The 144,179-nt window shown below is 39.2% G+C and overlaps 3 protein-coding genes and 1 long non-coding RNA gene across 4 annotated transcripts; 2 read left to right on the top strand and 2 right to left on the bottom strand.

Annotated features, from left to right (window-relative positions):
* Window positions 1–31,284: 31,284 nt before the first annotated feature.
* On the bottom strand, window positions 31,285–102,586 carry ATP6V0D2 (ATPase H+ transporting V0 subunit d2). Its single transcript, XM_004474757.4, has 8 exons — window positions 102,256–102,586; window positions 74,896–75,067; window positions 48,222–48,400; window positions 46,830–46,909; window positions 44,874–44,951; window positions 35,453–35,629; window positions 34,159–34,236; window positions 31,285–32,059 (listed from the first exon to the last, which is right to left on the bottom strand). The coding sequence occupies exons 1-8, from the start codon at window positions 102,383–102,385 to the stop codon at window positions 31,898–31,900; spliced, it is 1,056 nt and encodes a 351-aa protein (XP_004474814.1). The 5' UTR covers window positions 102,386–102,586; the 3' UTR covers window positions 31,285–31,897.
* On the top strand, window positions 35,785–46,862 carry LOC105744296 (uncharacterized). Its single transcript, XR_001117420.2, has 3 exons — window positions 35,785–35,957; window positions 45,335–45,458; window positions 46,420–46,862. It is a non-coding gene; the product is annotated as an uncharacterized lncRNA (long non-coding RNA).
* Window positions 102,587–126,482: 23,896 nt separating the features above from the next.
* On the top strand, window positions 126,483–140,043 carry PSKH2 (protein serine kinase H2). Its single transcript, XM_004474758.3, has 3 exons — window positions 126,483–126,900; window positions 130,186–130,852; window positions 136,803–140,043. The coding sequence occupies exons 1-3, from the start codon at window positions 126,635–126,637 to the stop codon at window positions 137,103–137,105; spliced, it is 1,236 nt and encodes a 411-aa protein (XP_004474815.2). The 5' UTR covers window positions 126,483–126,634; the 3' UTR covers window positions 137,106–140,043.
* A 2,506-nt stretch (window positions 140,044–142,549) lies between these two features.
* LOC101431660 (glyceraldehyde-3-phosphate dehydrogenase) lies at window positions 142,550–143,833 on the bottom strand. Its single transcript, XM_012518130.3, has one exon. It carries the CDS (start codon window positions 143,761–143,763, stop codon window positions 142,762–142,764), a length of 1,002 nt encoding a protein of 333 aa, XP_012373584.1. The 5' UTR covers window positions 143,764–143,833; the 3' UTR covers window positions 142,550–142,761.
* Window positions 143,834–144,179: the final 346 nt, after the last annotated feature.

Raw genomic sequence — 144,179 nt, 5'->3', positions numbered from 1 at the left:
TTTTCCCCTGCTATGGTTACCATGCAAGTAAAACCTGGGTGTTTATAATCTATAATGGGGAATTGTAGTCTGTAAATCAGCCTGCTTTATCACTTTTCAGGCCCTTTTTCTTTACCTGGGACCCATGTTCTGTTATTTTCTCCCATTTCTCCTTCCCTCCCTACTTTAATAAATTACTGGCCTAACTCACCTGACATGCTTTTAAAACTTATTTCTGTAGCATAGTCAAGAACCTAGACAAAATCCAGTTACACACATGGTCATCAATATTCCCAAGATGGCTGCTGGAAGACCCTCACAAGAGTGCCATTCAGAATAAGATTTCCTCCAGAAGCTAGGAGAAGCCCTGGATATTCCCCAAGGACTTTATTATTGGGCCCTTCTGGGGGATTGATTGGTGGGATAATCAATCAAAACAGCAAACAGGTGGGACTCCTCCTGTGTCCTTAGCAAAGGGGCAGAATAATCAGTGGTTTAAAAAACTAGCACAAAAACTTCTTGTTCTCTCTTGCTCTCTTGCTCTCTTGCCCTCTTGCGCTCTTGCCCTCTTGCCTTCGCCTGGTCCCAGTGCCTATTCATGCCTTATTCTGGCTTCTTTTTTCCCTCCTGGATCAATATGCAAGTAAACCTGGGGATTTATAATCTATAATGGGAAACTGCAGACTGTAAATCAGCCCACTTTATGAATTTTCAGCCCCTTCCTCTCTTTGTGGAACTCCTGATCTGTTATTTTCTCCTATTTATCTTCCCTCCCTACCTTAATAAATTACTGGTCTAACTAACCTGACATGCTCTTGAAATTCATTTCTGCAGCATAGTCAAGAACCTAGACAAAATCTGGTTATACCTAGAAGTATACTTTATTTTATTTTCTACTAATCTAGGTCATATATTGAATTCCATGGTTGTCAGGTCTTTAACGTTAGAACAATTTTTAGCTGAATTTTTTGGAAATTCTCTTTTACTTCCTGGAAGTGGGCAAACCAACTCATCTGGTTTAAATTAGCTTTACCAAGGCAAATTGAATTATGATGGACAATGAAAATTAACACCAGGTTTTAGAAAATAAAATAAATCATGCTCAGGGTATTTCCAAATTATGCTATTTTGATTGTTATTACCTTAAACAACCTAGTTCCCTCAAATGATTCTGTAAATAAACTTATCTAACTTTATTTTATCCAAAGTTTCCCAAATATATTTGACAACAGAAACCTCTTTAATGGTATTACCTGTGAAAACAAATATTATACAATTTGAAAAACTGACACATAACATAGCAAATAATAAATATTTTGTACTGCAAAGAGACTAAGATAATTCTTTAATTAAAACAATAATGTATGTCTACTATATGCCAGGAAAAACCTTTTTAGGACCTCGAATGTATTTGAAAGCGGAAGTGGGAAATAATCTGATAAACAGGATAGTACAATATCATTGCTCATTTAACACTGAGGCCATCATCATGGTAAATCCTCTCTACACAGTGATGCTTCTGGTACCTGCAGAAAATTCCATAAATTATTATAGAATTTATATAATATATGTTTACTTGAGATTTAAAAAAAATTTTTTTATCTCTCTCCCCTTCGCCCCCCAACCCCCCTGTTGTCTGTTCTCTGTGTCTATTTGCTGTGTGGTCTTTGTCCAATTCTGTTGTTGTCAGGGGCACAGGAATCTGTGTTTCTTTTTGTTGTGTCTTCTTGATGTATCAGCTCTCCATGTGTGCGGCGCCATTCCTGGGCAGGCTGCACTGTCTTTTGTGCTGTGCAGCTCTCCTTACGGGGTGTGTGGGACTCCTTGTGTGTGGGGCTCCCCTATGCAGGGGTGCAGCACTCCTTGCACGCATCAGCACTGTGCATGGGCCAGCTCCACACGGGTCAAGGAGGCCAGGGGTTGGAACCGCGGACCTCCCATGTGGTAGACGGCCACCGTAACCATTGGGCCAAGTCCGCATCCCCTATGTTCTTTAGGTGTAGAGTATTAGTGTGACCACCACCAGTGGTCCCGTGTATTGCTGCAACCACTCAGAAAATATTGGCAGACATAAATAGCTTAATATCTGGCTTCTTACTTACAGGCAAACTATTTGGAAATGGAAATATAAGGACAAGGTGAACTACGTTATGGTTCTTTTCAGAATCTCTTAATTCTTTGACAAGTTAAACCAAATGTGATTCAAACAAGGAACAGATTAGAGAAAAATTATCTGCCTTTTTGGGGAAGGTGTTGCTGTCTTCAATTTAAAATCTTGCCTCCCCTTGGTATTAGAGTGGCTCTCTCGTGGTGTCTGGCCCCTCCTCTGCTCTGGCTGATCTCAATGCTTTTGTATCAGGCCACAGGCCATAGTCCCCTAAGGCGGTAGAGACAATGAAGCACAGGCCCACTTTTCTTTACTACTACTCACCCCTGCCTTAGAGTGAGCAATTCTTCACACTTTGATACACAGCTCAGTGTAATTCAAGGGTATGACCAAATAAGCTCCAAATGTGACTTTTCCCAAGAAGCTAGAATGTTCATAAGGAGCACCTGCTTGGGCACATCCATCCTCTGAATCTTGTTCCTTTCCCCCCTAGTCTTCATTTTTCTGCCCTCTGCTCTGCAAATCTCTACCTTCTTTTTGGGAAGTAATGTCTCTTAACCACAGTGGTTGGTCTCCTCCCACAATACATTCTTCTCTTTCCCAGAAGATTAATTCTCCAAGTTTGAGTCATTCATTTTGAAGTAACACCCTGGAAAGAGGGTAGCTTCAGCAGAACAGTCAGTGATGTGATGCTCAGGATAGCTTAGCACTGGCTAAAGTGGGCGTGGGTCTTCTAGGACTTCTCACCCCATAAGAGCACCCTATGGGAGTTGAAGGGACAGCAGCTTTTCCCAATTGTGCAGCGAGGAACATTTAAAACACAAACACACACACATGGACACACAAAATGGACACCAAGCACCTCCTTGGTATCCACCTATATATTAATTCTGAGAGATAGTGAAGTCCAGACCTACAATAAAGAAGAGAAATACATTTCGAATCCATAGCTGAGTTCATGCTTCACAGTTTTTGGACAGGGCAAAAATGGTTCTTTTCCTTCTTCCCATTTTTCCAAATGTTCCTTTTAATGGCCAACCCCTTTCCTTCACAAATTTCCTGCAGAGACCCTGAGATAATTCAGCTTTTTTTCTTTTTGTTTTTTTCTTGGGGTACCTTGGACTGGGTATTGAACCTGGGACCTCGTATGTGGGAGACTGGTACTCAACCGCCTAGCCATGTTAACTCCCCTGAGTTGGCTTTTTCATTTGTTTTGCTTGTTGTCTTTTGTGTTTTTCTTAGAAGGCACAGACACCAAACCTGGGGCACCTTCCATGTGGGAAGTGGGTGCGCACCTGCTTGAGCCACATTTGCTTCAGCTGTTCTTAAAGAGGAAGGGGGAGGGTTTTATTCTTCTAGTTACCTCTTATTCTGCCAGTTACATTTTTAAACAAAATAACTCAGAAGACTCGCTAATTCATTCATTAATTCATTAATCTTCAATGATTTATTCATCAAACATTTGGGAAGTAGTAACTCAGTTGTGGAAGAGAAAAATGTTTCCATCCCTTATGGATTTGTAGTGTACTATCCCTCAGAATTAATATTTGGTTTTTGGAGATGAGTGTGGTAGTATGTGTGTTTGTTCATTTCAGCAGTCTTCTCTATTCAGTTGGGGAAGAAACTGCCATGCCTTCAACTTAGAGTGATGGGTGATATTGTGAAGGATGGCTGGACCTGGAAGATCCTACCACATGAAGATATTCTGAAATTTCTTCATTTCACCTTAAGAATCAGATTTTTTCTGTCTTTCCTTCCTTGTTCATTTCTTTCTCCCTTTCTCTCTCCCTCTTTCTCTCATTTTTCTTTCTTCCCAATACTTTTAAGACTGAAAGATAAAAAAAATCCTGATATTTGAACTACTATGAAGTTAAATATCTAGGCGAATAAAGGAAATTTAAGTGTGTTTTACTTTATTACTTTTATTTATTTATTTTTTTAAAGAGGTACCAGGGATTGAACCCGGGACCTCAAAAATGGGAAGCAGGTGCTCAAACTACTGAACTACATCCGCTTGCCACTTTATTACTTTGAAAGTATAATTTTACATAATGTCATGCACATATAAGTTTTCATAGCTTTTTAATTTTTTTATTAAACCACTAAAAAAATTCAACAACTTAGCAAAAGAAAACAAAAGCAACAAAAAGCTGGTCTGACTATTTTGGATCAACTTGTTACTTTTCATTTAAAGACTGTATCATTTTAAATTTTATAAATAATTCATGAATACTTTCTATTATAAAAAAAATTCAAACAATAAATAAAATAAAAAAACACTTTGAGTAATTCCCTGTCCAACCCCTAATCCCAATCATTTCTCCCAAAGGTTATTGCTATTATTAAAATTGTGTTTTTCACTTGCTTTTCTACATTTACACACACAACACACACACATGCGCACACATATACACATTATAAAACCATATGAAATCACTGATATTCAGTGTGTTTGATCTATAAAAATGGCAATATCATATTAATATGTGGATAGAAATGTGATATTTGTGTATTATATGGGTATGCGTTTCATTTCTTGTACAATTTATATATATATATATATAAAATTTATTTCTCTCCCTGCCCTCCCCCCCCCACGTTGTCTGCTCTCTGTGTCCATTCACTGTGTATTTTTCTGTGTCCACTTGCATTCTTGTCAGCGGCACTGGGAATCTGTGTCTCTTTTTGTTGTGTCATCTTGCTGTGTCAGCTGTCCGTGTGTGCAGCCCTACTCCTGGGCTGGTTGTGCTTTTTTTTTTCGTGCAGGGAAGCTCTCCTTGCAGGGCGCACTCCTTGCACAGGGGGTTCCCCTACACAGGGGACACCCCTGTGTGGCATGGCACTCCTTGCATGTGTCAGCACTGCGCGTGGGCCAGCTTACCACATGGGCCAGGAGGCCCTGGGTTTGAACCCTGGGCCTCCCATATGGTAGATGGCTGCTCTCTCAGTTGAGCCACATCTGCTTCCCTCTTCTACAATTTGATGCCAGCGCTAAATAAGGTTAAGATGAACTATATTTGTATATGTTCACTCTTTGCTTTCTACTTTGATATGATTTGCTTAGTCATATTATCTGTACATTTTCATGTTGCCTTGTTTTCCTTTTACATATTAATTTGTGTTTATAAATTCTGGATGTTAGATATCATCCCTCTCCCTCACCCCGCCCACCAACTTGAAGTTCCTCCTTGAAATAATTCTGGTTTTGGACTCTCTATTCTATTCCATTAATCTATTTGTTTATTCTTGCACTGCTGCCACTCTAAAAATGATTTGACTGTCCTAAGGGTTGAACCAATTGATACATATAGGCAGAATCAGCAACAAGGTAAGCCAATTGAGCATCAAGGAAGATATCAAATTCTTTTTTTGTATGGTCAATAAAGGCAGGGTAGTTTCAGGTTAGCATACAAATACAGTTGATTTTTATTATTAGCAGTAATATATGTTCTATGAAGACTCAAAACAATGAATTAGCAAATATTGAACCATTGCTACTAAGGATAAATACAGGATTGGGTTCCTGCAAGCCTCTAGTCACAACTTTTTTTGTCCATCAATCAGTATATGACCTTGTTTTACGTGTTTCTGTTTAAAACCACCTTCTTTAATATATATTGTTGACTCATTAACATGGAACTCATGGTCAACCGCACCATAATTCATGCCGTAACAAAGCTTATCTAACACATAGGCACATCACAGCCTTGCACTTAGCACTAGACAACACCTTGGGTCTATTTTAAACAGTGAAACAGTGAAACCACCACAGAATAAGAAAAACAAGGCATTAATTGTACTGCAAAAAGGAAACTTCTTTACAGGATGAGAACCGAAACAAGAAAGCAGAGTGTTGTTGCCCTGTTGGACCTCAGCTGGGAATGTGTGTGTCAGGTGACTCAATTTTTTTGCCTCTCTGATCATGTCCATGAATGACTGCAGAAGTTCCAAGAGTATTGACTTTGGAAATTTTAGCGAGTAGGCAAATTAACAATTACAAAATCTGCACGTAATAAATATTGACAGTACAGGATCGTGTCTGGTGGACACACCTACCACTGAGCACAGGTCGCAGTTCATCTTGTCAGCTTCATCCCAAAAGAAACTGCTACCAGGGCTGTACATACAACCACCCTCATAGTTCTGTAACTCTCCCGGGCTTCCTGCTCTTCCACATCTGTCTCAGATTAGGGAGTGAAGGGATGAGGATCATATATGGGTGAAGATCAGGAATTCATTCATATTTTCATTCTATGAATATTTATTAAGGACTTGCTATGAAGCAGGCACTATTGTAGACTCTAATAGTAATACTGTGTCAGTAATAATAGACACAGATCTTGTGGCAGTGACAGCTTCTTTCTGCTAGTGGAGGTGGCTGCCAGCTAAAGCCTTCATTTCCAGTCTGTTGTGCAATAGGTGTGAACATATGACTACATTGTAGTCAGTGGGATGGGAGGAGAAGTGATGTTTGCTACTTTGGGCTCTCAGCCTTAAAATAATTGAATTTGTGCTCCTCTGGCTCCTTCCCTCTTCCTATTGACTTAGTGATAACGAGAATGTGGCAGCCTTCTTGACTCTGAGATGGATGCTATGTGTTGAGGAAAGCAGAGTCATTCCCCAGCTCTGGATTGTCTAGCTCTGGAGCGTCATGCAAGAGAGAAATAGACGTGCAACTTGTACAAGACACATTATTTGGGGTTCTCTTTGTTGTAGCATCTTAGCCTGCACCTTGGTTAATGCAAGCCCTGTTTTTATGGAATTTACAGAGATATTTAGACATTAATCAACTAATCTTAGAAAAATGTATATAAGTTCAAATTGAGATAAAAGTACAGAAGAAAAGAACATAGTATTATAACAATGTATAATGAGGTGACTTGACTTAGTCTAGAGGATCAAAGAAAATTGGAGAAAGATCAAGTTATGGTGTAAGCACCAGAGATGTGCACAGGATTTGATAATTTAAAAATCAGTGATTTTACATTAGGACGGTATTGAAGGCCACAATTGAAATGAGTTTCTTCATGAATTTCCCTGTCTGTTATGGTCCCTGGACAATGCCCTGTGTACAGAATAGTCAAGTGAATCATTAGAAGAAAATAAAAATTAAAATGAAGGCAGCATTTTATGACAATTATGAATTACCAAACAATAGCATCTAGTAAGATGCATCAGCTATAAAACCTTATAAGGAAGAAAAAAATCCTAACTATAACATTATTAATAGTTAGATTATAATGCTTGGCTTGGCAAATTAACAGGAAAGGAACATTCTTATAGGGTAAAGCTATATAGGCAAACATGTGGACAGCTGAAGTACTTAGAATATCTGAGCAAAAAGATACAAGTTATTTCTTTTATTAAGGAAAAGATTGTGATTATTTTGGGTCTAAATTATTGGCTTGGCTCTCTACAATGATCAGATGCAATAGAAAATCTGTGTAACTGTCTGTTCACTTTGTGTAGACTTGGAGCCAGAGACTAATTACGAGTAATAGTGTGTTCTGACAGGGAAAGACAACATAAAACTAGCACAATGCTTCCCTAACAAATAGGAAACACTTTCAGAATGATAGACAAACAACCAATTTTATGTTTTTTGTTTTGTTTTTTATTTCTTTTTGTGCTGTCTTTTTAATTTATTTTTGTTTATTTTTTATTGGTTACACACAAGCAATTTTAATATGGTGTTTCACAAATGTGCAATTTTACAACAAAGAAACATTGCATTGCTAGATGACATCCAGATACAAGAATAGGAAAATCATTGGGGGGAGGCCAACTGGCAGATTAAGAGTTAACCACTTAATCTGATTTTCTGTATAGATCTTTCTTTCTGTTATGTCTGAGATGGCAATAATTTGGACTTGGAGACATAGGGATTAGCTAGAACCCTATTATTAATCTGAAAGATATCTATCTACTCAAACACACCTGGTTCCAAAATTAAAAAAAAAAAAGAGCACAGAGATTGTGACAAAGAGTCGCAATTATTATCCCATTTTACCCCATGACAGAGCATCTTAACTTCCCCAAATTAAGATGCAATTATGTGGAAGAAATAGATATATCAAGAGAAAATATGATGTTTGCAGAAAGTAATGCCTTGGCTAATTAGTTCACATTCAAAATTAAATGTGATTTTCATTAGTGATTTAAGGACAAAAGAAAATATGCATTGGGAGGAGAGCAGCATGAAAAGTGGATAAGTTAAAAGTACTGATAGGGAAATAGCCATGGACATACTTTCCAATATAAGTGGAAAACTTAACTAGTGGATACAATCTTAATTATGAAGATGGTCATGCAATTTTCATGACATTAGAAGTTATCGAAAGTGTTTTCCAAGAGAGCTCTGATAATTTTAAAAAATCTCTTTTGATAGGAAAGAGTTTAGCGTTATGTTTTAACTATATCAGCATATGAAAAGGAAAAGTATGTGTTTCCGGAAAGCTGACTTTTAAAGGGAGGAAAGAAGAAATTTCAAAGAATCCATTAAAAATATCACCATTATCTATTCTGACATAATTTTATTATGACAAAAGTCATATCTAGTTCAAGTTATATAAACACTAATAGCATATCTGTTATGACTGTTTTATAGAAATAAAAATTTCGCCATTTAGAAATAAATTGTGATAGCATCTTAAGTGGAAACAAGAAAAAGCTAATACAATGAAAAAAAAAGAAATGCTTTTGTCCAAGCAAAACATATTTTAATGTATGTAATCACATCTAAGTGTTGTTTTATCTTTTTCAGAACATTATTGCAGGCATCACATTGTTTGAGGTTCATAAAATCCAAGTAAGAGCAGATATTTATTGAACAGGAACTGCTAGACACTGGAGATACAATGTTGGGCAAAAGTCACGATCTCGTAGACCTTACAATTTTTGGTGGGACCAAGAGTCAACTATTTGATAGCCTTTGAATAAGAAGAAGTATGACATACTAGAAGAAGTCAGGAGAGTGAAGTGTCACAGAAGCCAAGAAGAGTGACAGTTTTAAGGAAGAGAGAGGTGGTAAAATTGCTGAATGCTGGTTCAAGAAGTAATCTGTCCAGGCTAACCCTGGGGCCTGTGATCCAGACCCTTTCACTCGGTGTTAGCCAGCACCAGAAGCTCAGTCTAAGCAGATAAAATACAAGGGAAGATGTGGAGCTGGTGTAACTCAGTGGCTGGGTGCCTGCTGGCATGGATGAGGTCCTGGGTTCAATCCCCAGAATGGTTATTTTAGGAATTTGCAAATTTCACTGAGAAATGAATGAAGAGAACAGATCTGCAATGATGGGAATTGAAACTGGGAGGCGTTTAGCAGTGTTATTCTATAATTATTATATTATATATACTGTATTTTATTTTACTATCCTATAGTTATTATAAATTATCAAATATTACTGTTATATTTAATTGTGTTTTATTGTATAATAATTATAAATTATTATTGACATTAATTGTAGGCTTACTATGGGCTAGACTCTCTGCTCAACATCTCATCTACATCTTTTTTTTCCTTAAATTTTTTATTGCCTTTTTTAAAAAAAGATACATAGACCACAAAATGTTACATTAAAAAATATAAGAGGTCCCCATATACCCCACTTCCCACACCCCTCCCCCACTCCTCCCACATCAACAACCTCCCACACCCCTCCCCCACTCCTCCCACATCAACAAATGCAAATTTATTGCTTTTGTTGAGTACATTTTGGACCACTGCTACACCGCATGGGTTATAGTTCACATTGTAGTTTACACTCTCCCCCAGTCCATTCATTGGGTTGTGGCAGGATATATAATGTCCTGCATCTGTCCCTGCAATATCATTCAAGACAACTCCAAGTCCCAAAAATACCCCGTCACTTCTCTTTTACCCTCTCCCTGCCTCCAGCAACTCCCGTGGCCACTGTTTCCACATCAACGGCACAATTTCTTCCATTGCTAAAGTCACAATAGTTCTATAGTAGAATACCAGTAAGTCCACTCTAATCCATATTTTATTCCTCCATCTTGTGGACCTGGCGTGGTGATGTCCACTCCACCTCTAAATCGAGAGGGGGCTTAGAGCCCATATTGCTGATGGATCTTTCTTTTGATTCCAGCAACATCGTGTGAGCATGATACTAATATTAGCTCCGCTTTACAAATAAAGAAATTGAGCTTTATCTGCAAGGGTACTTGATAGGGAAGTCAGAACTCAAACCTAGATTTAACTTATTTCAGAGTTCATACTCTTGAGCATGATATAGGTTGTCATGAATGAAGACAGCTACTCCTTCATGGCCCTCTCTCTCAAAGGCCCATGGTCTCCTCGGCTTCTCACTGTTGGAGTGCTCCATTGCTCCATTCTCTTCCTTGTGGCTGGTTTCTTCTGCTTCAGCTTGCACATTGCCCATCAAGGTCTTAACCCTGGCTCTTCATAAGCTTAACTACTACACATCTCAATCCTAAACTCCACAGAAGAATCTGACTGGACCAGCTCATCTTTTCCTACTAGGTTTGAGAAAGAAGTCCTGATATAAATAGCTGTGGCCAGGGATTAAAGCCACAAGGACAGTAGGGATTGTGGGCAAGGGCCGTTACCTCAAAAGGGATGTGTGGGCAAGCAGAAGCAGGATGGCTGTATCAGATACCTTCTCTTCTCAATTTTTTTTTTTATCTTTAGCTTCTTTCCTCTGTCTTTTCCCTAAGCACACAAAAATGCTCCCTTCATTATTAGTTGGACACTTTTGATTATAAATGATAGGAACCCAGCTAGAATTCACTTATACAGAAGGGAGAATTTCATTATAGGGATCCTGATGATTTTGTAGATCTCAAGGGAAAGAATGTTGTCTGGGTCTCAGGAACAACCAGAAGCAGGGATCTAAAAGTTGCTAAGACTCTTATCTTTCTTTCTGTCAGTCTTTTATTTTAGCATTCTTCTAAATCTTGGCTTCATTCTTCATTCTCATTGCTGGTTGCATGGGTGCCAACAAATTTTACAATATAGTTTCAATCACTGGAATGAGATTGACTTTCTATTTCTCTGGTATGAAGTATAAAAATCCCATTGTAGGGATGCATTGGCTCACTTGATCAGTGGCTACTCATTTTTGCAAGTAGTTCATGGGGTTAAATTCTTTGGATCTGTTTGGATCAGATTTACTCTTGACCAATTAACTTTGATTAGTAAATGGGTTATATAAGAACATGTCATCTCTCAGATAGATGGAACTGTTTGGGGAGGAGATGGGGGAGGAGATGGGAGAGGGAAGCAGTTTCTAGAAGGAGATTGCTCTACTCTCTCTTTGTGATAGCTAGCTTCCTCTGCTTCAGCGTGCAGTGGCTTATCAAAATCTTAGTCCTGAGTCTGCATGAGCTCCCTCTCATGAAGAAGCTGAGCTAGCTGTGGTCTTACTTCTTACCTTCCTTTTCACAGCCCAACATGTTGAAAGTGGAATCTACATTCATCTTCATTTTTCTCATTAGTCAGGTCTCAATCTGCTGCAATTTGACTTACTTTCTCACCACTCCAAGAAACTACTTTGGTCAAAGTTGTCACTGACTAATTCAATAAGTACTCTTCAGTTCTTATTTTACAAGAACTCTCTTCAGTTTGTCATTGTTTGCCAATTCCTGTGTGGCAGACACTTCCAGTTGCTTCCCAGGGTCTATATTACCCTTCTTCTTCAGGGAAATAGAGCCCCATTTTCAGCTGGCTTCATGGTTGCCCAGAATAAAATCTACATTTCCTATCCTCCTTTGAAGCCAGATGTGATCATAAGGCTAAACTCTGCCAATGGATTGGAAGTAAATGTGTTGTGTAAAATGTGGAGTAAGTGTCCTTAAGGCAGTGATGCTCCTTTCTTTGTCATGTCCCCCTTCCCAATGGGATGAATTTGAACTGAGTCCAAGGTGGTTATCTTTGATTATCAGGATGCTGAGTGGAAGGAATAAAGAATCAGATGGCCATAGAGCCACCATAACAATACCAGGTGCCTAACTCCAGATTAGGTTTATGTGAGAAAGGATGGCAACCTGCAGTCAAGTCTAATCCTAACTGATACATAACCTTTCTTGAACCTCCCTTCTCTTTCCCCTGTTTACGTTCTGTGACTGTTCTTTTCTGGTCTTTATCCTCTTATTCTAGATTTTCTAATTCAGTCTTCTTCTCCTTGATCCAACCCTTAACTGTTGTTTCCAGGATTCCATTCCAAAGACTCTGCTTAATCTAAATATTCTACATGTGAGACATCATCAGTGCCTTCCACTTTGAACTCCTACATCATCTTGCAGACTTAGAAATACATGTTTCTAGTCTTTCCCTCTTCTCTTGATTGCAGACCCATGTATCCATCTTATCTCTGAATGGTTTCAATGTTCTCTTACATTCTTTATCTTTGTTTGTGGCCCTACCATCCATCCTGTTGCCTGAAAAATAAGACTGAATTTCCCTGGATGTCTCTTTCTTCCTCACTCCTCTTACCCAACTCATTTCCAAGATCTGCTGATTCTATTAAACAGCTCAATTTCTTTTCTCTTCTCCATTCCCACTACCACTAGCTTACTTCAATGCCTAATTATCTACCTCATCTGCTCTTTTGTAGCTGCCTTATAGCTCATCCCCTCTTCAAATTTTCCTCCATATTGCTGCTAAAGTGGTTTTTCTAAAACCAAACCTGACCATGTAAATCCCCCAAATCATAAATCCTTTAGTGACTCTCCATTGCCTAAAACATCAAGTCAATTTGCCTTAATGTTGCATAATAGAAACTTCAGGGACCTGCTCTGTCTTCAGATTCACTTTCTGCAATGTTTCATATTCCAAAGTTCCAATAATACTGAACTACGTGCAGCCATCCTGTCTCTTACTTCCACCGTTTCCAGATATTTTATGCTTTAAAAATGTCATTTTCTCTATTGGGCATGCCTCTCTTCCCCTATTTCATAGTAAATTCTTACTTATCCTTCAAGACTCAACCTGACATTCTTTCTTCTGAAAGCTTTCCCTGACATCTTCAGGAGTAAAAAGTTTAATGCTTTTCTTCAAATCTTTAAATAACTTCCCAATATGCACTAACCTGCATTATATCTGCTATTATGCTAATTCTATTATTAACACATCTGTATCCACTACTTGAGCAAGAATGTATTTTTTTATACCTGGAGTTTCGTGTTCTTCCTGGCATGCCATACACACTTAATATAGTGTTGAAATTATTTCAGGAAGTAAAAATATAGGAAAAACAATGTTTTATTTATAGTCACATGAATCAAGAGCCTGATTGTGAGCTCACCAATGATAGGAGATGCAAAAGGGGGTGCTGCTCAGTTCACAATGATTCTTCAAGTGACCCTTTCTATATTACCACCCCATGTTCCTTGGTAGTGCCTGTTTTTCCAAGGGAAGCAATGCTAATTGTGAATGGGGGAATAGGATATTTTCTTCCCCGGCATTTGTAAATGAATTGAGATATACAGAAACTGAAGGTTCTTAAAACTGAGTCTTCTGATGTGAGTGTCCTAGAGAAAAAGTCCCTGAGCAACCACCCCTGATGATGTCCCTGGATCTGCTCTGCTTTCTGTCCCCTTCAAGGTCTTATGTATCCTGCCCTTCATTTGATTTTGTTAGCAACCCTTTTTAAAAACTCCCCTATTTTACTTGAATTAGCTAGAGTCAGTTTCTGTTGCTTGCAAATAAAAGAATCTTAACCAAAGTACCAATTATAAATGTACTGAAACATTGCAAACACCATTGGCTGCTTCTCTGCTCTGTGGGTTAATGATTAGTTTCTCATAAACGCACACAGAGAAGCTCTTTGAGCATACAGGTTTTATAGCCCTCTAAAAGATTAAATTGAACAGAAACATAGGTAGACTCTTTATCAGCAACTGTATGAAGTAATTTTAAATATTTTTTTCTTTCAGGTATCGTATTCTCCTGTTAACTGTAAAAAGAATATATATTTCTCCTTGAAGAACTGACTTCTACAAACTTCAAATTTTAAATGTCATGCTAATTTAGTAAAGGATCTTGATTTAAATTCTTCCTAGATATTAGGTCCACTTTCTCTCAATGTCAATAAAAACCACAGTCTGACATAATATAGTATCTGGTGTTTCCACAGCAGCTTGAACCTAAGCAGCTTTACTTACTAATTAGGCTGACAGTAGACTGTGAAATTCCTTCTACCCAAAGACGAGACACTATAAAATATGGCCTTTCTGTAAACATAACCTCATATGACAGGAAGCCAAAAAAGCAAAGTTAATCCAAATGAAACAGAAAGGGGGAAATGTGCTCAGCCAAAGTGTTAAATTCAAGCTAGGATTTGGCAGAAAACTGGAAGAAAATATCTTCTACTCTTTTGTTATCACACACATACTCAGTGGAAGACTTAATAGTCAGAAGGAATTAAAGGCTTGGTTTTGTAATGCAGTTTGGAAATTGGCACCTCCAATAGTCACAGTCTCTATGTATTGTCACAGGACATTATTTAATACTGATTTAGAGGACATATCCGTCTGCTGATTCAGCTCCACTACTTCCTGTCAACAACAATGTTAATATTATAAAACCCCTTCATGTATCCAGAGGTTATTTAACAAAGCAATCTCAGCTCTCAGGAAATAGAAAATAATCCATCAAGACAAAAAGGTTACCGAGAATTCAAAGCAGCCTCAAAAAGTCCAGGTGCTAAAGCTTATTCTGAGCTCTAGACATAATTCTAACCAGTATGAAAGTGTTGGTTTATTGCCCCCCAGTAGGTAAGCTGTAAATCAGATGCAATAGAAAGAAAAGTAAAACATAACTGCTATTACACTGACAAAGAAAGAAGGGGCAAAAAATTAGAGAAAAACAAGCATAAAACTAAAAGCATCTATTTGTCTGGAGTCATTTCAAAGAAGGACAAACAGCCTTATTCAGCCTAATAGTCCAGGGGGCATCCCAAGCCATCAAAAAGTTTTTTATCTTGTGTGGAGACCTCTGGTTAAGAAGGCAAGGACATATTTATTTAAATTTCAATTGGAATTTATTATAAGTCTGTGTTGAGACATGGGGTGAAGGATGAGACTGAAAGAAGAGGAGCAAGGTGTCCCAGGAAACAAAATGGGGAGTGTGACTAAGGGCTCAGTTGTCTTTCCTGCAGACAGTACCATGAAACACTTGGGAGGGGAAAAGGAAGGAGCATTGGAAAGTGTGACAGTTTGGTACAGTTTATGAATTCCAAAAATAGATATTGGATTGTGTTTGTAAACTGGTCTGTTCTTCTGGGTATATTAAATTGTACTCATTTCAGAGGTTTCACTCTTACTTTGTTAAATCAAGATTAAGGCTTTCATTTGACCACGTCATTAAGGTATGTGGGGTTGAGTTCCAACGCCCTCAGTGGGGATAAAACAGACTGTCACACAAAAGTAAATACATAAAGAAGGAGAATGTAGAGTCTAGTTTTGGATGCTGGAGCCCAGGGAGAGAGCCAAGCCATTCACCTGATAGTTTGCAGCTAAAGAGACCAGAGCCCTGAAGAGCTGAGAAAGCCCAGAAAGAAACGAGCCCTGGGGAGACAAGCCTTATGCTAGCCTACAGTTGAGAATGGAAGGAGCTGGGACCACAGAGCCTTAGGAGGAAGAAGGAAGGCTGAACCCTCGCAGACATCGCCCACCATCTTGTTTCAACACATGGCAACAGACTTTGGGTGAGGAAATAATTTTGAGTTGGACTTTTCAGGCTTGTGACTGTAAGCTTCTGCCCCAAATAAATACCCTTTATAAAAGCTAACAGATTTCTGGTACTTTGTAGCAGCACTCCTTTGGCTGATTAATACAGGAGTAGTAACTGGAATTGTAAGAGAAGCACCTAAACTGTTTAAGGGATTTGGGGAAGGGGGAAGGAAAAGGGAGGCCTTGGGTGAGTGACAGAAGAAATTGCTGCAAAAAGCAAGTCAAGTCATACAAAGTTGTGCAGGTTGATATGGAGGGTGAGGGTCATTGCTTATTGGAATTAATTAACCTGTGACCAACAGTAGTCTGGGAATAAAGTTAAATTAATTTAGTCATATATCAATAGATGTCAATATCCAATGGCAAATGTTTAACTTTATTTAAAAAGCATTTATAATTTAAATTGAGCAAACATTGCATTATGAGTGAATAGGAATTCAAAGATAAATAAGAGATGGTCTTTCCTTTCCAAGTCCTTTCCATGTAGTGACTGGGCTAGATACACGATCAAGTCATTCTAATACAAGTCTAGAGGAGATACAAATAGAATATTCACAGTGCACCTACTTCTTGCCGGGCTGTGTATTAAGCATTAAACATGTTTTCCCATTTAAACCCTACACCAGTCCTAAGAAGTAGAAGTAATTATCTCATTTTCATAGAGGGGGAAACAATCTTAAAAGTTCAATAACTTACGTAAGGCTACAAAGCTCTGGAAATTGGAAAAGATACATTCAAATTTCTCAGACTTTCAGACTCCAAAGAAAGACTTGTTCCCAAAGAGGTTTCTCTGCTCTAATAAATCAATTTTTTAGAGTCCAATTTTGTTTGTTCGTTTAATGTCCAGCAAGATTAGAAGCAATTACTTATGACACCCTCATCTGCTGGGTTGTACCTCGCAGAATAAAGGTGATCCGTTCTGGAAGGTGGTACAATAATAGCCTGAGAGGGGAGGGGTCCTCCAGGGAGTTTGGGCACCTCTCCATTATCCAAAGGCTGGGGGTGGACAACAGAGTCGGCTTGGAAATCATTTAGCACTTTGATCTTTTAAACTCCAATTCCTCCACATTGGGGAAGCAATAATCCTTGAGGTAGCCCTGTCTTAAAATCTTGCTCCAGGACTGTGCATTAGATTCTGGAGAGAGAACTGAAGGACAGACTGTCAGAAGAGCAGCAAATAAAGACCAGTGTGTCCAAAACATCTTCATTTTTTATAACTCCTTCATCCTGGCCTCTATTTCACCTCTTTTAAAATTTATACATATTAATACATATTTATGCATATAACATTGAACTAGTTTATTTGGGGCTTGTCTCTTTTGAAGACCTCTCTTCTTTTGGAATGATGCATTTAAGGAACATGTGATGAGATTAGATTTATTGTGTAGGAGCTGAGGGGCTGGCTTCCTGGGGAAACACAATCCTATTCCACAGTGAGAGCATTTTCAACATTCTTTACCTTGAAAGAGAATTGCATAACTACAGAGAGCTTTCGTAAGACACTCATGTGGCTTTTAGTCTGTGTTTAGACAGGCTTTACTTGCTAATTTGAACATGTGCCTGAAGGAGTCCATTATGGAACTCCTCCTCCCCACCCTGCTGTAAGGGATCTACATTTAAGAAAATGGTTTGTTTTGAACAGATGCCTAAATGATACTTAATCATCAGGAGAACATACACTTTAAGGATGTGATAAAGGTGAAGCTTCAAAACAACTATTTCAGAAAATCTTAGATACCCATCTAGCTTAATAGTAGTCTGTAAGAGTGACATTCTGTTCCCAAAGGGATGAATGGTGTGTCACTTGGTGCCTGGTCGAGACACTGGGTACAGTGATGTTGAGGACTTTGGAATTAACCTTAAGTGTCATTTGCAGTTATTTGAAATAACTTCTTGTATTTTCTATCCCTCTCCTTTTTCTTAATATCATGTAATTACCCTTCTCTACTTAATATATCCAGTAATTTTTTTTTTTAGGAGGTACTGGGGATTGAACCCAGGACCTTGTACATAGAAAGCAAGTGCTCAGCCACTGAGTTACACTACCCAGTAATTTTTTTTTTCTAAAGATTTATTTTTATTTTTAAAATTTCTCTCCCTTCTCCCCCAGTTGTCTGCTCTCTGTGTCCATTTGCTGTGTTCTTCTATGTCTGCTTGTACTCTTGTCAGTGGCACCGGGAATCTGTGTCTCTTTTTTATGTTGCGTCATCTTGCTGCGTCAGCTCTCCATGTGTGTGGCACCATTCCTGGGCAGGCTGCACTTTTTTTTGCACAGGTTGGCTCTCCTTATGGAGGGCAATCCTTGCGCATGGGGCTCCCCCACCCAGGGGACACCCCTGCGTGGTACAGCACTCCTTGCCTGCATTAGCACTGACATGCGCCAGCTCACCACATGGGTCAGGAGCCCCTGGGTTTGAACCCTGGACCTCCCATGTGTTAGGTGGACACTCCATCCACTGAGCCAAATCTGCTTCCCAATACCCAGTAATTTTAAAACTTAAATGGAAAATCTCCTGCTCTCCTTTTATCTGCAAGTCTTGAACACTTAGGAGGAAAGATAGCATAATGAGTTGAGTGCATGGCAGAGTAAATCTCTTTTGATAATTCAGTCTGATTTTTCTCTTTTAATACACTTCACAAATGAGAGAATTATCCAGTTCTTCATGTATTTTAGATGCTTATGAATTCCAAGGTGGATGTTATTTAATTGAGCAGGTGGGCAAATTGGATTGACAGTCATTGTCCATGTTTGTGTTGGTGTTCAGGGCACAATATGGAACAATCTTGGTGTATTTCTCTGTCCTTGGATTTGTCCTTTGCAGACATTGTATTTCTAGACCACAGGAAGAAGGTTCTATTTAGTTATATAGTTCTTGACTGAAATAAATTTCTGTGATTGAACTGGTGTGGCCTCTGACTGTTAGTGCTGTGCCAAACGCTGCTGCAGACAAAGAATGGTGATCTGACTGCTCCCACTCTCAGTGAATGCTGTGATTGGTGCAGACCTGGGGTCACTGTCTCCCCATTTTGTTGCAGGAGCCAGCAGTGGATATTGATGGGATACTTGCCCTAGATATGGATGTATACATTCAACAAATATGTGCTAAGTGCTTACTATATGCCAAACATTGCAGTATGTTCTGGAGATTCATCAGTGAAGGAGACGTCCATTGTGTTTCTGGGGTTCAACGAGTGAAGGAATGACAATCTTTCATTCAGTTGCTTTGCCTTCTCTATCTTCCTGGGAACTGGAAATGTCTGTGCCATGATGGAAATTTATGGCTCCCTTGGCTTAATTATGATTTGGCCTTTCCTTTATCTTAGTTTGCCTGAGCTGCTGTCATAAATACCAGAAACTGGTTTTGGCTTAAACAGCAGGAATTTATTGTCTCATGGTTTCAGAGGCTAGAAGGCTTTTTTTCTCCCAGGCCTGGTAGCATCCTGCCAGGTCTGGTAGCATCCTGATACTGGCTTGCTGCGATTCCCAGTGTTCCTTTGTTTGAATCTCTGCCCCATGTCACATGGTGATGTCATCTCCTTTCTCTTCCGGGTTTCCACTGACTTCTGGCTTCTCCCTGTGGCCTTCAGTAATCTGGATTAAGGTCTACCCTTAACATCTTAACAACAACAAAAAAGTATCTCCAAAAGGTCCTATTTATAATGGGTTCATACTAACAAGTATGCAGAATAAGAACATGTCTAAATTGGGGTACATAATTCAATCTACCACACCTTCCATGATTTGAGTTATAGAATTTTACAGAATTTGCTTATTCATTAAATAAATACACATTAACTGTTACCATGTGTTAGTCCCTGGGACAAATGCTGTCTATAACAGTGAAAAAAAGTAAATTCCCTGCTCTTACAAAGCATAGTTGAGTGGGGTTAGACAAACAAAGAATAAATAAATTTATGGTTATAAACTGTGATAAGAATTATGAGGCAGAGACCAAGGTACTTTGAGAAAACCCAACAGAAGGAACCTCAAGATCAGAGGACCTCTTTGTTGTTGTGGACTGCTGGTTTGCACAATTCTGAAGATGTGAAAGGTACCCATTGCAGTTGGGCAACAAGGCAACATGCTGACATTAAACCTAAAGGATCCAGCCATATGAAAATCCAGTAGAAAAACATTACATGTAGAGGGAAGAACATGTATGATGGCTCCAAGACAGGAACCAGACCAGCTCCAAGCTCAGGGTATTAGAAACCTAAAAGAAGACCAGTGAGAGTACAGTAGTGGTCAGGAAGGAGCCTATAAGGGGAGAAAATGGAAAGGTAGACAAAGGCCTGACCACTCAGGGTCTACTAGGTTACAGTAAGGGTTTGGTTTTATTTCAAGTGCAGCAGGAAGCTGTGCAAGAGTTTTAAAGCAGAGGGTGACGTGGTCTTAGGCTCTCTCAACTATCAAAGCTCCCTCAACCATCCCCAACAGTAGGCATAATGGATCGAAAAGAGACAGGATGAGGACCAATGAAAACATTATTGCCCTAATCTAGAAAGAAATGATGAAAGATTGGATTTAGGTGGTGGACAAAAGAAATATTTTTGTTAGTAGAATGGGGAGATGTTATTGTTGGGTCATAAATGATGGGTGAGGGAGATTAAGATGCCATGATATGACTTAATATTTTAAATTTAGCATTAATAACAAGCATTCCAAATAATTTTACACATTTGGCACTTAGGGTGGGCAATGGTAAGTTGTTTCTAACTAGAATTCTTGAAACTGCAGTGAGTATGATATAGCCTGGTACTCAATGAGTGTTCAAATACATATTAAATGAGCGATTACATAAAATAGGTAAAGTGTTTCTACTATTCATATCATTTTAAAAAGTAAATTAACAACACTTTAGCTTTTATTTTTCCTGATTCTCAGATATTAGAATAATACATATAATAATTGAAAAACTTTGCATGAAAGACCTTGGCAGACAAGTCATTGTCAAATCCAGGACTTTCTTGTTGTTTTTAAAAATGAGATTCTCATTCTATTGAACTGATAGCTGGTAAAATGCAAGCCTAGGGCTGCGGCTGGTCATTTCTGACACTGCATGGTGAAAGACCATTCTTAATGAAATCTTTGAAGCCTTAGATCAGGTTCATGAGTTCCTTGACTTACCAATTATATGAGACAATGAATTTGCTTTTGATCTTTTAAGCTAGTTTTATTGAATTTCTGTCTTTTTTTTTTTTGCTTAATTTATTTAGACTGAACAAGGACTTGATCTAAAACTGGAAGATGTAACTAATAGAGAAAATAAAAACAAAACAAAACAAACAATAACAATGACAAAAGAAGCCAACACCAAGAAGGGAGAATGAGTATCCACATCTATAGGTCTATTACTATATTATCTATCTCTATCTATGGGTAGAGACAATGGAAGTCAGAACATCTGAGTTCTAGTTTTGACCCACTATTCATTAGCACTTCTGACTTTAGTTTTCTTATTCAGAAAATTAGGGTCCATTCTAGTTCTGAAATTGTGTTTCTAAGTACCCATTTTATGCCGTATTTCAGTATCCAGATCATAGATCTTATTTCTTGGTCTCTTTAGAATAGATACAACACTGAGGAATTGAAGATGTGTTTCTTAGATGACTATGTTGAATTAATAAGGAAACAAAGGAATATTCACTTTAATGTGCTAAGGTTGTCAGATCAATATATTACCATTAAAGTAGACTGACTTACTGTAGAAAAAATAATAGATCATCTACATATGTCAATTTATTTGTGGGGATACTACATAGATAATTTGAATTTGTGCCATAAAACAAAGAAGACCTAGTTACAGAGAGTGTGGACAGGGCTAATCTCTCAGAACTGTACAATCCAAATTTGACTGACTAGATATTATGAGGTCAATAAAGGGTATCATAAAAATATGAAAATGGGTTCTACTAGTCTGGACTTGTATCTATTTGGAGAAACCATGGGTTACTCATTTGCTTTCTTGCTTGAATGAAACAGTGCCTCCCTGACTTTCCTCATTGTTGTGTACATATAAAATGATAGGATTTGTATGGAGGCGATGGGCATCCTGAGGTGGGGGGAATCAACATCTCTACATCCCTCCAACACAACTAAGGCACATCTGCGTGCTTTGACGAACTAGCTGAGAAACTGGTTTTAAAAAAATGTATGTGACCTATATGTCGCCATTATTTATTTGTTTAAATGTATACTCAAAGTCACTCTTCAAAAATTCTGGCTTTGGATACAAAAGGATAAATACTGTATGATTGTCCTATTATGAACTACATATATTATGTAAACTCATGGAATTAATAATTAGAATATAGGTCGCCAGAAAATAAGAGGGTAGAGAATGGTAAACTCAGGATTAATCTGTGCAGAATTGGTAAAAAGGTGTTTGGAAATCTTTGGTAATGAATAGAAATGGTGTTTGTGACTAGCAGAGTTATTATATGGGTATGACAGTGGTTGAAAGGGAAAGCCCAAGGCATTTATTTTTCTAGAAGAAAAGCTAAAAAGGTAACATGGGACTGTGTTACATAGTAAAACCTCATGTAAAGTATGAATATAGGTGATATTGCATATATAAGACTTTTTCTAAGACTTTTTACAAAATACAAATACAAATAAACTCAAGAGAGGAAACAGAATAACAGCTATATATGGCAGGGGAAGCATAGAGATTGAGAGGTTGTGAGCTTTTATTTGTTAGTTTGTTTTTTGTTTTTTAGTACTACTATTATTATCATTACTGGAATAATGAAACTGCTTTAAAAATGATTGACATTATGAATGCACAGCTATGTGATTATACTGAATACCACTGATTGTACACTTTGGATGGATTAATGCTTAATTAATATGTATCAATAAAACTGATTTGTTAAAAAAAAATTCTGGCTTTGGGCTTTTATCAGTTGGCAGTGTTATTTGGTTCCTAAAACCAAATTTTAGACAAGCCTCGAGGCCTATGTAGAGCAATTAATTATAATTATTTCAGTTGGTTCTTTGAATATTCAACAAATGCTGTAATACCTTGGTCTCAGAGAGGTTAAACCCTGTTTGTTCCATAGTCCTGAGAGTTCATTTGCGATCAGTATTCATTTTTCTAGTTCTGAGTCTACTCTTGCCTAGTTAAATTTAGTGCTTATAATAATTATATCCTAATGGAAAAATACATAAGGGAAATCTAAAAGAACATAGGGAAAAGTGGTTAAAGCATTAACTTGAATTTAAAAAGGATGCTTTTCGTCAAACATCCATAAGACACTTGGTTTCACTTATTTTTCCCCAAGAAAGTTGACTCTCAAAGTAGGCTAATTGCATGGTTTCAACCCAGAGTTAATTTTGCAAAAAGTCGTATGCTCTGTTGAGCTTTCCTCTGAATATACCTCCAGTTTCTGCTTTGTTTTTACAGAAGCACCTCCTCCTTGCTGCTACCTTCCTATGTTTTAAAATTATTCCTGTCTTAAGTCAATATATGGTTTCCAAGTGACTTGGGGAGTTAGCAGTGTCTCCAGATGCATTTGAATTTTTTATTGTGGTTATATATATATATAACCTAAAATTTGCTGTTAACCATTTTTAAGTGTACAATTCAGTGGCATTAATTAATTTTACAATGTTGTGCTCCCATTACCACCTTCCATTACAAAACTTTTTTATCACCCCAAACAAAGCCTTTACCTTTTAAGCAACCAGCTGTTTTTTATTTAAACAGAACCACTTTCTCCATAGTCTTGCCTGAAAATAGCCTCATCAATGCAGGATAGCACAGGCTATCTGAACCCAGATTTACGCATCCTTCCGGGAGATATACCGATTTAAATTTCCACCTGCCTTTCCTGGATTTATAATATTTACTAAGGAGGTTATGCTTATGACTTGCTCACTTGTCATTCTTCCACTTGACTTATTTTTATCTGGTTTTAAGCAATAAAAGGTGAGTAGTAGATAGGAGTGATTCATTTCTAGGTGCCATGAGGGAATGTGAGAGTACAATTTTCTTCTATTTCACCAAAGATGAAGGTTTAAAAGTAATTTTTCCATTTGATCATTCAATTCTGAAAGATAAGCTTAAGGTTTTGAAACATCAGCTGTTCAGCATTTATTTTTAACCAATTCACAAAGTTTTCATCTACACATCTTGCAAAACAATAGTATCATTGGCTAATGCATTTGATGGATATGAACATCAATAGTTTAAAAAAGTATAGTACAAATGCTTTGGCTTATAATTTCAGTTACAAGGGCAAACTTGTGATCTCTGCCACACTGCTCATCTCAATAACTAACGTGACTAGTTTTGCTGGCCAGGTGGGGAGCCCTTCTCCACCAAAGCCCCTGATATGCCTCAGGCCTGAAGCTGCTTGCTCAGTTGAACAGAACGTCCTTTTAAGATATAGGAAGGGTATATAACTAACCTATATTTTATTTTTTCAAATTAAAATCCTTTCTCATCCATTACTTTATAATTCCTCATTTTCTTTAAGTTGCATAACCTATGCAATGGAGTTTTCCAAACTGGAATCTCTGGATTCCTATGTTGTCCATGAATGGATTTTAGGAGTCCACAGATCCCTCAAATAGTGGTAAAAATAGGACACGAATGTGCAGATGTCATCATTCTGAGGGAGGGTGCAACAGTGCTGAGTCTTAAAGGATTATTTGAACCCAAGTAGTTAAAACCACTGTAAAGGACTCATGCTAAGTTCTCTGACTAGAGATACTGTGACTGGTATTTCACAGGGTAGCATCCAGGACAGGACACTGACAGTCAAACTGCAAAGGATTAATTTCCCATAACATGATTTGTGTTCATTTATTTGCATATGTTTCTTGTATAACTTTCCTCTATTTCTTCTACTGAAAAGTCTTTTGAGGCTCTGAAGGATTTTTTTTCAGCAGAAACCTCAGTCACCACCACCACTAGGGTGGATCCTTAAGCACGATGACACTGTATGGACTAGGAGTCATGGTCACCCACTTCCATGCCTCCAAAAATTTGGAGAAATACCTGAATGATATTGCAGGGACAGATGCAGGACATTATATATCCTGCCATAGCCCACTGAATGGACTGGGGGACAGGGGGAGAGTGTAAACTACAATGTAAACTATTATCCATGCTGTGTAGCAGTGCTTCAAAATGTATTCAGCAAATGCAATGAACGTGCCACACTGATGAAAGAGGTTGTTGATGCGGGAGGAGGGGTGGGGGTGGGGAGAAGGGGTATATGGGAGTCTCTTATTTTTTTTAATGTAACATTTTGTGTCATCTATGTATCTTTAAAAAAAGATTTTTAAGAAGTCAGGAAAAAAATTTTGAGAAATATAGTGTTGAGATAAAAAATATCTAATCATGAGGATTATAAAATGTAGAACTGCTGTTTGCTCAAGTGATGATGAAGATCCTAATGTCTTTTTACCTCTGAAGAGCTGGATTCAATATCTGTAAATATGGTGCTGCCAAATATTACTGGAAAACTAGACTGCTGCATTGTCAACTAGTGTTGCTTGATCAAATGCCCTTGAAATTGGCGTTCTGTCTACAATAGTATAGAGGTGATAGGTGTGGAGAGCTGTATCAGTACTGATCACCCACAAAGATGATCGGAGAGCTAGATGCCATGGACACACCAGTGACCAGAAAACCCTGCTTGCCACATTCGATGATGACATTTGATCACTATTGTTCCACTTAGTATTATTACATAACAAATACTTCAAACATAATGCCTTACAACAAGAACAATTTTATTGGTTTCAGGGATTCTCTGTATCAGGAATTAAGGAAGAACTTGTCCAGGTAGTTCTCACCTGGTGTCTCTTAGGTACTGGGTTGGCTTTAGTGTCTGAAGGCGCAACTGGGCCTGACTTCCAACATGACGCTCTTGTGTTGCTCAGCAAGTTACCTGGTGGCTCAAGACTCCAAGCAGTAGTGGAAACTACTTTGCCTTTTACTTTTTCATTTTTTTTTTAAAGGTTTATTTATTTATTTATTTCTCTCCCCTTCCCGGGTCAAGGAGGCCCAGGGTTTGAACCGCGGACCTCCCATGTGGTAGACGGATGCCTTAACCACTGGGCCAAGTCCACCGCCTACTTTGCCTTTTATGACCTAGCCTTGGAAGTCATACGGTATCACTTTTTATTTTCTTCCTCCCCACCCTTGCCACCTGCGCTCACTGTCTGCTCTCTGTGTTCTTTTGTGTCTGCTTGTCTTCTCTTCTCGTCATCTCTTTAGGAGGCTCCAGGAACCAATCTTGGGACCTCTGGTGTGGGAGAAAGGCACCCAACTGCTTAAGCTACCTCAGCACCCTGGTCTGCTGCATCTCTCACTGTCTCTCCTCTGCATCTACCTTTGTTGCATCTTCCTGCTGCACTGGCTCTCTGCGATGCAGGCTGCCAGCTCTCTGCAGCGCGGCCCAGCTTGCCTTCACCAGGAGGCCCAGGGAATTGAACCCGGGGCCTCCCATATGGTAGGCAGGAGCCCAATCACTTGAGCCACATCCGCTTCCCTACAGTATCACTTTTTCTTATCTTTGTTGGTTATGAGCAAGTCACTAAGTCCAGCTCATATTCACGGAGAAAGACCCCCCTTCTTGGTGGAAGAGTGTCAAAGGATTTGCAGACATGGAAAACAGGCACAGTCAGCCCTAATGATAGCCTTCTCTGTTGAGTTCCTATCCCTTGCTACTGAAAACAAAGACCTGTGTTTTCTTGTATTTTTTTAAAAACTTCTTTCCAACTTTGTCAATAAGAGATACACACTGGTTAGCAAGTACCACCAGCCTCATGGGACCAGAGCTTCTGGTAGCTCTAATATTGTCACAGAGCTACTGACAAGCTCGTACAGTTTGTTAGTGATCTTAACTTTACAAATGCCATTTGTGGACCTGGTCAGAGTGATAATTTCCTCAGGGACAATTCCTTTCTAATATATTGATATTCACACTAATCTCTACATGCATTTTCTTAACTTATTCTCCTTTCCAAAGATCATTCCATCTTGCCTTCCTTTGCGCAAGTAGCCATGTTTGTCAATGCTGAGCAGTGGTCTGGCAAATTGGACTTAGAGTAGGTGATCAAGCCTTCAGTAAGTGCGGGGGTGGCGGAAGCGGAAAACTGAAGCACAGGGTGAATGAGGAGAAAGGGCAAGGGGTTGGAAAAGTAACTGATGGGAGGCCAGGGGGAATAATAAGCCTGTAAGGGAGGAAAAAGAGGATAGGAAATTACTTAGGACAGGTGGTTTGGACCTTATAAAATTTTCTACATCCTATTTTTGTAGCTATAATGTATGTCATGACTATCCAGTCCCCCAATGTGACATCAAAATTCCTACCATTGGCAATTGTGAGACAAGAGATGAAATCAGTGAAAATGGTACTCTCTGATAGTGTCATATATATTCTCCAGTAATTCTATTCAATGCATACAAGTATTAATGCTACCAATTGCTGAGCTGGAGAGACAATGATTCAAAATAAATGACATGAATCAAATAGAAGTCTGTTCCTTTAAGTAACTATGGCAAAATAGAGTGAAATAGTAATCATAGTCCTTGTCATATTTGTGTCTCATCTGTTAAGATCTAAGACATTATTAATAGCACTTTTTAAGTGGGAAGGTTTTAGAAATCAATATTAATTAAGCCCCCTAAATCTGATCTTCCCCGAGTCTTTTTACATTCTACAAAGATTTCTCAACCGTCTTAATGCCCTATGACATGGCTGCCGAGCTTGGCATGTCTCAGGCTGGTTAACTGAATCCCTTTATTGTCCAACAATACTCAGCCTTTGGCTGAACTCACCCTGATTCAGAATGGTTATTGCTATGGACCCTCAGTCAATGTTTCTCATTCTTCATAACAAATGAAATGAGTTTACTTTTTCTTAAATATTCTCCAAATGTCCTGATAATTGCAACTGCTACTTTTTAATTGTGTAGAGTACCACAAATTCTCCTAACTGCAAACCTCGTTAGAGGTCTATCAAGTTCCTGCCCATGGACAGACTGGTAAGATGCAACATATGAACCTATGAAAGCAATGTTAAGGGGGTTGGGGGTACGGAGAAGCATGAGAGCTGGCTGAAAGACTAAGAATGCACAGTCAGATTGGCGACAGACTGCAAGGAATTCTGGGCACATAATTCATATGGAATTCAATGTTCCAAGACCAATTATAGCAGATTTCAGAGGTGGACATTTGACATTTGAGGGTTGGATGAAATATTGGGAGGAATGCTAGGGAGGGGAGAGTCAAGATCTCAGTATTTCAACATGAAATCATCATGCAAAAATCAGTCGTGCTCCTATAGGCAAGCAATGAACTGTAAGAAGAGGAAATTAAGAAAACGATTCCATTTATACTAGCATCTGAAAGAATAAAATATCTAGGAATAAGTTTAACTAAAGATACAAATGACTTATATTCTGAAAATTACAAAACACTGCTGAAAGAAATTAAAGATCTAAACAAATGGCAAGACTCCCCCATGTTCATGGTTTGGAAGAGTTGCTGTTCATATGTCAAATATTACCCAAAGGAACATGCAAAGTCAATGCAATCCCTATTAAAATTCCAGCAGCCTTTTTTGTTTTTTTCAGAAATGGAAAAAAAATGATCCTCAGATTTGTGTGAAACTGCAAGGGGCCCTGAATAGCCAAAATCACCTTGAAAAAGAACAACATTGGAGGACTCACACTCCCCAATTTTAAATGATATTACAAAGAGACAGTAATCAAAAGAGGCAGGTATAGGTACAAGGATAGATGAGTGGAACAGAATCAAAAGACCAGAAAGTCCAGAAACAGACCCACACGTCTATGGCTAATTTGTTTTTGACAAGGGTGCTAAGTGAATGCAGTGGGGAAAGAATAGTCTCTTCAACAAATGGTGTTAGGAAAACCGGGTACGCACATGCAGAGAAGACCCCTACCTCAGACCATATACAGGAATCAACAACATTCCCCAAGGATGACAGGAGACTGTAACTTCAGCCTACAGCCATGCTGCACATAAATCTCCCTACCTGTGACAGACTGAATTTTGTACCCCAGAATTAAACATGTTCTTAACTTTAGTCCTTTACGGTGCTTGTGAACCCATTTTAAATAGGGCCTTTCGGGAAGCAGCTGTGGCTCAATCAGTTGGGCCCCGTCTACCATATGGGAGGCCCTGGGTTCGCGTCCCGGGGTCTCCTTGTGGAGGCAGGCTCGCCCGCACGCTGTAGAGAGCCGCCAGCCCGCAAGCTCTGCTGAGAGCTGACTCAGCAAGGTGACCCACCACCACCAACAACAAAAGAATAGGACCTTTTGAAGATGCTATTTTTAAAGTGTGGTCCAATTGAAGGAGGTGGGGGCTTAATCCTACTACCAGAGGCTTTATGAAGAGAAAGCCACACAGGACGGAAAGGAGAAGTCATTGGAACCAGGAGAGGACATTGCCCCGTGACAGGAAAACCAAGGAATCCAGCCAGAATGCTTGTCATCTGGGGGAAGCCTGTTAAGCCACCCACTGAGTGGTATTTGTCATTTGTCACTAAGACACTACCATGTCATTAAGAGGTGAGGTGGGTGGGTGGATAGGGGCATTTAGGGTCTGGCATTTAGGAATACAGATTTCTTTCTGCAAGCTGCCCTTTCCTGTCACATCTTTGCTCCCAACTTTTAAATAGTGGGAAGCAGACTTGGCCCAGTGGTTAGAGCGTCCGTCTAACCATGGGAGGTCTGCAGTTCAAACCCTGGGCCTCCTTGACCCATGTGGGGCTGGCCCATGTGCAGTGCTGATGCGCGCAAGGAGTGCCCTGCCACGCAGGGGTGTCCCCCACGTAGGGAAGCCCCACGTGCAAGGAGTGCACCCATAAGGAGAGCTGCCCAGCGTGAAAGAAAGTGCAGCCTGCCTAAGAAAGGCGCCGTCCATACGGAGAGCTGACACAACAAGATGACGCAACAAAAGAAACACAGATTCCTGTGCCGCTGACAACACCAGAAGCAGACAAAGAAGACGACGCAGCGAATAGACACAGAGAACAGACAATAAGGGTAGGGGGCTAAGGGGGAAGGGAAGAGAAATAAATCTTTAAAAAAAACAAAAAACAAAAACAAACAAAAAAACAACTTCTAAATAGCCCTAAGCCTTAAACCCTCCCTGCATGTTAAAATGTAAGTTACAGGCACCTACCTGTCAGGGCCCAGCAACGTGAAGGTCAGGGGCGCCTTGTAGGCACCAGGACTGGGTTAGGGGAGGAAGATATTCAGACCAAAGGCAGCACCTGGGAAACGGCTCCTTGGCCCAAGCTGAGGGGTCTGCACAGAGCCCTCCACAGAGCACTGACTCAGACTCCCCCACAACTCAGGTAGCGGCTGGCCTTGACCCTTCAGCTCCTCACTAAAATTACTAAAACATTTTACTAAAGATGGATTTTTCAGAAAAATTAGAACTAGATTCTAGTTTTTTTGCTCTCTGCAAATATTCTCGTTGGAAAGATTTTCACATATGTGTGAAAATATGTATAAAAATATTTTATATTTAGGAATTTGTTTTTCTCCCATGTGATGGCTCCCTCATCTGTTTGCTCATTTTTGCTCCCTGTCTGCTCATTGGTTCCCCCCTCCTCATTGTTTTTGTTCATTGTTTTTCTTTAGGAGGCACCAGGAATTGAACCCAGGACCGCCCCTGTGGGAGGCAGGTGCTCAACTGTGAGCCACATCTGCTCTCTGCTAGTTTTTTGTTTTGTTTTGCTGTTTTGCTTGTCTGCTCATTTTGGTTTTTGTTTTTGCTCATTGTTTGTCTCCCACATGGAAGGTGGGCACTCAACTGTTTGAGCCATACCTGCTTCCCAGGAATCTATTTTTTTAATTTCTTTTTTTTTACTTTTTATTTTTTTTATTTAAATCTTTTTTATTTATTTCTCCCCCACCCCCACTGTCTGCTCTCTGTGTCCATTTATTGTGTATTCTTCTGTGTCTGCTTGTCTTCTCTTTAGGTGACACCAGGAATCTATCCTGGGACCTTCCAGAGTGGGAGAAAGGTGCTCAATCTCTTGTGCCACCTCAGCTCCCTGGTCTGCTTCATCTCTTATTGTCACTCCTCTGTGTCACTTTTTTTTGTTGTTGCATCATCTTACTGTGCCACGTCTCCACTTGGGCCAGCACTCTGCTTGGGCTAGTAGTCTGCGTGGGCCAACTCTTTGCTTGGGCCAGCTGCCTTTACCAAGAAGCCCTGGGAATTGAACCCTGGACCTCCCATATGGTAGATGGGAGCCCAATCACTTGAGCCACACCCACTTTCCCTCAGGAATTTATTTTTAACAAAAGGATTGGGTGGTGTTTTTACTAAATTATTTTTCCAATCTTTTTCTGGTCCTATTAACCAGTTCTATACAGGTTTTGTGAAGAATCCATACCCTGCAAAATGAAGCTGTGAATTATTCTTCTGAGTCAATAAATGAATACATATAGCTGGGGGTTTTCTTAGTCAAAACACGAAAGACTCACAGAAGAGAAATGTATCTTTTATTTAAAGAAATTCATGCAAAACTAATTTATAAGTGGTAGCCTTAATGACAAATTTAACACTCTTTATATCTAGGGAATATGGTTTGGAATCATGTTGCTTTTCCAAGCTTACCAGATCAAAGTTCATTTGAAAATAACAGCTATAATATTTCTCATAAAATGTGGTCCATGTTGGCAACATACAGTTTTGGACTTTTATGGACATAGGGAAGGAAAGAAGAGTTAAGAAATATTTTTAATTCAGTATTTGGGCCCATGGAGCTGCATGGAAAAGCAAGAGTAAAATGTTTCATTAGGTCTAATTTTTAACACAGCCAAACAAGAACAGGAAACGTATAATAGGGTTAATTAAAATTAATGTTTAAGGCACAGAACAATGAGACAAATGTGGAAATAAGATTTGAAGTTGTAGAAAAAAGAAATGCTTTGGTTCAGGGTTGTTTTACTGTGTTTCCAGTGGGTCTACAATTTGTGAATGAGCAACATGATTTACTTTTGTGTAGCCCAGATAATATAACACAATTCCTTTTGTTTTCCTCTATAACTTAGTTTTAACATTTATGATTTTCTGCCTTTGGGGTCCCCCAATTCAGTTATAAAATTGGAATGTAACTGTTGATTTTAGTTCGATGTCTCTGTGAAATGCATTCTGCTATCCACACAATATTTCTCATTTCTTGTTCCTTCAGTTTTACGTATGCATAAAACACGCCATAGTGGAATTGTCTGTTGAAGGCCAGCACATTCATTTGTACCTGAGGAAGGATAAAAAGATAACAAACTATCAACTTGCTTGGAACAAACTATTTACTGCAAAAGATTAAGTTACAGATTTGGCACTGAATCTGTGCAGTGCTCACTTATATTTAAATAGACAACATCCAAGTTGGACCAGTTGGAGGGAATCAACTCAGCAAACCAATGGGATAGTGTCAATCTGCAGACAGAGGTAGAGACAACAGTAGTTTAAAAAGAAAGTTTGTATAACCTTGAAGATATCATGTGTGAAATAAGCCAGGCACAAAAGGGTAAAATCATATGATTCCACTTACATGAAATACCTAGAATTTGCAAATTCATAGAGACAAAGTGGATTACAGGCTACCAGGGTCAGGGTGGGTGGGGAATGGGAAGTTAATGCTTAATGGGTACAGAGTTTCTGTTTGGGGCGATGAAAAGTTTTGATAATGATGATAATGGAAAAATAATACTAATATTAAATTGTATATATGAAAGTGCTTAAATGGGAAATTATGTCATATATAGGTTACCACAATAAATGTAGGAGAGCTTCTGGGTGGCGATGGGGGAGCAGCGTGTGTGCGTAACTTTGCAGTAATACTTATTTAGCTTCTAGCTAGTGGGCTCATCTAATTTAGTTAAAGCTTTTCTCCTTCGCCATGAGTTTTGCAATTTTGAAAAGGCTTCTAGGTTGGCTAAACCCCCTCTAGGGCAATGACAAAGGCCCCTCGAATTCAGACTGAGTGATATTTTAAGCTTTCTTGGGAGGCTCTGCAGCAACTTTACATACAGTGAATTGTTTGTTCATTTTTTTCTATAGCAGGTAGGTAAGCAATAGGTAAATTTCAAAAAATAAGTATTTAAATTGGGGTAAAGTCTGAAATGGAACAATTCCTTTATTCTTTTCCATTTTGACATTTAGGATGGAAAGAGGAGGAAAAGTATTAAGACCCTCAAGCACCTTGGAAAAGTGAAATAATCAGTGAAGTAATTAGGAAGTAGAGGCCCCAGTTCTCAATAACAGAGACTCATTTTCTCTGCCAAGGACGGCTTCCTTGCAGCCTCCTTTGCAGTAATAGTGCAACGGGGTGGAAAAAGCCCCAGCATATAGGGTAAAACTTGCACTGTTTTTACTTCTTTCCAGGATAAAGACTAGAAAGCTTGGAAATATCTGAAGAGCAGACCTTTGAGAAATGTTTCCATTCTGTCCTTGGAGCAAATCTAACCCTAAAGCTTTGATACATTTCAGAGTTCCTTGTTATTTCCAATCAGATTGAGATGGAAGGGTCAAAGTTTTCAGAGAAATGAACAGAATATTCTAGAAAAGTTCTCTAGATTGGAGGGGGAGGGGGTTGATGGACCTTATTTGGTACCAAGAAATATCCCTTTGTGTTGAACTGTAGAGTGAGTAGCCCAGGAACTGACTATAAGTAGGTTAAGCCTTCTACGTTTTTAAGGGAAAAAGAATAATCTAGATCCCCTGGATGGATTTCCATAGAAATAATTCCTAAGGATTATAATTGTCTCTGAGTTAGAATTATAAGCATGGATCAACCTCTTTTTGAAGAAGAGATGGAGAAGATACATCTAATAGAGCAGAGTTTCTTAACAAGGGGTCCATGAGCTTGAACTGAAATTCAAAAACCATTATTCTTGTGAGGACGTGTTGGTGCTGTGGTGTATTTATTAAACAATACATAGTAATATTAGTAATGTGACTTAGGAAGAGGTCCATGGCTTTCACCTGACTGGCAAAGGGGTCCGTGGACCAAAAAAGGTAATAGAGTGGATACCATGGGGAAAGGCAGTCTTTGATCATGATGATGCTTAGCTTTGTGCCTCTGTGAGAATTAATTATGTATTCACTGCATTCCTCCAGAGCTCCACTGAGTGCGTTTCTGTTTGGCTAGGGCAGTTCCACATGAAGGTACCACTTGTGAGCCACAGGGGCCTGGCCCTCTAGGAGGAGATACTAATCTACTCTTCACGATGCCCTGCCAAACTATGAATGTGCCAAATCATTTGGTTCAAGAAATTGTAAAAAACAAAAACCACCTTTAAAATCCCAAGAGAAAAAGAGTATACAGGCTAATAGCATTTCCACTTATCATACCTCATACTCATAAAACACGTCCTCCAATGTCTTTCCCCCATTGTCATCACCTAAGGCCTCGAACAAAGGCTTGTATACCTTAAAAACAAAGTTAATTTCATAAGAAATTTCTATTTCTTATACATGAATATATTTCATATATTTCATATATATGAATATGTTATCCATTATTTTAAGTGTGCATTTATACTGGAAGGCCTAAATGTTTTTTTGTAGGCTCTTTGGCTTCTTGAGGAAATACCTTCAAAATCCAAGTATCAAGAGAGTGTGGGTGAAGTCTAACCTATTGGCTTACTCAGACCTGCAAGGCAAAAGGCAAAAGTAATTCCTTTTCTCAGTGTCCACAGTTTGAACTAATTTCCACCTGTAACTTCTCAGGACTGGAGAGGCACATAATAAAGGCTCAGAACACTTGTGGTTTGATTAGTATGCAATTTGGAGATGATAACTGATAATTCCCATAGAATTTTAAGTATGGAGGGGGTAGAAATTGGGGAGAAGCTAAAAATTTAGTATTATGCAAAAAAGCCTCATGTAATTACATATGAGATGCTATAAAGGTTTATGCACAGTTTGCTGACCTCTTTCCTGGAAGGCTTCAGAAATACACAGGAAAAGATGAGAGACATCTATCCTAGTCCTGGAAAAGTTACCTGGGGGGTTTGTATATGTTACTCTTTACATATCAGAGGAAACAGTATGGGGGGCACTGTGTGTATCTTTGAACTCAGACACATTAGGCTCTTCAAGAGCAGCTGGAAGCTGGAGTAGAGGAAGGACACAAACAGCTCTATTTCCTTTCCCTATTTCTGGCCACTCAGCAAAGGGAGTAGTATATACTGACACGTCCATCTTCTCCCTTGTAGTCCACATAGACATTCCGTACCTAACCTTGTTTACCCAATGGGCACTTGAAAGGACTCCTGGGCCAGACTATTTTACATAACTTTGACATGAGCTCATATTTCCAGAACACTGCAGCAATCTCTTGGGGAACTTGCTTTATCAAGCACTTCAAAAGAAGTGCTCAAATGACCACTCCTTGGAGATTTAAACAAGTACTTACTTGACAGGAACCTTAAAAAAAAAAAAGAAAGAAAGAAAACACCAGATTGGGCTTGAAACTTTAAATGTTTCTTTGGGAGAGGCAGTAACACCAAGGACATGGCTTGCTACCTTAAAAGATTTTCACTGCTTTAGATAAGAAGTGTCAATATGATGGGTGACTTCTAGAGCACACATGATAAATTAACGCATGCCATTGGGGATCATAAGGTATTTAGGGAGCACGTACTCCGTAATGGTCCGCTACTCTCTTCATCTGTTCAAAGTCGTCTGCTTGGGCCAAAAGATGCAACCCCTCAGGATAGAGCTTGCCACAGGTGGGGTAGAGGGACTCCCGGTCATCTTTGCTCAATTCAGTGCCAAAGGAGTTCAGGGTGATGATAAACGCACGTCTGTCAGCCTCAAACTGAATTTACAAAAGATAAAAATCAGTGAAATCTAATCACCTACCAAATGCCATAGACAGATCCCCATGTAGGCAAATTCATTTTCCTTTCCGTATCTAATTATAATACCGACATGTGATATTAATGTTCTCTTCTTCTGATGGAGTAACTTTAACTTGCCAGAAAAGGAGCACACAGCAGAGACGATGGCCTATGACTCTTGAAACGCCACTACGTAGTTCCCAAGCACCCTGAGATTAGCTGATGATGCGTCTGTCGTGTAGGTCACTGGAGTCACAGGAATCTCTTCCATAAAAGTGGGACTAACATCTTGTGGAATAGAAAAATGTAAGTGAAAATGCCTAGCAGGGGGTTTGGGACAAAAAGTGCTGGTCATATGTGTCAATATCTCTTAGTATAATTTTAACAATGGATATAATGAAATTTTGTTCTACCTACCATTTGCTTGTACTCTCATGGTTTTTTCTCTGTGTGCCAATAAATTTAGCTCTGTAGACAATTATGTGGTTGGGGGCAAGTTAACTTCCTCTCAGGGCCTTGGTTCCCTTAAATGGAAGTGAACAGGTTTCGGCTACGTGATCTTGAAGTTAGGGCAGCATGCACTCATGGCTGTCTTTTCTGTGCCTGAGCTCTCATCTTTCAGCTAGCCAGTCACTCCTCAAAATTCCGTTTCTATTCCTCTGGTCTCCACGTTTCTACTGTCTCTTGGCTCTCTGACCGTTCCATCTCGTCTGTTGTTCATGGGCTCCTGCCCTGCTCACCATGGGGTTCGCCACGGTGTTCTTCGGCTAAGTTACTTTTTGCTATATACCTGAAGCACGCTGCACTTACCACTTTATGTATTTTTAAATCTGTACATGTATTTCCCCCCCACTATATGCTAATCTTTACAGGCCCATGTCCCTTTTTTTTTTTTAAAGGAGGTACTGGGGATTGAACCCAGGACCTCGTAGAAGGGAAGCCGGAACTCAGCCACTGCACTACACCCACTCCCCCATCATTCATTTTTGAATCTCCAGTGCCTGACACATAGAAAGATCTTAACTATTTACTAAATCATTGACAGAACAGTTTATGCCAGTATTCTGTATAACGTTGCTACTTAACGTGTTTCATGGATCAGTAGCTTTGGCATCACCCTGACGCTTGTTAGAAATGCAGAGCCTGGGGCCCCACTCCAGCCTACTGAACCAGAATCATGATTTTAAGGAGGTTCCAAGATAATTCCTATGCTGGAAAAGAACTGCTCTAAAATATTAAGTTTGCTCACTTTTCAACTAATTAGCCAGTAATATAGTCAGATTTGCAACAGATTTTACCGGCTTGTGTTAGAACAGGTATTTCCTATCAGAAGTAGAGTGAATCCGATCCTTTTGATTTCATGGAAATTTTGGGTGAAACAGAAAGCAGGGGGTTTTTATTTGGAAGCAAACGCAGCTGCCTCTGGCTACTGAAATAGTCTTGTCAGGAAGTTTAGAATGCCTAGGGATGAGGGAAGAAATGCAAGATGGAGATTTCATGGCAATAAGAAACCTTGGTTCAAGAAACCTTGAAATAGCCACGGTGGTGAAAACAGCATGGTATTGGCATAAGGAGAGACACATAGACCAATGGAATCGAATTGAAAGCTCTGATATAGAACCTCACATATACAACCACATAATATTCGATAAAGCCACCAAACCCTCTCAACTGGGAGAGAGTGGCCTATTCAACAAATGGTGTCTGGAGAACTGGATAGCCATATGTAGAAGAATGAAAGAGGATTACCATCTCACACCTTATACAAAAATCAACTCAAGATGGATCAAAGACCTAAATATAAGAGCCAAGACCATAAAAACCTTAGAAAGCAGTGTAGGGAAACATCTACAGGACCTTGTAATAGGAAATGGATTTATGAATATCTCACCAAAAGCACGAGCAGCAAAAGAACTAATAGATAAATGGGACTTCCTCAAAATTAAAGCCTTCTGCACCTCAAAGGAGTTTGTCAAGAAAGTAAAAAGGGAGCCCACACAGTGGGAGAAAATATTTGGCAACCATATATCTGATAAGAAACTTATAACTTGCATATATAAAGAACTCCTATATCTTGAAAATAAAAAGATAAACAACCCATTTAAAAAATGGGAAAAAGACTTAAACAGACACTTCTCCGAAGAAGAAATACAAATGGCAAGAAAGCACATGAAAAAATGTTCCAAATCTCTAGCTATCAGGGAAATGCAAATCAAAACTACAATGAGATACCATCTTACACCCATAAGATTGGCAGCTATGAAAAAAACAGAAGAATACAAGTGCTGGAGAGGATGTGAAGGAAGGGGAACACTCATCCACTGCTGGTGGGAATGCAGAAGGATCCAACCATTCTGGAGGACAGTATGGCGGTTTCTCAAAAAACTAGCCATAGATTTGCCATATGACCCAGCAATACCACTGCTGGGTATATACCCAGCAGAACTGAAAACAAGAACACAAACTGATATATGTACACCAATGTTCATAGCAGCATTGTTCACTATTGCCAAAAGTTGGAATCAACCCAAATGCCCATCAACAGATGAGTGGATCAATAAAATGTGGTATATACACACAATGGAATACTACTCGGCTGTAAGAACAAACACACTACAAACACATGTGATAACATGGATGAATCTTGAGAACCTTATGTTGAGTGAAGCAACCCAGACATTGAAGGACAAATACTACATGACCTCAATGATATGAAATAAACAAGCTGCCCTAGATAGCAAGAGACTGAACGATAGGCTTACAGGAAATCGGAGGGAGGAGGAAGGATATGAGCCGATGTCTGCAGGGGTCGAATTTAAGACGAGATGGTGGTAAGTATGAACACAAAGAAGAGATAAAAGGGGGGCAAGGGGTTGCCTTTGCTTGGGGCTTTGCGGGTTTGAGGGTGGCTGGGGAGGGACGGATGGGTAACGTTGCCCAAAAGTGGGGGGAGGGAGGGGTAGCATACGAACCAGGAGAGGGTCAGGTGTTGGTGGAGAGTAAAATGCCAAGAAAATCATATCAAAATATAATAAAGAGGGTTACCTGTTTAGAATGCTCGGAGGGGAGGGTCTGATGCAGGACGGGCTCCTGGGGAATGTCTAAATGCTCATTCTGCCAGAGTGGGTGACACCATGGGGTAGAAACCCAAGTAGTGAGAGTGGGGGTGGACCCACATCCTGGGGAGGACTAATGCCATCAAATAGAGGGAACTGTATCCCTCGAGAGAAAGGGTGGCTCCCAGGGCATTGGGGCAGTTGAGTAAGTTAGGACCTGAACACTATTCCATCTATCTCTGGAATTGGCTCCTCAGGAAACGGAGGTTGGCTATCACTGAGGACACCAAGGTGGAAGGGAAAATGGATGTTAAATGTGTGGAACCAAAGTAAATGGGGGGTAAGAGAGGAGTTTCTTGAGAGTACACAAGGATGGATATAAAACGTAATATTACACTATAACATATAGGAGATGACAGACTGACAATGTAAACCATAATGTAAAACATAGGATAACTAAAAATGTAAAGAACTGTGTATCCTAAAGTATGCACCACAATGTAAGCACAGATGTCACCTTGTTAGAAAGCTAATGTCTCAGACTCTGTACATCACTTTAAGTAAATATGATATGAATAGGGCGTAAGAGTATCACTGTGGAAGGGAAAAGGTTTTCTGGTGGATGTGTGGGAGTGCTGTATATTATATATATACATTGCTGTGGTCTAGGACTCCTGTGAAGAAAAGCTGAATAATTAGGGGGGGGGGGGGGGAAAAAAAAAAGAAAAAGATAGGATGTGGAATTTTTTCAAGTCAACATTCTTTATCTAAGTTCTTTATCTAACTTTATCCAAGTTCTTTATCTATCCTTTAAACTCATCGCTATATGCCATTCTCTAGTAAGGGACCATGAAATTACATTGGGCTTCAAATTTCAGGGAGTTCTGGATCACAGAGTGTTTCAACAATGGCAATGGAGGGATACTGGTATGGGGTACCAATGACAGGTGATATATGGCTGACAGGGAGCTGTACAGAACATATGTCCAGGGTGCATGGTAATGTTTGGATATACTCATAGTGGCAACAATTAAAAACCACAGTAGGGGGGGTACTGGGTTCCTGGCCAGTGGTGCTCTGTCGTGGTCCCTAGGGGAGCAGCGACAGTCTCCCAGGTACAGTGGCGGGGACCGGGAGGGAGTGAGGGTTCAACAGTGAGCCCCTGATGCTAATGACTATGCTTGTGAGCTGATAAACCCAAAATAAGAACAAGGCCTAGAACAACTTTGTGCCTGGGAATTTCCTCCTGTCAGCCTTCATGTTACTCAAATGTGGCCAGTCTCGAAGCCAAACTCAGCATGTAAATGCAATGCCTTCCCCCCAGCGTGGGACATGACACCCGGGGATGAGCCTCCCTGGCAACGAGGGACCACTATCAACTACCAACTGATGATGCAACTGGAAAATGACCTTATACGGAAGGTTCAATGCGGATCAGCAGAATATCCATGTCTACATAAAATACCATGACTTTAAAATGCTGTTTGACCTAAAGTAAGGGGGAAATGGAAAGGAGAAATGAGTTTATATGGCTACGAGTTTCTAAAAAAGAGTCTGGAGGCTGGCAGAAGGTTTGCCCTCATGCACAACTGAGCAGAGTCAGAGAGACAGATAAAGCAGATACAACCCCCAGATATTGGTTCCCTTGAGGGCTAAAGAGACCCATGGGAGTTATGGTCATGGCCGATGGGGTTAACTACCAGGGCAGATGGCCCCTCTTTGGAAATGGTGTTTATGTGTGATGAATCTGGACTCAGATGGGATCTCCCTTCATAAGACCTTCATGCCAATGTGCTGGAGGTGCAGTTAATGTTGGGGTTTAAGATATATTTAGGGGATTTGAATCTCTGGACTGACAATGTGATAGCCAGATCCTGAGCCTCAACAGACTCCAGCACCTACAATCTGATTTATTGGACTACCACACTCAGCTAAGATGGAGTTGAAGAAGGACAACCACCACACCATGGAGCCTAGAGTGATTACAACTGAAAATGGGAGGATTGCATCCAGCATCCAGGTGGAATCTGACCCTCCTCTTGACATAGAGGTGCAATGGACACAACCAATCCAATGTCCACATAGAAGAGGTGGCATTGGAATGGGAAAAGTGGACATAGTGGACGAAGGGTATGGGGAAAGGCAGGAAGAGATGAGAGGTGGAGGCGTCTTTGGGACATGGAGCTGCCCTGGATGGTACTTCAGAGGCAATCACCGGACATTGTAAATCCTCACAGGGCCCACTGGATGGAATGGAGGAGAGTATGGGCTATGATGTGAACCAATGTATATGAGGTGCAGAGGTGCCCAAAGATGTACTTACCAAATCCAATGGATGTGTCATGATGATGGGAACGAGCGTTGTTGGGGGGGGAGAGGGGGGGGTGGGGGGATGGGGTTGAATGGGACCTCACATATATATTTTTAATGTAATATTATTACAAAGTCAATAAAAAAAAAAAAAAAAAGAAACCTTGAAATAATTAGAGCAGGAGGAACAACAATGGAGGTAAGCGTGCTAGATGTTCCCGAATGTGCTTTTACGTTTAAGATCTTACGATGCAAGGAGAGAAATAGGGCAGTGCAGGCAGCACTATAGACATGTAAGGCAGGAGACCATTTGAAGGAAGAAGCTGCATGAGGAAAAGCATGGCATTTCGGGGAGATGTTCTTAACTCAAATATTGGGAAATAGCTGGAGAAAGGATGGAAAGGTAGCTGGAGAGAAAATATGAAGAGTTTAATATGATTGACGCAATGGTTACCTGAACCCTCCATATACTTTCCAATTCCTTGCCTTTGCTAACACTTCTTCCCCATGTCTACAAGGCACATACTCCATTCCACAGCCCTGCAGGTTGAAAGCCTACCTGCACTTGAGGGGCTCATTCAGATGTCAGCTTTTCAAAAACTTGCCCTCTTTCTTCTCTAAATGAATAGGATTTTCTTTGAACCTCTATTACACTTTAATTTACCTTTAATTATAACTCCTGTTATAACTATATCTAGCTTGCTCCTCCCAATCTAGTCTAGAAGCTCTTGATGTGCATCCTCTTCTGGAAAAGAACTTTAATTCTGGAATTGTATAAGGACTATACTGTTCTTTAAAAGTCCATAAGCAGATAGTTTGCCACTACACCTGAATGTAATAGAGAGTAAATGAAAGAAATATTAGTCACACTTAACCCCTATATCCTTTGCAGAGGTTTGGAAGGCTGAGTGACACACTGTAACTTGGATGTCTTCAGTCTTTCCCTTTCCACTTCTCTAGCTCCTCCTTAAAAATACTTATTCATTTTAAAACCATGACTTAATTTTTTGTTGCTGTTGCAAGAGAAAATGCACTGTTGCCTTGTGAAATGACTCTTTCAAAATCATCAGTTGACAGAGTCGAGCTGATCAGGCCACACATTCTTGCCAGTTTCTTACATGAGGAAGGATATACTTGGTGGGAGCCGGTGGGTGGAGGTGTCAACGGCAACGGAAGACAGAGACTTGAAGTGCAGTCAAACCCAGCCTGATTAGCAGCGTGTGCTGACCAGTAGAGATAAAATACATTCTGTGTTTATTTTTCACTGTGACTCATTAACCAAGAGAAGGGAAAAACAAGGCAAACAGTTAATACTTCATTGAACTTGCCTTGAACATGTTCATATGAAGTTACAATCTTGTCATTAGGTCAAATTTTCTCATGCAAGCTTAGGTTAATGTTCTTTTCTACCATATTAAGTCTTTGCAAATCTCATGTCAAATGAGATTAAATGGTAATATATGCTCTGCAGTTGCACAAATAAAAAGTCAGGGTAATTACAAGATTTAGAACATTTGTGTAAAGTCAAACATCTTCTGATCATATCATTAGAAAGATAATTGCATGCCAAGTGTAGCTGATATTTCCATGTAAATGTATGAAGACAATTAAATGGATTTATTTTAATTCTGTTTGGAAATAAATTAACTTAAACATGTTAGTATTATGGGGATGAGAAAGGGGCAACGAGACACTGGTCATATAGTAATTTGATCTGATCACATCTTCTCAGTGACAAGTATTCATCTAATACTGTGTGTCCTTTATTACATTACTAAGGATTATAAAAACAATTCTATTTCTGATTCTTATAGTACATGCATTATGATCTTGCTTAAGAATTGGCACTTATTTTACACAAAAGAATTGTGAATGGTCAATTTACTGTAGAGGTAATATGGCATATTGGATAAGCATAAAGACTCTGGAGCCAGGCTGCCTGGGTTCAAATCCTGATTTACTAGCTGTGTGATATCGGGTTAAGTTACTAGCCTTTTCTGTGCTTCGGTTGTACCTTCTGAAAAAAACAGATACCAGAATAGCCACTTCATTGTGTTGTTTTGAGGTCCAAGTGAATTAATGCACATGAAATACCTTAGGATTATACATGGCACATAATAAATGTTAGCCATGATTAGTGTTATATTGTATATATTTTGTAAAGTTACAAATTTCAGCATAATTTTATGTCACATTTTGTGGGTATAAAGTCCATAAACCATTTCTAAACCACAGGATTTATGCCAGGTAGAAAGTATACATCTTAGCCAGAGATAATGTGACTTCTTACAGTATGACCAGTTGCTAAGTTTACGAAGGAGAAGGAGAGCTTCATAGAGTCACTATGTTTCTCATTATAAATGTAATCTATAAAAAGATTTGCTTACTTGCTGATGTTCAACATGCCAAAAAGAAATGTTATTTATTGGATACCTAATATTCCTTGGAGTTCTCCAGGGATAAGATTTTTACTTCAATAATTATTTTTGCTTTAAGAGTTTTAAAAGAGGATAGCGAAGAATCTTTAATTGAAAAATTTTTAATGACTAGATGCTCTGAGGGGAACTAAGATTATATATAGTTTAAGATCATTAGGCTAAAATATATGTAGATGAAGTTATTCAGGTTTTTTTTCTTTTTTGCCTAAAGGGTAATGCTTATCAGTCTTTTCTTAAAAGCAGAGAAGTCACTGAGTTTATCTAAATATCGATGGGCCCATGAAATCACTGTAATAGAAAATCTAATGATTAAAGGCATTTTTAGATCCTTAGTTTCAGAGGGCAAACTAAGGACTTAGAAAAGCCCAAAATGGTATTTTTTATTTAAGCGAATTAGGAAATTGGTAAAGGATCTATGAAAAACAGTATAAATTGTGCCCAGGTTGCCTCACAGAACCTTCTTACCTCTGTTCCCAAATCTCCTATGTATCTGTAGACCAACATTAGTAAGCAAGAGGATCTCTGAGCACAGATGAAATCCGTGGTGATAAAAAGGAATTTTAAAAGAGTATAACATCAACTAAAGAGGAAGAAACAGACAGTGGCAATTGACATACAACTAGCTAGCTGTGAGTCCCTTACTCCAGGGGGTCTGTCTGCTCAGGGCTGGGATGCTTGAGGTTTGTTAGGGACAGCACTTGGAACTGTGCATGGATGGAGCCACAGAGGGCTTTGGCATTTTGTTGTGGGGTTTCTGGCTACCTGATGTACCTTTTTTCCCCTGAGGTACTGGATCCTGGGGATTGAACCTGGGACCTCATATGTGGGAAGCCAGCACTCAACCACTGAGCCACATCACCTCCCCTGAGTTGTTTTTTTCATTTGCTTGTTTTTTTCTGTTTTCAGGAGACACTCGGAATGGAACCCAGGACCTCTCCTATAGGAATGGGAAGCAGGTGCTCAACCATTTGAGCCACATCTGCTCCCCACCAATGTACTCTTACTGGAACGAATGTGATTTTTAAAAGAGTACTAGGGAGTAGGTGTAGCTCAGTGATTGAGCGTCTGCTTCCCATATATGAGGTCCCAGCCTTAAAAAAAAAAGTATCTATAGTCCAATTGTTCATAGTATACAAAGTTTTACTAATTATTATCTATATTATACATCAAAATTAATAATGATGAAACCCTTTAAGCATTATTTTTTCCTAACTCCAAAATAACTCCTCCACATAGAAAACTTAGAACATACCACTCTTAACTAAAGACATCAAACTAAATGATAAATTGTATTACTTGTTTTATCTCTAAATAAAGTAGCTTCTAAGATTAAAGAAAACAGAAATTAGGGCTGAATAAATGGAAAGTGTCTAAGAACATTATCTGGCATAAAAGAAAAAAAAATCAAGGACTCTTACCTCAAGAATGGGACACATAATTTCTGCTGTGACATCACCATGATTCTTACAGAATGTATAGAATGCCTCAAGGTAAGACTTAAAAAGAAGACATAAAAGAATAAAATGAATATTTTCCTTCTGGAAGTTTCTAGATCAGCTTTTCATGGTTTATTAAATGCTTTAATGGAAATTGAAATACTTCTCCCATAGGAGATATTTTATAATACATTTGGTACAAACTTCCACATTACAAGACATTGCAAGGACTAACAAAGAACTCCACAAAAGAATAAACTTAATTGTACTTAACATACCCTATAATTATTTAACAAGCTCTTTTCTGTATGGCTCATGGATTATTTCACATGACTAAGTCTTTCCCTTCTAATAGAAATGCTGAGCTCTTTTATGGGCAGAATCTAGCATCAAGCTCAGCAAATAACTGGTCCTATGCTGACATTTAATCTCTTTTTTCCTAGGAGACCCACTTTGGATGACTTTGAGCATGGGATATTTTGGAAATGTAGGAGTTGGGCTGCAGGGCTAGACTGACTGTGTTTGAATCCCAACTTTATTACTTGGAAGCCAACAGACTTCTGCTAAGTAAACCTTACTTTTCCATATCTTAGTTTTCTTATTGGAAGAATGGGATAGTTCAAATCTCACAGTTTTGCTGAGTACAGTGAGTTAGTGTGTTTAAATTGCTCAGAACATCCCCTCTCAATATAGAGATGGAGTGGACATAACCATCCCAGGGTCCACAGGATGGAGGAATAGAGTATGGATTAGAATGGATTTACTAATATTCTACTATGGAACTATTGTGATTAGGAACGGAAGAAATTGTAGCATTGATGTGGAGAAAGTGGCCATGGTAGCTGCTGAGGATAGGAAGAGAGAAGAACAGATATGATGTGGGGGCATTTTCAGGACTTGGAGTTGTCCTGGGTGGTACTGCAGGGACAGGTGCTGGACATTGTATGTCCTGCCATGGCCCACTGGGTGGACTGGGGGAGAGTGTAAACTACAATGTAAACCCTCTCCATGTGGTGCAGCAGTGCTCTAAAATGTATTCACCAAATGCAATGCATGTCCCATGATGATGAAAGAGGTTGATGACGTGGGAGGAGTGGGGTGAAGGGGGCGGGGGTTATGTGGGGACCTCTTATATTTTTTGAATGTAACATTAAAAAAACAAAATAAAGAGAGAGAGAGAGAAAAAAAAAATTGCTTAGAACGATGCCTTCTGTTAGCTATACCTCAGGGAAGCCACCTCTGAGTTCATAAATCTCTTTATAAAAAGGAAAACTGCCTGAAGTACAATGCTTTTGAGAGACCATGTGTTCCGGCATATCATGTGCAAGTGCACACACATATAGTAGTATATATTCAATTACTAAGATAAGCCAAGGATGAATGAAAATGGACATATTTTGCTTGGCCTATAATATAACTACTGAAATGTTGGCAGCACAATCCAGACAGACAGTCAGCCAGATTATGGAAAGCAGTATGTATGACTTAGCACACAATATGATCATCCTAACATGCTGCATTCTTTCAGATTAAAAGTGTGCGAGCAGCTGAACTGGAAGATCTAGAGAATCTCTTGGAAGATCAAGGACAGAGATGAACAGAACATAAGACAGATCACTCTGTATGCTGGTTGCCTTAAAATGGATCATCTCTCACCACCCCCACCCCCCATCCATCCAAGCAGCCCCTTTTATAGTCCAGGAACTGTGCAAGGAGTTTGGGATACAGACAAGAATGGGGCATGTTATTTCCTCTCAGTCTTGTTAGGTGGGGGAAAAAACAAGCATGCATTTAACTAGAAGACAGGACAGGATTATACGAGCTATATTCTAAACATATATAGCTTAATCGTAGAAGTTGGCTAAAGGGCAATGTAACTATTAATAAAGAATTCTAGTTATGCTATATTGTTAAAGACATATTTGGGGTAACAGTTACCTTGTACAGCTTATTGCGCAGTATTTCAACATTCAATGCATCCAGAGTATTTTCAGACATGCAGTCTTGAAAGAATGGAGCTGAAAGCAGAAGTTATCATATGAAATAGCTAATCAAAAGTGTGATTATAAAGTGTAAAAAAAGGTCTCCTGAACATATCACCTTGAGCTCACTCCTGACTGGAAGACTGTGGAGATGCAGTCCAGACTGGATCAGGCAAACAGTAAAGGGAACAGGAGATCTTTAAGCCTTTACTCACTGCATGTGAGCCCTGCCCTAAACACTGGATATATTTAGCTGAATTAATCATCACAACACTTTGGGACTATTCACTTAAGGCCTACTTTTTGAAGTCCCTTCATTATTTAAGACAGTAATAACATTTACTATTTGTGGCCATATAATATACCAGGCACTGAGTTGTAAGAAAACTCTCTTACTTTTCAGAACTGTCATACAGTAAGATATTATTTCTAAAATGAGGAAACTCAGGCAAACTGAATTGCCCAGGCCACTGGCCTAGCTTCACACCCATGGCTGTCTGATTCCAGAACTCAGGCTCTTTCCACAATGCTATGCTGCCTAAGTGTTGAAGACTTAATGATTTAAAAAATTGTTTTAAAGGGCAACTACTCTGACAAATGATCAAGAGTGAATTGTTACTATCCAGAGTGCTTGATAATATTAAGTAATGTTTGTGAAATTATCCCTTTAACATTTTGAATGTACAACTACTTTCAGTGACAAATCATAAAAACAATTAACATTCATTTCATCATTGCTTCAGGTCATGTGACATATGCTCCAGATCATCTCAGAAAAATGCCATTCCTAAATTTCCTAAAATGAAATGCTTTCTCTATGCAACCTTATTTAGACAAAAGTTTAAAATGGAAGATAAAGAACAAATCAACAAACAACAAGCAAAACAAACAAGGAAACCAACTCAGGGGAGCTGATGTGCTCAGTGGTTGATCGCTGGCTTCCCACATACAAGGTCCCAGGTTCATTCCCCCGCCCTAGTACCATAAAAAAAGAAAAAAAGGGGTGCGGTGGGGAAGGAACTAGTCATAAAACCCAACTAGCAAGTTAAGGTTTTGAAAGTTAGAAATTCTATCATTTATTTGCCATGCCACAGCACAAAGTACAAAGGTTTAGAGGTTGGGAGATGAGCTCCTAGTCTTTTGCTGCTACAAATGGTTCGTATTTGAGCCCAAGCAAGCTTCTTTAATCTTGATCAGGAAAATGAAGGGATGGACTAGATGATTCTCTAATGTCCTTTCCACGTCTAGGAATCTATATGACACTAAATTCTCAAAGATTTAAAGTGTATTTTCTGATGACTTTGATAACACACATAGGCAGCTATAGAATTGCTTTATGCACTCATACCTAATGGCGTTTCAACCAGAACGGCATGAAAGAGATCCGAGGGTGTTTCTGCGATGTTGACTGCCTCCATTTCCATGAAACTGCCCAATGGGTGGCACTTTATCAAAATTTCTTTCACGGATTTTTTTTGCAATGCACCATTCATCAGTAGAATCACATTGTCTATCATATAACTGCACCTGGTTTAGAAGTCACAATCGTTAGGGAAATAGCTGCATTGAGAATAAGAACATGCCTACAAGTGAAGAATACACACAATTCAGGTAGAGGTATGAGTCCCTTTTCACTTTAAATTCTGAGGTTTATGAGATATGGGATGTAGGTGGGGTAAAATGGTTAATTCTGGGGAAGGCATAGTTTGAAAAATCCTTCACTTTTATAGTAACTAATGAAAACTAAATAAACCTTCTATATTGGGAACATGAAGTAGATGGACCCTACACAGAAACTGTCAAATGCAGTGGGGTTAAAGATAAGGGCATGGCACTGTTTGGTTTTTATCAGAATGAACTATGGGCTTGGAACACTGAGAAACACAGACCCAGAGAATCTTACATCTACTTTGAAAACTGGTTATTTGAAACTGCAATGAAGCCCATTACTGAGGATTCAAAATTTAATGCTATGAAGTATTCTGTATTCCTTTCTTCCTATGAGGTCAGATGGTGAATTTTCCAGCTATATATATGTATTTTTTTTTTTTTTTACAGATCCCTAAAAGTCAGTCGGTTTATTTAATATGATTTGTTTACTCAGTATAAGCTCTTCCCAAGATACTCTGGATACATGTGCTTGTCTGATAATTTGCTTAGCACCTAGGCTGGACCAAGCAATGAGGCTGAGAAGTTAAAAATAAAAACAATGCCTTCTTTCACAGAGATCATTGTTTAGTGGAAGAACTGGGCAAAGAATTATAATAAATTACAACGAAATTTACCCATCTCTGCAAAAGAAATTACAGGGTAGTGTGAGGATTAATAGCTGGGCACTAACTAGTCTGAGAATGACACTTTCAAGGAAGTGACTTTCAAGTTGAAACTTGAAGAATGAGAAGGAGTTGTCCAGGCAAAAAGGACTGGGAATTGGAGTGTTTCAGAAGGAACAGCATGTGAAAGTCTCCAAAGTGAGGGCATAAGACTTGTTAAAGGAGTTTCCATTGCTCAAAGCTAACCATTGGAGGTAGGTTCAAGCTGAACATACAGGATCTAGAAAGTTGAGGAATTTGGACATTAAGGGTGATGGAAGACTGAATGGCTTTAAACAATGGGGCTGTTATGATCTATGTAGAATATGGATTGAAACAGGTGACAAGGGGAAGCATATGTGGTGACTGGGTTCCTGCCTACCACATAGGAGGTCCCTGGTTCAGTTTTTGGTGCCCCCTAATAAGACAGTGAGCTGGCATGACGGGCAGTTGTGGTGAGCTGACACAAGAAGATGATGCAACAAGAGACACAAGAAGAAAAACGTGTGACACAGCACAGCAGGGCGTGGAGGTGACTCAAGTAATTAGGCACCTCCCTTCTACATCGGAGGTCCTGGGTTTGGTTCCCAGTGCCTCCCAAAGAAACAAAGAAGATGAACAGACACAGCAAGTGCAAACAATGAGGGAGAAGGGAGAAATAAATAGATAAAACAAATCTTAGGAAGAAAAACAAAACAGGTGACAAGGTAAATATATATTAAGATGCTTTGAAAAAAGTTAACGTACTTAATTGTGAAAACACTGTGTAGTAGGTACCTTTATTATCCGCCATTTCACAGATGACGGAACTGCAGTCCAGGAGGTTAAAAAATCTAGCCCATGATGATACAGTTAATGAAAAGGAGAGCGGAGAATCAAACTCAGTCTGCTTCCAGGATCTTACTCTTAACTGTTACATTGTTGTGTGTTTCGTTGTCAAGGATGAGGCACAGGTTTCTAGGTTTAACACTTAGGTTGAGAAGAGAGTATTGGAAGAAGAGCAAGTGTGGTGGGGGCAGATGATTTGAACACAATGAGTTTAAAGTGCACACATGATATCCAAAAGGTGATGCCAAGCCAGCCTCAGAAGTCTGAGTCCTGAAGACAGCTGTGGACCAGAGACATTTGGGGGGGGGGGGGGGCGGGGAAGCAGGTAGTTTAAAGGCAGAAGCAGGCATCTTGGAAATGATTGGCATTACATCTTAGAGTGTATGTAAAAGAGTTCCATCCTGGGAGGTCTAGGGAAGTCCAACATTTAAGGAGACCTTGAAGGAGACTGAGAAGGAATGACTAGATGGCAGAAGGAAAACCAGGGGAGGGACATCACAGGAGTTCAAGGAAGAAGTGATCAAAACAAAGCCAACAGGGGTAGACCTGAAGAACATCCATGAGCAGCAGGTACCGAGGTCATCTGAGAATCCATTGAGGCCCTTTCAGGGAGTGTGGGGTGGGGGATGGAGATGAAGCAGAAGCCTGATCACTGTGTGCTTAAACTGAATAGGAAGTAAACGATACATAAAAAGTTCAAAATACAGGTGACTTCAAAGGAAGGGGGAAAAAACTAGACAAACACTCAGGGTCTAAAGAAACATTTGGTTTTTATTTTTAAGATGGGAGAGAAGCAAACATGTCTAAGGGTAGAGGGGAAGCGACAGTTGAGAGGCTGAGGTCGCAGACCCAGAGGAAAGAAGGGACAATCAGTTGATGAATTGAGATCCTCTAGGTTTCTTTACAGTGACGGAAGTCTTAACTACTGTCAGAAGTCAGACTTGAAAAATTATACCTTTCACTGGATAAAAATTAACCTGGACACTTGGAAGCTTTGTCATTGAATTCTGCTGCATGGGTTACACAATTCCTGTATAAGAATTCACTTCTGGCTAGAAAAGAGCCTCCTTCATTGTGGAACTTCTACAATTTATCCCAATAGAAATTCTAACTAAAAAAGTTTTTGAAGCATGCAATTATGCTTTTTAAAAAGCACATGACTATTAAGTTTCTTCATCTCCCAAACAGCAGTACCAAATTTAGACATTATGGAATTTTAGAATCCTTTTTATCTCTTGAAAGTGATATTAAAGTAGAAGTGCTTATTTAACTGTCCCTTTATGGCTCAAAGCAATTACCTAAGAGGGGAACTGCCAGCACTTAACACTCTTTAGCAGGCTCCAGACATTTAATTGTTCCCCACAGCACCACTGTATTATAAAAGCATATGAACTGCTAAATCCCAGTGTACAGAGGACTTAGACCAACGTTGACGGGCAACAAATGCCAATGCTGCAAATAAGGACTTAATCTGAGTAAGGACTTAATCTACAAGAGCTTTGTGGAATGGATTCAAATTTATTTCAACTCTTATTTAAGTGTCCTTGTTTCTCAAATGGGACAATAACACATTTCTCAGTGCTGCTCAGGAAATGAAGTGAGAGCCTGGGCTTGGCCCATGGGAGGGGTTCTCTCTCCGACCCCTTCCCCCGTCTCCCCTCATACATTTGCACAGGGTGTATGATTATAATTGGCTGTCTGGGCTAGCAGGGAATAATGGGTCTAGAAGACAGTTTACTTTCTCCAGATCATAATATTTATAGAATTTAGAATCACAGATATGGTGGTTAGGAACAAAATAATTGCTGATGTTGCCCAAGTAGCCTGAGCCTAAAGACAGCTGAGGGTTCACCTAGTTCAAACCCTTTATTTTATAGACTGTTGTGTTTTTTAGCAAAGACAGAGACAGGATTAGTGCCTGATGTAGATGGAGTCATGTTCCCATAGAGACAGGTTCAAGTCCTAACCCCAGTCCTGTGGATGTGAATTCATTTGTAAAGAGGATCAAGAGCCTATTAAGATGAGAGTGGAAAAAAAAAAGCAAAAAAAAAAAAAAAAAAAGATGAGAGCAAACTGAATAATCAGAGAGGGCCTTAATCCAGTATGATTGGAGTCTAACTTTCAGTCAGGGGTTCTTAACCTTTTTTGTTCCATGGACCCCTTGCCAGTCAGGTGAAAACCATGGATACCTTCTCAGAATGTAGCAGCAGATAGTTTTATGACACTCAACTAGTGTCGGGTCTAACAACTACCATAATTTCAAAGTATGGATGAGCATGAGTGATTTTTTCGAGATATGCAACAACTGTAATGTGATATGAAATGAATACTACATTAGTGAAGTACTTTCATAAGTGAAGGAAATGCTAGATTTCAGTTAGAGGTCAGAGAAAATAAAGATAATAAGTTATTTTTTTCAATTCGAGCTCACAGACTCACTAAAATCTTTCCATGGACCCCTGGTTAAGGCCTCCTGTGATAATCTGAGGAAATTTGGACATTGGAATAGGAGTGACATGATGACAGGAGACAGACTGCCATGTGATGGAGGTAGAGATTGATGGATTGCAGGCAAGCCACCCCCTTAGTGCTACTAACTTCAGAAAAGGCACGGCCTGCTGACACCTAGATTTTGGACTTCTGGCTTCCCAAACTATGAATTCCTGTTGTTTAAGCCAACTGGTGCAGGGTATTTGTTTTAGCAGTCCTGGGAAACGAAGACAGTGTCCACTCAGTCAGATTAATTTCTTTCCTAGTCATGGTCTAGACATCCATCTTCATTTTCAGCCTTTCTAAATATTTTATTCTATAACTGATATTGGTACCTGTAAAATTTATGAAATCACCTAAAACTGTGACAGAGTAAATTATTTAATTTTAACAATTAGGCACTAATAAGTTTTTAAGAAATGCTGGCTCTGGGAGGTTATTATGTGCCAGGCATTACAGTCATAGTCTCACTCAAGCCTCAACATTCCAGTATGGTAAGGACTGCTGGAGTCACCACTTCACACATGACAAAACTGAGGCTTAGAGGAGCTAAGACCTTGCTGAGGGTTGCACAGCTAACAGCGGCAGAGGTGGGTCCCCAAAGTCAATGCTCTGCCTCTTTGTTAGATTCCGATAAGATAGCATCAATCAATCAATATTTTAATATTTTCCTTTTGGACTCAGAACTCCTTTCACCTCTTGCATTCTAACATGTTGAAGGATCTTGGGGATAACTAAAATATATTTCCAGTAGAATAAATTCTGGGCTGATAACAGTTGTTAAATGATCAGATGATATAGGGTCATAATTTGGTGAATTAGGAACTGTTCCTCTAAGGATAAAATTTTTAGTATGAAGTGTTATTAGCAATAGCTGATGAATACCTGTCATTCACTAAGACTCTGGAATGAAACAGATCTGTGACGCAAAGACAGGTTCAGAAGATATTGGCCAGGCCCTTTCTGAAACTCTGCTACCAAGATGGTAGGCATAGGTAAAAGCTGGAGGACTTTTACAAATCCTTTCAGGATCCCGGTGCCAGATCTTGGAGTTAACATACATAGGTACCTCAAAAAATCATATTCAAGAGTCTAGTTATATTTTGGAGAGGAAGAAGATCACCACTGGATAGGAGGGAACTAGAGATTTCAGTAAGTTTCTAGAAAATCTAAAATAGAATCATATTGATGGACTAGAGCAAAAGAAGTCAGGGCAGAAAGTACACACGAGAAAGCAGCCTCAAAGATGGGGAGCTTACAGGGAGGGTGCCAAGCTTCAAGAGGTTCAGGAACAGAGACAGAAGTGGATTAACTACGAATAAAATGACTACACAGGCCAGTGCTCTCCCAAGTGGACTGTGAATACCCTAAGGCAGCAAGTTGGAGAATTTTTGCCCTGGGACTACACAAAATAATTGTTAAAAACCATGTACCAGGGAACAGATGTAGCTCAAGTGGTTGAGCACCTGCTTCCCATGTACAAGGTCCCGGGTTCAATCCTTGGTGCCTCCTAAAAACAAAAATAAACAAACGAAAAAACCAACTCTCATTGGGGAGTGGATGTAACTCAGTTGTTGGCCAGTTGCTTCCCATGTACTATGTCCTGGGTTCAATTCCCAGTACTTCTAAAAAACAAACAAACTATAACAAAACCAAAAAAAAACCCACTAACCAAACAAAAAACCTATGTACCATTCACATATTTTAAATTGACATGGAAATAGACTTTTTCAGTTTAATTCTGCAAAGAATAGAATTTCTGATATATTGTGAATGCCTGAATGTCTACATTTAAAATTGTTAAATTTCTCTTAAATTATCCAATGAAATATCACTACACTAGAGATGGGCGACCCACCTGTGGTGGTCTGAAGCTGCATGTACCCATAAGGCACGTGCTTAACCTCAGTCCGTTTCTGTGGGTGTGGGTCCACGGTAAGAAGGATCTTTTGACAAGGCTATTCAGTTAAGGTGTGACCCTCCTTATTCAGAATGGGTCTTAATCCTCTCATTGGAGTCTTTTATAAATGAAATGAATACAGAAAGAGAGAGAAAGCCACAGGAACAAGAATCTGAAAGCAAAGAAAATAAGAAGAGAAGGGGGAGACCAGCAGACACTGCCACGTGCCTTGCCGTGTGGCAAGGGAGAACAAGGGTCACTGGCAGCTGGTCTACAGAAAGAAAGCCTTGCCTTGATTTGGACATTTTCATGGCCTCAGCTAGAAGCTACTAAATTCCCACTGTTAAGAGCCAACCCATTTCATGATACCATCTTTGAGCATTCTAGGAAACTAAAATACCACCATTACTCACTTACAAATACATGCATGGTGGGATATTAGATTCCTTGTTTTTTCCTTGAAAAAACTTATTTCCACAATCTTAGTTTCCACTCTGCTAAGACAAACACCATAGAGTAGGTTGGCCTAATCAATGGGAATTTGATTAGAGACTAGGGCTTGCTTCCTCCTGGGGTCAGTAGCATTCTTTGCTGACGATCCTTGGGTTCCTTGGCTTTCTCATCACATGGTGATGCCCTCTCTTTTCTCTTCCAGGTTCCACTGACTTCAGCTTGTCCCTGTAGCCTTCTCTTCTGTGTTCAGTTTCTCTTGCTTCCAAGGACTTCAGTCCTTATTCTCATTCAGTTTGTGTACATCTTAATATCTTCAAAGATCTTATTTACAAATGGGTCTGCAACCAAATGAATGCAGATTAAGACCAGAATAACGTATTTTTCTGGGGTACATAATTTAACCTACCACGCAATGAAAGATTCCCTCTTTCATTTCCTTTCTGTTTCAAGAAATTTGGCAGTTCATTTAGGGTAGGCCTGCTAGTGAACAAATTCTTCGTTTTTCTTCATCATCTGAGAATGTCTTGATTTCCCCTTCATTCCTAAGGGGCATTTTCTCTGGATATAGAATTCTGGATTGACAATTCTTTGCTACCAACACTTAAAGAGGGTTGTGCCATTTCCTTCTGATTTCCAAGGTTTCTATTGAAAAATGTGCTGCCATTTGATTTGCTCCCCTCTCCCCACCAATAGTAAATTGTCATTTCTCTCTCATGGCTTTAAAAAGTTTTCCCCCTTTGTCTTCAGCTCTAAGAAGTTTATGGTGTTTCTTTTTTTTTATTTTTTATTTTATTTCCTCCCCCTCTGTTGTCTTCTCTCTCTCTCTGTCCATCTGCGACCACTTCTATCCTTATCAGTGGCACTGGGAATCTGTGGTTCTTTTTGTTGCGTCATCTTGCTGTGTCAGCTCTCCACGTGTGCGGTGCCATTCCTGGGCAGGCTGCACTTTCTTTCACGCTGGGCGGCTCTCCTTACGGGGCGCACTCCTTGCGCGTGGGGCTCCCCTAAGCAGGGGACACTCCCGCGTGGCAGGGCACTCCTTGCGCACATCAGCACTGCGCATGGGCCAGCTCCACACGGGTCAAGGAGGCCCGGGGTTTGAACCACGGACCTCCCATGTGGTAGGCAGACACCCTATCCATTGGGCCCAGTCCGCTTCCCTATGGTGCTTCTTGACCTGGAAGTCTTTGGTTTTTATCTTGTTTGGAGGTTCACTTAACTTTGAGTCATTTAAGTTTTTCAATCAGATTTGTGATTTGCTAAGTTAGGGAATTTTTAGCCAGTTTGTTTGAACAATTTTTCAACGTTTCCCTCTTTCTATTGTCCTTCTGGAAGTTATTACTTCAGGAAGATAGGCAAAGTCCCAGCTTCTCACCCGGCTTTCTCTAACCCACCCTCGTGGTGGGGGAGGGATGGTTCTTTACAGCCAGGCGAGAGTAGAAGTTTATGCTCCCCACTCAGCTTTTGCTGACAAGGAAGAAGTTGTAGTTTTCTCCTTCAAGGTGTTTGGTGGGAGTAAAGTGGTTATTATCTAGAGATTTTCTTGTCTTGCCTTTTTTTATTGGTCTGTCTGTGCCTGTTGCCATTTCTAGGTTGTAGGCATCTCTAGCATCCAATACAGGGTAAATGAGAAGAGGAAAACCTAGGGAACTCATTGCCATGTCATTCCTTGGGTCCCAAACTCCCTAGACAGTTTATTTTTCTCCATCTTTCAAGTGTCTTTTATGTCCTTTAAGACACCAAAAGTTCAAATTGTGCCTTGGTTTTATTTAATGCCCTAGGTTTTTACACCATGGGGCGATGCATCATAAAGTATGGTTTCGAATGGACCAGAGGTTTGCCTATCTTTTATAAGGTAGAAAAAGGATAGTTAGGAAGGGGAAGTAAAAAGGGGAATGTAGCATGATGCCTTGAATAAAGAACAGACACCTACAGACACTGAGGAAATTGGTTCCATTTTTTTTTAAGTTAACTTTTAGAAAAATCATAGAAGACAGTAAAGAGTTCCCATATACCATGCATCCAGTTTATTATGTTATTGAGATCTTACATTAGTGAATTGGTCAGCCAAAGGGATGCTGGTGAAAAATACCAGAAACTGGTTGGTTTTTATAAAGGGTATTTATTTGGGGTAGGAGCTTACAGTTACCAGGCCATAAAGCATAAGTTACTTCTCTCACCAAAGTCTATTTTCATGTGTTGGTATAAGATGGCTGCCGACGTCTGCGAGGGTTCGGGCTTCCTGGGTTCTTCTGGGCTCAGCGCCTCTGGTTTCTCCACAAGGTCAGCTGTAGACTATCAGGTGAATGGCTCTGTCTCTCTCTCTGGGGTTTCTGTCTTGTCTAAGGGGCCATCTCTATTCCTCTATGTTCTTTTACTGGCTCAGGTACTCTCTTCCCGGGGTTTGCTTCTCTTTCTTCTGTGTGCTACTTCCTGGAGTTCCAGCTTAAGGCTTCAGCATCAAACTCCAACATCAAAACTCCAACATCAGAAAACCCTCAACTCTGTCCTTTGCCATGCCTTTTATCTGTGAGTCCCCACCCACCAAGGGGCAGGAACTCAACGCCCTAATAATGTGGCCCAATCAAAGCCCTAATCATAACTTAATCACACCCAGATACAGACCAGATTACAAACATAATCCAATGTCTATTTTTGGAATTCATAACCATATCAAACTGCTACAACTAGTATGGTACATTTGTTATTTTATTCAGATTTCCTTAGTTTATACCTAATGTGCTTTTCTGTTTCAGGGTCCTATCCAGCATACCATCACATTTAGTCATCATGTCTCTTCAGGCTCCTCTTGACTATAGCAGTTTCTCAGACTTTTGTTTTTGATGACCTTACCAGTTTTAAGAATGGTCAAGTGATTTGTAGGATGGCCCACTACTGGAATTTGTCTTACATTTCTTTAATTTTAAGTGTAGGGTTATTGATTATTAGGAGAAAGTGTCACTTTCATCACATCATCTCAAGGGTATGTACTATTAACATGATTTATGACTATTGATGTTGACCTTGATCACCTGGCTGAGATAGTGTTTCTCTACTGTAAAGCCACTCTTTCCCCTCCTTCCATACATAATCTTTGGAGTGAAGTCACTATGCTCAGCCCATATTTGAGGAGAAGGGAGTTATGATACCCTCTTTCAGTGTGGAATATCTACATAAATTAAGAATTCTTCTGCATGGGAGATATGTCTTTTGCCCCCATTTACTAATTTACTAATTTATTTATATCAGTATGGACTTATGGGCTTAATATTTTTACAGTTCAATACTATTTTATTTTGTCATTCAAATTGCTCCAGCTTTGGCAATTGGGAGCTCTTTTTGTTGGCCTCTCTGCTCCTCTGACATAGCCTTGGTATTTTATGTGTTTGTGTTTTAGCACTTCCTTACTTTCTGGACTAGAAGATGCCACAAGTCCATGCAGTACATTTCCTGCTCTACTCCTAGAGTCCCGGTTCCTTTGATTGGATAATACTATCAGATACAAAAACACAGGCACTAAACCATTGAGGTATCATTTCTTTTTTAGTCCTTTTCAGCATACAGAGCAAGAGAATGTGTGTGTGTGTGTATACTAAGCAAGTGTTCCATTTTGACATTTTCACTCAATAGGTTTCACTACAAAGATCTAATCCAGGCCATACTTCTTTCTATCATGCAGAAGCTGACTGCTTACAAATCTTTAGCTCTAGTCAAAACATCTTTCCTCAGCTTCAGATTCATATTCTCTAACTTCCTCTTTGTGGATATGGTCATCTGATTTTCTCAGTCACAAATCATATCTCAAAACCAGAATGCCTTCTCCTTCTGTATCTCTGATCTAGAACACCACCACTATTTACTCATCACCTAAGTAAAAATCTGGGAGTCATTCCAGACTCTTCTTTGCCTACCATTTTCAATGAAGTAAGTCCCATTCTTTTTATCTCCTAAATCATTGTTTTAGTTCACTTTTCACTGTCATAACTTCCTATCTTTTCTAAAGAAGAAATTCTTCAAGTCACTCTCTCTCTTAAATCAGTCAATGGCTTCCTTCTGCCTTAAGGAAACAAATTCTCATCATTGTATATAAGGCTCTTATTAGTTGGTCTCTGATTATGCCAAACTACAGATGTAAATGAAGTCATTCAAAAGAACATATTTTAGAAGACAGAACAGGACAGATTCCCCCAAAACACTTAAGGTCAGGAAAGAAACTTTGCAAGGAAGAATGAAGAGAGACCAGAATGGCAAAAGGAGGAAGTTATCGTAGAATGCAAGCGACAAAGGAAGTCAACATCTGTAAACACAATAGTGAGTTATGACGGGGCTGTAAAATAGCCACTGGACTTTAGCAATTAGAGGCATATTGTTGACATAATAGGGTAAGAAAACAAGACTGAAGTAGGTTTAGTTAATAAGTAAAAAAGTAGAGAAAATAGACTATCCTTTTCCAAAAGCTTGGCAACAAGGAATGGGAAGTGGGGAAGTCTTCGTCTTCACAAGACCACTATGAAAACTAAACCAAATCATGCAAACAGTTATAAACCATAAAGAAGTTGTCACAGTAGGAAAAGCCCTGGCTTTGAGATGGATGAAACTGATTCTACACCCAGCTCTGCCACTTAAAAACCAGTTTAACAAGAGCTCTATTTCCTCTGCTTTAAAATGGAAATATTTATTCGACTTTGAATCGTTGACATTGGGATTAGATATACCCATGACAGCACTAGAAGAGAGTTTAGGTTAAAGAAGGAAAGTCACACCATCTCAGAGGAAGATCTTTTCCTATAAATGGACTTTGCAGGAAAGGCAGAAAATCATAAGCCATATAATCTTAGCGCACTTTACATTTGCTTAACAAATCTGAGATTTCTTTATCTCTGTAGGGTTGCATTTCATTCTAGTCAGTAAATCCTTTCTAAATTCGCCTATTGCTCGAGAGGACAAACCTGTCTTCCTAGACAAACCCCTTGTTTACAAACCCAGTGTGGTTTGCAGACAAGCTGAGTGGACAGTCATTGAGATGACTGGGAACCTCCAAAGATGATAAACTGTTACCTGTAGGATACTGAGTCCTAGCTCTAATTTACACAGCTATAAAACCCTTAGCCATCCTGCTCTGCATCTTTTAACCCTAGAACTGTCTTTATATGGCCATTGTATGGTTTCCTTTGAGGTACCTGAACTTCAAAAATTTTAGCGTTATCTCTTAGGGAATGCAGTCCTTAGTCTTAAAACAACACTTGCCTGTCGGTTGTTATAAATGGTAACTACTCTTACATATAATATGGCCTAAATCTGTTTGTTAAATGGTGGCACTTCATGACCCTCAGACTGAGGATTACAATATATTCACTACTTAAAAGCACTGCAGCTCTAATTTTTAAACTTTTTTAAAAAAGGAGGCATCAGAAATTGAACCCAGGACTTTGTACATGCGAGGCAGGCACTCATCCATGGAGCTACACCTGTTCTATTTATTTATTCATTTCATACTTTGTGTATGTGTGTGTGTGCTCTGCTTTAAACTAACTTTTTAATCTATGTAATTTCTTGATATGGCCCCTGAGTTATACAAATAAATTGCTTGGTTAACTGAACTGATTGGGGGGTGGGGTGGGGAGGAGAAGCATTGCAGCTGAGATTGGGCTTCATTTCAGGAATTTGCAAAATCACATCCTTATATCAGGTTTTGACTTGCTACAGATTCCTCTCTACTCGGGAGGCAGGGTTAGCATCCTTCATCCACAACAAGAAACACCAAGTTAGTGACAGTGAGTCTCTGTTTTTGGTGACCAGAACTTTGTGATATATTTGCTAATCACACTTATACATATGGAAGATGCAGCACATAAAATGCATTTCCGGAGGCAGTTGTACATGGAACGATTAGGGAAGGAGGTGAAATAGACTGGTGCGTTTTTGGTTTTTTTAGACATTATTTCTTCAGATGTTCTGCTACCTTTCCTCAGTGTGCTGATACTCTTAGCATGCCCAACAATTACTTATGGTGACATGGAAAACAAGGGCCATGACAGAAATGGATAAAATACTTGGGTTTTTTTTTCTTTCTTTTTTTTTAAAAGATTTATTTATTTATTTATTTCTCTCCCTCCCCCCCAACCCCAGTTGTCTGTTCTCTGTGTCTATTTGCTGCGTCTTCTTTGTCCACTTCTGTTGTTGTCAGCGGCACGGGAATCTGTGTTTCTTTTTGTTGCGTCATCTTGTTGTGTCAGCTCTCTGTGTGTGCGGCACCATTCTTGGGCAGGCTGCACTTTCTTTTGTGCTGGGCGGCTCTCCTTACTGGGCGCACTCCTTGTGCGTGGGGCTCCCCTACACGGGGCACACCCCTGCATGGCACAGCACTCCTTGGGCACATCAGCACTGCGCATGGGCCACCTCCACACGGGTCAAGGAGGCCCGGGGTTTGAACCGGGGACCTCCCATGTGGTAGACGGATGCTCTAACCATTGGGCCAAGTCCGCCGCCTTGTTTTTTTTTTCTGATATATTAATTTTCAAATGAAAGTTCTCCTTGATTACATTGGGAAACATTTATATTATACCCTGGGTTTATTCAATCTCAAGTTAACCACATATGTTCGAACGTAGCAGCCCTGACATTTTGCCTGATTTGCTAAATAGTTTGTTGAGACTTAGGATAGTCACAAACATTCTGCCCCCCTCTTGAAACTTGACATTTGTGGTATCATTTCTTGCTTCCCCTGAGATACCCTATTTTAAGATAGAGGAAGTGAAAATTAAAATAATTTTTAAAGCAATTAATTCTGCTGTCACACTCAGTTTTTCTTTTAAAACAATAAAATACTGAAATTACCCAGAAGTCAGCATTGCCCATAATAGCCTATTTTAGAGCAAGAATACCGATTACTATGCATTTCCCAGTCCACTGGCGGCTCTGAGATCTTTAGAGAACTCTTCTGTTGAGCATTGACGATTCTCTACAATCTTAGTCTAAGTCATCTGTTTGGATTAAAAATACTCCAAACTCATTTGGCCTTTTCTACCTATGTCTTTGTTCCCACTTTTCTCTAGAATTATGAAGCCTCTTTTACTCATCAATTGCTAGAAGTTGAAATCCTTCCTATCCTTCAAGGCCATATTCAAATAACACATTTTTCATTAAGCTTTTTAAATGTCTCCAGCTAGAAGTGATATCTTCTTCTTTCTCTGAACTTATCTTGAGATATGATCTTTTATGTACATTAGTAGCAGCATTCGTGAGCATGGGCGATAGTTAGATCATTCTTTCACAGATTTATTATGTATCTAATAACACTCTGGTACCGATTTTGCCACTAAGTACCTGAGTGCTCAAGTTATTTTACATGTCATTTCATGTATAGTTATTCACAGATAAATTTTACCCATTTTATTAACTATAACTCCCTAATATCTTTTCCCAAGCTCCCTTTCTAAGAGTCATGGCTACGAAGTCCTTGCTTTTTCTTTAATTTTTCCATTCAGGAGAATTATCATATTAAAGAAGTTGCTCCAATGTCACCTTTTCCCAAGCCATGCATGTGAATATTCTGGAAAACTCATAGAAAAACAGCAATAGAGAGATTCTTCTTTCTAGACAGGTTAGACATGCAGGGAGTGTTTATCATAGCTTGCTCTTCACAAGGTCTAGAGCAGTGGCAAGAACAGTGGTGGATGGATCTTATCTTTATTGTATTCAAACACCAGTCATGAGAGATTTTAAAGAAATCTTATTTCCTCTAACAAGGAAAGAAGAAAAAGAATACAGGAAGCGAACATGGCCCAACTGATAGAGTGTCCGTCTACCATATGGAGGGTCCAGGGTTCAATCCCCAGAGCCTCCTGACCTGTGTGGTAAGCTGGCCCACGTGCAGTGCTGCTGTGAGCAAGGAGTGCCGTACCATGCATGTACTCATGTGCAAGGTGTGCATCCTGCAAGGAGAGCCGCCCTGTGCAAAAGAAGAACAGCCTGCCCAGGAGTGGCACCACACACATGGAGAGCTGACGCAGCAAGATGACGCAACAAAAAAGAGACACAGATTCCCAGTGCTGCCTGATAATGCAAGTGGATGCAGAAGAATACACAGCAAATGGACACGGAGAGTAGACAACAAGGAGGAAAGGGAGAGAAATAAATAAAATAAATCTTAAAAAAAAAAAAAGGAAAAGGATACAGCTGAAAGGGTAGGAAAGAAACAAAACTTTTCAGACATCACTGGAGAGCAATCTGGCTATTTCTATTCAAATCTAAAACCTGCACATGCTTTGACAAAGCAATTTCATTTCTGGGAATTCATCCTAAAGAAATTCTAGCACTAGAAATCAAAGATAGATGAACAATGTTTTTTTTGCATTATTTTTTAAATTGGAAAAGAAATGAAACAACCTGGATGGTCAATGGGGAATGATTAAATGCATTAAGGTACACTTAACACAATGGAATGTAACATGTTAACCACATAAAATAGCTCTACATGTACCTATGTGGAAAAATAGGCTATATAAAAAACTATAGTTAATATATATGACCCGACTTTTCTAAGAAACTGTATATTTATATTTGCCTAACATAGACATGTATGAAATTTGTTTTTTTTTTTTTTTTTTTGGAGAGATATGCACCAATTATAAGTGGTTACTTCTTGGTTTTGGGAAATGGATACTGAAGTATACTACTCTACTTAATCTGTTTCCTTATTTCTAAAAAGCCAGTAATATAAGGGCCACTGTAGAGGGTTTTGTGAGAATTAAATGAACACATGTAAAGTAATTATAAAAGTGCTGGGTTAGTGAACAATTTTAGTTTCCTTTTTTTTTTTTAATGTTAATTAAAAAAATATATAGTAAAGCAAGGACAGTAGATTTCTGGATCAGTACCAGGGTGATGTTGATCTCCCAGGTTATAGGACTAACAAATCTCTTATACTAAGGGTAATATTTTGGAAAACAGATTCCTGGGACCAATCTTGCCCCCTGGTGGTTGAGAAGATCCAGCAAAATGTTAATTAGCAAAGGAAATCCACCTTGGCCCTGATTTGTGTCCTACAAAGGAATGAACTGTTGCAGTGACAGCATCCTAAACTCTTGCACATCAATTATTTCTTTAATCCTGAAACACTCATTCCACTGACATTATGGTGCATCCTCAGCCTAACAGGAGTCCTGATCAAGCTTCTTTGTTTCTCCTCAGTCTGGGTGGCTTGACCCAACCATGTCCACTTAGAATTCTTTAAGCCAGGGGTTCTTAAACCTTTTGGTTCCATGTACCCCTTTGCCAGTCAGGTGAAAACCATGGATCTCTTACTAAGTCCACACTACTCCTTAACGAACCTTTTCTCACTCACAGGTGGAACATTATACTCTTATTCACAAATAAAGTTAGCTACATTTTGAGCACTATGTATGTGGCTATACACTAAGATATTTTATACTAATATATTTTTAATCAGGGTCAGCTTCATGGGCATATGATCTAGGTGGTAGCACAAGGGCACTTAGAAGACCCCAAACTTGGCTTAATGCTCTGCTGTTGCCCTCTTGAAATTCTTAAGAGTTTCACAAGGGACCCTGTGTTTTCATTTTGCACTGGACCCCACAAAATGTGTACTATTCCTGTTTTCAAATTAAACTCAGAACCCTATATTGCATATCATTATTTTTCTTTTATAGATGAAGAAATGAAGGCTTTGAGTGACTAGTAACTTTTGCCAAGGTCCCACAGTTGGTATATTGCAGCCACAGATAAGAAATCCAGTGGTTGTAAGAATATTTCTCACCTGCATCAGAATGAGTCACCAGGAGGCCCTGTTAAAATTGTAGATTCATAGACCACATTCTAGACCCTACTAAACCGTCGTTTTTAGAAGCACAGTCTTCAATCTGCATCTTAAACAATTCCTTGTCTGCCTTAGGGAGCAAAGCCTATATTCAGTTCATCTCCAATCTTAGAATCTAGCATAGACCTTCAACTCACAGCAGTCATTTGTTAAGTATTTTGCTGATAAAATGGTCATTCCATTACAGATAGACCAAGCATTGCTTTTGCAGACTAGCACCTGTGTTTAATTCAGAATACTTGAGAGTCTGAAATGCTGAGGACCTTATCAGCAACTAGTTGAGACATTTTTGCCCTGCATTTGCTTCCTGTTGAAACAGTCATATTGAATGCATCAGTAGGTTCTGTCAAAAACTTTGACTAGCCTTAATGAATAATCCTTAACCTAAGATTCTTGAATGATAGTACTGTGTAAATAATGAAGATTATATTCCCGTCATTATTATCTTCTATCCAAAAACTTTCTGGAACCTGAGGTGGGATACTTTGAATGCTTGAGAGATTCTTTTTAAAAGATGTTTAATTTCAAAAGAGATGAGAAGTTGAAATGCTGCTGGAAGTGTTGGGTAGGAGGGAAGGAAAACAACTCAAGCCTATATTAAATAGTCTTGTCATTAAAATGCTATTGGAGTCATTCCTTTGTTTCACACAACTGTGTGTAATTATAGTATACAAACTCTCCAGATCTTCCTGCTATTAAGTATTTAAAAATATCCACTCCAGATTTTCAAAACAAGTTTCACATATACAGTAATTATATCACCCAAAATGTGCAATGCTTAGATTGTATTTAATATACCAACTTAAATTTAGAGTCCCTATTAGGGTTGACTTAGTCATTTCTGCAAAGTTTCCTCTGCATTTCCTACCGGGACAGGAAGGAGCCCTATTTCACCCTTTCTTAGCACAAATCTCCAGGCACTTCAGAGAGCAGCTGGCAAGACTCATGACATGGGGAGAGGAACCATTCAGAAGACCTAAGTTTTGGAGTAACCGACCTTTCTTGTCTCTGACAAGGGGAAAATGTTATCAGTGTAGATAGCTGTGGGGAGAAACTCATGAGAATATTCGTGAAAGCGCCTTTCAAGGGGTAAAGTTGTGACACCATGCTGGAGAAGTTTTAATTAGAGATCCAAATCAGAATAACCTGGGGTACCTTTGCCACACACAGATGGGCCCCACTCCAAGCCCTACTAAATCAGAATTTCCTGGAGGTAGGGCTCAGCTATCTATCGATCTATCTATTGATCTATTGATCCAAAAGGCTCACAGATGTTTCTGATTCTTCTACCCTGTTATAAACTACTGAGGCAGTGACAATCTCATTAGCTATCTTGACTGATAACCCTGGAATGGAATCCCTTTCAAGGTTCTGAATAATTTTGTGGTTGGAAAATTCATGAACTTATTGACCTTCAATTTCCATTTAAAGATGGAGATACAAACGCCATCCTGGAGGGGATCTTGTGATGAAATGAAGGTAAAATGTCTAGGTCAGGATTCACACATAAATATTTTCAGGGGGGATGGTGGTTATGACAGCACAACATTGTGAGTGCAATTAACAATACTGCAATATATACCTGAATATGATTAAAAGGGAAATGTTAGATTGTATATAAGGTGACAGAACAAAAAACTTTTTAGAAATCCATGGAATTGCACTACACAGTAAACCCTACATTAAATCAAGGACTTTAATAGTACAATTATAAAAATGTGCTATCATCAATTGTAACAAATGTTCCACACTATTGCAAGTTGTTGTTGGTGGGGTAGTGTATGGGAATCATGTATTCTGTGCATGATTCTGTAAACTGACAACTTCCCTAATAAAGAAAAAAAATACCTTCAGGGATCTGATAAGTAAATTAAATGCATGAATAAGATTATAAGACAACAGGCAGTACTGGTGACTGTGACTAACTGGAGAATGCAAGTCTTAAATAAATGTATTAAAAAATTACTAAACACTGAACTTCAAACAAAATATATCTGCAGGCATGATACCCAATTCTTGTACTTAACAACATACTGGCCAATAATAACCAAATATTCAATTGCTACATAAAATATAAAATGCTAAGTTCTTTGGAAGTATTTTTTTTAGCTCTATGTAAGATGTTGCTAAATACAGGATTATTTATCCATTCAACAATTATTTAATGCTCGTTATGTACCAGCAAGTTCAGATAGAGAAACTAAAAGAACTAATCCAAAGAGTTTACTGCCGAGAGGGAGAGTAGATAAATTAAGAGATGTCCATTACTAACACTTCTCACAAAACCAAGAAAACCAAAAATACCTTCCCACTGCCAATCCTACTTAAACATATCTCCCCAGGGCCTTGTGACCATCTGTATTTTTGTATATCATTTAAAATGTATCAGTAATGGCTAGAAATATATATATTTTAAAAGTCGTTTATTTATTTATTTATTTATTTATGTAGTATTTTGGGCTTCGCTTTTGGAGAGATTAAAAAAAAATTTTTTTTAAAGGTACTTAGGTTATATACAAAACATAGGGGATTCCCATAGGCCCTGCTCCCCACACCGCCCACATTTTCTCACATTAACAGCATCCTTCATTAGTGTGGTACATTCATTGCAATTGATGAACACATTTTGGAGCATTGCCAGTAAGCATGGATTAAAGTTTACATTGTAGTTTAGTCTCTCTCCCATACAATTCTGTAGATTAAGGCAAGATATATAATGGCCTGTATCTGTTGTTGTAATGTCATTCAGGACAATTCCTAAGTCCTGAAAATGTCCCCGTATTACACCTGTTTTTTCCTCTCCCTGCCCTCAGAACCTCCAATGGCCACTGCCTCCACAACAACAACAAAACCAAACAAGCAAACAAATAAAATTAAGAAACTAAAATTGCCTTTTAAAATTATCTAGTGCCTCCTACATGAATCTAAATATGATAAATTTCTTTAAGAATCTCTTTTAAAAACTTGTATATTTTATCCTTTTTTGACAAGGAAAACTAAGTAATTGAGCTTACCTCCCTTTCTACTCTGGCCAGGAAGAAATTCAAAATCAAATTTGTGACAGAAATGTAGCAATTTTTTACACCTGTCATTCTGTGTATTTGGTTTTATATTTTCCCCTGGTCTTTACCTCCATTTCTAATTTATATTTTACCTTTACAGAGTTTTTCCTATTTATGACACTTTAAATAAATATTCATGGAATTTTAAAAAATTAAGTAGTTTAGTTTTTAGAAATATTATATATTAACTAGACCAATGTGGTAGTGTGTTGTGAAAAAAAGACGTTGCTTAGTAGTGCTAAGGGTCCTACCAGGTCTAAGAGTCTATGATTGGGAAACAATACATTGGTGGTATCATCACTCAAGAGGAACCACTGACCAAATGACTCAGTCATTTTCAGGCCTAGAGCATTTCCCAATATATATGGGCAAATTTCCTTCTTGTTATATTCATCTCTCAACCCAAAAAGGACAAAGCCAGGCATCCTTTCAAGGCTATTGAAATTGGGCCATCCTCTGCCGTTATCTTGGTAGATGTATGAACTCATCTAAAGCCTAAGCAAAATAATTTTTAAAAGCCGCCAAAACATTTATTTCAAAGCATTAATTCCTCACTTGTTGGATCTGTGATGTGTACAGGTTACTCAACCCAAGTTTAGTTTCTTCATCCCTAAAATGGCAATGGTAAGAATTGAGTAAGCATTGTCAGGAAGGTTAAATGAGATAATGTTTGTAAAGCACTTAGAGCCCTTGATATATGGTAATACTCCATAAATGTTGTCTATTATTGTGATGATCACTTCTACACCGATATAGCTAGAGCCATTTTGTACTTGGCTCAGGAATCTTTACTGTCTCCATAACTACCCAGGCCAGACAGGAGCATCAGTTTGCAAAGTCTTTCTTCCAGGCTACAGAGAAGACAGCAGCAGGGGAGGGGAAAGAGCCATGTGAGCAACTGTGGCCTCTCGTTTCATCTTCCACATTTTGCTTTTCTGCTTATGACTTGAAAAAAGGTTCTGCAGATACCAACAAAACAAAACGTATATGCTTGAAAAATACTCTCTGGCCTGATAAAGCCCGACTCTATTATCCTCGTCTTCAAGATTCTATAATCTGGCAGTAATTTGCTTTTCCATCCTTCCCTCCTATTTCCCCTCTGCAAGTCAAACTGACCCAATTACTCATGCATGCAACACCCTTCCCATCCACACGTGTGACCCCACTGCTGAGCTTCCTCTTGAATCCTCAAATCCTACCCATTTCCAGGCTCAGGAGCGATGTCAGCCCTTCTGGGGAGGTTTTCCAGAATTTTCTGTAAAGAAATACCCTGTTTCCTTTAAATTCCCATAATGATGTGATGAAGAAGAAATTGCTTGGGCTTTTGGACTGAGTGAGATCAAAGTTTATATCTCATCTTCGTCCCTAACTATATATGCATGGATCCTTAAAAAATGTCAGTTTGTCTTACCTATATATAAAATGGAGAGAATAATGCCTAACCAATAGTGCTGATAGAAGGAGCAAATGGACCAAATCAGGGACAAAGGTACTAGTCAAATAACTCAGTTATATTGACAATCACTTCCTGCTCACCAACAGTGGTTTTTTCTACTTAATTATTTGTAGAACTGTTGTAGAAACAACTGGATAGCCATTGGAAAAATAATTTGAGCTGGATCCCTAGCCTCACTCCTTGTACCAAAATAAGTTTCAGGTATAGCAAAGTTTTAAATATTAAAAAAATGAAACAACATCAACCAACAATAAATGAATGAAAGATAAAAACAGGTGAATTAAAAAAAAAAGAATTTGGAATGAGGAAGGCCTTTCTAAGCAAGGCACAATAACCGGAAGCCAACAAATGAAAGCATTGATGATTATAGCTAGTTTAAAATGTTCAATGTTCCGAATGCCAAAAAAATTAAATTATATCAAACAATATAATTTTACAACATATATTACAAGGGGCCAATTTTCTTAATTTACAAAGAGCCTTTACATATCAATAAAAAATGCTGAAAACTCCAAGTAAAAAACAGGTAAAGTACTTGGACAGGTAGCAAATATACATGACAAATAAATGTGAAATGATGTTTAATTTTGTTCATAAAGAAATACAAATTGAGGGAAGCAGATGTGTCTCAAGTGATTGGGCTCCTGCCTACCACATGGGAGGTCCATGGTTCCGTTCCTGGTGCCTCCTAAAGAAGACAGTGAACTGGCGCATTTGGCTGGTGCAGCAAGTTGACACAACAAAACACAAGAGACACAAGAAGAAAAACATTGAGAGACACAATAAAGCAGGGAGCAGAGGTTCCCAGTGCCTTCTAAAGAAGATGAGCAGGATGGCGAGCTGGTGCGAAGGGCAGGTGTGGTAAGCTGATGTGACAAGATGATGCAACAAGAGACACAAGAGGAAAAACATAATGAGAGATGCAACAAAGCAGGGAAAGAAGGTGACTTAAGTGACGAGGCTTCTCCCTCCCACTTTGGAGGTCGCAGGTTTGGTTCCCGGTGCGTCCTAACAAAACAAAGAAGATAAACAGACACAGCAAGTGCAAACAATGAGGGGGTGGAGAAAGCTAAATAAATAAAATAAATCTTAAAAAAAAGAAAATAAATGCAAACTGAAGCAAAGAGATACCACTTTTTAACCCAATAGGCCTTGTAAAACTTTAAATGGTAATATCCAATGTTGGTTAACAGTGTAAGGACTCAGGGTCTTTCATGCCATGCTTTTAAAAAATTATTTAAGCAAATCAGTTTTATTGATACATATTAATAAAGCATAAATCCTTGTAAAGTATAAAATCAGTGGTATTCAGTGTAATCACATATTTGTGCATTCATCATTTCATCATTCTTAGAGCACTTTCATTATTCCAATAATAATAATAATAAACAAAAAACAAACAAAACCCATCACCTCTCAGTTTCTCTATGCTTCCCCTGCCGTGCATAGCTGCTATTCTTTTTCCTTCTCTCTAGTATATTTGTATTTCTATTTTGTAAAAACAGTCATATATGTAATATCACCCATATTTGTGTTTTATTATCTTATACAGTCCCATGTTACAGTATTTAGCTTTCCGTCTAGTAATATACATGACCTTAGACTTTCCCTTTCAACTGCTGTCATACTCATATAATAGCTCTGCTAGTTACAAACACCATGAAATGCTTTCACCATTTCTATTTGTTTACAAAGATTTACAAACAACATTTTTACCAATTCTGCACAGCTTAACCCTCAGTTTTTCATTCTCTAACCTCCTTCTATTTTCTGAGGACCTATATTCTAATTAATAACTCCATGAGTTTACACAATATATTTAGCTCATAATAGTGCAATCATACAATATTTGTCCTTTTGTGTCTGGCTTACTTCCCTCAACATAACGTCCTCCAGGTTCATCTACATTGTCATAAGCTTCACGACTTCATTTCTTCTTACTGCTGCATAATATTGCATCATATGTATACACGATTTGCTTATCCATTCATCAGTTGACGGACACGTGGGTTGTTTCTAACTTTTGGCAATCGTAAATAATGCCGCTATGAACATTGGTATGCAGATGTCTGTTCATGCTTCTCAGTTCTTCTGGGTATATACCTAGTAATGGTATTGCCAGGCCCCATGGCATTCATTTTCCTTAGGAAATGCCAAACAGTCCTCCACTGTACCATTCTACATTCCCACCAACAGTGAATAAGCGTTCTTATCTCTCCATATTCTCTCCAATACTTACAACTTTCCTACTTTTTAATAGTGGGCAGCCTAATAGGTGTGAAATGATATCTCTTTGTAGTTTTGATGTGCATTTCCCTAATCACTAGTGATGTTGAACATTTTTTCATGTGTTTCTTTGCCATTTGTATTTCCTCTTTGGACACTTTTCAAGTCTTTGCCCATTTTTCAATTGGGTAGTTTGTCTTTTTATTATTGAGTTGTATGATCTCTTTGTATATCATGGATATTAAACCCTTATCAGATATGTGATTACCACCTATTTTCTCCCTTTGAGTCAGCTCCTTTTCTCCCTTTTGACAAAATCCTTTGAGGTGTACAAGTGCTGAGTTTTGAGGAAGTCCCATTTGTCTATTTTTTTCTTTTCTTTTTTCTATTTTTACTAGTGCTTTGGGTGTAAGGTTTAAGACGCTCTGCCTACAAGATCTTGAAGATATTTTCCTACATTTTCTTCTAGAAGTTTTATGGTTGTTGCTTTTATATTTAGATCCCTGATCCATTTTGAGTCAATTTTTGTTAAGGTGTAAGACAGGGGTCCTCCCTTCTTTTGGCTATGGATATCTAGTTCTCCCAGCACCATTTGTTGAATAGACTGCTGTGGCCCAGCTGGGAGGCATGCTGTGTCTTTGTTTTTTTTCTTTCCCTCCCTCCCTCCTTTTCTCTCTTTCTCTTTCTCTCTCTCTCTTTATCTATGTTACATTAAAAAAATATGAGGTCCCCATATACCCCCCACCCCCCTCACCCCACTCCTTCCATAACAACAACCTCCTCCATCATCATGGGACATTCACTGCACTTGGTGAATACATCTCTGGGCACTGCTGCACTACATGGTCAATGGTCCACATTACAGTTTACACTCTCCCTCAGTCCACCCAGTGGGCCATGGGAGGATATACAATATCTAGTAACTGTCCCTGCAGTACCACCCAGGACAACTCCAAGTCCCGAAAATGCCCCCACATCACATCTCTTCTTCTCACTCCCTACCCTCAGCAGTTACCATGGCTACTTTCTCCACATCAGTGCTACATTTACTTCCATTACTTATCACAACAGTTCCAGAATAGAATATCAGTAAGTCCACTCTAATCCATACTCTATTCCTCCATTCTGTGGGCCCTCTCTATATCGAGAGGGTGCTTTGATTCCACTTGGATGATGGATGCAATTCTCCTGCTTGCAGTTGTAGGCACTTTTGATTCCCTGGTGTGGTGATTGTCCTTCTTCACCTCCCTGTTAGCTGGCTGGGGTAAGTCCAATAAACCAGAGGATAGGAGTAGCAAGTCTGCTGAGGCTCAGGGCCTGGCTATCACATGGACAGTCCAGAGATTCAGGTCCGCTGAGTATACACATGCTGTGTTTTTAAAGTGAAAGTTGGTACTACCTTTGTTGAGAACAGTTTCATAAAATTTACCTAAATAAAAATGTACAACCCCTTTGACCTGCCACTTCCAAATTTAGCTTAGAAAAAGCTGCCTGCCCCCAATTATTTTGAAATAGGGGAAAAATAGAGAAGCAATTTAGTTGTTCAATAGATACCTGGTAAATTGGATTATAACATATAAAACATGGAATTTTATGCAGGTTTCTCAAAGAATGATGTTGACAGTGGTATTTCTAAAAATATTAAGTGGGAAAAAAGTACAGAGGGAATATGATTCCATTTGTATAAACTAGACATGTGGGAGTGGGGTAAGGAGAATGTGTATCAATATACACACACAGACATGCATATTTTTCTAGAAAAATATGTAAGAATCTGAGAAGTGTTTACTTTGTGGGAGAGGAACTGGGTGGGGAACAAGGGGAAATGTAGAATAGAGGGATACTTTTATTTTATGCCTTCTACTTGGAAGGCTGGAATCATGTCCCTTAATAATTTTCTTTTTTTCTTTACTTTCTTTCTTCTTTAAGTAAATTTGATACTTGAATAGCATGAGGTAATATGAAACGTCAAACAGAAGGGTTTTTACCTTTGGTCTGGTCCACTATCTACAATACAAAGTTTACATTGATTTCCTTCTGTGCCAAAGGCCTGGGAATGCAGTTCTGTTTCCACAGAATATTATCTGATTACCATATTTAGATGACAAGAAACATCTGCTACAGTGTAGGATATCTTGCTGACTTGCACATTCTTTTTCCCTTCAAAGTCAAGTCATGTGTAGCAGTCAGAATCCATCTAGTTTTATTCAGTTTAATAGATACACTTGGATATTCCTAGTACTGGACTGTCAAAGTGCCTCAAGGGCAGGATCATTTTTATTTGTAGAATGGAGGAATGGGTGGATGGAGAAATGGATAGATGAGGAAGAAGAGCTAGTAAGATGTATCTTCTCGTTAGATAAGAGGCTTCTTTGCTCTCCCTTGTCCTTGAGGCAGCCCCTTCATTGTACATGATATCAAACCCAATAAGCTGAGCATAGGCTGAAGCTGCCCTTTCAGAAGGCCCCTCTGCCACCCACTTCAGCCCACCCTTCTCTAATTCTCTTGGCCCTTTCCTCTAAAAATCCTAAATTGTCTTCCAAAGCCATGCCTTGACAAATTCCGATGACCATTTTCTTTTACTCAGACATCATTTCTCTAATTTCCTATCTCTATTGCCTAATATAGTGTTTGATTCCAAATTCTATTTTTTTTTCTTCCTTTTAATTTTTGGTTTGTGCAGCTTACGCTTTCTTCATGCTTAGCTTCTTCCCACAAATATATTGACGCCTATGTGCCAGGTACCACTCTAGAGGTGCACTATATCTAACTTGTATCTATATAAAAACAGCTCTTCTTTTGGGGATGCTCACTCCCAGCTTATCATTTAGGACAACTGTAGAGCTGCAAAGTCATTTCAAATGGCCTATTTAAGCACGAAGTATAATTTATCAACTGAATTAATAAAATTACAATTTACTGTTGTGTGGGAGTTCAAATATGTTTAAGAATTGTGGGGTTCTCACATTGAAAAATTTGGAGAATTGGAAAAAATGGAGAAGAAAAACATTTAAAACACTTGTAACTAGGATGGGGCTACTTATCCTATTATAGGGGAATTAGGAAAGGTAACATGTGGCCTTAGAGTAATTTTTGAAACTTCAGCCCCACTCCCATTTAAAGATGAGCAATCCACAAATGTTACACACCATTTACCTTCAGTCCTAATAGCTGAGCTTTTTAGGTATCAGCACCATTTATTGTAAAATGAAAAACACTGCTCTGTATGGAGGATACTATTATCTATGTGGTCATGTTTGTAAGTAAATGAGTCTGTTTTTTAATAGTGAAGATGTTGCTTTGTGAGTTTATAGTTGCTAAAATTTGAATGTATTCAAACTTATAAGCAATAGAAAAAGTCTTATGCCTCACTTCAGCTTAATACCCTACCTCTGCCGGTTACAGGTCATTTGCACAATCAAATTTGGTCTCATTAGGGCTTCCTATTGTCACTTACGTCATATAGGTGAAAAATGTGCTGAGTGGCTCCAGGGAATGATTTCGGAAATAGTGAAATTCTCCGCATAGCTTTTTCCTCATCTCAGTGTCAATGGTGGAAACAGTGAGAGGACCCGTTTGATTAGATAAAAAGTTGCCATAATCAGTGGTCTGGAGATGAAGTTTTAGATCTGAAATGAAATGAAAGCCCAAGTCAGTTTTGAGCATGCATGAATAGTCTTTACAACATTAATTGTATTTATGGTAACTTGCATTGTTAAATATATATTAATAAGGTCTATGTATGATTTAGTTTTCAGTGTTGTTCTTTAAACCAATGGAATATTCAATATAAATATGTATATTCTAGTACACTACACAATTTTCAAGTACCTAAGACATTTAGCATTATTAGGCATAGCTGAAACGTACTTTAACAAACATCTAGTCCAGTGATGGTAATAGATTTTCCCAGAGCCAATGTTAGTTGATTGGAAATAGTTGATTGGAAATAACTATTGAGGACACTAAAGCTTCATTCCAGTTTGGTGGAAAAGAGTAATTTATTAGTAACATCTACCATAGGTTTGGGAAGTGGAATGGGCAAGCATAACTGCTCTATTTCAGTATGTTTCTATTACAGATGAAGAAAATGAGGCAAGTGGGGCTAAAGACTATATAGTGATAGAACTTGGACTAGAAGACAGCGCTACCTACTCTTAAAATCCGACCTTCTTTCCACCAGATCATGCTACACACCTGTTATTTATTTATTTATTCTCATTAAAAATTTTTTTTCATTTATTTCTCCCCACCCCCTCGATGTTTTGTACTTACTGTATCTGTTCATTTTCCTTATTTCTTTAGGAGGCACCAGGAGCCAAACGTGGGACCTCTGATATGGGAGGGAAGGGCTGAATTGCTTGAGCTACTTCCACTCCCTGCTTTGTTGTCTCATTATGTTTTTCCTCCCCACGTCCCTTGATGCATCATCCTGTTGCGTCAGTTCACTGTGCCTGCCCATCGCATCAGCTTGCTGTGTTCTTTAGGAGGCACTGGGAACCTCTGCCCCCTGCTTTGTTGTGTCTCTCATTATATTTTTCTTCTGTGTCTCTTGTTGCATCATCTTGTGTCAGCTTTCCATGCCTGCCCATCATGCCAACTCACTGTCTTCTTTAGGAGGCACCGGAAATCTAACCAGGGACCTCCCATGTGGTAGGCAGGAGCTCTATGGCTTGAGCCACATCTGCTTCCCAACACACCCTTTAAATAGCAGTGTTTCTGGTTGCCAGCTAATTGGATTGAATTGAATTCCATCCTCATTTGTTGTGACTTGCTCCTGAGCAAACCACGTATTTTCAAGAATCTATACCTTTGTAAATTCTGGCCCCACTCTCCAGAATTTCTTCTCCTTCTCCCTCCATCTCTTTATCAGACTTGCTTCTTATAATGTATCCTTCAAGGTCTGGATCATGACATTAAAATTAATTTCAATGACTGAGTACATATTATGTTCCAGGCATTGTACTAGGCTCTCTACTGGTATTATCTCATTTAGTATTTATGGCAATCTGATGAGGTGGAAACAATTTTTATCCTGTTTTACAGATTAGAACACAGAAAGGTTGGTAATTTATTCAAGATCACATAGATAAGCTGAGATTCAAAGCCAGGTTTATCTGACACTGAAGCTACTTAATATTTGTATTATACTGCCAACCACTTTAATTAGAGTATCACTTGCTCTGTAAAGCCTAAATTCTCTCTGGAAGAACTATTCAATCTCACTCATACGAATTTCAAAGTACTTTGACAATAATTGTAGCACAGCACCTATCAGCGTATTTATATAGTCTATTACATAGTCCATTAACTCCAAAAAGACAGGTACAGCATTTTAGTTATCTTTGCCTCCCTTCACAGAACCCAACACTTAACTTTTATTGAATATTACACTGTCTAAGATGTCTTTGGCACAATGCCGTAGCTCATGTAGCATCCTGGAGTTTAATACACCACAATCCTTTCATTCCAACATTTATTTGGCATCTATTATGTGTTAACAACAGGAGACAAGGAACATACTCCTGGGCTCAAGGAAGCCCAAAGTCTGGTGGTGGAGAAGGCCATCACCAACAGATAATTCAAACAGGGTAACAGGGTCATTGATAAAGATAAGGAGCTTGACGCATGGAAACACAGAAAGAAAACGAGTGCCTGATCAAAGGGTCAGGAACAAAAAGCCTAGAAGTTTCTGGAAGGGGGTTAAAGGTTAGAGCTGCACCGTAAAGTGCTGTATAAGAGTGGGAGGAAGACATTCCATGAATTAGTACAGGTATGGTATGTGCAAGAAGCGCTCAACCGTTCAGAGTTGTTGGAGCATTAAGTGGGAGAGAAGGAGAGGTAAGAAATGAAGTTAGAGAAGTAAACAGGAGTTGACTCAATGAAAGCTTGGCATGACATTCTTTATCCTGAGGACAGTAGACAGTCAGTGTGGGACATAAACTGACCACTTTGAGGGCTGGGGGAAGGGCAGACCTGCAATTAGGCACAATGCGGTTCCAGAGTGATCAAGACTTGAGATTCAGCATATAGGCATTCAGAAAGAATAGATTAAGCATCGGAAATGCTCTTTATGTGACTACAGAATTTATTTGCTCAATTATCTATTTAATTACCTTAATTTAAAACAATAACAAGGTTTGTTTTTTGGCTTTTGTTTTTTTTTTGCCATGTCTTGTTTGGCTTTTATTTTGGCAGTTCAGATTTTCATGCAATCTGACAGTTTGCATTCTCAGCACTGGGGAATATTTGCCAACAGACGTGACAAATGGTATTTCTTTAAAATCCATGGTATTTTGCTGATGCAACATATGTTTCTTTTAAGCAGAATAATTCCCCAACCTTTCAGCTGCCAGTGGGATGCTGGAACTATATGTCCCAAGTGTTTAGACTGTGTAGGAATCTCGTAAAACTAGTTGGCAGAGAGGCAAATGGGATAAAAGAAGGACTCATCTTCTCTAGCACCAACTTGAGTCCAAGGAGACTCAATTCAGATTCTAAGAATATCTTAGGGTCTGAATGTTTGCTCTGAGGTGATGATAGACTGCCATTAATAGAAGCAGTGCTTATAACTTAATATTTTTCAAAGTGGACTCCCATACATTTTTTTTTCCCCTGCTTTCCAAATACCTTTCTAAATAGCTATGTGAGGGGTAGGATTTTGTAGGTCAAATAAGTTTGGAATCATTTTCTTTACTGTAGGAATTAAAAACCTATAATATGTAATTTTGAATGATCTCTTAAAAGAGTAATGTATAGAAAATCTCCCAAGTCACTTGAAAGCAATGGAGCTACCTTCAGAGCACCCTTTGGAAAAATCATACTACTTTTTTTTTTTAATATCCTAGAAATAATCTAGAGAGTTATTATAGCAAGCTGCATTTTCTATTTCTTTTTCAAATGAAGAAATTGAATGTTTTCCAAATTGTAGCATCACTACTGACTAAATCAATTTTTTAAATTTATTTTTTTACACACAACAATCACCATTTACTGATAATGGGGAGTGTGGGTAAAGAGTGCTAAACATATGTTATGGATCATGGTTAGTGGTAAGGGCCTGATGACATTTTTTCATCATCTGTAAGAAATGGTTCCCCATGGAGTGGGGCATGGTGGAGCTTTTTTTTTTACTTTTCCTTTCTTTCAGAAAGGCTGGTTTATTTATTTATTTATTTATTTATTTATTTATTTATATCTCTTTTTAAAAAAGATATATGGATCACACAAAATGCTACATTAAAAATATAAGAGATTCCCATATATTCCACTCCCCACTCCTCCCATATCTACAACTTCTTTCATTAGTGTGGTATATTCATTGCATTTGTTGAGTACATTTTGGAGCATTGCTACACAGCATGGATTATAGTTTATGTTGTAGTTTATACTCTCTCCCAGTCCATTCAGTGGGTTATGGCAGGATATATAATGTCCTGCATCTGTCCCTGCAATATCCATGGGGACAACTCCAAGTCTCGAAAATGCCCTAATATCGCACCTCTTTTTTCCTCTCCCTGCCTTCAGCAACTCCCGTGACCACTGTCTTCACATCAATGACATAATTTCTTCCATTGCTAGAGTTACAATATTACTATAGTAGAATACCAGGAAGTCTACTCTAATCCATATTTTATTCCTCCATCTTGAAGACACTGAGATGGCAATGTCCACTCCACCTCTAAATTGAGAGGGGGTTTAGATCCCACAGGCTGATGGATGGAATTTTCCTGCTTGCAGCTGTAGACTCTCTTGGTTCCTTGGTGTGGTGATTGGCCAAACTCACCTCCCTGTAAGCGGACCTGGGCAAGTCCAATGAACCAGAGAGTAGGTGTTACAACTCTGCTGAGACTCAGGGCCCAGCTGGCACGTGGACGGTCCAGAGATTCAAGTCTCCTGAGTATACACCAACCCCAGTGCCAACCACAGGTTCATTAAAATTTACAGAAGAGGCATGTGTAGAGAGTCCCATATCTGAGTCCCACTCCTTCACACTCAGGAGCACAAATTGCAAAGCACCACTACCTGGGATTTTGTCTACTTTGACTGTTTCAGAACAGGAATGATTAGGCTAAAATACTACATATTAAAGTACATGGCACAAAGCAGCATACATGTGTGCATCTATATGTGTGTACACAGGGTCATAACATAAACTGTGTTTTCTCTTCTGCAGATTGCAGTCAATGGGTTAAAGGAATGATCCAAGATCACTTGGCTAGTGAACAAATCTAGACAAGAGCTAGGACTTCATGATGATCCTCTTCCAATTAATTATTAGTCAGCCAAAGGGCTGCTGATGCAAAATACCAGAGATTGGTTGGTTTTTATAAAGGGTATTTATTTGGGGCTTACAGATACTAGGCCATAAAGCATAAGTTACTTCATTCACCAAAGTCTATTTCCATGTGTTGGAGCAAGATGGCTGCTGAAGTCTGTGAGGGCTCAGGCTTCCTGGGTTCCTCTGGGCTCAGCAACTCTGTTTTCTTCACAAGGTAAGCTGTAGACTATCAGGTGAATGGCTCTGTCTCTCTCCCAGGGTATCCAGCTTCAGCATCAAACTCCAACATCAAAACTCCAACATTCAGAACCCTCAACTCTGCCCTTTGCCATGCCTTTTATCTATGAGTCCCCACCCACCAAGCGGTGGGGACTCAACACCCTAATATGTAGCCCAATCAAAGCCCTATCGTAACTTAATCATGCCCACATTCAGACCAGTTTACAAACATAATCCAGTATCTATTTTTGGAATTCATAATCATATCAAACTGCTACAAGCAGATAATTTTATTGAAATATGAGAGATGATATTTTTTTTTCTGTGCAGTACCTGTTTGGGACTCTGTTAAGTAAATGCCTGGACCTTTCAAACTCCATGTAGATTATGCCAAAGGAGCATCTTTAGAGGTACCCATTGGAAGGGATGCCTGTCCTGAGGTTTCCCACACTCTGCTGGTGCTGAGTTATCCGACCTTTCTGAATTCAGTTTCCTCATCCACAGACTGGATATTAGATCTATGCTTTCCAGTGGTTGTGGGTATTAAACAAGATGATGTAGTTGAAGAGCCAGCAAATAGAAGGCATAACAAAATATTAATTCTTTTCTTCTGATTTGTACCCACCTACTTTCAAAATAATTCAATTCAGTTGTATAAGGGCTTTTATTCTCTAGTCTAACCTGCCCCCAACCATTGTGTCAGAAACTACCATCAGATCCTATAATTACTCAGGGTCCTAATAAAACTATTGGCATCTATAAAACCAGACAAGCAATCCCCTTTTTCTGCTAGCTATATTTATATCCGTAGTATGTTGAAACTCCAGTGCCCTCTGGATTGTTCCTTCATATCCTCTCTGATTTCTACTCCTTGCTCCCTTGGCTTTGGATATGACTATCTGACACCTAAACTACTGTGGTAGTCTCTTAATGGATTCTCTCTTCTCCTTTTTCCTAGCCTGCTCCCTGCCTCAAGTTTAATCTTTCCTAAGAATTATTTTCATCTTTAAACTATGCTACAAGTAGCTTGGAAGCACTTAACATTTGGGGCAGATTAAAAACAACTTTGCGGTCACCCCTCCGGCTGAAGTGTGGTTTGCTGGCCTGGCGGGGGAGCGGCCGCGGTAGGCCTAATTCCAAGCTGCTGCCCCCATAATAGGGTGGCTGGTCGGACTCACCGCCACCCCTGAAGGGAGCTCGGCATGGGCACAGAGTGCCCTCGGGTCTCCCCTTCTCGGCAGCCATGCTTCCGCGGCCACCCCTCCTCCCGGATAGCGCCACACGATGCCTTATTAGGCAACACCCTTCTTCTTCTTTCTCCCTGTGCAGGCGCAGGGTGGAAAATTCCAGTCTGCCTTCCCCCCCCAAGCAGCAACAGCCAGGCACAAGGCGGGAAACTCCAGTCTGCCCTCCACCCCAGCAACAGCAACCACCAATCCCTAAACCCTGCCACTTCCCCCAGCAACAGCAACAGCCAATCCCTAACCACCACCCCTCCCCCTTCCAGTACCTCCCACCGACCTTTCTCCCCAGTAACTGCTTGCGGCAACCAATCAGAACATGGCATAAGCTTCGACCAATCAGCCTTCCCCAGCCCCTATAAAACTGTAGCCACTTCCTCAATAAAGTTGGACCTGCGTGTTTACCTCTTCTCTGCGGTAGTTCTTCTGCCGTGCGCCCTCCAGTCCTGAGAGCCCCCGACAAGGGCCTGGCCTCCCTTGTCCCCAGTTCGTCGCCTGCTTCTCCAGGCGACCCCTTCGTCGCCGGCTTCGCCGGGCGACCCCGTCAGCCAAACCGCGCAACCCCTGTGAGACCGACCCCTCGTCCCAAGCCGGACCGACCTCTCGTCCAAAGCTGGACCGACCCCTCGTCCGCAGCCAGACCCCACCGCCACCCACCGAGCAAGCCGCCGCACAACTTTTATAATATTTGTAGAGTGATTTACTACTGGCAGAATGGTTTTAATATACATAATTTCTTAACCTTAACAGTAATTCCCATTTTACAGATGAAGAAACTTAGGCTAGGAGAAGTAATTTGTTTGAATTTTCCGTGCTTGGAAAACTCAAACACATCTTGTCTGTATTTAATATTTCAAAGCTTCATAATCAGACCTTCAAGATCCTTCAAAAATTTTCCCAACCCAAATTCCAGCCATATCTCCAGCTTTTCTAGGAATACATTTCCATTTTTTCCTACCTGTAATCCACTCCCTGCCTGCCTAGAAGCTTCCCATCCCACCTCTCCACTCCCCATGCCCATGTCATTGGCTTCTTCACAGACCATAATCCCTCAGGTTTCCATTGGCCTACCATCACCTCATCTGAGGTGTTCTTTCTCTCATGTGGACATTAGTTACTGTCTACATCCTAGTTATAAATTTGGGCCACTCTTGGTATTTTTTATTATTAATTTGTTTAAAAACATAATATCTTGGGGGTCTTCCAGGAAGATGGCAGACTTGACACAGGACTCTAGTCACCTCCAGAGAAATAGCTAGAGAACAGCCTGAAACAGCCTAGAAAAAGACCTTCTAGGGTTTAGACACCGCCCAGAGGAGGGAGGGACAAAGGAGGGAAATCTCGATGACAGAACTGTGAGTTGAAACCAGCGGCTGCTGCTGCCAGCATCATCCCCACACTGAAGACACTTTAGACCTCTTGGGCCTCTAGGCCTGTGACTACAGACAAAGGGTGCTACAGGGATCTACCACCCCAGGAAAGGGGAGAGAGAGGGATACAGACTAAGGATGACTCAACTTCTGACCCACAAATTTGGTCTGCTATGTCCCAGGAGCCCTTCCAGGCTGGGTGGGGCCTCGCCTTCATTGTTCTCTTGGGAGCTGGCAAGGGGCTAAAGATATCCAACCAACCCAGCCTGCTCCTTTACTAACAGGGACTGATTGTTGAGGACTCAGAGGGGAGTGGTAATATTTCCGACTTGGAAAAGGGAGGGGAGTGCCAGAGAAGGCTGAAGAACTGTCTCAGAGAAAGTTTGAATTATGAGGGTCATAGCTTCCAGACAGGAAGCTCTGTCATATTGATCCTGTCTGTGTTGAAACAAATACACTCTGACCAGGCATTGAACTGAGAACTGTCAAAGATCACCATCTGCAAGCATACCAAGGAGGTGCATTCAGGAAAATTAAAAATAAGTAGAAGAGGCTTTTTCTGGCCTCATTAGCCTCCTTCCCCATGGCCCTAAGAAGTGACTCTACAACCAATTATTGGTTCCAGTGCCCAGTCTGAGCAACCAGTAGGACAATCCTAACAATCAGCTGGAGCCAAGAATCAAAGAGCAGCAGTAACATACAGCCTTCAGCCACTAAATCCTTACAAAAGAGAAAAAAACTGAGCATCTGAGTAAACTACATCCTAATCAGATGCCTAGATATCAGCAAAAAATCACAAGCCATACTAAGAAAATAGAAGACATGGTCCAAGAAAAGGAATTTATCAAAGCCCCCATAAGAGATGCAGAATTTGAGAGAAAGAATCAGCGAGATGTGCACAAATTTTCAAAATCAAATTAATGAGTTGAAAGACAATATGGTTAGAGAGATAAATGACATCAAGAAGATACTGAGTGAGCACAAAGAAGAATTTGAAATCCTGAACAGAAAAGTAACAGAACTCATGGGAATGAAAGATACAAAATGTGAGATAAAAAACACATTTGAGGCATATAAAAACGGACTTAAAATGATAGAAGAAAGACTAAATGATACTGAAGACAGAAAAGCTAAAATTATAGAGAGAAAATGGAAAAAAATGAGCAGGAACTCAAGGAGTTGAATGACAACAAAAATGCAACAACATATGTGTCATGTCAGTTCCAGAAGGAGAAGAGATGGGAAAAGGGGCAGAAAGAGTATTTGAGGAAATCATAGTTGAAAATTTCCCAACTCTCATGAAAGAAATGAACTTATGTGTCCAAGAAGCACACTGTATCCCAATCAGAATAAATCCAAGTAGACCTACTCCATGACACATGCTACTCATGATGTCGAATATCAAAAATAAAGAGAAAACTCTCAGAGCAGCAATGAAGAAGCAAAGCATCACATACAAGGGATGTCTAGTAAGACTTAGTGCAGATTTCTCTTCAGAAAACCATGGAGGTGAGAAGACAGTGGTATGATACAATTAGGATAATGAAAGATAAAAACTGCCAGCCAAGAATTCTTTATCCAGCAAAATTGTCCTTCAAATATGAAGGTGAGTATAAAATATTCACAAACAAATACAAACTAAGAAAGTTTGCAAAAAAAATTTATGTTTGCAGGAAATATTAAAGGAGCCTTAGAACCTGAAAGAAAAAGACTGGAGAGACAGGCTTGGAGGAGAGTATAAAAGAAAGAAGAGCAGAAAGGATAACCAGAAGAGTAAAAAGACAGACAAAAATAAGATACGACATATGAAAACCAAAGAATAAAATGGAGGAAATAGTGCATTTTCAGTAATATCATTGAATGTGCACAGATTAAACTCCCCAATAAAAAGATACAGGCTGACAGAATGGGTAAAAAAACATAAGCCATCCATATGCTGTTTACAAGAAACTCACCTTAGACACAGGGATACAAACTGGCTGAAAGTGTAAGGTTGGAAAAAGATACTCCATGTGAATAGTAACCATATAAGATCAGGGGTAGGTATACTAATATCAGACAAAACAGACTTTAAATAGAAAAAAGTTACAAGAGATACAGAAGGCCATTATATATTAATAAAAGGGACAATCAACCAGGAAAACATAACAGTTCTGAATATCTAGGCACCTAACCAGGTGCCCCAAAATACATGAGACAAACTCTGGCAAAATTGAAGGGAGAAATAGACTTCTCTACAATAATAATCAACACCCCACTCACATCATTAGATAGAATAACTAGACAGAAGATCAACAAGGGAACAACTAGACAGAAGATTGACAAGGGAACAGAACCTGAACAATATGATAAATGGGTTACACCTAACAGACATATACAGAACACTGCATCCAAACTCTGTAGGTTATAAATTCTTCTGAAGTACCCATGATCTTTCTCCAGGATAGACCACATGTTAGGGTACAGTGCAGCTCTCAATAAATATAAAAAGACTGAATTTATAAAAAGCACCTTCTCTGATCATAATGGAATGAAACTGGAAATCAATCATAGACAGGAAAAAAGTAAATTTTCAAATGTGTGGAAGCTGAACAACACACTCCTAAATAATCAGTGGGTCAAAGAAGAAATTGCAAATGAAATCAGTAAATATATTGAGACAAATGAAAATGAGAACAGAAGTTATCAAAACTTATGGGATACAGTGAAGGCAGTCTCGAGAGGGAAGTTAATAGCACTAAATGCCTATATTAAAAAAGAAGAACTAAACTCAAAGATTTAACTGAACTAGAGAAACTAGAAAAAGAACAGCAAACCAATCCCAAAGCAAGCAGAAGAAAAGAAATAATAAAGATTAGAACAGAAATAAATGAAACTGAGAACAAAGAAACAATAGAGAAAATCAACAAAACTAATAGCTGCTTTTTTTTTTAAGATTTATTTATTTTTATTTATTTCTCTCCCCTTCCCCCCCAACCCCCGTTGTCTGTTCTCTGTGTCTATTTGCTGCATCTTCTTTGTCCGCTTCTGTTGTTGTCAGCAGCATGGGAATCTGTGTTTCTTTTTGTTGTGTCATCTTGCTGCATTAGCTCTCTGTGTGTGCAGCACCATTCCTGGGCAGGCTGCATTTTCTTTCGCGCTGGGTGGCTCTCCTTACAGGGCACACTCCTTGCATGTGGGGGTCCCCTACGTGGGGGACAACCCTGCAGTGGCAGGGCACTCCTTACGCACACTACACATGGGCCAGCTGCACATGGGTCATGGAGGCCCGGAGTTTGAACTGCAGACCTCCCATGTGTAGACGGACGCCCTAACCACTGGCCCAAGTCCGCCGCCAATAGCTGGTTCTTTGAGAAGATAAATAAAATTGATAACCCCCTAGGCAACAAAAAGACTCAAATACCTAGCAATTAATTTAACCAAAGAGGTACAGAATCTATATGCAGAAAACTAAAAAACAAAGCTAAAAGAAATTTAAAAAGACCTAAACAAATGGAAAGACCTTCCTTGATCATGGATTGGAAGAATAAATATTGTGGAGATAGTCAATCTTACCCAAACTGATTTATAGATTCAATGCAATATGAATAAAATCCCAACAGCTTACTTTACAGAATTAGAAAAGGCAATTACCTTTTGGAAGGTAACTCATTTGGAAGGGAACGGGCACCCAAATAGCCAAAAGCGTTCTAAATACAGAAGAGCAACATGGGAGGAATTTCACTGCCTGACCTTGAAACATTACAAAGTTCTAGTGGTCAAAACAGCATGATACTGGCCTAAAGAAAGATACAGAGATTAGTGGAATAGAACTGAGCATCCAGAAAAGAACCTCACCTATACAGTCAACTGGTTTTTTGCAAACCTACCAAGTTAATGTTAATGGGACAAAACAGTCTCTTCAACAAATGGCGCTGGAATAACTGGATAACTACAGCCAAAAGTATGAAAGAGGACCCCTATCTCACTCCCTATACAAGAATCAACTCAAAATGGATCAAAGACCTAAATTTAAAAGCCAGGATCATAAAACTACTAGAAGAAAATGTAGTGAAACATCTTCAAGACCTTGTAGTAGGTGGTAGTTTCTTGGACCTTATCCCCAAAGCGCATGCAACAAAAGCAAAAATAGAAAAATGGGATCTCCTCAATATTAAACACTTTTTCATCCCACAGGCTTTATCCAAAGTGTGAAAAGGCAGGCAACCTAATGGGAGAAAATATTTGGAAATGAAATATCTGTTAAGGGTTTAATATCCAGGATATATAAAGAGATGTTACAACTCAACAATAAAAAGACAAATGACCTCTTTAAAAAATGGGCGAAAGAATTGAATAGACATTTGTCCATAGAAGAAAGACAAATAGCAAAAAAAAACAACAACAACAACAAAAAAGCACATACACGAAGAAATGCTCAATATCACTAATGATTAGGGAAATGCAACTTAAACCTACAATGAGATATCATTTCACACTTATCAGAATGGCCACTATTAAAAAGACAGAGAACTGTAAGTGTTGGAGAGAATGTAGAGAGGTAGGAAAACTTATTCACTGTTGGTGGGAATGCAGAATGGACAGCCACTGCAATTTCTAAAGTGAATATAGACTTCCCACGTGACCCTGAAATACCCAGAAGAACTGAGAGCAGTGACACGAAAAGACATCTGCACACCGATGTTCACAGCAGAATTATTCACGACAGCTAAAAGTTGGAAACAACCCAGGTGTTCTCAATAGAAGAATGGATAAACAAACTGTGGTGTATTCACATGATGGAATATTATGTAGGTGTGAGAAGAAATGAAGTCATAAAACATACGACGACATGGATAAACCTGGAGGATATTATGTTGAGTGACGCAAGCCAGACACAAAAGGACAAATACTGTATGATTGTGTTACTATGAACCAAATATATTGTGTAAAATATTGTATGATTAAAAAAATTTATATTAAATACATTTAATTGAGAAATGCATGTTTTTATTCAACTGTGTTTTCTTTTTAGTTTTTAATTGTTTTTTTTTTCAATTTTTAAATGTACAAAATACAGTTTAAAAAAACATATCTTCTCAATTGTGTAGTTGCTTAGGGAATAGTAGTGTCATGTTCTTTTTAATTTTCTCCACATCACCTAAAACAACTATTGTATATAGATGACCTTTGAGTATTAGATTTAATTCGTGATTAAAACCTGGGGCCAATATGTCAGGAATGTGTGATCACACAGTACTTCATTATATAGTTCAATGAGTGTTACCTGGGTTAAAACTCCCCACTTAGATTCTTCTGCACCAGATTGAGTATTTCCAAAACAAAATGGTGCTCCTTGAAGGCTAATGGAATCAACTAAATAGAGTCATATACAAACACTGTCAGGAAAAAAGAATGAAATAGGAAGGACTACAGGAATTCAAAAGTCTAGCAGAGAAGGAGAAAACAAAATCTTATTGCATATACTCTACAGTTTAGGGGATATATCCCAGGAATACCTACAAGTTACAAAATATCTTCAGAGATATCTGATTCTCCTGGTAACTGTGAATTAGGCCAGGGATATATCCTCTAAGTATCAGATAAGAAAATATCATGCTAAAGGCTAGTCAGCTGGCTTAAAATCCCAGAGCCAGGAAGTGAACACAAGCATGCAGACATTTCTAATGTGTATTTCCAGACTTTTACCAAGTGTAAAACACATTTTAGGCTTAGGAAGTGGAGCAGGGAAAAACAAGGAGTGTAGTTTTGCCCTTGAGATTCCTACAATAAAGGAAGGGATAGATCCATTTACTAATTCATGAGTAAGCCCCTAACTGTGATTGACTCTGGGATTAGAAAGACAAGTGTTCTGGGTTGACACACCTAAGCAAATGTTACAGATGCTATATAGGATTAGGCTCTTACAAAGTACACTGGAGCACAAAGTTGAGGCTTGTCAATTCTACCTTAACAGGGATACAGCAGGAGAGGCTTCATAGAGATGACACTGGAATGGAGACTCTTAAGGGGAATAGGTATTCTCCAGGCCATCTGGATGGAGAATGGAATTTGAAGTAGTAGCTTTAGAAAAGGTAAAAGGGTTCTGAGGAAAATGCTTACAAGGTAGAGATTGACCAAGATTGCTCAAGCCTAGTTACTTCTGGGAAGATGACGGATTAGAAAGACACAGAACTCTCTCCTCTCACAGAAAAGTAGCTAGAAGACAGGCAAAAAAGGTCTGGAAAAATAAATGTTCTAGGGTGTAGGACACCAGGGGAAGGCTGGATACTGCCAAGAAGAGAGAGGCACAGGAGAGGAACCTGACTTTAAGCTCCTGAGTAGCTTGCAGCTGCAACTGCTGGCGCCCCTCCCCCACCCTACCAGCAGAAAGCTTTGAATTCTTCATCCCCAGGCCTGGGGCTACAGATAAAGGGAGTCCCAGGGTTCCACCTCTACAGGAAAGGGGAGAGAGAGGGATGCAGCCTAAGGCTGATTCAGCTTTTGACCAACAAATTTGGTTTGCTGTTTCCCACAAGCCCTTCCATGTGGGGCTACACCATTGCTTGATTTGAGAGCCTGCAAGGGAATAGAGAGATCTGACATTCTCCATCTCTCTCTCTACTGACTAGTTTTGAAGATGCAGAAGGGAGTGTAATTATTCTCTACCCAGGCAAGGGAGAGGGTTGCTAGTAAGGGTTGGAGAACTCCCTCTGAGAAAGTTTGAATTACTAAGCTCTTAGCCTCTGTAACAGTTTGATATGGTTATGAATTCCAAAAATAGATATTGGATTATGTTTATAATCTGGTCTATACCTGGGCATGATTAAATTATGATTAGGGCTTTGTTTGGGCCACGTTGTTAGGACATTGAGTCCCCACCCCCTGTTGAGTGGGGACACACAGATAAAAGACATGGCAAAGGACAGAGTTTGAGAATTTTTCATGTTGGAGTTTGATGCTAAAGCCTTAAGCTGGAGCCCCAGGAAGTAAGCACACAGAGGAAAGAGAAGCAAGTCTCAGGAACAGAGGAACCCTGAGCCAGGAAGAAGCAAGACCCTGGAAGAGAGGAACCCAGAAAGCCTGAATGTCCCAGATGTCAGCAGCCATCTTGCTCCAACACATGAAAATGGACTTCGGTAAGGGAAGTAACTTATGCTTTATGGCCTGCTATCTGTAAGCTTTGACCCCAAATAAATACCCTTTATAAAAACCAACCAATTTCTGGTATTTTGCATCAGTACCCCTTTGGCTGACTAATACAACCTCCAAGCAGGATCCTTTATCACACTGATCTAGTTCATGTTGCAGTAAACATACTCCCACCAGACATTGAACTGAGAGGGTTGCCAAAGAGCCCCATCTGCTGGCAAAGCAAGGAACTGCACATGAGGAAATGAAAAGTAAAAAAGTAATGGTTGATCTTCTTCACCTCCCTGTTAGCTGGCTGGGGTTAATCCAATGAACCAGAGGGTAGGAGTTGCAAGTCTGCTGAGGTTCAGGTCATGGCTGTCAAGTGCCTATAACTGCAAGCAGGAGAACTGCAGCCATCATCCATGTAGAATCTAAGCCCTCTCTCAATATAGAGGTGAAGTGGACATAACCATCCCAGGGTCCGCAGGATGGAGGAATAGAGTCTGGATTAGAGTGGACTTACTGATATTCTATTATGGAACTACTGTGATTAGTAAGGGAAGAAATTGTAGCATTGATGTGGAGAAAGTGGCCACAGCAGCTGCTGAACGTAGGGAGAGGGAAGAAGAGATATGATGTGGGGGCATTTTCAGGACTTGGAGTTGTCCTGAGTGGTACTGCAGGGACAGATGCTGGATATTGTATATCCTGCCATGGCCCACTGGGTGGACTGGAGAAGAGTGTAAATTACAATGTAAACCATTGTCCATGTGGAGCAGCAGTGCTCCCAAATGTATTCATCAAATGCAATGAATGTGCCTCAATGATGAAAGAGGTTGTTGATGTGAGATGTGTGGGGTGAGGGGGATGTGGAGTATATGGGGACCTCTTATATTTTTTGAATGTAACAATTTAAAAAAATATGTTAAAATAAATAAATAATTTTAAAAATATATTATAAAAAAAATTATTATTGGACCTCTGATTTCCAATTATAAAAATGAGGATGGATGCCTACTTTATGCCATGAATAAAAATTAACTTGTAATGATAATAAATAAATAAATAAGAGAGTCTTTTCCCCGCCCTTACAGCCTCTATCCCCAACACCTAGGAAGTGGATCTGCAACACACTACTGGGTCCAGGGCCAAGATTTTAGCAACTAACAGAGACAATCCTAAAGACCCAAACAGGTTGAACCAAGAAAAAGAACAGCAGTAACACACAGCCTCCTGCCACTAAATCCCTATGAAAGAGAGAAAAAGTGAGCACCTGAATAAACTCATTATCCTAATCAGATGCCTAGACATAAACAAAAAATTACAAGTCATACTAAGAAAATGGAAGAAATGATCCAAGAAAAGGAATATATCAAAGACACAGGATTTGGGACACCTAATCAATGAGACTCATACAAATTTGCAAAATCAAATTGATGAGTTGAAAGGCAATATGGTTAAAGAGATAAAGGACATCAGGAAGACACTGAGCAAGCACAAAGAAGAATTTGAGAACCTGAATAGAAAAATAACAGAGCTTTGGGAATGAAAGACATGATAGGTGAGATAAAAAACATATTAGAAGCATACAATAAAAGACTCAAAATTATAGAAGAAACAATAAGTGATACAGAATAGAGAATACCTGAAATTGGAGAAAGAACAGAGAAATAAAAGAATGGAAAAAATTGAGTAGTGGCTCAAAGAGTTAAATGATACCATAGGAATTCCAACGGAAGAAGAGAAGGGGGAAAAAAAAAGAGTATGTGAGGAAATAATGGCTGAAAATTTCCCAATGTGCATGAAAGAAATGAAATTATATGTCCAAGAAGCACAGCTTACCCCAATCAGAATAAATCCAAATAGACCTACTCCAAGACACATACTACTCAAAATGTCAAATGTCAAAGATGAAGAGAAAATTCTGAGAGCAGCAAGGGAGAAGCAAACTATCACATACAGGGGATGCCCAGTAAGACTCAGTGCAGATTTCTCATCAGAAACCATGGAGGCAAGAAGACAGTGGTATGATAAAATTAGGATACTTAAAGAGAAAAAAAAAAACTGCCCACATATTTGTCCTTTAAATATGAAGGTGAGTTTAAAATATTCACAAACAGAAAGTAATACTTTTTCCTTTGCAGGAAATAGTAAAGGAAGCCTTACAGCCTAAAAGAAAAAGACAGGAGAGAAAAGCTTGGAGGAGAATGTATAAGCCAAGAATAGCAGAAACAATAACCAAAAAAATAAAAAATAAAAAGACAGACAAAATTAAAATATTACATATGAAAACTAAAAAATAAAATGGAGGGAGTAAATAATATCATTGAATGTGAATGGCCTAAACTCCCCAATCAAAAATATAGGATGATAGAATGGATTAAAAAAAATGCATGAGCCACCCATGCTGCCTACAAGAAACTCACCTTAGACCCAGGGACACAAACTGACTAAAAGTGAAAGATTGGAAAAAGATACTCCACACAAACAGTAACCCAAAAAGAACAGGGGTAGCTATAGTAATATTGGACAAAACAGACTTTAAATGCAAAAAATTTATAAGAGATACAGAAGGCCATTATATCTTAATAAAAGGGACAATCCACCAGGAAGAAATAACAGCCATACATATCTATGTTCTTAACCAGGGTGCCCTGCCCCAAAATACATGAGGGAAACTCTGGCAAAACTGAAGGGAGAAATAGTTATCTCTATAATAATAGTTGGAGACTTCAATACACCACTCACATCATTAGACAGAACAAGTAGACAGATGATCAAAAGGGAAACAGAGTACTTGAAAAAGATGATAAATGAGCTAGACCTAACAGATATATACAGAACTTTGGATCTAAACCCAGCAGGCTGTATATTCTTCTCAAGTGCCTATGGATCTTTCTCCAGGATAGACCACATTTTAGGGCAAAATGCAGCTGTCAAAAATACTGAAGATTGAAATTATACAAAGCACCTCTCAGATCACAATGGAATGAAACTAGAGATCAATAATAGACAGGAAAAGGGAAAATTCACAAATGTGTGGAGACTGAACAATCAGTGGGTCAAAGGAGGAATTTTAAGTGAAATTAGTAAATATATGGAGATGAATGAAACTGAGAACACAATTTATAAAAACTTGTGGAATATCTCTCTAAGTCAAACTCAGCATATAAATGCAATAACTTCCCCCCAGCATGGGGCATGACTCCCAGGGATGAGCCTCCGTGGCACCAAGGGATTACTACCAAGTACCAACTATCAATACAACTGGAAAAAGACCTTGACCAAAAGGGGGAAAAGGTAAAGACAAATGAGTTTATATGGCTAAGAGACTTTAAAATGAGTTGGGAGGTCATTCCAGAGGTTATACTTATTTGTCTCAGAAGGATCTCAATGACTGCCAAATTAAACACTACCCCAAATAGTGGGGCTCCTGAGGGCTCTGGAGACACCCAGGTACTATGGTCAGGGCAGGTAGCTCATGAGTTTGGTGCCTTGCCAGTGGGCCCTACTTTCAGGTTTGTGCTCCCCAGTGTGACAGAATTGGACTCAGTTGTGGCTTCCTTATACATGGTTCTTCTGTCCCTTCGATTTGAACCTACAGTTGGTGCTGGAGTTGGTAGGTGTACGTCCAACAGACATGAATCTCTGGGCTGTCCATGTGCCAGCTGGGCCCTGAGCTTCAATAAAGTTACAACACCTACTCTTCAGTTCCTTGGACTCACCCAGGACAACTGACAAGAAAGTGAGGATGGATAACCATCATACCAAGGAACCAAATGAGTCTACAACTTCAAGCATGAGAGTTCCATCCATCAGCCATATGGGACTGAAGCCCCCTCTCAATTAGAGGTGGGCATCACCATTCTCAAATCCTCAGGACTGGGGAATGAACTATAGACTAGAGTGGACTTACTGGTATTCTACTATAGATTTACGTATTGTGATTCTAGCAATGGAAGAACTTATATCATTGATGTGGAGGCAGTGGCCACTGGAGGTTCTGAGGTCAGGGAGAGGGAAAACAGGTGTAAGATGGGGGCATTTTGGGGATTTGGGAATTTTCCAGAATGACATTGCAATGACAGATACAGGCCATTATATAACTTGCCATAACCTACAGAATTGTGTGAGAGAAAACATAAACTATAATGTAAACTATAATCCATGCTTAGTGGCAATGCTCCAAATGTGTTCATCAATTGCAATGAATGTACTACTTAATGAAGGATGTTGTTAATGTGGGTAAATGTGGGTGATGTGGGGAACAGGGCATATGGGAATCTTCTATATTTTTCATGTAACATTTATGTAATCTAAATATCTTTAAAAAAAAAAAGTATGGGATACAGTGAAGGCAGTGCTGAGAAGGAAATTTATAGCCCTAAATGCCTATATTAAAAAAGAAGAAAGAGGTAAAATAAAAAAATCTAACTGAACAACTGGAAAAACTAGAAAAAGGAAGCAAACCATTCCTGAAGCAAGCAAAAGGAAAGAAATAATACAGATTAGAACATAAATAACTGAAACTGAGAACAAAAAAACAATAAAGGATATCAGCAAAACCAAAAGTTTGTTCTTTGAGAAGATCAATAAAATTGACAAACTCTTAGCTAGACTAACAAAGGAAAAAAAAGAGGATGCAAATAAATAAAATCAGGAATGAAAGGGTGGACATTACAACTGACACCACAGAAATAAAAAGGATCGTAAGAGGACATTATGAGGAACTGTATGCTAACAAATTAGACAACCTAGATGAAATGCACAAATTCCTAAAAATGTACAAACAACCTACACTGACACTACAAGAAATACAAGAACTTAACAAACCAATCACATTTAAGAGATTGAATCCGTCATCAAAATTCTCCCAGCAAAGAAAAGGCCAGGACCTGATGACGTCACAGGTGAATTCTTCCAAGCATTTTGAAAAGAAGTAACACCAATCCTATTTAAACTCTTCCAAAAATATTGAAGAGGAGGGAAAATTACCCCAACACATTTTATGAAGCCAACATCACCCTAACACCAAAAACAGATAAAGATACTGCAAGAAAAGAAAATTACAGACCAATCTCTCTAATGAACATAGATGCAAAAATTCTCATCAAAATGCTTGCAAATTGAATCCAACAGCATATCAAAAGAATTCTATATCACGACTAAGTGGGATTTATTCCTGGTATGCAAGTCTAGTTCAATATAAGAAAATCAATTAATGTAATACACCACATTAACAAATTGAAGGGAAAGAAACCACATGATCATCTCAATCAATGCAGAAAAGGCATTCGACAAAATCCAGCATCCTTTTTTGATAAAAACACTTCAAAAGATAGGAACAGAAGGAAAATTCCTCAATATGATAAAAGGCATATATGAAAAACCCACAGCCAAAATCACACACAAAGGGGAAAGGTTGAAAGCGTTCCCTCTAAGATCAAGAACAAGAAAGGATGCCCACTGTCACCACTGTTATTCAATATTGTACTAGAAGTTCTAGCTAGGGCAATTAGACCAGGAAAAAAATTAAAGGCATCCAAATAGAAAAAGAGGAAGTAAAAACTCTCACTGTTTGCTGATGACACGATCTTGTATTCAGAAAATTCTGATGTATCCACGACAGAGCTACTTGAGCTAATAAATGAGTTCAGCAACATGGCAGGATACAAGATCAACATGCAAACATCCATAATGTTTTTGCACACTAGTACTGAACAATCTGAGGAGGAAATCAGGGGAAAAATTCCATTTTCAACAACAACAAAAAGACTCAAATACCTAGCAATTAATTTAACCAAAGAAGTACAGGATCTATATGCAGAAAACTACAAAACAATGCTAAAAGAAATTTTAAAAGACCCAAACAAATGGAAAGACATTCCTTGATCATGAATTGGAAGAATAAATATTGTGGAGATAGTCAACATTACCCAAACTGATTTTTAGATTCAATGAGATACGAATAAAATCCCAACAGCTTACTTTACAGAATTAGAAAAGGCAATTACCAAACTCATTTGGAAGGGAAAGGGCACCCAAATAGCCAAAAGCATTCTGAAAACAGAAGAGCAACATGGGAGGAATTTCACTGTCTGACCTTGAAATATTACAAAGCTCCAGTGATCACAACAGCATGATACTGGCCTAAAGACAGACACATAGATTAGTGGAATAGAATTGAGCATCCAGTGTACCAGTCACTGATACAGTCAACTGGTTTTTTGCAAACCTACCAAGTTAATGTTAATGGGACAAAACAGTCTCTTCAACAAATGGTGCTGGGATAACTATATCTATAGCCAAAAGAATGAAAGAGGACCCCTATCTCACTCTCAACATAAGAATCAACTCAAAATGGATGAAAGTCCTAAATATAAAAGCCAGGATCATAAAACTATTAGAAGAAAATGTAGTGAAACATCTTCAAGACCTTGTAGTAGGTGGTGGTTTCTTGGACCTGACACCCAAAACGCATGCAACAAAAGCAAAAATAGAAAAATGGGACCTCTTCAAAATAAACACTTTTGTACCACAAAGGCCTCTGTCAAAAGGGTGAAACTCAATGGACAAAAACATTTCGAAATCACATGTCTGATAAGGGTTTAATATGTATGATATATAAAGTGATACTACAACTCCACAGTAAAAAGAGAAATGACCTGATTAAAAAATGGGCAAAAGACGTGAATAGACATTTGTCTCAAGAAGAAATACAAATGGCAAAAATAACACATTAAAAAATGTTCAACTTCATTAGAATTAGGGAAATGCAAACTAAAACTACAATGAGACATCATTTCACACTATCAGAATGGCTACTATCAAAATGACAGATCCAGAAGTGTTGGAGAGGATGTGGAGAGGTAGGAACACTATTCCCCTGTTGGTGGGAATGTAGACCGCTATAGCCACAAAAAAGGGAAGTTTGGCAGTCCCTAAAGAAGTTGAATATAGATTTGCCACATGACCTGGCAATATTGCTACTGGGTATATACCCAGAAGTACTGAGAACAGTGACACAAACAGATATTTACGCACTAATGTTCATAGCAGTGCTTCCACATCTGCCAAAAGATGGAAACAACCCAGGTGTCCATCAACTGAGGAATGGATAAACCAAGTGTGGTGTATGCACATGATGGAATATTATGCAGCTGTAAAAAGAAATGAAGTCATAAAGCATATGACAACATAGATGAAACTGGAGGACCTTATGTTGAGTGAAGCAAGCCAGAAACAAAAGGGCAAATATGGTACGATTGTACTATTATGAACTAAATATATTGTGTATTCTCATGGAGTTAATAACTTCAGCAGGGGTCACCAGAAAATGAGGTTAGAGAATGGAAAGCTGAGAATTAACTAGTGCAGAATTGGTAAAAAGGATGTGCGTTAATCTTTGAAATGAATAGAAAAGGTGGGAGTATAACATAATGTTTGTAACTAGCAGTGTTATTATATAGTTAGACAATGGCTGAAAGGGAAGGTCTAAAGTCACGTAAATCACTAAAAGGAAAACTAAACACTGTAAAATGGGACTCTATAGCATAGTAAAACTTCATGTGAAATATGAATATGGGTAATAATGCATACATAAGACTTTTCTTTAAAACTGAACAAATAAATGTTAATATTTCAAGATGTTAATAACAGACCAAAGAAAAAAAACAAAAAAAAAAACCAAAACGAAAACACATTATGCTAACTGAAAGAAAAAGACACAAAGTACACATATTGTATGATTTCGTTTATATAACATGTAAATTTAAATCAACTTATAAAGATGAAATTAGATTAGTGGTTACTGAGGGCTGGGGAAGGATAGAGGGATTGAGAAGTAACTGCTAAGGGCTGTGAAATTTTTCTTTTTGGGAGTAATGAAATTATACTAAGATTTTTTTGGTGGTGATGAGTGCACAACATTGTGATTATAGTAAAAACCATTGATTGTACACTTTGGATAAGTTCTATGATATGAGAATATATCTCAATAAAATTGCTTTAAAATAAATAAATATGCAAGAATAGCCAGAAATAGCAGCTATGTACAGCAGGAGAAGAATAGAGAGATTGAGAGATGATGAATTTTTCTTGTTGTTGTCTGGTTTTTGTTTATTATTATTATTGAAATAATAAACATGCTCTAATAATCCTGAAGTGATGAATGCACAACTATGTGATTATACTAAATACCATTGATGTACAAATTGGATGAATTGTATATTTTATTAATATGTATCAATGAAATTGATTTGTTGGGGAAAAAAAGAATGCTCAAGCCTTTTTTAGAAGTTTATCCTGCCTGATGGGAAGCACTGAAGTGTTTTTGAACAGGAAAGTAACTGGATTGGATTTTCATTTTTAATACAAAGTAGACGAAATAAGCACTATAATTAAGAGGTACAAATAACCGCTAAGGCAGTGAAGAGAAAACCTTGTGGAAGTAAGGGTCTTCCTCTTATTATTATTATTTTTTAAATTATAGGTAGTAGGCATATATACAGGCATACAGTAAAAAATTCCTAATATTCTTATCTATTCACCCATTTACCACCCCTGTCATCTATCCCTAGCCCCAGGTAAATACTATTTTTAGTTTCTTTTGGATCCTTTCAGTTTCTTTGTATCTAGACAACAGTATAGAAAAAATATATTTTTATTTAATACCCAATTTTTCGTAAAGAGTATCATGCTTTACACGCAATTCTTCCCCTTGCTTTTCTCAATTTATTTTGGCAATCTTTCCATATCAGTCCTCTTAGTGTGCTTCCACATTTTTTTTATAGCCGCAGAAGATTCCATTTTGTGAATGTTCCATGATGTATTTAACCAGTTCCCTGCAGATGGACATTTTTTGCTTTTACACACAATGTTACGTACAGCTGTCATCTCCCATGTGTGCAAGTGGGACTTGAAATTCCTGGGCCAAGTGTATATGCATTTAGAATTTGGATAGGTACTACACAATTGCCCTCTTTAAGGGTTTCCTATTTTTCTAATATTTTATTCTTTAGAGTTGGAGCCTCTTTAAAGCAGGAACTATATTTTATTAGAAAATACTTAGTACATGGCTATTGAATTAATTCCTGCTGAAGTCCCATCTGGAGATAGGACGAAGGCAATGTCCCAGAAAAGAGGCGTAATCATTGGTGAGTATAATCAGTTCTCTTCACTCTATTCCAAAAAATTATGGTAGGAAAGACAAAATAAAGGCTTAATCCAGCCTATTCATTCTAACTCTCTCTGAGAGTCAAGTGGGCACTTTCACCGTATATTTTAGAAAAGACCATTTATTATTAAATTCTAGAACTCTAAAATATTAATTTCCTCACTTTGTCTTTTTCAAAAAGGAAAGAGCATAATATCACCATCTTAGTTGTAATTAAAAAATAAGAACATCCTGAAGAAAAGAGCAGTATTTTATTATTATTTTTAAAATATTTTATGCCCCTGTATATTATTTTGGTTCAAAGTCATTTTTAAAGGCCTTCAAACTTCTTTATGGACTCAGCCTCAAAGCAGTACGCATGACAGCTTCCCTTTTTTATACCTAGGAAAGACTGAGTCACAGAGGGTTCTGGTGACTGGTTCACGTTATTCTGTTAGTCAGGGGCAGACATAGACTTGATGCGTGTTTCTGACCACACTTGCACAATTATGCCACAATTAAATACAGTTATGAATACTAGGACTTCTCAAAGCTTCTCTGTACAATCTTGATTTTCTCTCTTCCGAATTTACCCCAAACCTAATGAGTTCCTTGTAAGTGACTGTAAAACAATTTGTTGATATCAGAACACTTTTTTTTAACGACCAGAGAACTTATGACAGACCAAAGGCAAATTTAATCTTTGCCAAGTGTGCTTTTCTTTTACATAAAGTGCCTGCTTTACACATACTCCTACAAGAAAAGTTTTACCTGCTCTTCTTTATCCATGCATATTTTGTGCAAAAGTAAACATAAATCCCAAAGTCCTTAATTTCCATCCCAACAAATATCCTTGATTTATCTTCAACTCTTAATCCAGCTCAGAAGCTGTCTGGGTCTCTCTAAATGCATTCACAGATGCATGCACAGAGGAAAAGATGCGCTGCTTTTCACAAGTTATTTCCCAACAGCCTATGAAATAATCAGGATAGTCATTATTTCTATATCCAAATGGAGCTGATATCAGTTCATCACAGATTTATTCAAGTACATTCAATTTATACTCAAGCAGAAGCAGCGTATTAGAAGAGACCGGGATATCCCTGTTCTCTCTGGCTGACAGACTGGTAGGCTGTCATTCTAAGCCTCATTTTCCTCAACTGTTAACTAAGGACATGATCATAATCCTTACTTAGGTTTATTTTCTCAGCAGCCGTTTGAAGCCAAACATGGTTTGATGACTCACTTTTGCTGTTTCTGGGAGTCTCCAAAGAGTAGATCGGCACACAGGTTCCAACATATTTGTAAAATGAATGGTTTAAAATACTATTTGGAGGAAAGGAAGGTAGAAACCATGAGGTGCAATGATGAAAAAGCAATTGTGTCCACACCAGGGTTTCTTAACTAGATGCAGTGACAAGCTTCTAGCAGGTTCATGAAGCCCTTGACATTTCATGAGAAATTCTGTATGTGTGCACTTAGGGATACTTCTCTTCACGTCTTCAGAAGGTTCTAAACCTTCTAAAGTTGAAACTGAAGGGACCACATTTAGCTAAGTGCATGTATAGGTGACAGATCTGATAACCTCATGCCTTCTTCCTCTTCTCTCTCCCCTCCCTCAATTGAATCATTTGGTCAAAAGTGCCCTTGGTAGAAAATACTTGGGAGCAACGTTTTGGTTTTTTTTTAACTTTTTAACTTTTTTATTTTTTAAAATTCTGTATGTGGGAATGGCTATCCTTGGCTTTTCTTTGAACTCTTTGAGAGGGCTAAAGAATATTTTGTATACAAAGATATTTTAGGTACATTTTGCATTTAAATTTGCATTCCTTAGCTCATTTGAAAGCTTGACTGAAAATTAAATAGAATTCATTGAAATGGCTTGTCTTAGAAGCACTTATTCCATCCTGGGGGCTTTAATTTTTTTCTACCTCAATTTATGCAGATTTTCTATACATTATTAACATTCTCCAGTCACTAACTCTTAATCTAAAATGCTGAAGTGACCCAGGATTTGGGATTACCTGATAATTATTGGTAGTCAGCAGAATCAGTTATCACCTGAGAGAACCAGTTACAAGCTGTTTCCATTGGTATTGGAGAGGCAGTTCCTCTCTGGCTATAATTCTTCAGAACTACAAACAAGTGGCCTTTGAGCCACTCTACTACCCAAGCTGCCTGCAAAGTCACCTTCAGGGTGTGTGTGTGTGTGTGCCTTCTAATATATTTCTACGAAGTTTGATAGTTACTGTTTTCTTGCTTTTTCCAGTGTGTGTGTGTGTGTGTGTTTGCCTTCTAATATATTTCTACGAAGTTTGATAGTTACTGTTTTCTTGCTTTTTCCAGAATAATCTGGAATTTTTGGAGTACTTTATTATTGACATATATTGATTTCATAAGAACATAAAAAATGAGTGAGTGTAGCTGTTTTTAATACTAAAGATACTATTACAGACATGAAATCATCTTTAATAAGATTTTGAAAATATTGTGGTTTAATGATAATTTTTCTTTTGCTGGGAGCACTTATCAATTCTTAATGCATTCTCTCATGTTTTATCAGTTCTTAATGCATTCTCTCATGTTTTATCTCATTTATTTCTCTCTACAGCTCTGTAATGCAGGCATCATCATCACATTGCTCTGGTAAGCCTCGACCTCTGAGGTTCAAGGGCTTTGAGCCCCAAGTCACCTACCTTGACCTGGCAGACTTATAATCAGGGACTTTTTGAATCCACGGTTGGTCTATGACAGGTACATCTCTTCATTTTTTCTTAAGCTTCAGTTAAAGATAAATTTCAAATAAGCACTCAAGTCAATGGAGACTGAAAAACTGAGGATAATAAATTTCACTATACCAGAAATTGTTAGCTTTTTACTTTTTTGCCGTGGCCCCCTTGGCAATTTGGTAAAACCTATGACTTCCCTCTCAGAATGATATTTATAAATGTGTATAATAAAAATATATAGGTTTACAAAGGGAAACCAATATAGTAAAATTGCTATCAAAATATTTTTAAAAATTAGTAATAAATATTGTGCTTGTTTATTAAGACATTAAATATCAAGATCAAACAAATGTAACATCTACTGTAACTCTGAAATACTGAAGAACATAAATGATATCTCAAAGTATCTGCAAGACCTGTAAAGGGATATGAAAATACTGATCATTTCCACTGGTCACACAGTCACACGTACTGCTAATATTGACTACCATGGTTTGTTGCTTAAGTTCATAATTAAAGGAAATGCTAAATTTCACTTGAGAGAATATTGAAAATAGAAATGTTTTCTCCTCACCCAAGTTCATGGGGCCCTGAAGGCTGGAGAACCTGCTTAGGACTCCCAAGCCCCCGGAGCACAGTCCCTTCTCCATTCTTTTGGAGGGCAACATCATGTCCCTTTTCTTTGAAATGGTGAGAGGGGTTGCACTTACCTTCTAAGGTCTCGCACTGGACCAGGTGGATGTAGTCCTGCTGGGTCAGGAGGCCAGCTTTGCACCCTCGTACCAGCCCCTCCAGGTAGCCATGGTCGACGTTGAAGTACAGCTCTGCACTCTCGGGCATGGAGGAAGAGAACGCGGACGATTTAGGCTGCAGAAGACCTGGAGTCACAGTCAGCTCCGAAGACTTGTACCAGGCTGGGAGAAGTCCTGGGAGCTGTCAGGCGGCACGGGCAATGTCAGCTGATAGTCAGGATTTTTATGACTAGTTCCCCCCGGTTTCAGTGGCTTTCAACAGTGTGCTCACACTGTTTTTCCAACAACCAGTCAGATGACCTTGGTTCCTGTGAACCAGTCAGATGACCCAAGGAAACCCAGGAAGCAAAACGCTATCAGGACAGGGAGCATAAGGGAGTTGCAGGGAGGGGGCGTCAGGTCATAACCCTAGCCCCTCCCCCAGCGACTGACCCCTGCCCAGCTTTGCTCTTGGGGGCTGAAATACCTGCATGTTTTATAAACATTCCTCCTTCCTGCCTCTTACCTGGGCTTTCAAATGTAAATTACATTTGTCCAAAATTTCAGGACTATTAGAAGAAAGAGCGTTAAAAAAAATTAACTTGTGTGAATAGCTCAAATGTGAGCAGGCAGTTTGAAGAATCATTGGGAGCTTATTCAGCAACATAGATGTTTATAAAATAAATGGTTAGTAATGTCTTCAATTCCTAACACCAGATTTGGGGCAGAGCTCTGAAAACAATTCTGGAAGGAGATACACAGAAGTATAGTTCTATGATAATAAGTCACTACATTTGTAAAATTTACTGAGCTCTCAGAAGCTGTGAGGTCACTCCAAAGGCATAGCTGGTAATACATAAATATGTAATTAAGCCAAGATTTTCATGCTCCAAAAGGAGTGCTTGTTCTCCTATATAATTAGTTTAGGGGAGTGGTTGTAGCTCAGTGGTTGACCACCTGTTTCCCATATACAGCATTCTGGGTTCAATCCCCAAAACCTCCTAAAAAAAAAAAGAAAAAAAATGTCAAATATCCTGAATGCAAATATTTTGCTGATAAAGTATTTCATAAATAATATATGTCAAATTCTTAATTGAAGGAAGGTGACGTGGCTCAACTGATAGAGCATCCGTCTACCATATGGAGGGTCCAGGGTTCTATCCCCAGGGCATCCTGACCCGTGTGGTAAGCTGGCCCATGCACATTGCTGCTGCATGCAAGGAGTGCCGTGTCACTCAGGGGTACTCCTGTGTAGGGGTGCCCCAAATGCAAGATGTGCGCCCAGTGTGAAAAAGGCGCAGCCCAGCCAGGTGTGGTGCTACACACACGGAGAGCTTTCACAGCAAGATGACGCAACAAAAAAGAGATGCAGTTTCCCAGTGCTGTCAGATAATGCAAGTGGATGTAGGAGAACACAAGAATGCACAGCGAATGGAGGCAGAGAGCAGGCAAGGGGGGGGACGGGGTAGAAATTTAAAAAATTAAAAAAAATTAAAAAAATTCTTACTTGAAGTTAAAATGTGTCAGAAATTCTTTAGTCTCTGTCTCAATGTTTCCAACCTGTTTGGAGGAAGCTAGATAAGACCCAGTCACTGTAAATTCTGTTTTTAGTTGCTGAAAATCACAGAGAATCAATCTTAGCTTCACACAGTATCCAAAATTTTGAAAGTATTCAGCAATGGTAGAGTGGTAGAGTCTCTTAATACTCTTTGTCCCCAATAAACTTACCACTTTCATGGGTTAAAAATGGTTGTTAATCATCAGTTTCATGTCGTTCAACCTAATACCTCGGGCTAGACAGGCTTCAACTTGTGATATGAAAACGCAGTGTCTTTGCAAAAGGCACCTCTTTAATCTCCTGCTTTTGAATTATATAAGGTATTTGTTAAAAAAAAATAAGATTCCTGGAAACTGCTCAGAACTCCTAAATCAAAGAAAGCATCTATGTGTGTGTGTGTGTGTGTGTGTCTGTGTGTGTGTGTGTGTGTCTGTGTGTGGGAAGACTCAGGAATCAGGCACTCGAGATCTTTATGGATTCTAAAATTGCTGAATCACTGATCTAATGGGACAACCCAGAATCCTTGTGCTGCCATGTGAGATGCCTCCACACATCCTTGGAGACTCCTACTCGGCCTCCCTTTGGAAAGAATCGGCTTTTACACTGATTTAGCAATGGTTTTTATTTTAAGTTTCCCTAGGTCTCAGGGCAGTATCTCTGATAACCTCATCTCCACTTTGGAATGTTTATTAGACTGAAGCAAGCTTTAGGGGCAGAGAAGTATTTTGGGATTGTTCTCTACTACATTTTTCAAATTGCAATTGCAACTTCTTAGTGCATGAAATCAAGATAGTGAGTCGCCACCAGTATTTAGTAGAATTGTAAATTTCAGAGTGCTTAGCATACAGTTAAATGTTGTGAAAGCTTTCTTTCATGTTTATATCATACAAATTACCTCAGTTAAAATGTAAAATGTATTTTTACATGGATCATGATTTTTAAAAATGAGAAATACCGCACTAGCATAAGGTAAGAGGAAAGGTGAGGAAGGCCCTGCCAAGATAATGAATTCAGATTTGGACACACTTAGTTGGGGAAGCCCATGGGGTACCTACGTTGAGATGTACAGCTGATAGATCAGAACAGCAGGCATAGGCTAAAATTCTAACCTCATGTGTATGGCCCACAAGATCCTTCTGGGTCTAATCTGCCCTTGATCTTCAGCCACTTCTGCTTTTCTCTCTTCCCCTTTACATACCAACAGTCCTCCCAGATGAGGCCTCTAGTTCTAGTGCCTGGATCCCTTGGATCTGGATGACTGTTCTAGAGTAAGTACAGCAAAGTGCCTAGGAAAACATCTGGCACAGAGTAAGAGTCCAACACATGTTATCTATTATTATTACTTACTTGCTTTCTAAAAAATTCCTTATCTTTTGAGTCTCGGGTCAAACTTAACATCCAACACATGCATTCCCAAGGGGATGAAAATTAGGACCCAAAAAAATCTTACTCTTTATATTAAAAAGCATATACATACAGTGCATAGATAGTATACCTGTGGTGTCTTAGTTTGCCAGGGCTGCTATAACAAAGCACCACAGCCTGGTTGGCTTAAACAACAAGAGTTTACTGTCTCTCAGTTTTGGAGGCTCAAATTCAAAATCAAGGTGTCAGCAGGATCATGCTTTGTCTGAATCCTGCAACGTTCTGGCGTAGCTTGCAGGCACTCCATTGCTCAACCTCTGCCTCTGTGATGTAGCCATCTGTCTCCTTCTGTCTTATATTCCTATGTCCAAATTTCCTTTGATTATATGGATTCCAGTCATACTAGGATAAGGCCTCATCTTAATTAACAGGATCTTCAAAGATCCTATTTACAAATGGGTTCATAGCCACAAGATCCAGGGTGAGGACTTCAATGTGTCTTTGTGGGGGACATGATTCAATCCTCAACATGAGGTATTTAAATTTCAAGAAGAGCGGCTCAATTAGGAAAAGAAGGTCTAAAAAGGCTCCTTAGTGAAGACAAAATTAAAAAGAAAAAAAGAAGGATTATGAAGCATTGGCCTAAGAAGAAGTCTCCCTTCCTCCCTGCAGGTTTCTGTCCTCCCACTGTATTCTGCAGCTATTACTTCCATACCCTAATTCTTTCATTGTACTGAAATTGTTTATTTAGATTCTGGCCACAGATTTTATCTCAGTTTTTTGCAGCTGTGCTCTGCTTCCACCTATGATTATAATGGCTATAATAAGTATTCTTCAAATTGTCTCCTTTTTATCTAGTTTTTCTTTCATGTTTTTCAGATGTATAGAAAATAAGTAAAGCATGTAATCTTGGAATCTAAGAATTGGAAAGGAACTTTAAACGTTGTCTAACAGCCTTCATGTTAGGGCTGAAATTCACTGTAGAGCATCTCTCACAAAGCCCTTCTCTGGCTTGAACATTTGCTCTGATTGGGAGTTTTCATTCTCAAAATGCTGTCCATTTCATTTTTTGGCAGCTGTCACTGATAGGAAGTTCATTCTTAATTTGAATTAAAACTCATCACTTCTGTTGTTCATGATTCTGCCTCCTACGACTACACAAGCCCAATAGAATTCCTCTTTCAATTGCCAGCACCTCATGGATTTGAAAATAACTCTCATAAAGTCATTTCTTTTCTGGGAGAAATATATCTTCTTTCTTTAATTTTTCTAACCCCATACAGAGTAGTCCAATATATCCTTACTGCTGTCCCCCCAGATAACCAGATCCACCAATTTTTTTTTTTCAGTTTTATTATCATTTAATTTCTCTACCAGATAATGCCTCCTTATTGCCTGCACCTGGAGCAGACTATACCCACTGGGGAAATCTAAGATTTTTTGTATATACATATTGATCCACAACTTGCCTCAGTGCAATATAAATAATTTTTAAAAGGCAGATATTTTTATCCCTAACATTTTTAATTTTTTTTTAATTTTTTTATTTTTTATTGACTTTGTAATAATATTACATTAAAAATATATATGTGAGGTCCCATTCAACCCTACCACCCCCACCCCCCCTCTCCCCCCCCCAACAACACTCGTTCCCATCATCATGACACATCCATTGGATTTGGTAAGTACATCTTTGGGCACCTCTGCACCTCATATACATTGGTTCACATCATAGCCCATACTCTCCTCCATTCCATCCAATGGGCCCTGTGAGGATTTACAATGTCCGGTGATTGCCTCTGAAGTACCATCCAGGGCAGCTCCATGTCCCAAAGACGCCTCCACCTCTCATCTCTTCCTGCCTTTCCCCATACCCTTCGTCCACTATGTCCACTTTTCCCATTCCAATGCCACCTCTTCTATGTGGACATTGGATTGGTTGTGTCCATTGCACCTCCATGTCAAGAGGAGGGTCAGATTCCACCTGGATGCTGGATGCAATCCTCCCATTTTCAGTTGTAATCACTCTAGGCTCCATGGTGTGGTGGTTGTCCTTCTTCAACTCCATCTTAGCTGAGTGTGGTAAGTCCAATAAATCAGATTGTAGGTGCTGGAGTCTGTTGAGGCTCAGGACCTGGCTATCACATTATCAGTCCAGAGATTCAAATCCCCTAAATATATCTTAAACCCCAACATTAACTGCACCTCCAGCACATTGGCATGAAAGTCTTATGAAGGGAGATCCCATCTGAGTCCAGATTCATCACACATAAACACCATTTCCAAAGAGGGGCCATCTGCCCTGGTAGTTAACCCCATCGGCCATGACCATAACTCCCATAGGTCTCTTTAGCCCTCAAAGGAACCAATATCTGGGGGTTGTATCTGCTTTATCTGTCTCTCTGACTCTGCTCAGTTGTGCATGAGGGCAAACCTTCTGCCAGCCTCCAGACTCTTTTTTAGAAACTCGTAGCCATATAAACTCATTTCTCCTTTCCATTTCCCCCTTACTTTAGGTCAAACAGCATTTTAAAGTCATGGTATTTTATGTAGACATGGATATTCTGCTGTTCCGCATTGAACCTTCCGTATAAGGTCATTTTCCAGTTGCATCATCAGTTGGTAGTTGATAGTGGTCCCTCGTTGCCAGGGAGGCTCATCCCCGGGTGTCATGTCCCACGCTGGGGGGAAGGCATTGCATTTACATGCTGAGTTTGGCTTCGAGACTGGCCACATTTGAGTAACATGAAGGCTGACAGGAGGAAATTCCCAGGCACAAAGTTGCTCTAGGCCTTGTTCTTATTTTGGGTTTAACCAGATCCACCAATTTTAACCTTTTTGCCACATTTGCTGTATCATTCTCTGTCTATCTATCTATTTATCTATCTACTCACCCATTTTCTGAGCATTTGAATGTAGGTTGTATACATCATGCTCCTTGAACACTTAATATTGCCATGTACATTTTCTAAGAGTAAGGATATTGACTTATGTAACAACATTAAATGCAGCTACTCAGCTTAAGTAATTTAATGCTGCTATAAAGCTTACAATTTTAATTCCAATTTTTTTCATATGGTCCAGTGTTCCTTTGAACTTCTCCTCCCGCCCAGGATCATGCACTGCTTTTAAATGTCACTGTCTCTTTAGTGGTTCCTTCTTCTTTTTAAATTGTGGGAATATATACACAGTGTAAATACTTCTCATCTCAACAACTCCCAAGCATGCCATTCAATGAGATTAATTATATTTGCAGTACTGCAGTTCCCTTACTATCTTCCATTACTAAAACTGTCATACAGGGAAGCGGATGTGGCTCAAGTGATAAGGCCTCCGCCTACCATGTAGGAGGACCTGGGTTCGATCCCTGGGGCCTCCTGGTGAAAAAAGAAGAAGAGAAATTGTGCCTATGTGGCGAGCCAGTGCCAACATGGTGAACTGAGTGCCCGCATGGTGAGTCAAGTGCCCACATGGTGAACTGAATGCCCACTCGAGTGCCCGTGTGGCAAGTTGAGTGCCCGTGTGGGGAGCCGAGTGCCCACGTGAGTGCCTGCGTGGTGAACCAGTGCCCACGCAAGTGAGTCATGCAAGAAAAGAGAGACAAAGGGGAGAGTCAAGGTGAAGCGCAGCAGAGACCAGGAACTGAGGTGGCACAATTGACAGGGAACCTCTCTTCACACCAGAGGTTCCCAGGATTGAATCCCTGTAAATCCTAGAGGAGAAAGATGAGAAGACAAAAAGAGAAATAGATACAGAAGATCACATAGTGAATGGACACAGATAGCAAAAAAATCACAGCAGGGTGGAGGAGGGAGGGGAGGGGAGGAGGAGGGAAGGGAAGAAAAAATAAATGAATGGATTAAATCATTTAAAAAAACCTGTCATACACTAGCTGGATTCAGGCTTAAGAAGCAGATGCAGCAGGATCTAAGTTTCAGTGGTAACATTAAACTATCAAAATCTCCAGGTTTCAACAAAAGATTACAAAACATACAAAGAAACAGGAAGTAATGGCCTAGGCAAAGGAGAAGATTAAAGCATTAAAACTATCAATGAGGAGGATCAGACCTGGGAAGTTCCAGGCAAAGACAGAAAAAAAAAGGTCTTAAATAACTCAAAGAGCTAAAAGAAAACATAAAGAACTAAAGGAAATCAGGACAATGATAGATGAATACAAAAGAGAATATCATTAGAGAGGTGGAACTTATGAAAAGGACCCAAACAGCTGAAAATCACAGTAACAAAAATTAAAAATTCCCTAGAGGGGTTCAACAGCATATTGGAGAAGGCAGAAGAAAAAAATTAGCGAGTTTAAAGATTAGACAATTGAAATCATTCCGTCCAAGGAGAAAGTAGAAAGAATGAAGAAAAAGTAAACAGAGCCTGGGGTGCCTGTGGGACAGCATCCGGGTACCAACATACTTACTACAAGATTCCCAGAAGGAGAAGAGAGAAAAGGGCAGAGAGAAGACTCAAGGAAATAATGGGTGTAAACTTCAGAAATTTAATGAAAAACATGAATATACACATCCAAGATGCTCAATGAATTCCAAACAGGATAAACCCAAATACACCCACACTGCAGCATGTTATAACTAAGACTGTTGAATGCAAAAGATAGAATTCTGAAAGCCACAAGAGAGAAGCAACATGGTACCTACAAGGGAGCCTACCTCCCTCATGGTCCCAGGCACTGCACTGTTTGTGCAACAGCAGCATTCCTTTGCCCCAGGCAGCTCAGCTTCGCTGCCCTCCTGCAGTGTCCTGCAGGAGATCTCAGGGGAGCTGTCTACTACATGCGAGCCAAATTCGCACAGCCAGTCCCTCCAGCCACCACCAGGCAGGTTGGGCCAGGCATACAGGCTCCCAGCATGTGCGTGAGGGTCACTCTTCTTCTGGAACCCGGACCAGGGATCTGCACTGGGAGTTTGGGCTGGCTCCCCGCAGAGCCGGTGAGGGGAGGAGGGAGGAGCCAACCAGGTCGCCACAAGACCCTACAGCTTTTAAGGAGCTTTTTCCTTGATTCAGCACTTGGCCTGTTACTGTAATCCTTTAATTGTTTCTGCAGCCCTGAGAAGAAACATGTTTCTGCGAGTTCGTGCTGGTTGATCAAAGTTTCCGTGGGACGCCTGGGCTCTTGAGTTGGTACCTGTGACCTTCGTTGCTACTGTGGGAAAAGGCCACCCCAGCATGGCTTGGGTCCAGACTGCGCCACAGCGTCTAGAGAGAGGTGGGGCCCCGGCACCCAGCTGCAGGCAGCCCCGGGGCGGTGGAGGAAGAACCTCTGGAGGGACTTTTCCCGGGAAGCTTTGCTAATTTGCAGCAGCTGGACGAGGTTGCTCATTGATATCCGTCAACATAATCATTGCATCATTTCCCTGAGCTCTTGAGCCTAGTGGGCTTCTGGGCAAGATGTCCCTGCCCATCGGATGTACGGCCGGGCATTCAGCTGCGAGGCCACCTGAGGACCCTACGCCCAGGACGCCTCCTTCGGACATGGGCTGTATCCTGGAAGCCCGTTATTCCAGAGCGCAGGTATCAGCACCTCATAAAGAAACGAAAGCTATGGACTAGAGAGAGAGTTAAAGGAGAAAAGCAGCCTGCAATCAGCCCAGTCTACTCCAGGCAGCCGCCCCCACTCTTCCCCGAAGCAGCAACCCGGAAGCAGGTTCATTTCTGGTTCCTCCACAGCTTTACCTGTTCCAAATTCTAGCATCGTGGATTCTGGAAGTGCGGATAAGGACAGAAAGTCATCAGAAAATGGAGTCTCTGGCTCAAGATCTCTCCGGAAATCTGATTTGGGAGGCTTTGCCACCCGGGTCTGCAGAGGAACGCAGAAGTCCCTCCGATGGAATTGATCTGCTTGCTGGCCACCCGCTTAGCGGAGGCCCCGTCAGTATACAGGCCACCGAAGACGGTCGTGCCAGGCGTGGAAGGGACGACACCGTGGGCCTGGACCCGTAATCTCAAACCTGGCCTGAATGTGCTCGCGCCCACTGGGTTCTCGAGTGCATTCTATTCCCCAGACTCTGGATAGAGGGAGTCTTGTTCTCCACCCCTATTTTAACTCCTCTCTGACATAGGAAAGGTATATTTTTAATAAACCTGTAAAACTGAGGCTAGAGCTGGGGCCAAAATTGGCTTTTCAGGAATATTAGTGCAAAGCTTGTCTTAAGTGTGTGGAAGGATGACATTTTGTACTACTTTAAAGTTACTCTCACTGATCTCAGCTGTGATGTGTTGGGCCCTTGTTATCTATTTTTTGTATCATTTACCTCAGACAAGAACTTCATTGTTTCCTAGCTATAAAACTTCATTGTTTCCTAGCTCTAAAACCTAGACTTCTGGATTTCTTTACCACTGGCAACTTGAGCATTGACAAATCATGGAGTAGTGGTGTTCCCTGACTAGTTTACAACCTTGGCCTCCTGACGCTGTGCTGCTACTGTGGTCTGGCCTTGTGGGTAAGGGGGACCTAAGATCTGTTTGAGATATTGGTACAGTTAGAAGCAAGCCTTTGCAGGGACCTCTCTTCCTGTTGAAATTGAACTCTCTTGGCCTTTTGGGGAGACCTAAGGAATCACTGCCTTCTGCAGCCAGTGCTTCTGGCAGTACCTCTTGGGTGGGTCCTGATGGAGGGATGTTTCCCTCTAATGTGCGGCAGAGCAAACTCTAGGTCTTGCATATCCTTTCTTTTGCATGTTACAGTGTATTTATTTTAATTTAACTCCCATTTAGTTGAAAATTTCCTGAGGCAAACAATTCTGTGTACTTGTTTGGTATAGTTCAATGGATGATTAAGCTTTTTTAAAGGCAAGAAGATGGTAGCCACAGTTAGGTGATAGCCTTGAGGTTTGTATGAAACTATTGTCACCCTATTTTGATCTCCTTGTTCAGCCCAAGACCTGAAACCATTTTATTCTGGGACATAGAGGAAATTAACATTTTCTATATGAAAGCATTTCACCCCAAAATGAGTCTCATACCTTTATACACACACATACCTTACCAAGGAGAGGAAAGAGGGAAACTGCCTTTTTATTTATTCCCACTGTCACATGTTCAGTCATTGTTTTGAGCCCTGTCTTAAATACCTGCTGTTTTATGTTTTGGATATTATCTTGTCTACATAAGGAGCACTGACCTTTACATAGCGAGATCCTGGAATCTAGAATGATCAGAACAATTTATTTGTGTCTTCTGTTTTGCTTGTTTCTCTTATATGTCTTGACAACAAAAATTCTTACCACTTTCAAAAAAAAAAAACGTTTCTGTGGGAGGATGGAGCATCTCACTGTGCATCTAGATCAGGGTTGGGCTCTCTGTTTCATCTCTTAACTGGAAGACTTTGAAGAAAAAAAATCTAATATAAACTCTTGTTTCTCTGATTTATAGTTTGTATAAGAAAGCCAAGATAAATTCTTTAAAGGGTTCCTTTCGTTTACCAATTTTAAAATGAATGAGTGGGATAGCAGAAGTGGCTCAAGTGATTGGGCTTCCATCTACCACAGGGGAGGTCCTGGGCTCATTCCCAGTGCCTCCTGGAGAAGGCAGGCAGGTGCAGTGAGCTGATGCAACAAGATGATGCAACAAAAGAGAAACAAAGAGGAAAGACATTGCGAGACACAACAAACCAGGGAGCTGAGGTGGCTCAGGTGATCCAGCACCTTTCTTCCCATGGGAGGTCCCAGGTTTGGTTCCTCCTAAAGAGAAGATGAGCAGACACAGAAAGAGCACAGTGAATGGACACAGAGAGCAGACAGCAACTACAAACAATGAGCGGGGGGAATAAATAAATAAAATAAATCTTTAAAAATAAATAAATAATTAAAATTAATGAGTGGTCCCATAGCCGCCTCCAAAAGTGATTAATAAGGGCTTTTAGAAAAATATTATTGTTAACATAGATTTTAACATAGTTAACATGTTCTTTTGTCGTAACGCTGGTAGTCTTTGATAACTCCTCACTTTCTGAAATGGCAGGATGTTCCCAGCTCCTTTTGTTCATTTTTTGTTCTACACCTGGAATCAGCCATTTCTCCAAGGAGCTCTGGTTTAACATTGCAGCTCTTCATGTTTGTTTAGAAAAGTCAAACTCTCTGCAATGTCATGGTCAGGGCAACCAGAAGTGTGATGGCCACATCCTCCTCTGAAAGCCAAGGTCAGCAGGTGTAGGAGGCAGATTTCAAAGAGCTTTATGAGATTTCCTAGATGGTGCTCAGTAGGGACAGTACTTTTGTAGATGAGTGCAGTGCTGCCTTTCCTTAATTTTTCCTTCTAGTACTTAAATATTTCCAGTAGAAAGACGTCAAGACAAAACAAACCTCCCATATCAGCCCAAGAAAAGCATTATGCCGAAAAGCTTGTTTTAAAACCATGTGACCTTAACTCCTGTATAGGTTCTTTAAGAATCCCAACTAGATTAAAATAGATTACTGTGAGAAAAACCAGAAAGCATGTGACTGTCTTTAGTACAAAAAAATTGCAGGCAAACCCAAATTGCTCCCTTGACATTGATTCAGAACAACTATTGTGATATCCAACCAAAGTGAAGTCCTAGTATAACTTGCTTCTTATATACAGAGAATTAATGTATTATCACCATAGATTGGCTTTCTAGGCTACTTCAGCCAAAAGAAACCCTCATGTTTCAGGTTGGAAGTGGGACCTTTTACATTTTTGGATAATTTAAAGTTTTAATAGTGTTTTAATATCTTTTTCTTTCTGAAGAGCAGGCTAAAAATATTTCAGGTGTTGGCCAGTTATTGAATCTTTCCTGTAAGTGATTTGTAATTTATGTTTGTCATAATAATGATTTACCTTTAGTACATATCTTTCTTCCTTCATAATATCTCATTGTTCTTTAGTGACACTATTTCATTTCTTATTATGAAATCTGCTCTAAGGCAAGAATTTTTAATCTGATTAAATAAGTAAAAAAATCAATCAGCACTTGTTAATATTTAGTTTCAATATTTATATAGGTGGGTCTATCAAGCACAGGTGAAAAATTCAATGTATTGGAATGGCTGTTTATTTTTAAAACATATGGGAATTAGTAGTTTCATCCAAATTTTATATTCTGACTTTCAGAGAAACAATTACCTGAGTGAGGTGATAATTTCCCCTGGTATTTTATTATATTTTGCTCTGTCCTTATTGTTTTCTTTTCTGCTTTTCAGAGCAATGTACACTTTCTGCAAAAATTCAAATGGAATAGAAATACATGAAATGAAAGTTTCCCTTATACCACTCTGGAGAGGTAACCACTGATAGTTTGGGTGAAAATTAAAAGAAGTCTAAATATATGCTGCTCAGGGTGCCACAATTAACTTTTTAAAGGCCCATTTTGGTTTTGAACCACAAGAGGTCACCATAACATTATAGCAAGCATCTTTTCATTCGACCTTATCTGGAAGTTTTTAATATAAAAAATGTCACATCAAAATTTTAACAAGTGACTTCCAGTTGTTTGTGTTAAGAACTTTTTTAGACATCTCACTGAATGTCAAGGAGTTTTGCTACTCTCTGTCTAATACTTCATTCCCCAAACCACTGGGGACCTCCATCACAAATCCAAGTCCTCACCCTTCTTTTCTTCCTAAATGGCAAATGACTTTTACATCCTCTCCCAAACCCCAGCTATAATTCTCCACCTGTACCACTAGATGGCAGGCTGTTGAGTAAACCACAACATGGGACATCATTCACAGGCCTACAGTAGTCAATACGTCAATGAAAAGATTGGTGAATTACAAAGTCACAAAAAATTGGACGTTATAAAGATTTGGGTAAGTGGGATTTACTTGGGGAAGATGAAGTCATCACTTCTTTACTACATTCTGCTTTTAAAGCAAAAAAAGCTGGTTCTAATGACTCTTGAATCCTGAGATTTTTTTAGGCAGTGCCAGGGATTGAAGCAGGCACCCAACCACTGAGTTACAGCCCCTCCCCTATATACTCCATTTCAACATCATAAGGTATTCAAATGTAGAAGGCCTCTCCAGGTACAATACGAAAGGCAGAAACAATGAAGAAAAAATAGATACATATATATTAAAATATCTGTGTTTAAAAAATTACTATAAACAAAACTGAAAGCCAAAACTGCTAGAATTGTTTCTTTTCTTATACATTAGATCATCTGTTGAGAAGAGAATGTAACGCTGGGTATGCCTGAATACATACAAATAAAAAGAATTAATATCATTGATTTATAAAAAACAAATTAGTAAGGAAAAGAAAACTGATAAAACAGACAATTCTATTGGGGGTGGGAGTGGGATAGCAATCCTAAAGGAAAATGGACAATCGAAAGCTAATTTACAGAGTACAAATGGCCAGGAAATGCTGGGAAAAAATGAACCTTTCTAATGATTATAGAAATATAAATTAAAGCAACCATTTTTAAAATTCAAAATTTAGTGTAACAGTTTTTTGTGATGTATATATCTTCAAAAAAAAACCAATTTACAAAAATGATGTGGTGGGGAGAGGGGAGTGAATTATATGGAAACCTCTTAGGTTTTTTGTTTTTTTATGTTTTTTAATGTAACATTCCTTGTGATCTATTAATTTAAAAAATTAAAATAAAATAAAATAACTAAAAAAAAACAAAAAAAACAAAATTTATCATGATAACATATAAGAAAAATAAAATTTCCCATTTTTTAAAAAGATTTATTTATTTCATTTCCTTCCCTCCCCATCCCCTCCCCCCTCCATACAAAAGGTCATATATTGTAAATGGAATCATACCATATATGACCTTTTGTGTCTGGCTTCATTCACTTAGCATAATATTTTCAAGGTTCATCTATGTTGTAATATATATCAGTACATCATTCCCTCTTATGGCTGAATAATATTCTATTGTATGTATATACTGCAATTAATTTATCTGTTCAACTATTGATGGAAATTTGGGTTATTTCCTCCTTTTGGCTATTGTGACTGGCACTGGTGGCTAGTACAAGGATTCCAATTTCTCCACATCCTCACCAACACTTGCCATTTTCTTTTCTAGTTTTCTATTATAGCCATCCTCAAGGGTATAAAGTAGTCTATCATTGTGGTTTTGATTTGCATTTCCCAGATACCAATGATACTGAGTATCTATCTCTTCATGTGCTTGTCAGACCAATTTTTAGATAGTTTAATATTGATTTTAAACTTTCTTTAACACTGCTCTTATCACATGACCCCAGAGCTGGCTGCTCTCACTGCTTCATATGGAGCATAATAAAAAACTAGAAAGGAGTGATGTACTGATATTTGGGGTAGTGTCTACTTTGGCTGTCAATGAGATCCTGTTGAGATGTGCGTAAGCACTACCTCTGGGATGGCCTCCTGATTCACTTTGAAGTCTCTTAGCCATAGAAATTCATTTGTCTTTAGCTTTTCTCCCTTTTGGTCAAGGTCTTTTTTTTTTTCTTTTCCCAAATGCATTGCTTGTTGGTACTTGGTAGCAATCCCTCAGTGCCAGGGAAGCCTACCCCTGGGAGTCATGTCCCATGCTGGGGAAAGTTATTGCTTTTATATGCTGAGTTCAGCTTAGAGGCCACATCTGAGCAACAAGAAAGATCCTAGTAGGTAACTCTTAGGCACCCTACGTCACTAGACTACGTTTCCATTTCAAGAGCAAAGGCATATTAGCATAGTCATCAATATCAAGGGTCCTTCAATGGAGCATCCTCCTTCACATGTCATTGTCCCTGTATGTGGGGCATTCTTGTTGTTCCATTAGAGAATGTGGCAGAGCTCCCCTGGATGGGAATTTGATATTTTTTTTAGTTATTGGGTGCATCTTCACCCACTGTGACAATGCCTATGAACATTTGAACACATTTATATGCCTTATATGTATACCCAGGAGAACTTCCTCCCATGTACCCCCCCTCACTGACACCTAACACCAATGATTCTTCCCTGCCACAGTTGTAACCCTTCTGTGATCTGAAACCTCTTCAAAAATGAAGCCAATAAAATAATCGCATAAATTTAAAAAAAAATGAAATAATAATGATAGTCTTATACAGAAGAAGTAAAATACAGTTAAAAACTAATAAAAAGTAAAAATATTTTTAATTGGGATATTAAAAAATAATAAAAAAATATTTAAAGAAAAAACACTTTTTTTTTTTACATTTTGCCTTTCATCACTGTGATACTATTGTCCTGTATGTACAGTGACATTTTCTTCCATCTCTTCCCCCAGTGTCTTATTTTTCTTTTTTTCTTCATATTTTCTTCAAAGAAGTTTTAGGTACAGATTATAAGGGATTCCTATATACCCAGCATCCCCTCTCTTTTTGCCTTTTCCCCATCAATAACATTTTATGTGTGGATGGTACATTTGTTACAATTGATGCACTAATATTGAAGCATAGCTACTATTCATCACCAATGGTTCACATTATGGTTCACATTTTTGACAATATACTTTTATAAAATCTGATAAAATTTAATGTGGCCTGTATCCATCATTGCAAGATCATGCAGGCCACTTCCATCATTCCCAAAATGCCCCATGTTCCATCTATTTTATTCCTCCCTTCCCCTCCCCTTTGGGCCCACAGCCACCATCAGGCTTCACTCCTTAAAGGACAAGATTCATAATTACTTGCATCTTCACTGAGGGCTTGACACACTGGTTGTTCTCCCCTATTAGGCACCGCTGATGCTCTCAAGTGACTCCCATCCCTCTGAGAACATAGCAGGCCTTTCCTAGATGGAAGTCCGACACCTTCATGTTCTTTATGCGGGTCTCTACCCACTGATGCAACACACTATGCCAAAATGATCACTCGCATGATCCCCTAGAAGCATGCCCCAAGTGTGCCTGACCCAACACCCTAAACCAGTAACTCTTCCTTGTCATATGGCCAAATTAGTATTCCCAACATTGTAATCCCTAGTGTTCACTTGCTCCTTCCCCAACCTTCCCCCCAGTTCCATGGACCATCCAACCCACCCTTCCCACCCTACCCCCCTGTCAAACCTGCACCACCCAACCCACTATTTATCACTATACCCCTGTCATGTCCCTTCACTGCACAACCACATGCTTCCACCTTGTCATAGATTTTGCCTATGTGAGCACTGGGGCTCACAACCTTCTCCTTTTCTATTTCCTGTAAACCTATATTCCCAACTCTAGCTCTGTGAGTCTGCTCAGTTTGCTTAATTATATCAGTGAGATCATGTAATATTTGTCCTTCAATGCCTAGCTTGCTTCATTCAACATAAGGTCCTCAATGTTCCTCCATGTTATCCCATGTGGTAGTACTGTATTCCTTCTTACTGCTGAGTAATATTCTATTGTATGTATATACCACATTTTGTTTATCCATTCATCTGTTGATGGGCATTTGGGTTGATTCCAACTTTTGGCAATAGTGAGGAATACTGCCATGAACATTGGTGTGCATATATCTGTTCGCATTCCTGCTCTCAATTCCTCTGGGTATATACCCAGCAGTGGAATTGCTGGATCGTATGGCAGATCTATAGTTAGTTTTTTGAGGAAACGCCAAACTGTCCTTCACAATGGCTGGACCATTCTACATTCCCACCAGCAGTGGACGAAGGTTCTCATTCCTCCCCATCCTCTCCAACACTTGTAGTCCTCTGTTTTTTTAAGAGCTGCCAGTCTAATGGGTATAATAAGATTGTATCTCATTGTAGGATAAATAGTTTTTGATGTGAGAAAATAAACATACTGCAAATTGAAAAAAACGAGCAAAACAACAACAAAAAAACTTACATTTCACTATGTATGCCATGATAACTTTAATAAATAATAATATATAAATATGGGAAGGAATGAGATTTACATACATCTGTAAGTTAAGTGTTTTTTTAATGGTTAACTTTCATTTTGTGTTTTCAAAAATTTTGTACTAAGCATATATTACCTCTGAAATTGTGGAAAAAACCCACAAAACTTAACAAAAGGATTAGTAATGAGTATACAATCCTCCCCTGCCTGGCCAAGCCTTTCAGAGCTAGAGTTAGGAAATCCTAACACAAGAATTTCCTTTTTTGTTTTCTCTAGTGACCACCTCATGTCCCTCTTTCCCTGTAGGTGGAGCATTTGGGAGGTATAAATTCTGCTACTTAGGTGACCAATTTGCCACTTACGAGAAATAACCCTGAGCACGGCTATGAATCTTTGTGTACATCTTTGGTTTAAAATTTAGTGATATTTACATTTGAATGTGTAAAAGAGTGTTTTCAAATTGTGGTTTATAGACAATTTGCATTGGGTGCTTGTTAAAAATGCAGATTCTTGGGCTCTTTTCCAGGCTCAGTGGATCTGAAATTTGGGGAATGTTGTCTTGAATTTGCATATTTAACTAGCTCCTCGGGTTATTTTTATGAGCATTTAAGTTTGAGAAACAGTGGTAATGCCTGTGATAAAGGGTGAAAAAAAAAAAAGAATACATGTATCAACCTAGTGAATTTAAAACTCTTTTAAACTCTAGATTTTTTTTTGACTCCTTGTCTGAACTATTTTTCCTGTAGATGGGTATGTATTCAAAATTTTAAAGGATACAGACATATAGGGACGAATGAACGATGTAATTTTAATAACCTGAGAGCTTATTTCTTTTCCAGAAATTTACTACTTCATTAAAGCACCCAGCATGAATTTGGAAATTGAAGTAAATAAATCAAGAAGCAATTTCTTTAAAAAAACAACAACAGAATTCTGAAATAAAACCTCATATAGGAGAGGAATAAAATCTGGATTTAAGCATTCCCTGCTGTTCCTGAAGCGTTATGGCACTTGACAAATTTGGATACCAGAGGAGTTAATAACAGGGTGAAGAGAATTGAGTCTTGCAAGCTTTCACAGCAAGCTTGACACAGATCTTCCCTTGGGTAGTGGGTCCATGGCCCACATCCTGAGTTTAATGTTCGGAAGGAAACTATGACCTCCAATTTCAATTCACAGCAGGCTTCTCCAAAATGTTGGAGAGAGAAAATTGATCACAAGCTACCAGTGAGAGAGAAAAGTATTGCCAAGAATGCAATTGATGGTATTGTAGGAAGAAAATAAGCTATTTCCTTAGAGAGAAAGGCTTGTGTTGGAATTATAGACATGTGAGAAATGTCTTGTTTAGGCTGCATTTCTACAACTAAACAAGTCAAGCAAGAGCCAAGGTTCTTTTCACTGAGAGCAGTTTTTTAGAGTCTTGTTTTGCCTAAACATTGCAGGAGGGAAATCTGACAAGCTTCTGTAAATAGTTAAGAAATGTTTTATGTTCTAGATAGTCTCTAAGCCACTGGCTTTTACAATGTTTATGAAAACTATGCAAAAATTTATCTAATAAAAGTGAAACTATTTTTATTTGCTAAGATGTTCATGTGTAAACCTTGTCTAGCTGTTTAAATACTGCTTTCCTTTAAAATAATTGTATTTCCACACTAGATATCTGTGGCAGCCCTGAGAATTAGGTCTCGCAAACCTCCTGCCACAGAGACGGCAATTGACAGAAGGCCCCAGCCACGGCGCTTAGAAATTTATCTTTGCCTGTGCATGGGGGCCACAGCGGCCATGAGCAGCTCCTCACGATGGCTGAGTGTGGAGGGGACACCAAGGCAGACCTGTTCCTCTAGCTCCTCTAGCTCCACAAAGAATCAGAGGACTTCTTTGCCAGTTGACTTTGGCTGGAGGATACCCAGATGAGTTTCTACATGACTCTCACTGGCATGTGGATCCAACTTTCTTCAATAGCCCTCCCAGCCTTTCGGCTCCCTGCCTGTCTCTTCACATAGGCTGTATTTAGCTTTATAAAATCCTTCACGTATAGGACTATCTTGTCATTTGTTGCTGGAAGAGCCAGAATAACACAATATCTTTTTGGTAGCTTCTTACCTCAGAATTGTGATATGGCTGGAGGCCACCATGGGTGAATTTGAAGTACAGGAGTTGAAATATTTTTTTCTTTTTTTTTTTTTTCTTTTACGAAGGAAAAAGTATAGAACTGGAATCTAGCCTCCAGTGATAGAAAGTTAAAAATTGTCATACTCTGCTATGATGTCATTGGTATTCATTCATTATCTTTGTGTGTCCACTCCCCTTTTAAATATCTGGGATGATTTGGTCCTCTTGTTTTTACTTCTTGATCTCCTAGCAACTGCACATTTTTCCTTGCCAGCAGCTTTACTTGAAATCGCATCAGGTAGTTGTTGTCTCAGATTTTAAAGAAAGTTCATAACATGGAAGGGAAGTACCTAGGGAAACACAAGAGAAGTGAGAATAAAGCCACTTACTAAGCCAAAAATCAAGGACTTTGGTTAAAAAGTTATAGATATAATTTTTTAAATATTTTTAAAGCACTTACTAAGCCAAAAATCAAAGAATTTGGTTAAAAAGGTATAGATATAGGGAAACGGACTTTGGCCCAGTGGTTAGGGCGTCTGTCTACCATATGGGAGGTCCGCGGTTCACACCCCACAGAAGCGGACAAAGAAACAAGACGCAGCAAACAGACACCAAGAACAGACAACCAGGGGAGGGGGGGAAATTAAATAAAATAAATAAATCTTTAAAAAAAAAAAAAGGTATAGATATAAATATTTTATATATTTTAAAACATATATACATATCATAATATCATAGTGACCTCATACTGAATCAACAAGAATTTATAGAGATCTTCCTTTGTCTTCACCACCTTAAAGAGGTCTGAAAGTTCATCAAGCCCATCCCTCTTGTGATCCTCTTCCCCACCAGGGCCAAGTGTGTCCAAGACTATGCTTGAACAACTTCAGTGAGGGAGGATCTGCACCTTCCTAAGTACAGCACTCCATCGCTAGATAGCTCTGACTTTTCAAAATTCCTCCTGATAATGAAATTTCATTTTTTGTTCCTAGTTCTACTCCTGTGGTAGCCAGCCTCTAAGATGGCCTCTCCAAATCCCCACCGTCTGGTAGTCATATCCTTATGTGGTCTCCTTCCACTCTGTTCCCCATAGCATACGGCAAAATGTGAGGGTATGTCACTTGTGAGACTAAGTTATAAAAGACTGTGGCTTCTGTTTGGGGCACCCTACTGCACTCACTCTTGTATGCTCTCAATTACTCATTATGGGGAAAGCCAGCTGCCATGTCATGTGGATTCTCAGGAAGACTACTGAGAGGCGATGTGGTGAGGAATGGCCTTCAGCCAATAGTCAGCAAGGAAGGGAAGCCTGCTGTCATGTGCAAAAACTTGGAAGGGGATTCTTCAGCCTTAGTCAAACTTTGAGATAATTGCAAGCTTATCAGAGATCTCGGCTGTGACCTCGTGAGAGACTTTGAGCCAGATCCACCCAGCAAGGCTGCTCCTGGATCCTTGATCTTTGGAAACTGTGAGAAACTATTTGTTAGTCTAAAGTGCTAAATTTTGGGGAAACAGCAAAAGGTAACTAATACAACCCCTAAAAGCCATTTGCTTAAAATAGCTAATAATTATTGAACATTATAATGTTCCAGGTACTGGTCTAAGTATTTTAGATGAATTAAGTTATTCACAGCCCTGTAACATTTGGGATACTATTATTTCATTTCATAGATAAGAACCACCAGGGACAGAGAGGTTAAATAATTTTCCCAAGGTCATAGAGCTGGAATGTGGTGGTACCAGGACTTAAATGTAGAAAGTCTACTGTCAGAGCCAAGTTTTCATAAGGTCACAGCCAAGCGGTAGTCTGGGACTACAGTCATCTCAGGGTTCAACTGGGGCAGGAGAAGCTACTTCCAAGCTGACACTGTAGCTAGCAGGTCCCAGTTACTTGCTGACTGTTGGCCAGAGGCCTCCTTTTTTTTTTTTTTTTTTAACCCAGCAACACATCACATTGTAAATATTTTCTGTGAAACTAAACATATTTTTAATCACAATTTTTTTTTAATTGCCAACTTGAAAAGGTAGAATTCCTTTAGGCAAATAAGCTAAAACATAGTGAAATACTCTCTCACTTTACTTTCTTTGTTTTTTTTGCACTAAAAATAGATTTCATTCACCATGGTGACTGATAGCTTTCTGATTCACTGCTATGAAGAAATGGTGAAATTTGTGTTTTAACACAGGAATAGCAGAGATCTCACCTGCAATTTATTACTAAATACTAGTATTTATCTTCTTTTTAGTAATTATAAAATGAATAACTTGATAAACTAAGCTTGAAATCCAATTCTTTCTTTAGTGCTAAATATGGAGATATGTAAATTAGCAGAAATAGTTCAATAGGGTTCTGAAGGAAATATATTTCCAGTAATCAAAAAATTATTACTGATTTGTCTGAACCATTATGGACTTTTTTTGTTTTGGTGTTTTGTAAGTAAAGTGTTTTGAGAGTGAGAAATGCTCTGCCAAGGAAGCAGGAAAATTTCTACCGTCTGCAATTCACACAAAGACACTCCACTTAAAGGCTCATCATTATTTGTTTATGGAAGTAAAGCTCAGAGAGTATTTCTGTACTGTTGACTCCACACATCGCTGGGTATGTGAGATCGGCTTAAAACAGCCCCCTGCTACTTGTCATTACAAACACAAATCCTACACCTTGGGGAAAAGGCGATAAGATAATACCTTCTAACTGTTGTTTCAGGCTTGAGCTCACTTTAGAGAAAATTAATCCCAGTAGGAGGGTTCTAAAGAGTACCAAAACTTTTTAAAACCTACCATCAACAACAACAACAAAAGACTAAAATTGCAGCTATTCCAGGAAGAACTAATTCTAAATGAAGCAGCTCTTCATGCTATCTGTAAAATGTCTTTGGGTATATCTCTAGATTTTTAAGATATATAGGAAGGAATAGAATTGTAGGGCTTCCCAGCATATCACTCCCTGTGATACTTCTACTTACTTTACTCCTTTTATTTTATTCACCTATAGAAAAGACTGACAGAGTAGAACTCAAACTGCTTATCAAATTTTTCATGTGTTCTACCAATATTGATCACGTAAGGGAAATGAGATTTCCCTAAATAATAGTCTATGTGTTTAATGAAGTTTTGATTCGGCATAATTCCTTCATTCTTTCAGTGGAAAACTCTTTAGGGGTTGTATTGTAATTTATAGACTATGTCTTTAAGTTACTTAATTAAATCGATTTATGAAATGTAAGACAGAGTTATTCTAGGGAAGTTTGCTTACGTTCAGGATCTCTATTTCCCAGGACACATTCTAGGATTTTAACTCCATGTCCTTCTAACTCCTTCTAATTCTGCTTTGTAAAAACGGGGTATAGGATGGAGACTGGCATTGAAGAATTAGAGTGGTGTATTACATATTGTTATGAATGTTATGGCTGACTAGTAAGTCTTTGCGAATTTTGGACAATGAATGGGATTTGAGGATAAGGTAAGATTTTTTATTAAAAACCAGAAGTTCCATCTATTTGTTTATTCTTAAGAAAACACCACTAGAATAAAGTTCATGGAACCAGATGCTAAACACTGTTTCCATTTATTCAGCAGGTATGACACTTAATAAACTTATAAGGATTACAGGAAGCCACTTATGAACACTAAGCACAATAATGTCAAATTAAGCCTAAAGCTCATTTTAACTATTTTATTATTTCATTTAGGATAAAATATATAATTTATGTAACTATAAACAGTTAATGGGTAAATAGCATGCAGTTGCAAACAGTGCTTGAGCGATCTCATGTAATGACACAATTATGCATGCAGGAGACAATGTAGTAGGATGTTATTCGACAACATGCTTTAGGTATTTTCATTCTCAGGGGTTAGTTACGCTAGAAGAATATGTTGATGAGCATCTTAACATTCAAAGGTTGGTAAAAGCCCTTGAAAAGTCAAAGTTTCCAATGCATAAGAACATACATTTTGTCTCCAGGGACAGAATTCATATTATCAAACAACACTTCCAGTTAATAATTGGTGCTTTCCAAAAGAGAACTCATCACCGGTTTCAATTACTGTTTTCATTTCAGGACCTTAAAATCAGAGACTGTATTAGCCGACTGTCTTGGAACATGTTTCAGGCTTAGGGGGAGGCTCGTGACAAAGCTTCCCCGCTGTGTGGTCAACTAGGGCCAGTCAGGAGAGGTTTCTGCAGCCTGCTCGAAAGTACTTTGCTGCTGGGAGAACCCAGACATGCAGAACCAATCATGGAATTACCCAAGCCTTCAAGTGCCTCCTGGGTTTAGGATTTATTGTAGGTGCTTCCTGTTTGCTGGACAACACACATGCAAGAGATCCTTATACCAGAGCTCTCTGAGGAACAGATATTGCTCTTTTGGCAGTATCTTAACATTTTACTTCTCTCCATTTGTTCCCTTTTATTTTATTTTTTTTCCATTCTGCTTACACAATTCTATCCTGTGAATTAAGTCAAAAGCTTGAAACAGTAAAGCATTCTTACAGCCAACCTCGTTTTGTTTCTGAGTACTTAAAGAATTCTGAGGGTTCTTTACAAAGAAAAGTCCTTTATTTAGTATGAATACTGCCCTTGCAGAATGGGCTAATTTTCTCTCAGCCATATTTCACATTTCCCCTCAAAATGCAGTTCATCTGGAAAAATCCATGACTAATTTATCCATAACAAATGTTCACTGTTAAAGCAAACTGAGAAATAAATGAAAGTAGAAGGGAAACAACACAATTGAAAGGGCACTGGACTGAAAGGAGATTTGGCCTCAGGTTCTGATTCTGCAGCTTGCTAGCCAGGTGATCTTGACTTAGTTGGACTTGACTGCATTTCATTCCCACTACATCATACACACACACACACACACTTTCTCTCACATGCTTACATTTATATAAATACATAAATGAAATCTATAAAAATACAAAATATATTTTATATAAATATTTAGATTTATCCTTGTATTTGCATGGTGTGTTGGATAGGGTTCTAGACATTTGATTTTGCTGCCAATTTTTTCTATCTTTGATGAATTATCAGAGGTCATGTCTCTTGCAACTGTAAGAGTTTAGTGGAGTGCCAGGCACAAGACCAGTGTCAACTATTAATGAATGCAATATGGCACAGTACAGATAAATTTTGTACTTTAAATAGTATAAGCTCTTAGGGTTTTATTATATTTATATAAATATAAATATATATAATGTTCATGCCATCTGAATGTAAGCCACAGACACATAAAAGACCTTTTGACAATGATGTCCTTCGTAGAATCATATATTTTTACAGGTTCACTTTGTCATTTTACAGAGGAGGGACCTGAGGCCCAGAGAACTAAGCCGCGGCTCCCGTTTCCTAGTCTACTTTGCTTTCACATGCCAAACTCTACGTCTGGATGGTGCTGAGCCGTGATGGAGTTCTGACTTTGAGCGGCGAGTGCTGAGTGTTACCTTCCTAACAAAGCTCTCAGTGGGGGGTTCCTTCCCGAGCCTGTCTCGTACGGGTGGGTCGCTCAGTCCCCCGCCCCCAGTGGTTCTGGGGATAAATGGGCGGCCGCACAGGCAGACCCCTCCTTCCCCGGGCCCAGGCCTCTGTGCGGGGCGCCGCGGGGGGCGTGTTGCGGGGGATGGGCTGCGGCGCCAGTAGGAAGGTGGTCCCGGAGCAGCCTGCGCTGGCCCGGGTCCTGCAGTGGGGTCACGTCCAAGGCGTCGCCGGGGGCTCGGGACCCGGCCTGGAGGAGGCTGCCGCGGCGGCCCGGAGGATGCAGGTGGCTCACTTCCGAGCCAAGTTCGACCCCCGAGTCCTGGCCAGGTAAAGCGCCGGCCCGGGGGCTGGCCTAGGGCTGGGTTGAAAAGGTAACTTCTAAACTGAGGGGGAGAGGAAAGGCAAGATTGAGACTGAAAATGAGAGAACAGCAAGAAAACGGAGGGAATTCCAGTCCTCAGAGCTTGGGAAGGAGGGACGCCTCGAACCCGGAGCAGGGTCTACGAAGGCGTCCTGCCGACTGGATGAAAGCGCTTTGCAAGTCCTAATTTATTACTACGCCCTCAGACTGCTGGGGCTGGGTCCAGCCAATCCTGGTTCAGGAAGGATCCTCTACTAAATTCTTGAAAAAGGAATCATAGCTAGTAAAGTAGAAGGAGACTCTGAGTCAACCGACTTGAGATCCACTTCTGTCTCTTTTATCTTGTGTCATTGGGCACATTCCTTAAGTTTTCTCCTTCCTCTGTTTCCACCTCTGTAAAATGGGAATAATAGTAGGATCTGCCTCATATGATTGTTGTGAGGATAAATTAAAATAATGCAAGTTAATTATGTTGCGCAGAGCGTGGCACAAATCCTCATTTAGATATTAGTGCAATGCTTATTATTGTTTTCATGAAGTACAAGTAAGACCTAGTTTGTTCTGTGTAGGAAAATGAGCAAGGATGGTGGGATGGTTGGCTTGAGGAATTATCTCCTGAGTGCACCTTGTTGGATATGTTGACCAAGGAAATTCAGAATTCCCTTCCACTCTGCAGTGTTTGGTGGGATGGCTTCTCAGGGACATGTCTAATCCCTTGTGAATTTGGTTCCTCACAGAGTCTATGCAGAGCCATTTCCTGGCCTCCTTGGAAACTTTTAGTACAATGACTGTGAGTAAATCAGTCCAATAGCTGCCAAGTTTAGGGCGAAACAAAGCTGGATTATCCACTGAGCTTGAATCAGAGTGCGTTTGAGGTCTTGTCAGGACTGAATTAGGGGCTTTTATAGAGTAGGGAGCAGATATACACTGGCTAGTATGGTATGTCCAGTCTGATAAGCTATCCCGTGGACTGACACTTATCTGCAGTTCTGTAGGTACATTTCATTGTTGCATTTTCTCAGAAAGCCTTTGCTAGTCAACTATTTCGTCTTCTAGAAATTCCTTTCTTAGAAAGAGCTCCCTTTGGGAAACACCCTATGCAGGTGGCCATTTTCTTTTACTTAGCATATGTATGCAGTCAGTGATTCTTTCATTCAACAAGACATTCATTGCTGTCTGCTCTGTGCCAGAACCTACGTCCTGATTTAAGTATAGCCACTCAAGTCATAAAAATGGCCACATTCCATGGCTGTTAGGGGCTTGTAAGCAAGGCTATAGCTTTGGGAATTTGTTATGGGACATTTATCATTCATTCTGATGCCATTTATTTTGACTACTCCAAATCTTGATTTAAAGCTTACTGTTTTCTCTATTGCCAAATGACTAGCACTTCTTTTTTCTTCAAGTATTTGTTATATGAAGACCCCTTAACAGTATTGGATAAAGCTTCTTTTATTTGAGCGAAAGAATGTTGTGCCCCAGAAATGGTGATTTGTCTGATATCTGATGATTAATTTCATGAGCAAATGAGTTTGTCTGGCAGTTTGAGGGCATAGTAATACATTAGGATTTGCAAAGTGCTTTCTTCTATATTAGAGGTAATGTTAAATTTAGTTGTTCTGCAAAGCAATAGAATTTGAAATGCCTGTGATTATCTTCAAAATCACACTGAGGGTGCATGTGAATAAAAAAGCAGGATTAGAAAGGAAAAAGGGAAAGAATCCATTTAAGATGACTAAATTGCTATCTGTTTTGATAAGGTAATTGACCAGAAAATTAAATGCACTCTATAGAACAAAGCTGTTTTCTGTAAGCTGATATAGCCAAATGTCATTTTTATTCAGTAAGCACAGGAATGTAAAGAAAAAAATAAGTAGGTAGAAATAAAAGTTACAGAAAAAATAAGCTCAGCAAAAAGAAATAACTCTAAAGCACAGATTGATATTTCTATTTACATTTGAATATTTGGTATGGAGTATTTAACTTAAAGAATTACCTTTTCCTTGGGTACATAACAGTTTTGTTCCATTCTCTCGCAACCTAGCTTGGGAGAAATTTTAATCAAATGGAAAAAGCACCAGATTATGATGTAAGTAAGGAGATCTGGTTCTAATTCTGACTCTACCACTTAAGCAACCAATGGGCTAACCTGAGCCTCAAATTTCAAATTTTACAAATGAGAATCTGGGCTAGATCATTCTCGTATTCTCTCCAGCTCTAAGATGATTCTATGTTAACATTTTCTCAACATTTCTTAAGTAAAGGTAGAGAGCTACATTTTGTAGTATTACTAGATTTATGTAGAAATTTGTACTACTAACTCAAAGTTTAAAATCCCTAGCCTTTGAAATCCTACTGACTTCTTGGTCTTTCCTTGAGATAATTACTTTACACATTACTGACATAAATCCCATGTTAAATTTTTGTTTACTGCTTAGAAATTGCAAGTGCAGGGAGCTAGTGAGTGGGGAGGAGACTGTGGAAAACAGCAGGCTGGAGGGTGGCTGGCCCTAATATTATCCCCATCCCACTTCTAAAACCGGCCCTTATCATAGCACAGCCGGGTTCACTTTCTCAGTTATGATTCATTAAGGAGCTACTGTGTATGATATGTGCTTAGGACTTAGAACTCACAGTCAAGTAACACAATAACACAAAGAAACATACTATTTGTACCTTGTCTCTTAATACGGTATTCTCCCTCCTTTGAGGAGTTATAATTAGGGGAAGTTCTCTTTTTTATTCTTTCTACTTCTTTTGGATTTTGTTGCTGAAGAATGATAAAAGCAAGGGTTGGGGAAAGAAAAGGAAATAGAAGAGGGATGTCTTGAAATTCTTCAAGGAAATTTTGGTGAAGCACATTTAAAAGAATTAAATTTGAGTTCCATCCATTCCAACTACAATCCATGAGGTCTTGTGAAAATTGCTTAATTTTTTTAACCTACTTTCCTTATCTGAAAAAGGGGATAGTATTATATCACCTAGCAGGATTTTATAAGGCTAAGAATATATATTTGATGTGCCTGGCATATAATAAATGGTAGCTATTGTTATTGAGATTCTTTGTCTATCTACTAACTATTTAACTGTCATCTGTCTCCATTTCAAAAATGGATTTGGCATGGCTTTCAAAAAGAATAAACCCAATTAAACAATAATAAGTTAGGAAATCAAGGCAGCATATAAAGATAGGAAGGATAATATGAAGATCATTTCAGAGAGAGAACAGATTTGGTTTTTCTTCCCAACAGATACGACATCAAGGCTCTTATTGGGAGAGGAAGTTTCAGTAAGGTTGTCAGAGTGGAGCAGAAAGCCACCAAGGCACCTTTTGCAATAAAAGTGATGGAAACCAGAATGAGGGAAGGCAGAGAAACATGTGAGTCTGAGCTTAACGTCTTGAGACGCGTTAGCCATCGCTACATTGTCCAACTGCTGGAGATCTTTGAGGCTCATGATAGAGTTTACCTGGTGATGGAGCTGGCCACAGGAGGGGGGCTCTTCGATCGACTCATTACTCAGAGATCCTTTACAGAGCAGGATGCCGTCAGAATCCTTCGCATGGTTGCTGATGGGATTAGGTATTTGCACGCTTTGCGAATAACTCATAGGGACCTAAAGCCTGAAAATCTCTTATACTATCATCCAGGAGCCGAGTCGAAAATTTTAATCACAGATTTTGGGCTGGCAAACTCTGGGAACAAAAGTGGTGACTGGACGATGAGGACACTCTGTGGGACACCTGAGTACATAGCCCCTGAGGTTTTGCTAAGAAAACCTTATACCAGTGCAGTGGACATGTGGGCTCTTGGTGTAATTACATACGTTTTACTAAGTGGATTCCTGCCTTTTGATGATGAAAGCCACATGAGACTTTATAGGAAGATTCTGAAAGGCAAATATAATTATACAGGAGAGGTAAGTGATCATTTTATTCCTATGGTGTGGGCCAAGAACAGGGTTTATAACTTTGGCACTATTGACATTTTTAGGCTGGATAGTTCTGTTCTATGGTAGGCTGTCCTCCCTGGTCTATTCACTAGATACCAGTAGTAGTCCTACTCCCCAAGGTGTGACACACAAAAATGTCTCCAGACATTGCCAAATGTCCCCTCGAAGGCAAAATCACCCCCGATTGGGAACCACTAGTCTTGAGTTAATGAGCATCTGCATTATTGAGTTGTCTGTGGTTAGCACACGATTTTACATGCCTGAGCCGGCTGAATAGACTAATGTATCTGCTCAGCCAAAAATTCCTTTTATTCCTCCAAACTCCTTTTACTCTACAAAGCTAGTAAGTGGTTCAATTGCTAGTATTAAATTTCAGTTTTATATCTTTTTTTTTAAAAAATGGTTGTTGTGTACAGTTTTATCCAGCCTCTATTTGAGAGTATAGAAAAATAGAAAAAGAACCAGATGAGGAAAAAAGAAAGAAGAAAGGAAATAAAGGCTGGAATTATCCATAAATATTGCAATTTACTTGTAACTAAATTAACCGAAGCTTGAGATAAGAGAAAGTACTCCTTTTTTTTTTTTTTTGGCATGGTTTAGTACCTCTTAACACAGAATTTTTTTTTTTTTGAGGCATGTATCCTGAGATAAATGATTTATCTCACTTATCATGGGACTATTAAGTGGAATTTGTCTGTGAGAAGTTTTCCAGTTCATTTTCCAGTTCTTTAAATCCTGTTGGTGAATGTGTCCACAAAAGAACTGAGGAATGATGTGAAGATTTGATAGCAGCAACACATCAGAAATGGACGTAATAGTTTACCCTTCAAAAGCCATTTTTCAAGTACTTGGTCTAATTTGGTTTTAATAACAATCTTGTGAAAGAAATATGGTGATTTCCATTTTGCTGACAAGGAAACCAAGCCCCGAGGTTCTACAGCTTTTTGTGGGTGGACAGGCTTTTGAGGCCAGATCCACTGACCTCAATCCCAGGCTTTTTCCACATTAAGATGGTTTAACAGGCTGCCAAGGGAGGTGTCTCCCCAGACTGTGGAGAAAAACCAAACAATAGGGAATTTTCTGAGGCAAAGGAGAGGGGATGGGCTGACTCTGGGAGGAGGAATTATGAGGAAAGCTTCCCTGCTAACTATGAGGATGTGAAAGTTGGTGAAGGGACTGAATGATGTCACCAGGTGGCAGTCCAGAGTAAGAATTTGGTTCAAAGGGTGGTGTCCAAATTAGGGTGGGAGAGGTCATATACCACCATTAGTCAAAAATTTTGAGCATGTACATTAAGCATTTATTCATGTATAAATTTTAGAATAAGAAAATAAAAATGGGGGGTGGTGGGGTTGAATGGGACCTCATATATATTTTTTAATGTAATATTTTTACAAAAATCAATAAAAATAAAATAAAATAAAAAAAAGAAAATAAAAATGAAAGAGAAGTTCTGACATTTCCTTCCTGAATAATCCTAGAGATATGCTTGGGAACCATTGCCCACCACTCTGGCACAGAGATGTGAGGACTGCAGTTTTCTCATATGTAAGATAAAGTTGCCTCCTAGATATTCTTCAGTTGTTATTTATTCATTTATTTATTTATTTATTTTTTAATTACTCAGGGATCTGTAGTTTATAACCTATGTTTGAATAATGAGCTTTGGTTGAAAACCTTTTTTTCCCAGGCTACCAGTGACTTTTATTTTCCTCAACTGTGTTTTAAACAGATATGCATGTGGGCTCATCTGAATGACACCTTGCTGCACACATTTTAGATTCAGTCCAGAAAGACTCAGTTGCTTGTCTTAGGCTGTTCCACTGGAGACATCTAACAACCTTTGTTTCAATAGTCTTGAGCCTAGATAAATGTGTCTGTATCCAGAGCCAAGTAGCCAGCCTCAGAAGGCATGCCACTGTGAGCTTCAGCCACCAATGCACTTTGTCTAGATTTGTAGGGTTTGCATTTTCTTTTTCTCAGGTTTGGGTATTTGGCAAATATGTTCAATTATTTCATGGTTTTTATTTTGGGGATAAACATTTCTCATATCTTATTTACCTAAATAGACTCAAGAAAAAAATGATTACTTTTTCCCCTGCTTTATTTTGATTCAAATTCTAGGTTAATAGCAGTATTAAATGATTGGAGAGTGTGCTGTCTATGTGTAGAGTATGGTTTTTCCTTACACAAGGGCAAAGACAATAGGTTCCCTTATCATTCCTGGGAAATATATTACAAAAGACAAAATGTAAAATTGAGATGAGGTAAATGCAAGGCAGTTTTCACAAGGTTTCTTCTTTGTATAGAATGAGAGATACAAAGCTATAGTTTTCTCTAAGTATGTACTGTGTTGGTAGGAAATGTAGAAAACCAGTTTGAGAATAAAGCAACAGTCCTTTTGTCCCCATCCTCCCAAAGCCACTATGAATTACAACTATTGTGTTTAAAGCATGTGCAACTGCTTTAAGTATTGCCAGAATAAATTCCTGAGACATCAAATAGCTAGTTGATCGAATTGCACTGTGTCATATCTCTGCTGCATGCTGAATCCCACTTGTAGTCAGCTGATTTGGAACAAGGAGGGCTCTGTGTGTTTAGAGAAAATCACCACAGGAGGGCCTCTTGCCGAAGTGCCCAGTTGTTTCTTCCCCTTCTCTCTCCAGGCTGTAGAGATGGAGGTGGCCCAACTCCAGGGAGAGAAAAGTTGATGATTTCTCAATCCATTCTGCTCTCCTCATTCTTGGGGTCAAAGGGGCTCTGAGATAGCCACACTGTGGGGAACACTAACCAGATGTTGGTGTAGTTGACCAATGGCAGTTGCTCTGCCCTGTCAAGCTCATGTAAATGTGATATGGGAACTCACATTGCTGACAGTACCCTTCACAGACTTCTGGAAAGGAACTTATTGGACAGAGAATTTGCAAAAGAATTTCTGTATGTGTTTGTTTTTATTTATTTATTTTGCTAGTTTTTTTTTTCCCTCTCTCAAAGTGAATTTTTAGGTTCACTGTGTATTTAATGACATAGTCTTCCAATTACTTATTTGAAAAAGCTTTTTGGATTTGATATGCAGTGATCTGTATCATTAAGAATATATAATATTCATTGATTGGAAGACTTAAGATGTCTAGAGTGGGTGTAACTCAGTGGTGTAACACAGTGCTTCACATGTACGAGGTCCTGGGTTTAATCCCCAATACTTCCTTAAAAAAAAAAAATAATAGAGTACACTGTTAAGATGCCAACTCTATTGGCTGTATATACCCAAAGCAATATACAGTTTCAACACGATTCCAATCAAAATTCCTACAGACTTCGCCAAAATGGAAAAACCAGACATCAGATTCATATAGAAGGTAAGTGGTCATGAATAGCCAAAACCATCTTGAATAAGAAGAACAAAGTTGGAGGACTCACACTTCCCAAAGTAATCAACAGCATGGCACTGGCACAAGGACAGGCATATAGAACGGTGGAGTTGAGAGTTCAGAAAGATACCCTAATGCATTTGGCCAGTTGATCTTTGACAGAGTTGCCTAGTCCACTCAAAGGGAGGAGAATAGTCTCTTCAACAAGTGGGGTTGGGAGAACTGGATAGACCCATATGCAAAAGAGTGAAGGGGGACTTCGACCCCAACACTATATACAAAAATAACTCAAAATAGGTCAAAGACCTAGATATAAGTATGAAAACTCTAAAATTCTTAGAAGAACACATAGGGAAACATCTTCAGGACCTTGTGTTAGGCAATTGTTTCTTAGATTTTACACCAAAACCATGAGAAGTAGGGAAGCAGATGTGGCTAAAGCTCTTTGGCTCCCACCTATCACATGGAAGTTTCCAGGTTCGGTTCGGTTCTGGTGCCTCCTAAAGAAGACAAGCAAGATGGCAAGCTGACATGAGAGGCTGGTGTGGTGAGGTGAGGCAATAACATGACAATGCAACAAGGAAACACAGTGAGAGACACAATAAGCAGGGAGTGGAGGTGGCTCAAGGGATTGGGCATCTCTTCCCACACAGGAGGTCCTGGGTTCAGTTTCAGTACCTCCTAAAAAAAAAAAAAGGTGAAGACAAGCAGACAGCAATTGCAAAACAATGTGGGGTGGGGGGGTGGGGGGTGGGATGGGGCAGAAATAAATAAAGAATCTTAAAAACAGTATGAAGAAAAGAGATAAATGGGGCTTAATTAAAATTAAAAACTTTTGTATATCAAAAGAATTTATTAAGAAAGTAAAGTGACAACCTATATAATGGAAGAAAATATTGGAAAATCATACATCTGAGAAGGACTTAATATCCAGAATATACAAAGAACTCCTACAACTCAACAACAAAAAGACAAAAAACCCAATGAAAAAATATGGAAAAGAGCTGCATAGACATTTCTCCACAGAAGATACTCATATGGCCAATACATACGTGAAAAGATGGTCAACATCAAAATGCAAATCTAAACCACAGTGAGATACCATTTCACACCCAGTGCAATAGCTACTGTTCAAAAATAGGAAAATAATAAGTTAAGGAGGATATGTAGAAAAAGGAACATTCATTGAGTTTTGGTGGGAATGTAAAATGGTGCAGTAGCTTTGGAAAATAGTTTGGCAGTTCTTCAGAAAGATAAGCATTGAATTACCATACCACCCAACAATCCCACTTCCAGGTATATACCCAAAAGAATTGAAAGCAGGGACTTAAACAAATATTTGTGCAACATTGTTCGTAGTGGCATTACCTACAATTTCCAAAGACAGAAGCAACCCAAAGTCCATCAACAGATGAATGGAAAAACAAAATGTAATACCTATACAAAATGGAATATTACTCAGCTGTAAAAAATAAAGTTGGTAAAAAGGAATGAAGTGACAACATGAATGAACCTTGAAGACTTCTGAATGAAATATGCCAGACACAAAAGGACAAATATTGTTTAATCTCTCTTATATGAAATAAGCAGAATATGCAAATTCATAAAGTCAAATTAAAATACAGATTGCCAGGGGCCAGGTGGGGGAGTGCAATCAGGAGCTAATACTCAATTGTTATGGAGTTTCTATTTGGGTAATGGAAAAGTTTTGGAAATGAATGATGTTGACGGAGGTTAAACTTTGTGATTGTAACATCACTGAATTGTATATTTAAAATGGGATATAAAGGGAAATTTTAGGTTGTGCATAAGTTACCACCAAAACCCTCCCATATAGAACTGTACAACAGAGTGAACCCTAATGTAAACAGTGGGATAAAGTTAATAGCACATTTATAAAAATATTGTTTCATGAATGGTAACAGAAGAACCACACTAATGCAATATGTTAATAGGGAGAACTCTGTGTAAGAGATATGTGGGATTTCTGTATTTTTTTTTAAAAAAGATTTATTTATTTATTTAATTCCTCCCCTCCCCTGGTTGTCTGTTCTTGGTGTCTATTTGCTGCGTCTTGTTTCTTTGTCCACTTCTGTTGTCGTCAGCGGCACGGGAAGTGTGGGCGGCGCCATTCCTGGGCAGGCTGCTCTTTCTTTTCACGCTGGGCGGCTTTCCTCACGGGCGCACTCCTTGCGCGTGGGGCTCCCCCACGCGGGGGACACCCTTGCGTGGCACGGCACTCCTTGCGCGCATCAGCACTGCGCATGGCCAGCTCCACACGGGTCAAGGAGGCCCGGGGTTTGAACCGCGGACCTCCCATATGGTAGACGGACGCCCTAACCACTGGGCCAAAGTCCGTTTCCCGGATTTCTGTATTTTTTATACCTACAACTATAATAAAAAAAAAACTACTTAATATCTATATAGTTAAAACTATATAGTTAAGAATACAATTCTCTTGCTTTGTGTCTATGTATCTATGTGTGCCTCTGTATATAGACATATATTTGTAAATATATACTTACTCTATTTATTTACGTTCTCAGCCTTGGCCAAATGTTTCCCACTTGGCGAAGGACTTCATAGACAAGCTGCTGATTTTGGACGCTAGTCATCGCATGTCAGCTGGCCAAGCCCTGGATCATCCTTGGGTGATCACCATGGCGGCAGGGTCATCCACGAAGAACCTTCAGCGGGCCATTTCCTGGAACCTCATGCAGAAGGCCTCCCCTTACTCACAGAGTCCTGGATCGGCACAGTCTTCTAAGTCATATTATCCTCACAAATCAAGGCATAGGAGGAGCAAGAGAAACTCAGAAGTAGAATCCTCACTTTCCCCACTTTTGTGATGGATGACCCTGAATACCATTTTATCCACTTTAAGCCAGATTTATTAATGGCATTAACAAGATTAGGCCAGTGGGGACCCTTTCATCATGGTTAAGATACCCTAGGGGATCCATGAAAGAAATAGGCTTTATTTTTAGAATTTTTTTAATGGAAAAATTGAGCAGATAGTACAGCCCCTCTCCACATTTTTTCCTATTATTAACATCTTGCATTACATTACTGGGGTACATTTGTTACAATTGGTGAACCACTATTGGTACATCATTATCATTAACTAAAGTTAATAACTAAACTAAAGTTATTAACTGAAGTCCAGTTGCGCAGTTCTATGGGTTTTGACAAACATGTCATGCCCTAAAAATCCCTGCACATCACATATTCATGGACAACCCCTGAACCCCCAATCCCTGACAACCACTGATCATTTTTCTTTCTAAAGTTTTGTTTTACAACCCCTGAACCCCCAATCCCTGACAACCACTGATCATTTTTCTTTCTAAAGTTTTGTTTTTCCAGAAAGTCACTTAATCAAAATTATATAGTATGTAGCCTTTTTAGATTTGTTTTTTTTACTTAGCAATATGCATTTAAGTTCCCTTTTAAACAGTCTGTTTCACTATTCACCTTTTAGGACATGTGGACATGTTGGTTGCTTCCAGTTTGGGTAACTATGAATAAAGCTGCTATAAACATTTATGTGCTGTTTTTTGCATGGCCATAAGTTTTCACCTCATTTGGGTAAATACCTAGGAGTTTAAAAACTATTTCTCTGAGAAATTCACAGCTCTTCTACAGGCTTATTTTCTTACTAAGTTGATTTGATATGACAAGGAACTTAAATATTTTATCTCCCAGGATGGTATTTTTCCAAACCTTTCCCCACCCCAAACAGACTAACAAGCAAATCAACCGACCAACCATGTCATTTTTTTTAAATTTTATTTTTGAATGAAAAGATTTGGGCAATTCTACAAAGTTGACAATAACATTTGGCATTGTGAAACTGGATAGAAAAGTGTAAACTAGCACTTTTTCATGTTTTGACCCTATTCTACCATCCACTGGTGAAATTAGGTATTACAAACCTATTTGAAGGTATTTGGGTATTTTCTTTACTTGACTAAAGTTAATAAAAACAGACTGAAAAGGAACACCCAGATTATTTCATAATTAACACATTAAATCACATATTTCCTTTTAAAACATCTCATTTTATGAAATCTCTTTTTTTCCCTAATTAAAACATTCAGTAAACACGAGTTTCTTCTGAGCAATAATATTAACTTCTTTTTCTTCATTGCCTAATATCCATTTAGGCTTTGCTTTGGGGTATTATTTTATCTTAGCATTTCTTTTATCTTAGCATTTCTCTCTACTGCTTCTCCCTGTCTCCTGGCAGTCATCTGATAGTGCTCTAAAAATGTTTGTCAAAAGGCGTGTTAAAAAGCGTTTGTCAAAATGATCTGTCTTCTGGGATATATGCAGAATGTGAGAAGTTTCCTAATGTTTGACATAATCTGAATAACAAATAATGCACTCATGAATTTTATTTCTTCAGTTTTTCACACTCTAATAACCACATATAAAAATGTGATTGTGAATAGTCTATGTGCGCAAACCTCTGGAAAATTAATCTCTTTGGGCTAAACTAGAAACACCAGAAAGTGACAAACAATGACTGATTTATATTTGGGATATTTTTTCCAAGTCTGTTAAAGTTCCACTTTAAAAACAGTACTTTAACCTAGAGTTAAATTTACAGAGAAAGGCTCTGAAGCTTAAACCATGAATTAATGTGAATTTGGATCTTGAGACGTAAGATGGGATCTATCATCTATGGCTGCCACGCTGAGGGTAACCCTTTGTATGTTCCCTTAGATCTGGCCCCCCAGTAAATTCTGTTGCCTCTGACACTGTATTTGGGGCCACACATTTGACCTTTCACTAAGTGGTATTTTCAGTATTACTTGGTAGATTTGTTTGGAATAATATTTTATGTAATTGAAAATTCTATAATTATATTCTATTTCCTAGTACAATAATTCAAGAAAATGGAATTTTTTTAATTAAAAAATTTAATTCAAAATACCAGTCTTTCTTTTTCCAAAAGGATTTAAGGTGATTTACATAGGACAATGGGTAATTTGGTAAAAACAATGCCAAGGCCCTCAAAAGTATGCGGTCTGGGTATGGAGCTCCATGCTCTCTGGAATATACTAGAGAGATTTTTAGAATACCGATAAGAAGGGATGACTTTCATGTCTTTCAAGTAATACTCCAAAAATACTGTTTCTCAACCACAATTTTGATTTGTGTTGTGGAGCAGTGAATTCCAGCCTGTACTGACAAGTATCTAGAGAACAACTGAGAATAGGACAGTGATGTCATTTTATTGGTAGCCCCGTGGGTCCAGGATGACAAGCTATGACGACCCATATTGAATAGAAACTGCCTTCCCTCCATGTGAAGGTAGGATTGAGAGGGCTTACCCTCAGAGGTGGCCAAGATTTCCTCCAGGATTGTAGTCTGCTGCAGTGCCCAAGGAAGGGGCCACCAAAGCCACCAAAATTCCACACCAAACGGACTGGCTAAAATAGTTTTATTAGGAAGAAATCTTAGAGTGAATATTGCAAAATATCTCCGACGGGGGGAAAAAATCAGTGACTTTTCACAGAACTTTTAATATTATATAGGGTCCCTACCTGGTATATCTTCTAAAATAAGCTGGTATAAAGAAACAATTTTAGGGTAACTGAAGAAGTTAATTTGCTGTATAGATTGAATAATTTTATGCTAGTTAAAAATTAGGGATCATCTGACAAAAAATGACCATTTTTATTTAAAAATAGATCACTAGTCTTTCTTTTTTGCAGCCATCAGATTGTAAGTCATTTATCTATTAAAACCTGACAATAAAACCTCTTAATCTACATTTAAGAGAAGTGATTATTGTGACTTTATTCTAGACAGGATTCTTTGCTAATTATTAACACACTTTCTAGCTGTAGATAGAAAAGAATGCTTTCTTTTCATTGGCAAGGGAGGCTCCTTGTCTCAACAAAAGGACAAGATACATGAAGCTTTTTCATGGACACCTTGTGCCACAGCGGGACTAAAGGAAAGCCAATTTCATTTGCTTCCAGTGAAGCAACAAAGGACTGGGCTGGGTGGAAAGATTGTAGATGTTTGCTTATTTATTTAGAGCACACACACCGCCTGCCCCTTTCAATACTAATGCCTCCAGTAATTAAAAAAGGGGCAGGGCGTCTGCAGCAGGAAGGGGGAGATGCTGCTCCGTGTTTGCGGAGCCATCCAGAGGATTAACTTGCAGCATCCAGCCGAGTAGTTCTCTGGATCTGGAGGCAGGGTTCTGCTTGTTCTCACAAATCACCTAAAGTTAGCATCATGCCCCCGGCACTTCTGGTACCAATTTGGTAAGGGGCTCTGGTGTCAGTTTAGAGCAACTTCAGAGGAGCCCTGCTTCACTCTGTGCCAGAGCTGGCTTCAGTTTTAAATTGATTAGTGAAGTTCGGGCATAGACGCAATTGCATTTGCATCGTTTCAGCGTGAAAAGCATTTCCTGTGCTGATAAATGTCTACCCCTGTCCACCAGTGTGGGCAAGGGATGAACATAGTGAGAGGGGATGTGGTGGGACAGAGCATCTGCTTCTTTCATGGCCTTTCAGGAGAGATCTGTGCTCAAACGGGAAAAGGAAAACAAAGAGGAGGGAAATCAAGGGCATTGTCCCTTCTTACCGAACACTCCAATGCCGTTAAAGCAGCAGCCAAAGATTTCTTTCCCAGTCAGAGTCTATCTTTAATAAAGCCACCTTCCATTAGCGCAGAAGCTACTCCAGCGTGACTGGTGAATCACAGCTTGGGTTTGAGGGTTTCACTAATCCAGGTCCCTGCCAAGACAAGGGGGCCCGACTGGCGCCTCTCTGAGAGATGGCCTTTTTCCAGTGGCATTCCCAGACAAAGCAGGAGACACTAACAGCTGAGGGGGCCATGCTCATTGTTCTCTGGCAGGAAAGCCAGGGAGGAAGGTGGCAGTTTGGAAATGTGGCTGTGCACAAATGCCAACTGCGAAGTGCTCTGTGTACCAGTCAGCCAGGGAAAGTAGTTTTGTCAGTGGAAACTGCATTAACTCAGTGGGAATTATTTTCCACGAAAGAGCAGTATTTAGACGCAGCTCTATCTTATATTCAAATAAGGGAGATTCCGAAAATAGGGCTATACCTTAGCAACTTTTATAAGCTCAGACCCATTTTGTAAAACATTCTGTAGAAGAACTGGACCCCTAAGTTACCAGATTGGGAAAAAAGAAAATCAATGAGCACAATTATATCAAAAGCTTTTATGTAATTTACAGATGGACTGAAACACAGGTGTCATAATTTAAAAGTGCAGCATCTGAAAGACTACTTCTAACATATGCATCTATATGTGGTGTCTTTTACAGCTACGTCAGCTGTTAAAAATAAGGATGGAAATAGATCACATTTAGTGCCAAGATTTCTGATTATGATGTCACCAAGTATTAAAGTTATCAATAATAATGAAGCATAATTAATCACATTGGTCTTAATAAAATACATTTTAAGGAAAACAGAATAGCTATCAATAATAAATAAAATTTGAAAGTATTTTTAAAATCTTTATCTTTGGTTCATCCTTTTGAAATTTCTAGTTTTGCATATTTTTCCTAAAGTATATGTAAGCATAATATATATATATATATATATATATATATAAAACCTTAAAGTAAATATAAATACACAAATATTTTTACTGATAAAGACTAGATCAAAAAGTTTGGAGATCACTCATTGAAGCTATCAAAAGGCCATTTCTAATGACTTGCACTCTCTGGGGGGTTTAATTTATTTATATTAATGAACATACTGAATTCTACTTGAATTCAGGTACACAGCATCAACTGAGTCAAAAGCCGAGGATGGCTCCTCCCCCCCCAATCCAGATAACCGTGTTATTCTTGACAGATTGCACTATGAGAAGATTAAGAATATAACTGCGGTTAGTAGAGGAATAACACTGATCTGAGAAGCTCAGGCTATAATGAAGAAGAGAAAATGGGAAAATGGCATACTTTTTTTTTTCTTTTCAGTTTGTTAGCTTAAGACTTAGGAAAAGAAAAGGATTGCCCTTTTTGAAAGTAAGGAAGACCATCTCTAGTTGCAGATAAAAGGGTATACATGCAGATTCTATAAAGATAATCAGAGAGGTTGGAGTTGAAACCCAAAATTCATAATGGTCTTTAAGTAGTTTGGGTCGTAAAATACTACCTGTTAGTCAACCAGCATCATTTTGTTTTAGAGTTCTCTATATACCAAATACTATTATTTCAAATCTTATATTTAAAAGGCTTTGTTCTACTAAAATCATCTTTAATTTTTAATAATATAGCTGCTTATTTACCTAGTTCTATTTTTTTTTTTCTGGGTACAGTATACTTTATTGATGGTACACGACAAGGTAGGGTCCTCTGAGCCCCTCCCTTTCTCCAGGGGGTCTGGGATGGAAGCTGTGGCGGATGGTGGTACTCAGTGTTGGGGGATCAGGTTGGGGTCAGAACTCCCCAGCAGCTGCCACTTTTCCTCTCAACCATTGCTGGGGCTGGTGGTCCAGGGGCTCTTACTCCTTGGAGGCCATGTGGACCATGAGGTCCACCACCCTGTTGCTGTAGCCAAATTCATTGTCGTACCAGGAAATGAGCTTGACAAAGTGGTCGTTGAGAGCAATGCCAGCCCCAGCATCAAAGGTGGAAGAGTGGGTGTCACTGTTAAAGTCGCAGGAGACAACCTGGTCCTCAGTGTAGCCCAGGATGCCCTTCAGGGGACCTTCTGATGCCTGCTTCACCACCTTCTTGATGTCATCGTATTTGGCTGCTTTCTCCAGACGGCAGGTCAGATCCACGACAGACACGTTGGGGGTGGGGACGCGGAAGGCCATGCCAGTGAGCTTCCCATTCAGCTCTGGGATGACCTTGCCCACCGCCTTGGCAGCGCCGGTAGATGCAGGGATGATGTTCTGGGCAGCCCCACGGCCGTCACGCCACAGCTTCCCGGAGGGGCCGTCCACAGTTTTCTGGGTGGCAGTGATGGCGTGGACAGTGGTCATGAGTCCCTCCACGATGCCGAAGTTGTCATGGATGACCTTGGCTAGGGGAGCCAGGCAGTTGGTGGTGCAGGAAGCATTGCTGACGATCTTCAGGGAATTGTCGTACTTGTCATGGTTCACGCCCATCACAAACATGGGGGCATCGGCCGAAGGGGCAGAGATGATGACTCTCTTGGCGCCACCTTTCAAGTGAGCCCCAGCCTTCTCCAAGGTCGTGAAGACACCAGTGGACTCCACAACATATTCAGCACCGGCATCACCCCACTTGATGTTGGCGGGGTCTCGCTCCTGGAAGATAGTGATGGGATGCCCATTGATGACAAGCTTCCCGTTCTCAGCCTTGACAGTGCCCTTGAACTTGCCATGGGTGGAATCATACTGGAACATGTAGACCACGTAGTTGAGGTCGATGAAGGGGTCATTGATGGCAACAACCTGCACTTTGCCAGAGTTCACAGCAGCCCTGGTGACCAGGCGCCCAATACGGCCAAATCCGTTTACTCCAATCTTCACCATCTTGTCTCAGGGATGCGGCTGGCGCTGCGCGAAGAGCTGCGGCTGTCTGTCGAACGGGAAGGGGCAGAGAGCCTACCTAGTTCTATTTAAATCTTAACTGGACTGTAGAAGAATTCTCAAGTAATAGTATCCTTTCAAAGAAATTGTTTCAACCAATGAATATTACACTGGAAATAAAAGAGAGGAATATGAGAAGTTGAGATGCAGCTTATACAAGTCAATGATCAGAAAATGCACAGGCACTGCCTAGAGTGACTGAGTGCCATGACTGATGGTCCTTTGTGGGATGAGCCCTTGTGACTGCCACGTGACTTCTGGTTAAGTGCGGCTTCTTTTCCACATGATGGCTGACCATCACCCCCACATGTTAGCCCCTTCCTGTCCAGCTCAACCAAGCCCCCAACCTGGATCAGAGA

The sequence above is a fragment of the Dasypus novemcinctus genome, chromosome 14 (genome assembly GCF_030445035.2).
Source record: "Dasypus novemcinctus isolate mDasNov1 chromosome 14, mDasNov1.1.hap2, whole genome shotgun sequence".
NCBI lineage: Eukaryota > Metazoa > Chordata > Mammalia > Cingulata > Dasypodidae > Dasypus > Dasypus novemcinctus.
The sequence above is the reverse complement of the archived record's forward strand: the minus strand, read 5'-3'. Positions and strand labels throughout refer to the sequence as shown.

Coding starts and splice junctions, on each gene's coding strand:
- ATP6V0D2 (XM_004474757.4), bottom strand. CDS start 102,385: ATGCCCGAGAGTGCAGAGCTGTACTTCAACGTCGACCATGGCTACCTG. Junction 34,237..35,452: donor GAGTAGCGGACCATTACGGA/GTACGTGCTCCC, acceptor TTTGTTTTTAAG/GTATACAAGCCTTTGTTCGA. Junction 32,060..34,158: donor ACGTGTTTTATGAGTATGAG/GTATGATAAGTG, acceptor ATCCTTCCTCAG/GTACAAATGAATGTGCTGGC.
- PSKH2 (XM_004474758.3), top strand. CDS start 126,635: ATGGGCGGCCGCACAGGCAGACCCCTCCTTCCCCGGGCCCAGGCCTCT. Junction 126,901..130,185: donor GACCCCCGAGTCCTGGCCAG/GTAAAGCGCCGG, acceptor TCTTCCCAACAG/ATACGACATCAAGGCTCTTA. Junction 130,853..136,802: donor AATATAATTATACAGGAGAG/GTAAGTGATCAT, acceptor TTACGTTCTCAG/CCTTGGCCAAATGTTTCCCA.
- LOC101431660 (XM_012518130.3), bottom strand. CDS start 143,763: ATGGTGAAGATTGGAGTAAACGGATTTGGCCGTATTGGGCGCCTGGTC.